The 144,179-nt window shown below is 35.9% G+C and overlaps 1 protein-coding gene across 2 annotated transcripts; it reads left to right on the top strand.

The window, feature by feature from the left end:
- The first annotated feature begins 23,742 nt into the window (after positions 1–23,742).
- On the top strand, positions 23,743–132,975 carry Wnt6 (Wnt oncogene analog 6). Of its 2 annotated transcripts, XM_089098381.1 has the most exons (6): positions 23,743–23,835; positions 45,265–45,407; positions 52,652–52,884; positions 77,949–78,065; positions 112,321–112,472; positions 128,084–132,975. In XM_089098381.1, exons 2-6 carry the CDS (start codon positions 45,349–45,351, stop codon positions 128,534–128,536), a joined length of 1,014 nt encoding a protein of 337 aa, XP_088954507.1. In that variant the 5' UTR covers positions 23,743–23,835; positions 45,265–45,348; the 3' UTR covers positions 128,537–132,975. The 2 variants fall into 2 exon arrangements, with proteins under 2 accessions (XP_088954507.1, XP_088954508.1); XM_089098382.1 differs by lacking the exon at positions 23,743–23,835 and having other exon boundaries at positions 45,361–45,407; positions 52,629–52,884.
- The last annotated feature ends 11,204 nt before the right edge of the window (positions 132,976–144,179 follow it).

Raw genomic sequence — 144,179 nt, 5'->3', positions numbered from 1 at the left:
AAATAGTGTAAAATTTGCTGACTCAAATTTGTTTACCGACAAGCTGAAAATTGAAGGAGGGGCATACCCCCTCCAAGTTCTCCTTCCAGATAAAATCTTCCAAGTTCCCCTTCCAAGATAAAATCTTCAAGTTCTATTGGGCATAATTTTGTGTTTTTTCTTCTTTTTTTTCAATGAAGATACCGAAAATAAATAAATGATTTTCAAGTTCTAGGATGGAGGGGTGATTGTAGTCACGATCAGGCTGAGGGCACATGTAATACAATCTACAATGTACAGTGTTATAAATATGGATAATTATAAGTCTCACAAGTAGTTATAATGGCACTAAATGAGCTGTTCAGAAGCCTAATTAATTAATTCTACCTTTGAATTTCTTACGTTTATCGTCAAAGTGGTGGATTAAAACTTGAAGTCTACATCCATTAAAAAAATCTAAAAATAAGGATTAATAATGATAAACAAGAAAACTTATTCGGCGAATAAATACTAACTAGTTTTTCCAAGACTGATTATTTGAGATTGTTCGACCAATTATCCAAAATCGATTATTTGTAGTTCCACATCCATTAGGAAAAAGTCAAAAATAAGGACTAATATTTATAAACAGCAATACTTATTTGGCGAATGATTACTAAACAATTTTTTCAAGACTGATTATTTGACCGATTATTTTAGATTATTTGACTGGTTATTCAAAAATGATTATTTGTAGTTCCACATCCATTAGGACAAACGCAAAAATAAGGACTAATATTGATAAACAAAAATACTTATTTGGCTAATGAATACTATATAATTTTTTCAGGACCGATTATTTGGGATTATTTGACCGATTATTCAAGATCAATATTTGTAGTTCTACATCCATCAGAGGCAGCGCTATAGTGTTGCCTATAGTAAAGGCCATATGGCTCAAATGTTTTATCATTTATTTATTTCTTTCTCAGAGACACTTCATATGGAAGGGGTCGTCGTAAAAACTTTAAAGGGGGCTCATTCGATTGGAAATTGAGAGCTCTAGTGCCCTTTTTAAGGGTCAAAAGTGATTGGAAGGCAACGAACACCCCTTCCACACCCACCATTTCCCCAAACACATCCAATCAAAATTTTGAGATAGCCATTTTGTTCTACGTAGTTGATTTCCAGATAGACATTATGTTTTTGAGGAGAAAACTGCCCCAGAGCCGTTGTAAGTTATGCCCTGGGGGCATATAAGCTTTTTATAGAAAGTTTTGTCGTAGAAGCTTCAAAAACGGCTCATTCGATTAGAAATTCAAAGGGCTAGTACCCTTTTTAATAGTCGAAAGTGATTGGAGGGCAACTAATCCCACTCTCACGCCCACCTTTTCCCCAAATACATCCAATCAAAATTTTGAGATAGCCATTTTGTTCAACGTGGTTGAAAATTCTGGAAATTAGATCTTTGAGGATGACAACCTCCCCCCCCCATAGCCGTCAGCGCAAGGGTTGTAAGTTATGCTCTAGAGGCATATAAGGTTTTTATAGAAAGCGTTGTCGTAGAAACTAAAGTGATTGGAAGGCAACTAACACCCCTTGCAAGCCCAGCATTTCCCCAAACACATCCAATCAAAATTTTGAGATAGCCATTTTGTTCAACATTGTTGAAAGTTTTGGAAATTATACCTTTGAGCAGACCTTCCCCTCCCAGTCTGGAGGGCAAGGGTTATAAGTTGTGCCCTGGGGGCATATAAGGTTGTCCTGGAATGAATTCTCGTATAAACTTCAGAGAGGGTTCATTTGATTGAAAATTGAAAGTTCTAGTTCACTTTTTAAGCGTCAAAAGGTAACCAGCCCCCCACGCCCTTTTTTCCAGAATGCATCCGATAAAAATTTTGAGATAGCTATTTTGTTAAAAAAAAAAACTTCAAAGATCATATAACAAAACTCTGGTGTCGACAAAACCCCCCAGGGCCCGGGGGCTGGCGTTGTAAGTTACGTTCTGGGGGCATACATGGTTCTTATGGAAGGGATGCTCGTATAAACTACAAAAAGGGCGCATTTAATTGGAAATTGAAAGTTCTAGAAAGTCCCCCCCCCCCCCCACCCCCTCCACGTCCTTTTTTCTCAAACCAATCTGATAAGAACTTTGAGATAGCCATTTTTTTTAAAAAGTTCAAAGACCATAAAACGAAAACTCCGGGGTCAACACAGTCCCCCAGGGCCCGAGGGCAGACGTTGTAAGTTTTGCCCTAGGGGAATATATGGTTCTTATGAAAGGGATGCTTGTAAACATTCCAGAAAGGGCTCATTTGATTAGAAATTGAAAGTTCTAGTTCAGATTTTGAGAGTCAAAAGAGATTGGAGGGCAACTAGCCCCCCCACACCCTTTTTTCCCTAATGCACCCGACAAAATTTTTGAGATAGCCATTAAGATAAAAATTGTTCAAAAGTCAGATAACAAAAACTCAGGTGTCACCACAAGCCTCCAGGGCCCGGGGGCAAGCGTTGTAAGTTATGCCCTGGGGAATATATGGTTCTTATGAAAGGAATACTCGTATAAACTTCAGAGAGGGCTCATTTCATTGGAGATTGAATGTTCAAGTTCACTTTCAATAGTCAAAAGGATCCGAGGGCAACTAGCCCCGTCCCCCACGCCCTCTTTTTCCAAACCCATCTGATGAAAATTTTGAGATGGACATTGTGATAAAAAAAAAGTTCAAAGGTCGGATAAGAAAAACTCCGGTGTCAATACAACCCCCCAGGGCCCGAGGGATGGTGTTTTAAGTTATGCTCTAAAACCATGTATAGTTCTCAGGAAAAGGATGCCGGTATAAATTTCATAGAGTGCTGATTTGATTGGAAATTGAAAGTTCTAGTTCACTTTTTAAGAGTCAAGAGATTTAAGGGCAACCAGCCCCCCATGCGCTTTTTTCCACATACCCATCTGCTACAAATTTTGATACAGCCAGTTTTTTTTAAATTGTTCAAAAATTAGATAACAAAAAATCCAGTGTAAACACCCTCCCCCCCCCCCCCAAAGGCCCAGGAGATATGCATTGTAAGTGTTCTCCTGGATGCGTGTATGGTTCTTATGAAAGGGATGCTCGTATAAACGTCAGAGATGGCTCATTTGATTGGAAATTGAAAGTTCTAGTTCATTTTTTAAGAGTCAAAAGATATCCGAGAGTAACTAGCCCCCCCCCCCCCACACAAACACATGCCCTTTTTCCCCCAATCCTATCTGAAAAAGTTTTTAAAATAGCCATTTCATTAAAAATAATTCAAAGGTCAGATAAGAAAAACTCGTATGTCGATGCACCCCCCCCCCCCAGGGCCAGAGGGAGGGGTTGTAAGTAATGCTCTGGGGGCATATATCATTTTTATGGAAGGGATGCTTGTATTAACTTCGGAGAGGGTTCATTTCATTGGAAATTGAGAGTTCTCATTCACTTTTTAAGAATCAAATGAGATTAGTGGGTAACTCGCCCCCCCCCCCCATGGGCGTAGGGAAGGGGGGGGGGTAGGGGGGGCAGCTGCCCCCCCCCTAGAACTTCAAATTTACGATAGATATTAGCGAGAAGTTTTTGCATGTTGGAATTTTTTTTTGGATGTTACCTGGTATATGGTTAAAAAAACTGGAAATAAACAGGAATTTCCAAATATTGTTTGCAATATCAACATTTACGTTTTGATCTTCAATATTGATTTTCGGTCCGATATATATATATAGGAGACTGGCCCACGATCGGCTGATTTTGACTTGTTTAATTCTCCATGAATTGATTCAAGCGATAAGAAGTTGCTGAGCATGTCAAAGCAAAAGTAACTCATTCAATACCATCCTTGAAAAAGACAATTAGAAATACTCCGCCATTTTTCCACCTGGAGGCCTCTCTATCCAAGTGGTCAAGAGTGCCAAACCTGGGCCATCCCGGCACTGGTTCAGTCGTCTCTGCCTTACGTTTGGCCACCGGACAAAAGAAAAAGAAAAGTGACCAGGGGAACATTAAAGCTTGTTTTTCGGATATAAAATTAAGAAAGAATATGTTCAGCATAAAAAAATACAAAATTAATTTAATTAAAGTTTAAAAAAAAATGAAGAGTATTAATTTCAAATCATACATTGACTGATCAACACCAAAAGTAAGCCGTTCCGCTAATTTTGGTGTTCCACCTTTCAGTGGCGGCAGCTTTATTTCAACTTCTGTCTTTAAGACACTATCCATCTCGTCAGTTAGTGCAAAGTCTCTTGCTCCAGTCTTCTTCCAAAAGAGGACCTTAAGTTCTTCAATTGCTACTTTTGATAATGATAACATCTTGAACAGAATTCCCTTTCTTGCTCTTCAGCTCAATCAGAATGTAATCACCAGCCTTGACTTTCTCAGTGTCAAATTAGAAGTTGCTTGTAGGGGGCTTGTCTTCAATGTCTATGCTGGGGTCTGAAGAGTTGTTGTATACAGGATCATCTACGTCAGAATCGTCACTCTAACTGTAACTCTTGTTGCCAGAGACACGCCTTTTGCTTTTTAGTCTTTTCACTTGTCTGACTTTCTTCCGTTCCATTACTAGGGCTTTTTGGCAGATACAGCTTTTATCCTAGCAGCAATGCATTTTTTCATAGGGGTGTCAGTGAGCACTTCTGAGTTTTTCATATTTTTTTCCTGTTGATTTTTCGGGTTTGAGTTGATTGATAAAATGCTGCAAGTAAAGCAAAGAATGAGAGGCAGTCATCCAGCCAGAAGTATTTTCTGAGCTGATCATGATGGTTCCTGGTAAAGCTCCCCTGAGTAAAATTTCCGGACACTGTTTTTGTGGGGAAATAAGTAGAGAAGGAACTGTGTTCCCAACACATTAACATCAGCACAAATCGTGGTCAACTGAACTCTTTCTGCTGACGTGACCTTCCCTACTTACTTCTAGCCTCGCAGTGCAATGATTTTACCAGGCTTGTGGATTTTTTCAGACCTGATTCGTCAAAACTTCCAATGTCTTGTGGTCTGAACATGTGTTTATATAGGCCTCAATCCAGGTTGTTAAAGAAAGCTCCTACACTGTGACAGTTGAAAGCAGTTGTCCGTCATAGGCTTGTATTTATTGGCGTTCTTACTGATAGAGTTTTAAGTCAATTCATAAAACCACGGTACCAATCTTTACCTGTAATTCCTCCACTGTCTCCACTACCTTTGCAGTTCCGTTATCCGGTACTTTTATGCTCTTAATAATGGCAAAAGTGTATGGAAATTTACGCGCTTCTAGGGGAATACAGTCGAAAGCATATCAGCTATCGTTTTCAAGTAAGATTTTTAGTCGTTTTGCTTGTTCCTCTGTAAATATTGATCATGGGTTGTAACAGGGTGTAAGGAAATTCATGTCCAGACTTTTTAGAGGGATATTCAGCTTCCCAACTTTTTTTTATGTAGTCTTGCAGCGTTTCTCTAGGGACACCCATGGTACTTCTAGAGAATCCAACTGACTTCTTGTAGAATAAGACAGAAAAAACTGCTATTTTATTTTCTTCTGGATCACAGCCACCTTTCTTTCTTTTCTCTTCTGTTTTATTTTTAATCATTTAATCTTGAATGAAATTTAACAGAAAAAAATAACTTCAGTTCACCTACTGAACTGACAGGATTAAACAACACCAGAAATCACACAGTTTTGGGTATTAGGCTTGCCTTCAACCTTTAAATATGCTGTTTACACAGCTTTTACAAGCATAGCCCACTTTTGGACACCTTGGTACGGCATGCCGAATTTACCCTGGGTATTGTGGCCGAACATGGGAGTTCACTATCCCACAGGATGAAAAATACTAACAGCAAACTGGTGAAGATGGCAGGTCTCGGAAGCTGCAAAAAACAAACAAATAATAGGAGAATACAATGTGAGTTGACAACGCGATTTTTCTAGTATTCGTAATTAGGCGTAGGCTTTCAGACAAAATTGAACAAAATTTCAGAGTTAATCACCATAAAACCTGATCCAATCTGAAATTTTTGGTAAAAGTATTAATTAAGGTCAGACTTTTAAAAAAAAATACACTGCAATCTGTCAGAGCATTTATAATCCACCAGAAGCCCCTTTGGTTTTTGTATTGAAACTGTTTGCTTTGGCTAGACGTGGGCCCTATACCAATTTTAACATTTAATTTTGCCCAACTGTAAACTTTTGAGTTGAATTCTTAGAAGAAGCTGTTATCTAACCTAAATGTTATCTAAGAAACTGTGATTTGTGTCAAATCGCTTTTGTGGTGTTTTATGTTTTCTGGAAATTGGAAGTAGGATAGTGGGTCTCTTATGTTATACTGTTGCAGGAAAAGTAGAACATGGAAAATGTTAAAGGCCGACTAGAATGACTAATATAGAATGACTAGTTTCTAAAGACCTATATTCACAGGACCTCGGGAAGTATTAGTAAGATCCCTCCCCCCCTACATCAAAGAAGTGGCTGCCCCCCCCCCTACACAAGATGCTGCCTACGCCCATGCCCCCCCACGCCCTAAATGCATCAGATAAAAATTTTGAGATAGACAATTTGTTAAAAATAGTTCAAGGTTCAGATAACAAAAATTCCGGTGTCGAAACAGCCCCCCCCAGGGCGAGGGTAGGCGTTGTAAGTTATGCCCTGGGGACACGTATGGTCATTATGGAAGGGATGCTCACATAAACTTCATAGAGGGCTCATTTGATTGGAAATTGAAAGTTGTAATTCACTTTTTAAGAGTTAAAAGTGATCGGAGGGCAGCTAGCCTCCCCCCACACTCCTTTTATTTTTATTTTTTTCCAGACGCACTTCATACAGAAGGGGTCGTCGTATAAACTTCAAAGGGGGCACATTTCAAAGGGAAGAAACTTTTTTCACTTTGATATTGTTACTTTGAAACCAGTTTTGATACTTTGATGAAGATTTGATTTTTTTAAAGTTTGATTTTGTAATAAATAATTTTTAAAAACTTGAAATTTTTTGCAAAAAAAACGAACAAAATTAATTAAAAAAATTTCCGAAAAACAAATTTTTCAAATAAAAGTAAAGGCCATTTTAAACTTAAGCTCAGCAGATACAAATACCTGTTAAAATTCAAACTCAAAACGACCAGAAATTCCTATTAAAGAATAAATGAAACCCAAAACAAACAGAAATTAAATAAACAATCATAGGAAAAAACGTACAACAAGTAATAATATAAATGAATAAATAGATCTTAAAGCAAGTAATGCTTACGTTGAATATGGAAATTAAGCTTAAAATGAAAAAAAATATTTTGCTATTGAAGTATAAATGAAACTAAAAACGAACAGAAATTAAATAAACAATCAATGCAAACAAACATACAATATATATTAATGCAAATTAATAACTGAATCTTAAAACGAATGAAACTTAAATTGAATATGCACATCGAGCTTGAAACGAACAAAAATCACTACAAACAAGAGTTTTGGTATGACCTCCTTCTCTCCCTGTAAAAGTCTAAAACCTACTGCGTCATTGGCGCTTTACTGAAAACTATATGCGTCTTGAACAGTCTTGGAAAGTATAAACAACATCAAATTGAATATTTGATATATAATGATATTAGTTGTTGAAAGATCCATTAGTTCAAGAACTTATTTCACTTGAATTTATTTTTATTTTCAATACTGTAAGAACTAGAAAATAAAATATTTGTAATATAATTCGTTTTCAGTGAAGCGCCAATGACGCAGTAGGCTTTTGGTTTTTATTTACAGTCAAGGAAGGGGGCAGCATCCAAACTCTTGTTTGAGGTGAAATTATATTCATCTTTAACAATTTTAGAAAGAACTAGCAAATTAAGCTGGATATTAGATGTATAATGTTATTAATGGCAGGGATCTGATCAGTTCAAATTTTACTATAATTTTAAGGTTTATTTTCAATATTAAGTACAAAAGACAGTATTTGTAATAAAATTGGTTTTTAATAAAGCTCCAATGACGCAGTAGGCTTTAGTTTTGCAGTGAGAGAAGGAGGCGATACCCAAATTCTTGTTTGTTGAGATTTTGTTCGTTTCAAGCTTCATTTGCATAGTCAATTTAAGTATCAGTCGCTTTCAGATTTATTTGTTCGTTTACATTAGTATCTGTTGCATGTTTTTTTGCATTGATTCTTTATTTAATTTCTGTTTGTTCTAAGTTTCATTTACACTTCAATAGCAAAATATATTTTTTCGTTTTAAGCTTGATTTTCATATTCAACTGATGCATCTCTTGCTTTAAGATCTATTTATTCATTTATATTATTACTTGTTGCATGTTTTTCCTATGATTGTTTATTTAATTTCTGTTCGTTTTGGGTTTCATTCATTCTTTAATAGTAATTTCTGGTCGTTATGAGTTGGAATTTTAACAGGTATTTATATCTGCTGAGCTTAAGTTTAAAAAGACCTTTACTTTCCTTGAAAAACCTATTTTTTGGAAAGTTTTTATTAATTAATCCATTAGAAAAATCCAAAAATAAGGACTAATATTTATAAACAGCAATACTTATTTGGCGAATGATTACTGAACGATTTTTTCAAGACTGATTATTTGACCGATTATTTTAGACTATTTGACTGGTTATTCAAAATTGATTATTTGTAGTTCCACATCCATTAGGGCAAACCCAAAAACAAGGACTAATATTGATAAACAACAATACTTACTTGGCTAATGAATACTATACACATTTTTCAAGACCGATTATCAGGCATTATTTGACCGATTATTCAAGTTCGATTTTTGTAGTTCTACATTCACTAGGAAAAAGCCAAAAGTAAGGACTAATATTTATAAACAGCAACACTTATTTTGCGAATGATTACTAAACGATTTTTTCAAGACTGATTATTTTACCGATTATTTTAGATTATTTGAATGGTTGTTCAAAATTGATTATTTGTAGTTCAACATCCATTAGGGAAAACCCAAAAATAAGGACTAATATTTATAAACAGCAATGCTTATTTGGCGAATGATAACTAACTATTTCTTCAAGACAGATTATTTGACCAATCATTTTAGATGATTTGACTGGTTATTCAAAATTGATTATTGTAGTTCCACATCCATTAGGGAAACCCAAAAATAAGGGCTAATATTGATAAACAACAATACTTATTTGGCTAATGAATACTATATAATTTTTTCGAGACCGATTATTTGGTATTATTTGACCGATTATTCTAGATCGATTATTTGTAGTTCTACATCCATTAGAAAAAAGCCAAAAATAAGGACTAATATTTATTAACAGCAATACTTATTTGGTGAATGATAACTAACAATTTCTTCAAGACTGATTATTTTACCGATTATTTGAGATTATTTGACTGGTATTTCAAAATTGATTATTTGTAGTTCCATGTCCGTTAGAGCAAATCCAAAAATAAGGACTAATATTGATAAACAACAATGATTATTTGGCTAATCAATGCTATATAATTTTTTCAAGACCGATTATTTGGGATTATTTGACTGATTATTCAAGATCGATTATTTGTAGTTCTACATCTATTAGGAAAAAGCCAAAAATAAGGACTAATATTTATAAACAGCAATGCTTATTTGGCGAATGATTGCTAAACGATTTTTTCAAGACTGATTATTTGACCGATTATTTTAGATTATTTGACTGGTTATTCAAGATTGATTACTTGTAGTTCCACATCCGTTATGACAAACCCAAAAATAAGGACTAATATTGATAAACAACAATGCTTATTTGGCTAATCAATACTATATAGTTTTTTCAAGACCGATTATTTGAGATTATTTGACTAAATAGTCAAGATCGATTATTTTTAATTCTACATCAATTAGGACAAACCCAAAAATAAGGACTAACGTTGATAAATAACAATGCTTATTTGGCTAATGAATACTATATAAATTTTTCAAGACCGATTATTTGGGATTATTTGGCCAATTATTCAAGATCGATTATTTTTAGTCCTACGTCGATTAGGATATACCCAAAAATAAGGACTAACATTGATAAACAATGATACTTATTATACTAAATAATTTTTTCAAGAAAGATTGTTTGAAATTATTTGACTGATTATTGAAAATCGCTTATGTGTAGTTCCAAATCCATTAGGACAAATCCAAAAATAAGGACATATATTTATAAACAACAATACTTATTTGGCGAATGAATAGTAAATAATTTTTTCAATTGCGATTATCTGAGACTGTTTGACTGATTATTCAAGAACTATTATTTTAAGGACAAATATTTATAAACAAAAATGCTTATTTTGCGAAGTTTTTTCAAGACTAATTATTTAACCGATTATTTGACTGGATATTCAAAATCGATTATTTGCAGTTCCACATCGATTAGGACAAACCCAAAAATAAAGCCTAATCATAGGCAGCGCAATAGCGCTGCCTAAGTAAAGAGCGATATGGGCACAATGTATTATTTTTTTATTTTTTTTGCTTTTAGACCAGGGCTTTTCGTGTCGAAGGATTTGTCGTAGAAACTTCGAAAGGTGCTCATTCGATTGGAAATTGAAAGGGCTAGTGCCCTTTTTAATAGTCGAAAGTGATTGGAGGGCACATAACCCCCTCCCACACCCACCATTTCCCCAAACACATCCAATCAAAATTTTGAGATAGCCATTTTGTTCAACATAGTTGAAAGGTCCAGAAATTATATCTTTGAGAATGACAACCCCCCACAGCCCTCAGGAGAAGGCTTGTAAGTTATGCCCTGGGATTATATAAGTTTGTATAGAAAGGATGGTCGTAGGGTCTTCGGAGGGGGCTCATTGGATTGGCAATCAGAATTTCTAGTCCCCTTTTTGAGATTTGAAGTGGTCAGAGGGCAAGTGACCCCTCCCAACTCGTATTTTCCTGAAGTGCTTCTGATAGAAATCTTGAGATGGCCATTTGTTGTCGTAGAAACAGGGCTCATTCGATTGGAAATTGAAAGGGCTACTGCCCTTTTTAATAGTCAAAAGTGATTGGGGGGCAACAAAATTCCCCACCCCCTCCCCCCTACGTGCTTCATTTCCCCAAACACATCCATTCAAAATTTTGATATTGCCATTTTGTTACCAATAGTACAAAAATCATATGGAATGTCTTTAGGGTGGAAACAACCCCCCAGAGCCCATGGGCAAGGGTTGTAAGTTATGCCCCGGGGCATTTAAGATTTTTAATCAACGGGTGGTCGTATAAGCTTTGGATCGGATGGAGCTTTTTGAGTCGGAAGTTTTAGTGCTCATTTTAAGAGTCAAAAGTGAATGGAGGCAATCAGCCCCCCTCTAAGCCTATCATTCCCCAAAACACATTTCGTTCAACGTAGTTAAAAGTCTGGAAATTAGGTTTTTGAAGACGATAACTCCCCACAGCGCTTAAGACAAGGGTTATACGTTATGGCCCGAGGACACATAAGATTTTTTGGAACGGGTAGCCGTAAAAACTCCAGAATGGGCTCATTTGATTGGAAAGCAGAAGTTCTAGTAACCTTTTTATGAGTCAAAGTGATCAGAGGGCAGCCACCCCCCCCCCATCTCCTTACGTCGTATTTTCCCGAAATGTAGCTGATAGAACTTTTGAAATGGTTATTTGTTGCCGTAGAAACTTCGAAAAGGACTCATTGAACTGGAAATTGAAAAGGATAGTGCCCTTTTCAATATACAAAAGGGGTTGAAGGGCAACAAGACCCCCACCCCCATGCCCCTGAATTCCCAAAACATAGCTAATCAAAATTCTGAGATAGCCATTTTGATCGGCGTAGTTGAAAGGTCTGAAAATTATGTCTTTGAGGATGACAACCCACCACAGCCCTCAGCGCAAGGGTTGTAAGTTATACCCAAAGGGTACATAAAGTTTTTATGGAAAGGGTGGTCGTATAAACTCTGGAGTGGGCTCATTGAATTGGAGAACAGATGTTCTAGTGCCCTTTTTAAAGTCAAAGTGATCGGGGGCAGCCACCCCACGTCGTATTTTTCCAAAATGAATCCGATAGAAATTTTGAGACAGCATTTGTTCAAAAATTGTCCAAAGATCATATAACAAGATCTTTGAGGTTGATAGAATCCCCCAGAGCCGGAGGGTAAGGGTTGTGAGTTATCCCCCAGGGGCATATAAAGTTTTTATGGAAGGGATGGTCGTGGAACTTAAGAAGAGGCTCATTTGATTGGAAATGTATAGTTCTAGTTCCCTTTTAAGAGTCCAAATCATATAAGAATTTCGTTAGGGTGAACACAATCCCCCAGAGCCCATGGGCAAGGGTTGTAAGTTATGTCCCGGGGTATATAAGGTTTTTATGGAACGGACAGTCGTATAAACTTTGAATCAGATGGAGCTCATTTGATTGAAAGTCGGAAGTTTTAGTGCCCTTTTAAGAGTCAAAAGTGAATGGAGGCAATCAGCCCCCCTCTAAGCCTATCATTCCCCAAAACACGTCCGATCAAAATTTTAAGAGAACTAATTTGTTCAGCATTGTTGAAAAGTCCTTTGGGGATGTTAACCTCCCCACAGTCCTCAGGACGACAGCTGTAAGTTAGGAAATTCGTCCATTGTTTACACATAGTGTATGTTATCGAGAAAGGCATGCATATTTGGACTTTACTTTCCAAAAAGACGAAGGGCATTCAGGTGAGCCTTTTAGAGAAAATTAAATAAAAAAAACAAGTTTTTTAAACTGAAAGTAAGGAGCGACATTAAAACTTAAAACGAACAGAAATTATTCCTTATATGAAAGGGGCTGACCCCTTCTCAACACCTCACTCTTTGCTAAAGTTTTTTATTGTTTTAAAAAATGAAGTTGGGAGACAGAGTCAAAGCGCAAAGAGCGAGGCGTTAAGGAGGGGACAGCCCCTTTCATATACGGAATAATTTCTGTTCGTTTTAAGTTTAAATGTCACTGGTTCCTTTCAGTTCAAAAAACTTGTTGTTTTTATTTAATTTATGATCGTTTTCCAGTTGATGCAGCTTTTATTTTGGCTCACCTTCATTGAATAAACAAACAAAATTTTTGTAAAAATTTTACTTTTCTTTTGCTAAATGGTTGTCTCTAAATTTGGTTCTGACGTAATTTACAAATTAACTTCCGTAACGAACTTCTATATTCGTATATTTTGCTTCTGGCAAAAAATACAAAGTTGCAGATTTTTGCAGATATGAGCTTGAAACCTATGTAAAAGGGTTTTTTGATACGCTGAATCTGACGGTGTGATTTTCATTAAAATTCTTTCACTTGTAGGGGATGGTTCCCCCCTCTTTAAAAGATCCGGTAAATTTTCTCAGGCTCATGGCCTTTGATGAGTAATAATAAACTTAATAAAATTTATATATTTAGAATCATCATTATAATCCCATTCTTTTTATACATTTATTAACATCAAAATTCTGTTTTTGAAAGTTTCGATTACTGTTGAGCCGTATCGCTTTTTTTTTTTTATTGTTTTGTTTATTACGTATATGTTATTACGTATATGAGGGGGATCTCCCCTTAGTCAATACCACGCTCTTTACGTTAAAAGTTAAAAAAAAATTTAATTCCCAAACCCCTGAATCACAAAGGCCGTTTAATTAGAATAGATAGCTCTTCTGAAAGCACTAAAAAAAAACTTTAGCGTAAAGAGCGAGGTATTGATTTGGGGGAGAACCCCTCATATACGTAATAATTTCTGTTCGTTTTAAGTTCTAATGTTGCTTCTTGCTTTCAGTTGAAAAAACTTGTTTTTTTTTATTTAATTCCTGTCGTTTTTTAAATAATGCTTGGAAATCCGGCACCCCCTTCATAGAAATGTCCCTTACCGCAAAGAAACATCCTCCACGGAAAGATTCTCCCGAGTAACCCCCTCCGCCCGCCGCCCCCCCACCAGAAAAAAATCCTTCCTGAAAATGTCTGTATACTTCCAAATAACCAAAACAAAATGTAAGCAATGGGAAAAGTTCAAAACTTGCAGCCCTTCGCCTGGGAACTGTTGGGGAGTAAGTCATCCTAAAAGACATGTTTATTATATTTTCAACTATGCTGAACAAAATGGCAATCTCAAAATTTTAATTAGGTAACTTTGAGAAAAAAATTAGCGTGGGTGGGGGCCTAGTTGCCCTCCACTTTTTTTGGTCACTTAAAAAGGGCACTAGAACTTTTGATTTCCGTTCCAATGAGCCCTCTTACGATATTCTAGGACCACTGGGTCAATACGATTACCCCTAGGGAAAAAAAAAACAAAAAAAAAACAAATAAACACGCATCCGTGATCTTTCTTCTGGCAAAAAATGGAAAATTCCACATTTGTGTAGATAGGAGCTTGAAACCTCTACAGTAGTGTTATTTGATATGCTGAATATGATGGTGTGATTTTCATTAAGGTTTTATGACTTCTAGGGGGTCTTTCCTCCTTCTTTCGAAAATCAGACAAATTTTCTCAGGCACGTAGCTTTGGATGGGTAAAACTAAACTTGATAAAACTTATATTTTTGAAATCAAAATTAAAATCTGATTCTTTTGATACATCTATTGGTATCAAAATTCCGTTTTTTAGAGATTCGGTTACCATTGAGCCGGGTCGCTCCTTACTCACAGTTCGTTAGCACGAACTGTTTGATGTTAAGGGGAGTGTTGAACTAAATACAAAACATGTTATGTGTATACGGATTGTCAAAAGGGCGTAACACAGGAACAACTGAGCATATTGATTTGGAAAATTCAGGAAATGATAAGGGAGATGATCAAAAAGGCAATATTTGCATGCAACCAATACTACTAAAACTACCACCACTACTACTACCCCACTACTCCATTTACAGTATTGAGTGAAAATTTGAACTAAATCCAAAGACGCTATGTGCATGCACATTGTCAAAATAGCTTTTCTCAAGAATTGATTTGGGCATTAAGCTAGAGCTTTCAGAGAATTCTTAGAAGAGGAGACCATTTTACCAAAAAGCAATATGTGCACATTACTGTTAATTCTACTGTTACCACTACATTTACTATTGCTGCTTCTATTGCAACTACTTGTAAGGCTATGAGCATTGAGATGAAAATTTCAAGACGTATATGAACATATACGTTCTCAAAAGGACATATCAACAATGTCATAGCAATGGCTAATTGTACTAAATTGAAACATCCAGAACATGATGAGATGGGATGTTCTACTGACCAAAAGTCACTACTGTTAATACTACTGCTGCTAGTAGTAGTACCGCTATTCAATACTGTGACTAGTAATCTTAATACTACTACTGTGACTACTATGACAACTATGCCTAAGGGTATAAAGGTGAAGTTGTCAATTAATTTTGAGGGGGAGGGGTGGTGAGCTGAATCACAATACGCCGTCTGTATGCAGCTTGTCAAAACAGCGCAACAACAGTATTTTAGGAACAGTCTGGTGTGTGAAGTTAAAAATAACAGGGTTTGTTGTGAGGGATGTTTAACTAGCCAAAAGAAAATATTTGCATCCTAATGCTACTGGGTTTACTCATACTACTACTACTGCTACTATTATTACTACTTCTATTACTACTACTGCCACTAAAGCTTAGGCTACTACTATCATTCTACTTCTACTACTACTGCTACTGCTATTGAAACTAAAGGTAATAAGGCGAAAAATTTGGGATACATAGAAACTGTATGAAGCTAATTCAAAACACACTATGCCAACACAGATTGTCTAGCGGACGCACCAGAAGTGCTTCAGGAACGGTTGATGGTACTGAGCTGAAACTTTCAGCGTGTGTTGAAGGGGATGTTAAAGAAACTAAAGGTGCTATGCGCATACTGCTACTAATACTGCTATAACTATTGCTAATTTATCTATTTATTTATTTTATAACCCATCAAGAATACAAAGCATGACGATGGAGAATAACAAAAAGGAAAGTAAATGAAACAAAACAATGAAGAAAATGAAAACACATACAAAAATAGGAGCAAATATGTGCAAATTAAAACAATCCGATTGGTTAAAAATATCCTAGAAAAAAACTAGGTAAAGAACATGAGGGAGAGAAAGAGTATAATATATTTTCACAAGATGGCGTTTACCAAAATTAAGCTGTGATTCATCTGCACCAGTATACACATTACGGATCTTACGTTCGGTTCAGGCAATAAGTAATTTCCGAGTTGACTTTGAGGATGTACCAACAGGTAAACCAAGGTACACAAGCTCCTGCAGTGGTACAACATCAGAATAACCCAGATTTACTTTATCAGGGGTTTCAGAACCGTTAAAATTAAATGCTAGGACTTGAGACTTAGCCGCATTTAAAGAAAGACCAATCTCATTATAATTCTTAGCAATCTCCTTAAATCTTTTTTCCAAACTAAACACAGACCTACTTAAGTACTTAGGTTAGGAACGTCATCCGCATAACAAATAACAGACACACTAACACCGTTCGATATACAGCAAGGTGATAAATCCCCTTGGGCTCTTAGGGTCGCGTCATTCTAAAATTATAAATCGCGTTATTATAAATAAATAATTCTCATTACTAATGCGAAAGCTAAGGGCACTAAGGTCAAGCTTTTAAAGAGTATTCATGTTGATGTTGAAATGAATAACAATAAGCTATAAGATTTTGGACTTTTAAAATGCTGAAGAAGAACAACTGACAAATATATCAAGAACCTCTTACATTATTGAGTTAGTGATTTGATGATTAGTTTTGGGGGATTTTGAACTAGCCCGAAGTAACTCTGTCTATGTTATTGATTCTAATAATGCGGTTACTATAACTAATGCCACTAAGTGTATTAAGGTGAAACTTCTAGTGAAGGTTTAGGAGGAGTTTCAATTAAACAAACAAATTGTATGCATGCTGGTTTTCAAAAGGGCATATAAGAAATATCATAGGCAATATCACTCTATAATAGCCATAAATATCATTGAAACTTTTAAAGGAACTAACTCGATTCAAAATTATAAGTTCTGGTGCCCTTGTTAAGGGTAAAAAGAGATTGGAGAGCAAACAGCCTTTTCTCAAGCCCATTCATTTTCCAAACGTATCCAGTCAAAATTTTGATACAGCCATTTTGTTCAGCATAGTAGAACGGTCCAGTAGCTACGTCTTTAGGGATATTGGGCATGTCCACCCCCACAGTTACGCAATCCGACCGTTATGCTTTGAAACAAAATGTTGCTTTAAACTAAATCAAAAGACATTGTGTTTATGGTTACCAATAAGGCACCTCAGCAATATATTGAGAACGATTGAGGGTATTAAGCTGAACCATTTTGGGCTACTACTATTACTACTTCTACTCTTATAATTTTAAAAAAATAAAAAAAAGTGTAAGTGTATCCAGGTTGTCAGAGAGCATAAATTGAATCTTTTGGGAATGATATTAAGTTTTATTTTTCAGGTCTACTTCAGGAGTTATAAAATTAAATTAAAAACACTGTTTGTGTCAGGATTAAAAATTGTTGGAAAAGGTTCTCCAACATACAATTAGCAACCCAAACTATCAATTCTTATAAAAAAAACCTAAAAAGACATAAAAAATAAAATTATGTAAAAAAGTTCGCCAATAAAAAACGAACAGAAACTAATTTAAGAAACTTATTCCACGAAACAAATTTTTCAAAGAAAAATGAAGAGCTCCATTAAGCCAACAATGAGAAGAAATATAGTCAAATAATCTTTCAAGCGTAAAACTACCACAAATCACTATCAATGAGAAAATGATACTCAAAATGAACTTTAGTTAAAATAAATAGCCAAATTATGCAAATTATGGTCTTGCAATAAACTGCATTTCTTGCAGTAAAAACGATAATATCGCGTTAAGAATCAATATAACGACCAACAATTAATCAATAGATGAATAGTATATAAACGTAATTTAACTTGCCCAAAATTTAGTCAATAACACTCAAAAGTTTACACTGTTGCATTAAACTATAACCACTGATTTGTTTATTTTTCTAATTTTCCCCATTTTTGCTTAATAACCATTAATCAATTAATGTCCTTATTTTCACAATTTATATTCAAGGTAATTAATATCCTAAAAGGCCTAGTTTTCATCAAAGCCAAAATCAGTTTATTTGGCTTCTGAACGGCGAATATAATGACTAACAGGCATTAATAATTAAAAGAATCAATACAATAATATAAATTGACTAGATCGGGAGGTCTAATTGGCAGGTGGGTCAGGGGGAGACGGACAATTTTTCCCTTCCTTAGACTCAGGGGCGTCGTTTGGGGGTGACAAGGAGGGTTATTGGGGGGGGGGGTAGGGGCCCCCCCCCCAATAATGTGGAGAAAAAAATATTATACATCCCATGCCCTTTGACTATCAAGATAAGGACCCCTCTTGCCCCCCCCCCCCCAATAAAAATGCTGGAGGTTCGCCCCTGCTTAGACTTCGAAAAGTTTTTTTTGTATTTTCCTTGTTTTTTTTTTTAATAAGGCAAAATTTCCACCATCACACCCTAGATTTTGAAACATTCCTTTTTTATCTTTATTTTTTTTTTAATGAAACAGAAAATCATTGCCCCTCCCCTTTTGTATGTTCCTGAATTTGTGCCCTTAAACCTGATTTCGGAAAGGTAAATTGTGTCCTTCCATAGAAAATAGCTCCTCGTCATCATTAGTTTTATCATCAGTATTAACTTTTAACCTTATAACCACCTGCATCTCGTTATCATTGTCCATGTACTCGCCTCATACGGATTCTAACCACCAAAATCATCATTGCTATTGCTGCATACACTGCAAAAAATGTTCCACCCTCTTGTCGTTGTCATAATCGTCATTATAAAGTACTTGGAGTCATCTCATTTCATAACCCTCTCATTGTCACCATTGTCTATTTCCCATCTAATGGGTTGTTGTCATATCTAACCATACTATCATGTCATGATCAAATAGCCGTCAGAGTTCCTGAGTCGCTGAAACTTTAAGTCATTGGCAGAGTCGTTCCTAGGGTTTTTAGTGCCTTTGGGAATTTAATTACGGCTCCCCTCCCAACTCAAACAAAACCAAAAAAACTTAGCCCCCTCCCAGCTATGGCACCCGGGGTAGCTGATACGGCTCTGGTCACTGGTAAATTTATCTGAAGAAAATAATCCTCAATCTTGACATCATCTTGATTCCGAAAAAGAACAAGTTATCTCCTTATTCGTTTTGCTTACAATTTAAACCTTTATGGACTTACTATGGCCTATAAACCTTACTATGACCAACTTGAAATTTTTGCCCGGCATCAGATTTTTCTCTTGCAGCACATTAGTGGCATGTATAGAATAAAACAACATATGTACCGCCAAAAAATAATACTAGATGTCAGAATTTACGATCCAGTGAGCCTTTGCTCAACTTTCTATGATCATTAGTTTTATACGATGATGACGTTGGAAAAATCAGTCGATAAACATAAGAAATAGCGGATAGGTCCATTTTTGGAAGTGTTTAGGGACCCTAATATCTTAATATTTATTACAATTGACGCTGTGATATTGTCAATAGGTAAAGTAAAATTCAATAAAAATGGCAAAGAAAAATGACCGAATGGATTTAGCTTTTAGAAAAAAAGACGAGACTTACACTGTCATCTATATTATTTCCAAGAAGATGGCAACCTTACTTGAAGATAAAAAAAAATTAAAACCCCCACTATAAAATTTGAAAGCACGTACTTACATTTTATTGGCTTTATGCCGTTTCAATGTCACAATCGTTCCAATTTTTGAAAAAAAAAATACTTAAAGCCATTATTCTAACATGATGATGTTGGAAGGGCGATCTTAAAAATATTTTGTCCCTTAAGGCAAAACAATTCAAGGAACTTTCTTTTTTTCTCTACGCCGGGTCTGTTGAGTCAATATATTGCACTTCTGATTTTGACCTCCGTTCTAGAGGATCTGAACCCAGCTTTGATATCGACTCCCCAAGTCTCCGCAAATTAAACTGTGGTTTCTAAAGTGCTAAGCTCCTAATCCCGAATTCTATTAAAACGTTTAAACCCTATGTTTAAAACGAATACGAAGATTAATGCGGATTAATCTAAATATAAATAGTACTTTGCAAATAAGTTTTTCAATAAATCAAAATCCCCAGTCACCATGCCGAGGCGTCACTTGGGGGTGGCAAAGGGGGGCAGTTGCCCCCCCAGTAGTGTGAAGAATAATAAATATTATAGATTCCGTACCCTTTAACTATCCGGATAATGACCCCTCTTGCCCCCTCCCCCCCCAATAAAAATGATGGAGATTCGCCCCTGTTACCATGTATACCGTCGGGTAACTTTTTTTCTTCTTCTGGTTTAACCAGTTAAGAGACTGATTCTTAGAATCTAATGGGATATCAATCCAGCTTAGATACTGACTGATTCCTAGAGTCCAAAGGGATCCCAATCCAGCTTTGATACTGACCAAGGCCATATGCAGGGCCTTGAACCCTCAAAATGCTTGTACGGCTCATAAAAACGTAACAAAATGAATATATTTTTGATATAAATATATTTCTGACACGTTTTTAATTTTTTTTTTTGTAAACCCCCTCTCCCGAACAAAAAATTTGAATACGGCCCTGATACTGACTTTTTTGAAAACGCTACAATGGCTCCTTGAACGTTTGTTGCTTAAACATCCATTTGTTGTTAACAACCCCATGACGAATGATGAGCTTTTTAGTTGTTAACAACCTCATGGACGTGTTAACAAACGTCCGTTTGTTGTTAACAGCCTCATGATGAATGAGGAGCTTTTTAGCTGTTTTGAGAGAGTCTGATTGGAAGGCATTGATATTTCATTTCCAGTTTAGGAGCAAGATCAACTTTAAATTCTTCGGGAACTGGACCCCAGTTGAATAATGAGACGTGTGCTTTTTAGCGTAAAGCTGGAGTATAAACAATAAAGTATAAAATGTAAAAAGTATAAAAAATAAAACGCATTAGAATGTTTTACACAGTTTGAACCCGTATAATTAGGTGCAACTTCGGCAAAATGAGCTGAATCCAATGAACGGCATCCCATTTTTGCTTTGAGATTAAATAAAAAAAACAAGTTTTTTAACTGAAAGTAAGGAGCGACGTTAAAACTTAAAACGAACAGAAATTATTCCGTATATAAAAGGGATTGTCCCCTCTTTAACGCCTCGCTCTTTACGCTAAAGTTTTTTATTGTTTATGAAAAATAAAGTTGTGGGAAAGTCAAACTTTAGCGTAAAGAGCGAGGCGTTGAGGAGGGGACAGCCCCTTTCATATACGGAATAATTTCTGTTCGTTTTAAGTTTTAAAGTCTCTCCTTACTTTCAGTTTAAAAAACTTGTTTTTTTTATTTAATTTTTGAACGTTTTTGACTTTTTTCCATCTCTAGGTTCTGAAAATTACCTTTCTTATTTTCATTGAAAAATTTTCCCCTTTTGCTGTTCTCACTGAAAAATTATAAAAAAACTAAATTGTCCCCCTCCCCCTAGACACATTCCCAATACATTTTAAGAATTGACGCTACTGAAAGGTCAAGGCACATAATAAGAAAAGTATCCTTTAATTTATTGTATAGCTAAGAATTTTTGCTTTCTACTTTGACTGTAAAAAAAAGAAAAAAAAACTAATCTTTCATAGGCATTTCAAAAAAAACTTTCATAGGCATTTCATCAGGGGTGAATCTCCAGTATTTTTATTGGTGGCCAGAGGGGTCCATATCCGGATAGTCAAGGGGCTTGGGATATATAATAATTTTTTTCTCCACATTATAGGGGGGAAACTAGCTCTTCTTGAAAACTAGCACCCTAAAAAAACAAATTTTTTTATTGAGAGCATCAGAAAAACGTACTTTCTAAAATACACGGAGGGAATCTAGGGAGCAAATACCCCACCCTTCTGCCCTTACACTCTCCAAATGATGTCCCTGCTCACCACTACTATTAAAAAAAATGCTACTGCTTGTTCTAACTTGACTTTTATTATTATTTCCCCTATATTTCTATAGAATCGGAATGGCGATTTAATTTTTTTTTTTTTAATTTGAAATATCTAATTCATCGTTTAACTTTTCTACTTATAGTAGCCTATAATCGTGAAAACTTATATTCATAATTTTGTGTTTTTTTTGTTTTTTTTTAAAGGTTATGCTTTCCATGCAAAGGCTGATTTATTGCATTGACGAATTCTATTTGTAAAGTAGGAGAAACAATGAAAAACAAAAACAAAAAAGAACGAGGGAATTAGTTTCCCTGGCAAGGTAAAGAAAAATTCAGCCCCCAAATAATAAAATATGTTAACCGGCTTTCACTGTTTTATATCACACTCTTCGCGGTGATTCACGAAGCGTAAGTAAAGAGGTATCCTTGTCATAAGAAATCAAAATTCTAAGAGAGAGAAATTTCTTTTACAGGGTGAATATGAAGACCTTTCCATTACTGAGTTTTGAATTAGGTGGAGCTACCACTCGATACCTTTTTTATGCTCTTTGGAATATTATAATCGCCTTACTCGTAAATTCAATTTTAAGCCCTTTATAGACCCTTAAAGACGGTACCTTTTTCATATTTGTGCTAGAAAAGGATTAAAAACAACAGTCCTTATTTTATGATGTGCAGGCTGTTTTGCACCTCCCTAGATTCTTAAAAATTGGCTTTTATTTGGGTATTTTCATTGAAAATGTGTTTTCATTTTGTATTTTCATTTGAAAATCTGAAAAACGAAAAAAATGTCCCCATCTTGATTTTTGAAAACACATTTCGGCCCCCCTCTAGATTCTTATGAATTGACGCCACTGGATACAAATACGCAGAAATATAATTTAGTATTAGAAAAATAACGGTAAATATATTTCAAAATTATATTGTGCCTTTCGATGCAACTCAACGAGGGATCCAGGATTTCCAAAGGGGGGGGGAGGATAACTGCATTTTACAGAATCACATTAATATAAATTCAAGCTGCACAGAATGCCATTGCACGACCAGTTGTTTTGCGGAAAATTAAGCATGTTTTTCCTCATTTGAAGCAGAATCACACAAAGTTTTCCACTCTGTATTATTCGAAACACAAAGTAAGCCCTTGGTCCAGTCAAGACCACCCACCCCTCCCACCATCAATTTGTATTGCTAATACATTTTTGCTATTTAAAAAAGAGCGGTAAAACTTTATGTTTTGGTTCGGATAAGCACTCTTCAAATATTCTACCATTGCTAGTTAATTATGATTTTATTCTTCGAAGCAAAGCCGCATCCAGGGGTGGTCGTTACCGGGTTGACCCCCCCCCCTCCCCGTGAAATTTTGTTTGATTTGTTAAAAAGTAATGTAAATGCTTATAAACGAATTTTGTTGCGTTTTATGTTTTTTTGTCAGCCCCCTCCCCTTCCCACCGAGAAGAATACCCCCTCCACCAGTATTCTGAATACGCCCTTGCTCTTAAGAATGTATTTTATTTTCCAATTTTCCTTAAAATAAATTTTTATTCTTTATGCAATCAATTAGTTTTTAGTGGTGCCACAATAATATTTAACAGATAAATGTGCCAATGCACCCCCCCCCCCCCTATTCCTGGAAATCATTTCAAATCCCTCTTAAAATCGTCGTCATGCGTCTCTGTATTTCTTATTAAGCTTCTGAAAGATAACAGTGAAATTCACATTTTTGAAGGAAACAATTTGACTTTTAAATTTAATTAGTGCTTAGTTTCCTAATTTGACCACCAAGAGCAGTTATTGACTTTTTCTTGTTTTCTGCAACCCTATACCCGACACACTGGATGCTGGAAAGGGTTTGGCTACCATCTGCGCTAAGAAGTCGGCATCTTTGAGCTTAGCCCCAAAGCGTTTCATATCAAGACACCGTTTTCTTATGTTAGCACTAATTACGCTCGTATACTGGGAAAGCTAAGAGATTCGACAGTGACTAAAGGATCTCTGTGGAGTGTCTTAGGAACACTGAGTAAGTCGTCCGTTTTTTTGTCTCTCGGGTAGTGTTGATGATTACGATGAAAGGCTGAGAATTTAATACCACAAGCTGGTGAAGGCTGTCTTTTTTATTATCAATATAGCTTCAAGGCAAGAAGCAGGCCTACTTTTGATAGGCGAAGACAGGTGTGACCAATGGGGGGTTTAAGACGCAAACTTTGATTCATTAGCGTAATTATTAAATAGTAATGGGGGGGGGGTGTTAATAATACCATTAAATGAATAAATTGTATGGAAACAACAATAATAAAATACACCATCCGGATCAAGGGAAGGGGGTGGAGCAAAGCCGTATCCAGAGGGGTTAGGGGGTTTGAATTTATAACCCCCAACAAAAATCCTTTTGCAAAATTGCATTCCGTATAGCTCTATATAATGGATTTTTATCAGGGTCTTAAGTTTAATCCATTATAGAAGACGTGTCTTAGGCTACGAAAAAAAAATCCTTCGCTTTTGTTTAAGCAGGCTTTTCTAAACTTTTGATTTGACAGTTCCATTTTTATGAACAGGATTTTTGGCCATATATACTAATTTTTATTGTATCCTAATTAATATCTTAACCAAAACTAAATGACAAAAGTAATAATTTCAAATGTCATTGTAAAAAGCCGTGAAAATTTGATTAAATTATAAGTTCTAATAAGAATACACTAAAACTAGCCATACTGAGAAGAACGAAATAAATCTTTTGTTACCATGGTTGACCCTGCAGTAGAACAATGGATTGACGCTCTGCTTGGTAATACAGGGCCCAGGGAGTGATCCTTGCTACGCTAAGCTTGGGTGACAGGCTTGTTACTTGTCCCTGCAAAGAAGAAACGTTTTATTATCGTTTAAAAGGGTAATCCCACTGCATGACAGGGTCGTATCCAAAATTTTCAGGGGGAAGGGGGTTTTACAAAAGGATTTTTTTTTTGGGGGGGGGGGGGTTACACAAAACTTTAAAAACGCATCAAAAAATTCTTTGTATTTATTTTTGTTACGTTTTTACGAGTTGGACAAACATTTCAGGGGGGGGTGAAGCCCCTTTGCCCCCCACTAGATATAACCTCACTGCAGGATAACCAATCCTTGCTCTTGTTAAAAGCGCAACCTTGGAAATTCAAAGCTCTAAATAACGTTTGGACAGTACGGGAGTTGATTAATACAATCCTGATGAAAGTATTCAATAAAAGTTCAAATACTTATTTAATTGCACTTCTCCCTAATTTTTTTTTTCACAATATTGAATTTTATTTTACTGCAACTTTAATTCTTTCGAGATTATTATAGAATTATTTCAAGATAGACGCTGTTGTGGAAATTCCAAACATACAGCTAATAATGGGTTTCTATGTATTTCTTCAGGCTGAGAGGCCTTCGACCAAGGTCGTTTTCAGGGGGAGGGTTAGGGGGTTCGAGCCCAGTACCGAAATGTTTGTCCTACTCGTAAAAACGTAAAAAAAATTAATATAAATAAATTTTTGATGTGTTTATGAAGTTTTTTACCCCCCCCCCCTCCCGAAAAATTTATTTTGTAAAGCACCCCCGAAAAAAAATCCTGGACATGGCCCTGCTTTCGACTATCCTTAGTTTAGGCCTATAGATGACTGGTACACCACGTTGCCCTTAATAGTGTCTTCTTTGGTAGAAAAAGGTAGATTCTGGCGTTCTTAGACTTCTCTGTCAATATTTTAAACAGATTTTGAGTACACGATGGTTTACTGGTATTTCTTCGTGAGGAGTTGGTTTCAGACATTAACATGTTTATTTCACGCTTCTGCTTCTGATGAAACCTGACAGTTTACGACAGCTAAAGTTTACATTCAACCAATTATCACATCGATTTGAAAGCTTGCAAGATATAAGTGAAAATTATAAATGTTTGGAACGATTTCACGTCTGATTAAGTAAAAAAAAAACATTTTTTTTCAAAAAGTGACAAAGTGTCAAAAAACGACAAAAAGTGAAGCATCTTCAGAAGCCTTACTTTAAATGACTATAAATTATCCATTTTATAATGGTTAAAAAAATGTCCTCTTGAAAAAAAAGCTTGACTAGAAAACAGTTCACTCCCAACTGTCTGGCCTCAGTTCCTCTTAAATAAAAGGGGGGCTACTAGGCTACACCCTAAATCCCTGTTGTTTACGTTCAAGTCTAATTTTTGTTATCAAGAATAATAACCATTCCTGATGCCTTGAGGATGATAATCATTCCTGATTTTGAAATGAATTTTTTTTACAGACACTCTTTGGAAAAACCTAATTCTAAGGGGATGTCCCCCTCCCTAATGTTCCAATTTTGAGCAGGTAGGCAGATGAGTTTAAAGAAAGGGCGGCCAGTCATCCTGCATTGCCTTTGTTGCAGGCTTAGTCCAAAATAATACTCAGAATGAAGCAAAATTTTGGCTTAAGGTTTTCCACTCACCCACCAGTGATCTCGTCGTCACCTGCAATGAGGCTTCAAGCCTAAACAGAAAGATTCCCTCCACTAATAATAGCTGTGCAATTATATAATACTTTGAATAGATTAATGTAGCAAGTAGAACTATCTCAGCCCAATAAAGCTTAAAAATAAACGCCTGTAATAGCCGTTTAATTTGTATGCATTGCATTTATAATGTTTCGCAGTGCAGCATAAAGTGTCCTGAACTAGGAGGCTCTATAACCTCTCAATAGTTCCAAATGCATTACCAGTCTCAAATTTTCACTCGATAGTGAATCTGGCGATAGTGAATCTCGATAGTGAATATTTACGCCATATTTGGGCCAATTTTGCACCATACAATTAAAGAGTTCATGATTCTACTAGGGTGCTATCTTATTTTGTTGTTTAAAAAGGGCAGTAGCCCATTCGATTTCCGTTCGAATATGTTCTTCTCCAACCTTTTCGCGATTAGTGATTTGAATGATCACATGCGAGGAAAATACGAAAAAATAAAAGCAAACAAACATATTTAAAGAAGCAGATCCTTGACCCTTTTTCTCAGGTAAGATCTTTGGCGTTTTGCAAAAAGGGCCTAAGTCCACTTTTTTGAAAAATGAGTTAAGTATATGGGTCGAAAGAACACAAAGAGATCTATCGATTGGTTTATTCAAAATGGGCTTATCTTTAATCCTGACCGAGTTATAACTTGTTCCAAAAGGGCATAAAAAAGAGCGCAAGTCCCAAATCTTCTAAATGACGAACAATTCACTAATTTGAACATTTCCAGTGAATTTCAATCGAAAAGTTAACTAGGAATTAGTCTTTAAAGTTTCCAGTTTCCTCAATTCTGATTTGTATGAAAGATTTTTTCGTTGTGCCGTTTTATTTTCATTTTGCTCTCCTCTAAAATTAGGAAAAGTAGACTTAGGCCCTTTTTGCAAAACAACACAGAGATATGCTACTTCATATTTATAGGGACTTTGAAACTTTTGATATAGGAGTATCAAATACGCAAAATTTGAGTGTGTAGCTTTTATTAAGATTGCCCCCTTGTGGGGGTGTCCTGTTTCAGAAAGAACACACGTTTTCTTATACTAGCGAGTTCTGAAGGGTAGTTTTACCCTTAAGGAATTTTACATGCTTGAAATCACTATAAATAGCAGTCTCCTTTGCTTAGTTTATTGTTATCAAAATTTATTTTGTTACATTTTCGGTTTCTATTGGTTTCAAGTTGTTGCTATAAACTGTTTGATTAAAGGCCCATTTGCAGCGAGATTCTTCTAATACCAAGATCTAGCTAGCGTTTATTTAAGCCTATCAGATTTTTCATAGAAATTTCTGATTGGTTGAAAAAAAATCTATGGAAATCGTGATAAGCTTAAATTAGCGCTAGCTAAGTATCGACATTAGTAAAATTTCATTGCAAATGGGCCATAAGCAGTTCAAGTGAAAAAATTATTCTTGAAATCAGCCTTAGGCTACATAAAACGAGCATATCAGGGAAATCGCCCAAATAGCACCCGATCAAAAATAAAAATGTCTTGCCTGCATCTAAGATTGCTGTTGGTACAATAACTTTTTATGAACAGCTAAAATGTTATCGATATTATCATAAGTTGGTTTCTACTTTTTCGACTACAGTCAACATTTTTGAGAGGTAAGTAGATTGTTTCAAAATTTCACTTACTAAATAATCCAGTTAGATTGAAATGAAAGCTGTACTAAATGACGGTAACTCATGAATATGAAAAAAGCGGGCCAAATTTTGAGCCTTGCTTATGAGTCTCAATCGGATATTAAATAAAACAAAACAAGTTTTTCAAACATTTCTTTGTAATTAACATCAAGTAAAGAGTAACCTATCTCGACGGTGGGTAAACCTTTAAAAAACGAAATGTCGGTTCCGATTGACACATACAAAGAACCGAGTCTTGATTTTGATCTAAAATGCATACGTTCCGCCGATTTGCACCTTACCTATCAAACGCTGAGTACCTGGGAAAATTTGGCAGATTACCGAAAAAAGGGGGAACGACCTTTTAAAGACGAGAAAATATTGATGACAATCACACCATCATATTCAACGTGTCAGGGAACCCTACTATAGAGTTTGCAAGCTCCTATCTTCAAAAATGTGGAATTTTCCATTTTTTGCCAGAAGAAAGATCACGGATGCGTGTGTTTTTTTTTTTTTTCTTTTTTTTTCTTTTTCCCAGGGGTAATCGTATTGACTCAGTGGTCCTAGAATATCATAGGAGGGCTCATTGGAACGGAAATTAAAAGTTCTAGTGTCCTGTTTAAGTGCCCAAAAAAATGGAGAGCAACTAGGCCCCCTCCCACGCTCATTTTTTTCCTCAAAGTCACCCAATTGAAATTTTGAGATAGCCATTTTGTTCAGCATAGTCACAAATCTGATAAATATGTCTTTTAGGATGACTTAATCCCCCACAGTTCCCAGGGGAAGGGCTGCAAGTTATGAACTTTGCCCATTCCTTACATATTGTATTGGTTATTGGGAAGTATACAGACATTTTCCGGAAGGATTTTTTTTCTGGTGGGGAGGGGGCTGGAGGAGGGGGTTACTTGGGAGAATCTTTCCGTGGAGGATGTTTCTTTGGGGTAAGGGACATTTCTATGAAGGGGGCGCCGGATTTCCAAGCATTATTAAAAAAGATCAGAAATTAAATAAAAAAAAAACAAGTTTTTTCAACTAAAAGTAAGAAGCAACATTAGAACTTAAAACGAACAGAAATTATAACGTATATGAGGGGGGTTCTCCCCCAAGTCAATACCTCGCTCTTTACGCTACAGTTTTTTTTAGTGCTTTCAAAAGAGCTATCTATTCTAATTAAACGGACTTTGTTATTCAGGGGTTTGGGAATTAAAAAGTTTTTTAACTTTTAACGTAAAGAGCGTGGTATTGACTAAGGGGAGAATCCCCTCATATACCTAATAATATACACGTAATAAAAAAAAACAATAAAAAAAAACAAGCGATACAGCTCAATAGTAATCGAAACTTTCAAAAACTGAATTTTGATGTCAATAAATGTATAAAAAAAATGGGCTTATAATGCTGATTCTAAATATATAAATTTTATTAAGTTTAGTATTACTCATCAAAGGCTACGAGCCTGAGAAAATTTACCTGATTTTTAAAGAGGGGGGAAACATCCCCTACAAGTGAAAGAATTTAAATGAAAATCACACGGTCAGATTCAGCGTATCAGAAAACCCTATTACATAGGTTTCAAGCTCATATCTGTAAAAATCTGCAACTTTGTATTTTTTGCCAGAAGAAAAATATATGAATATAGAAGTTCGTTACGTAAGTTAGTTTGTTAATTACGTCAGAACCAAATTTACAGACAGCCATTTAGCAAAAGAAAAGTAAAATTTTTATGCAAATTTTGTTTACTTATTCAATGACGGTGAGCCAAAATAAAAGCTGCATTAACTAAAAAACGATCAGAAATTAAATACAAAAAGACAAGTTTTTTAAACTGAAAGTAAGGAACGACATTAAAACTTAAAACGAACAGAAATTATTTCGTATATGAAAGGGGCTGTGCCCTCCTCAACGCCTCGCTCTTTACGCTAAAGTTTGACTCTGTCTCGCAACTTCATTTTTTAAAACAATAAAAAACTTTAGCGTAAAGAGCGAGTCGTTGAGGAGGGGAAAGCCCCATTCATATACGGAATAATTTCTGTTCGTTTTAAATTTTAATGTCGTTCCTTACTTCCAGTTTAAAAAACTTGTTTTTTTTATTTAATTCAAATAAAGGAAGTACTATAACTACTACTAACAACTCGGAGCAGCACCAAGCTGCTTGAGGCTAACGCAGCTACGCACGCTTCTCCTCCATCCCAATCTATTCAAAGTCTCCCTCTTTATGCTCTCCCAGGAAGTTCCCATTTCCCTCAAATCTTTCTTTATAACATCCTCCCACCCCAACCACGGAAGACCTCCTTTCCGTTTAGCCCTTGGCGGCTGGCCAAAAAGGGAAATCTCGGGAAATCTGTCATGATTCATCCGCAGAAGCCATCCCAACCTTTCTCTCATTATAGCCCTAGAAAGAGGGATATAACTACATTTTTCGTACAGCCTACTGTTTGAAACACGGTCAGTCAGCCGGGTACCCTGAACAATCCCTAGGCAATTTCTCTGGAAAAAATCTAGCAAATCTTCACCCGCTTTTCGGAGCGCCCACACCTCAGAACTATATTTGACCACTGTCGGCACTGTAGCTTCCAATATTGTAATCTAGGTTTACAGACTTATCTTCTTATTCTTTATAGGAGCAAAATTAAAACTCAAAACGAACAGAAATAATTTTGTATATAAAGGGGTTGCCTCCCACATCAATACCTTGCTCGTCACGCTAAAGTTTGAAAAAAAAGTTTCCTATTCTAATCAAACGGTCCTTGTGTTTCAAGAGTTCTTAAGAAAATTAGACAGTCAGACTTCAGAGTTTTTTTTTTTTTTTAGAGTTCCGATTACTATTGAGCCACTTCTTACTTACAGTGCGTTACCACGAAGTGTTACGATATACTAAATTGAAACTGTTTGAAAAATTACTAAATATACTAAGTTAGAAATTTAAATATAATAAATTAGAAATTGGAGGAGTGATCCATTAGTTCTTGCTCAAAGGATACCAAATATAATTTTGGGTAATGATTTTAGTAATTAATTTGGAATTTTGGTATTCAATATCAAAATAAAGCCAAATTATTTAGCTGCACCCTGTAATTTTTTCTAACTGTCAATTGCGTCAAATCTAAATTCCTAATTGTGCTTTTTCGGCCATCAATCTGGGGCCAAGCAAAAGGCAAGAAGTCCTCGAACGGGGACTTTGGAAGATGTTGTAGGAATGTTTTAAAGTATAAACTTTATGAGAGTGTGTAAAACGTGAAGCTTTTAACAGACTTGGATGAAGAAGGAAAACACGCAGCTGTGTTGGCCACAATCACTTTGGTTGCCACGATAATCTGCTATTAGTAGTAATTTATGATGGAAGCAATATAATTGGAATTATGCATGAGGAGGGGTGGAGGGCTTAAGGGGGATTTGAAACAAAGTTTCTTTTATTTTTGAAAAAATACGCTGTAAACAATAACAGTAAAAGACAGAACTAAGAAAAAAGCGGCAATATAATTAATCAAGAGTTTGCTAATTTTGTTTTCTTTTAAAAATTGGCAATATTTACCATTATGTACCTACTACTTACGAGATATATGCTCACAACGTGATCCAAGTTAAAAGAGCCTAGGGTTATATCAAGATATCAGGGGAGGGGGATGGGGTTGGGATTCGATTGTCATTACAGCGAATATTATGTTGAGAAAGAATGCTGTATAGGGAGTTGAATAGTATTACTTTTTTGGTACTTGTCTGTTAAATGGAACACACCTAATAATTACGTTGTTAGTACAGGCAAACTAAAGTTTGAGCCCAAACAAATTGCAATAGAAATGAGTTTTACACCATGCTGTTTTTCTGTATGCTCGTTTTTCTGTATATGAAGGACCGTCCTTGATGTAAAATGAAGAGCTGAGTCCAAAAACGAAAGCAAATTTGATGTACAATGTATCAGAAAAAGTCTCATAATCATCAATATGTGATTTTACCCTTTTCATCGTTGTAGCCTCTTTTTCACCACACTATCAGAAGGCAACTATTCTGACATAAAATGATAAGCTGACCCCAAAAATAAATTTAACCTGATGTAGTGTCTACTAGAAAACCCGCTGCATATTCGTCAATATGCACTTTTTTTATTTTCATTTCACATGTTCTTTTAGCACTTATTGTCCACTAATTCGTCGATTTTTGGTAAAAATAAAGTGCAACAGAGATGATTTTTACACCTTGTTGTCGAAAAGAAAAAGCTGAACAACATATCCAAAGTTGGACTCCAAAGTTGGACAACATATTGAAAGGTCGATGCAAGGCTAGTTTTTTTTGCGTATCGTGTCTGTTTTCTCACTTTCTTAAAAAAAAAAAAATTAAGTTCCGGTAATTGTTCGTTTTACTTGAACTGAATCAAATTGATTCCGATGCAAAAAGACGAGATGAGTGCCAAAATGGAGTCAAATTTGCTATACAGTATATAAGAAATTTTATAATCATCAAAATGAGATTTTTACACTTCTCGTCGTCATAACCCCCATTTGTTTTACCAGGCCATCTTTCGATTGCTAAATTGTCGGTTTTGAGAGCTAATAATTAGTTAGCCTGAATTTGATCGTCGCTGGCTCCATCACCTGATGGGTTGGCCTAGAAAAAAGTGATTGGAAGATTGTAATGTTTTATTAAAACATTAAAAGTATTAGAAAAGGGAAATCATCTATGCAGCTAGTTTTGAGCGGCCGACATTTAAAATCTCTTTTATAATAAACTATAATCAACACACTGACTAGTCTTCACAACTGATAAAATTGTCGAATCAACTTCATGAACTTTTGAAGGACAGAATCAAACCCCGACTAGCATTCACAACTTATTCTTTTGGTTCAGATATCTAAGCTTCGATAGTCTCCTCATCTTTATAGCCTTCGATTTTTGGAGAGTTGGAATATACTGTCTTTTTGCACGTTTTACACGCTGCAATACAAGCTAAGCCGTTTTTAAAGCAGCAACATCTCGTTGAGCTACATTCCAGTTGACAGGAGCACTTCACGATGTTCAGAAGCAGACGATGGGTTGGTGGGACGTCAGTAGTCAATGGATACAAGAAGTCATCTTTATTTTTCCAACCCCATCCTCAGCTTTAAGTTCAGAATCAGGATCTTCACTCCATACCTGAACTTGGTAGAAAACCCTGTAACTGTGGAATTTAGCCGTATCTGAAGTTGGTGGCAACTGTTCTGGGTGGAAGAACGTGCTAGCAGTAGTCACCTTCTTTTTAAAAACTTCCCTGCGGATTTCATTTAGATTTTCCCCTTTTGTTGAGCCATATATCATGAGCAGAGTGTCTTGATGTACGAAACGGAGATGTGCGACGTAGCTTGATGAGCAGAGATGTACGAAAACCGGTATTTGTCTTTAACTTCTTCAGAGCAAGGCGTTTTCCCACACAGTGGATCCGTGGACTAGAGTCACAACCCACTGTGACTGGAACAGAAAGAATCAGATGGCAAGTCTCTTGGCCCAACTTATCTTCCAATTTTTGTATATCCCACATTTGGGGAGCTTTGTTTGACTTTGACTCGGGTGCAAAGAATAGTTTCTTGCTTGATAAGTCACCATGATAACACAATAGAACCAAAAGCTCAGTGTCATCTCCAATGACGGCAGCGTCGTAATAGCGGGAAAGATTTATAGCAGTTTGCACAATTTAGACATCTGCATCACCAGGTGCCTGGACTACGACGAAGCCCTTTGATCGGAGATAAAGAGCCAACGTGCAAATAAACCTGGCCTTGTTTTTCTTGCAGAACAAGAAATCATCATTTTTTACCTTCAGCTGCATATCTGAGGTGAAGAAGATCTCACGGCTGATTATACGATTTCTCTTTGTCTGGGCCATACCCTCTATGGAATCTCCGCCATCTTAGCCGTCGAACACAATAGTGGCAGATGGATACTTTTGGGTCACGTAAGTACCATAATGGTCAAGGATTTTGGATTATCGTTCGTTTTTGGCCCATAGAATTCTGTACAGAAGAGCTCCACCGTTGATGATATATCAAATGTCTTTGGAAAGGGGAGTAGAGCGCTCCCCAAGATTGTAAGCCTGTGCTATAACCTTGGCAAACTCTGGCTTGTTTGGAGACCGGAGCATGCAAGAAATATCAAAAAGTAATGCCGGGTAGGAACACAGTTCGTGTTGAAAGTACTCAGATTCCGTGAGATTGATTCTCTTCAGGCTAACTAATTATTAGATCTCAAAACCGACAATTTAGCCAGCGAAAGATGGTCTGGTAAAAATAAAGAATGGGGGTCACGATGATGAGAAGCGTAAAAATCTCATATTGAGGATTATGAAAGTTTTTTTTTACATACCGTACACCAAATTTGACTCCATTTTCGCACTCATCTCGTCTTTTTACAACGGAATAATAATTCAGTTCAGGAAAAACGAACAATTACCGCAACTTATTTTTTTTGTTAGGAAAGTGAGAAAACTGACACCATACATAAAAAATTTTTTGAGTTGATGCGTTGTTCAGCTTTTTTTTTCTCTACAACATGGTATAAAAATCATATTTATTGCAATTTGTTTGGGGTCAAATTATAGAATGTGCAACCTTGAATATGCTGTTGAGCTTTTTTTCTCTACAACATGGCATAAAAATCATATTTATTGCAATTTGTTTGGGGTCAAATTATAGAATGTGCAACCTTGAATATGCTGTTGAGCTTTTTTTCTCTACAACATGGCATAAAAATCATTTTTATTGCAATTTGTTTCGGGTCGACCCGTAATTTTGGCTAATTTGCCTATACTATGTGTAAGATCTAACAAAAACCGGCTTGCCTCTCTGGGACCGGTTATTATTTGCTTATTTTGAGTGAGAAAACTTCGATGTATGTATATTTTTAATAAATATTTCATATACAGAGGTGGTTAGGGGTTAATTTAGATTAAGCATTTAATACAGTGCGTTCTGCGTGGCCTGCTTTCCACAATTCTTTGTTGTAGTTTCCATAATTTTGTTTCTAACGTATTCTAGTATCATCAAGTTTTGGTATATTTTATTAACCTTACTTCACTTATCTTATTAACCTTACTTCACTTATTGGGTGTGTTCTGTTTAGCATATAAGTACTCTTTTTTTCAGCCAGTTTAAAAAAGAAATCTTGCATCCAGATTACCCTCTTACTTTATTACCAGGTTACTTTACTTTTATACACTAAACTGCATGCTGAATTGTAATCAAAATTATTAATTTACAACCTGTAAATCTTTCACGTTTATCTTACTTCTATCCTCGGTATAGAGTTTTTTCTATAAAATTTAAGAACAAGGCTTTTTTCATCTTCTTTTTTTGACAAAAAGTAAATCAAAAGTGCCCATCAACACGCCGGTCTATTAAGAAATATCTTGAGATATAGTTACTTAGCTTAGCAATACGCCTTCTTTGTTAGTCCTAGGCAGTAGTAATAACGCCCTGTCTGTTAGTCCAAGTTATTATATAGGCCTACTATTGTTATTATATACGATTAAATGCAATATTGTTATACCTATTTGTTACTATATACTAAGTACAAAACTATTTCACACAGTTTGTGGTAACGAACTGTAAGTAAGAAGCGACTTGGACCAATAGTAAGTGAAACTCTAAAAAAAAATAATACATCAAAAGAATTGCCATTTTATGCTGATTTCAAATAAAAAATTAAGTGTAGTGTTATCATTAAGTGTTATACTTAAATAGTGCTACACTTAATAAAATCATTAAGTGTAGTGTTACCCACTGGGGCAGATCCAGGGGGCGGGCCCCCAAGAGTTTTCTGGCACCCTCATTTTTTCCCTTTTTTACACTTTTTCTCAAATAAACTTGTTAATTTGATCCATTATTGACGTCCTTGTCATATCCCCCCCCAATATTTTGCTCTAGATCCGTCTTTCGTTATCCATCAAAAGCAACTAGCTTGAGAAAATTTGTATGATTTTCGAAAAAAGGAGAAACACCCCCAAAAGGGTGTTTCTTATATATCTTAAATATCTTAAATAAAATCACACCATTTGATTAAGCATACTACTGAATCAAGTCAGAATACTACTGTAGAGGTTTCAATCTCTTATCTACCAAAATGTGGATTTTTTGATTTTTTACCAGAAGAGAAGATCACGGATGCGTGTTTATTTATTACTTTTTTTTCATAAAGATCGGGATATACCGACGGTCCCAAAATAACGAGAGAGAGTTCATTCGAAAGGAAATTAAAAAGTTCTAATGGCTTTGTTAAATGACGAAAAAGATCGTGCCATGGGAAAGTGACATTTCTGGCATTTTATGGTGCCGCACTCCAATTTTGCCCCAAAGAGGATCAAGGTGCTAGCCAATCGATGCAAAGGATAAAAAAACTATATATTGAGGTTCCCAGTTGTAGACTACGGTGGCGTACGGCGGCACATTCATTCATGAAAAGTCGCTTAGTTTATACAAGATAAATGGTTCATATAAGCCAAAAATAATTTTTTAGGTAAATCTAATTTTTTGTCAGCGTATAGTTTTTTTTCAGTTGTTGTTTATATTAATTTAGTTGTTGTTGTATCCCCCTTGCATCCCTGGCCATGGAGCCTTTCGAGGGGTAATAACAGTATTGCATTTCAAATCTGTATTTATTGGCGAATAAACTTACTTACCTACTTACTTACTTACATATGGGTTTCTATCTTAAAATTTAATTAAACTAAGTTGATACCCTTGATTTTTCATGAATTATGTTTAGCGATGGGTAATTGCCTATCAACTATTACAAAGGAGGGCTCGTGGGTCATTAATAGGCTGGGAGGGGACAGATGCCTAAACGAGCGTAGGTCAACGCCCATACTTTATATTTTTCCATCAACCTTCAAATAGATAGGCTTAAAGGGGGGGGGGGGGTAGGAATAAATCTTCCCATCTCTCTTCATTTAGGGGGCTATGGGGTGATACCTCTATTCTGTTTGCAGAAAAATGTTTGTGACATTTGTTTTAAAGCTTCTTTCAACTAAACGGATTTGCTTCATTTTTAAAATAAATATATACAGTGTTGGAAGTGTTTATCAGCTATTATGAAGGAGGTGCGACGGGTCATTTTTCTGGATGGGGGGGGAGAAGCCTCAAAGGTTGCATGCTAATGCCTAAGTATCCTAACTGTCATTGAATCTTCAGATAAATATACAATAAATGTTTAGGAAGGGGTAGGAAAGTAGACCCTCTTCATTACCGGGAATATTTTTGGTTTACGCCTGTATTAAAGGTTCTGGGGGAAGGTAATAGTGCCCCTACTACTGTGACTTCTTCTTCTATGTAGCATAAAATACTACATCCACATGCTTACCGGTCCAGAGGTGAGAAAGACGAAGTCAGGTATCATGAGCCTCACCAGGAAATTTCATGGGGGAAGGGGCTGGTGAGTACTAACAGGAGGTTTCTTAAGAGATTTTGAATTGTATTATTTCTATTTTCTTATTCATTACAATGCTTCAATGTATCTAAACACTCGTGTACACTGTATTTAAACGTCAAAGAACCCTATTGTAGAGGTAGCAATGGCTTAAGCCGCGTAGAAGATCAAAAGTCATGCAGAATTTCCAACCACTCAACCAAAATTCGTAGTAGAATATTATTAAGAACTTATTCAAAAAAGAATACTGTTCATCGAAAATTTTGGCTAAATATTCAAGTTTTGTTCAAAATTTAAATTAGGTTCCTCTTTTTTTAATTCTTGAGCAGAAAAAATTAAAAAGTGAGACGCCACCAATCATTTTACAAATATTGATATATAGAACTTAACAGCAAGGAATCGGGGGTTTATGGGGCCTATAGCCCACATCATGTCTAGGTTATGTCTGGGCATGATTTAAAAATGATCAGAAATTAAATAGCAACAAACGTTTTTTTCACCGGGGAGTTAGGATTAACATTAAAGCTTAAAACGAACAGAAACTATTTTGTATATGAGGGGAGCTGTCCCTTCCTCAAATCCTTACTTTTTACGCAAATATTTGACTTTTTACGCAAAAATTTGAATTTTTGTCCCAATTTTTTAAGAATGACTGCTGAAACGCAAGAGCTGTTAAATTGGAATAAGAAGCTTTTTTAGAGCAATAACAAACCTTAAAGTACCGAGCGAAGGGCTATGGAGGAGACAACCAGCCTCACATATGGAATAATTTCTATTAATTTTTAGTATTGATATTGCTCCCTACTTTCAGTTGAAAATAACTTGTTATTTTATTTAATTTCTGTACTCAACTGAATCCAAATTATTCAGCTACACTAGATAATTTTTTACATTTTTGCCTTTTTGAAATCCGGGTAGGAAGTTTCTCCAATAAACTAAAAATTTTAAATATATTATTTTATTTTGGACAAAGCTATAATCAAAAGTGTCCAACAACATGCCTGCCTATTAAGAAATATCTTGAAATATAGCTATTTAACTTAGTAATAACGTCCTGTTTGTTAGTCCAAAACAATCATTATAGCTTTTGAGAAAAGTGTCAAATTTCTGCCAACTCACTATACTCTACTAACTTCTCCCATTAAGCCATTAACCAAAGTAAATTGTGGTTAAATGCTTTACAATCTCCGCTAAACTATTTGAAATGAATAACAGAGAAACCGAAAGGAATGTCAAGAAAAAAAATGTTAGGGCAGGGTTGCCAATTCTTGGGATTTTCCCGAGATCTTGGGAAAAGTATACATATTAAACTTTCGCACAGAAATTATGTTAAAGCCAAAACGATTTATTATGCCAAAGATTGTACTTTTCGGCCTTCAATGTGGGGTCAATTAGGGCAAGGTTGCCAATTCTTAGGATTTTTCTGAGATCTTGGGAAAAGTATACAAATTAAACTTTCCCTCATAAATTATGTTAAAGCCAAAACAGTTTATTATGCCAAAGATTGTACTTTTTGGCCTTCAATCTGGGATAAAAAAAAAAAAAAACCTGTCGTCCCTAAGCGAGGTGGGAAGAAGTCATAAGGAAAGATTTAAAGGACATTGAAACTTCACGGGAGGGGGTAAAGATCGAAGATTTGAATATATTAGGGTGGAGGAGGACTGTGCACAGCTATGGTGGCCCCAGGTGGCTTAGTGCTGCAGATAGCTAGTAGCGGTTGTATCTGTAGCAGTATACCATGTTTACAAATGCATAGAAGATCCTCAAAGAACCCACCCCAAAAGTTTGACGCCTACCTAAAAAAAATTTAATTCTAAGCATTGTATTATATTTCAAAAACAAAGCGGCAAAAAGAGGTCTTAGCTGGAGCACCCATGGGGAACCTAATTTTTTTTTGTAAAAATTCTTTCCTTAACTGAACCGAAAGTACTATTTGTTTACCAAATCTACCAATTTTTTGCTACTGTTGTTACTAAGAAATGCTTTAAAGGAGATTTTAACATCACGGTGAAAGAGTGAAGCTTTTGATGGATTAGGATGGAGGAGGAGCGTGCGTAGCTGTGTTGGCCTCAGACAGCTTGATGCTGCAGAGATGAGATAGTAGTAGTGCTTTTACTACTACTACTACTACTAATAACAACTCACTGCAGCACCAAGCCGCCTAAGGCCAACACAGCTACGCACGCTCCTCCTCCATCCTAATCTGTTCAAAGTCCCTCCTCACACCCTCCCAAGAAGTTCACATTTCCCTTAAATCTTTCCTTACGACATCTTCCCATCCCATTTGAGGACCACCCGCTTTTCGTTAGGCCCAAGACGGATAGCTAACAAGGACAATCTTTGGCAATCTATCATCTTTCATCAGGAGAACGTGTCCTAGCCATCTCATCCTTTCTCCCGTTATAGATTTTTTTTTAAACCGTGCAATTTTTGCAAGTAAATTTTGGGATATTGATAAATTATTGTAATAGTTCTTAATTAGATATAGAATGAAATTTCTCAACCACTGATCATCGAACGAATAAAGCAATTGTAAATAGTCAAATGCAATATAAAACCACTAATTTCGGTTTTTCAAACAGGTTGTGCTAACGAACTGTAAGTAAGAAGCAACGCGGCTCAACAGTGACCGAAACTGTAAAAAAAATGGATTTTTAACACCGATAGGTATATTAAAAGAATTGGTTTATTATGCTTATTTCAAATATGTAAGTTTCATTAATTCTACTGTTATCCATCAAGGGCTACGAGTCTGAGAAAATTTATTTTCGGAAAAGGTGGAAAACACCCACTAAAAGTCAAAAGATCTTAATGAAAATCACGCCTTAGATTCAGCATATATGAGAGCCCTATTGCAAAGGTTTCAAGCTCCATCTGCAAGAATATGGAATTTTGTATTTTTTGCCAGAAGAAAAATCACGGATGCGTTTTTTTTTCATGGTTGATCTTATTGACCCAGTGGTCCTAGAATATTGGGAAAGGGCTGATTTCAACGAAAATTAAAAGCTCTAGTGCCCTTTTAACTGACGAAAAATATTGGAGGGCAACTAGGCCTTCTCCCAAGCCTGTTTTTTTCAAGATCTTCCGACCAAAATTTTGAGATAGCAATTTTGTTTTGCATAGTTAAAAGGCCCAATAACTATACTTTTGGAAACAACATGGCCCCCCGCAGCCCCTGGGGAAAGGCCTTTAAGTTATAAAATTAGTCCATTGTTTACGTAAAGTACTTGTTATTGGGAAGTATGCATATATTTGCTGGACGGGGGAGGGAGAATTTTCTGCCGGGGGGATTTTCAACGAGGATAATTTTTCATGGGGAGGTTAGTTTCCAGGGGATGAACTTTTCAGGTGAAATTTTACACTGAGGGAATTGGCCAGAATTCCTATACGAAAGTATTTTATATGTCTTGCTTTCTCTTTGCCGACTCAATTTCACGCGTGCAGATGTTAAGAGTAATTGTCCGGGGTAAATTTTCACAAGAATTGAACTGTCTAGAAGATATTCCCGTTGTCTAGAGGATATACATATCCAAAAAGGAGGAATTACATTTCCAAAAAGGAGGAATACATTTCCAAAGGAGGAATAACCAGGCTGAAAATAACCAGGCATCAATTTCGAATTATTTCAGGGAACCCCCCAGTAAAGTGTTCAAGCCCCTATCTAAAAAACTTTGAAACTTTTCGGGTGACTTATTGAAGAAATAATTTAAGTGTAATAGAAAAGATTATCTTGATATGCTTAATACGTGCACAGAGAGGTAACGGGGCAGAAGGGGGAGGAAAACTCGAATATTATATTAAAAATATGCACCTGAACACTGTCCCCTCTCTATCTCCTACTCGTTACTCTATAGTTTAACCTGTGGTCTATTGAAAGCTTTCTAGAATGCAATAAATACTGTTATTTGATGTTTGTAAGTTTGTTGTTTTTTTTTACTTAGTTCATCTCAACATATTCAGATAAAAATCAGACTGTTGAAAATATGCTTCAGCTCTGATAGCGTAGTGGAAGAAAAAACATAAATATTTCCATCATGCTTACATGATGGGTACTGGGGAAACAAAGAGAGAAAGCATCTTAAGATGAAGAGACAAACGGGACTGCGGCCAATGGAAGGAAAAAACAAACTAAAACGTCGCGGATTTTTCGCGTGTATAAAACAAGGCGTCTTCAACGCTAAATGTAGACGAAGAACAAAGATAAAATCTAAAATAATCTATAAGCCCTAAAATTAAATAAAATTTAAAACTAAGAAATAAAAAAAACATCAAGCTGCCTATGTAAAGAACGATGTTGGCACAATGTATTATTATTTTTTTGTTTTTGTTTTCTTTTTTTCCATGCCAGGGCGCTCCGTATCGAAGGAGTTGTCGTAAAAACTTCGAAAAGGGCTCATTATATTGGAAATTGGAGTGGCTAGTGCCCTTTTTAATAGTCAAAAGTGATTCGAGGACAAACTAGCCCCCCCCCCCTCACGCCTATCATTCCCCCAAACACGTCCAATCCAAATTTTGAGATAGACATTTTGTTGAGCATAGTTGATTGGCAGATAGAAAATATGTTTTTGAGGAGGTCACTCCCCCACAACCCTCAGGGCAAGGGCTTTAAGTTGTGCCCTGGGGGCATATATGGAAATTGAAATGGCTAGTGCCCATTTTAATAGTCGAAAGTGATTGGAAAGCAACTAACACCCCTTCCAGGCCCACCATTTCCCCAAACACATCCAAAAAAAAATTTTCGATAGCCATGTTCCACGCAGTTCAAAGTTCAGGAAATTATACCTTTGAGCAGGACACTCCCCCCACAGTCTTCAGGGCAAGGGTTCTAAGTTATTCCGTGGGGGCATATAAGGTTTTTATTGAAATCTTTGTCTTAGAAACTTGAAAAATGGCTCATTCGATTGGAAATTCAAAGGACTAGTGCCCTTTTTAATAGTCGAAAGTGATTTGAGGGCAACTAGCCCCCCTCTAACGCTCACCTTTCCCGAAACACATCCAATCAACATTTTTAGATAATCATTTTATTTAACGTAATTGAAAGTTTTGGAAATTATGTCTTTAAGGATGACAACTCCTCCCCCCCCCCCACAACCCTCAGGGCAAGGGTTGTAAGTTATGCCCTGGGGGCATATAAGGTTTTTATTGAAAGCGTTGTCGTAGAAACTTCAAAAGGGCTCATTCAATTGGAAATTGAAAGGGCTAGTGCCTTTTTTAATAGTTGAAAATGAATGGAGAGCGACTAACGACCCTCTCACGCCCACCATTTTCCCAAACACGTCCAATCAAAATTATGAGATATCCATTTTGTTCAACGTAGTTGAAAGTTCTGGAAATTAGGTCTTTTAGGATGATAATCCCCTCAGAGCCCTCAGTGCAAGGGTTGTAAGTTATGCCCTGAGGGCATTTAAGGTTTATATAGAAAGTCGTTGCAGAAATTTCAAAAAGGGCTCATTTGATTGGAAATTGAAATTGCCCTTATCAATAGTCGAAAGTAAGTGGAGAGTAATTAACCCCCCTCTAACGCCCACCATTTACCCAAAAACATTCAATCAAAGGTTAGAGATAGCCATTTGTTCAACGTAGTTGAAAGTTCTGGAAATTATGTATTTAAAGATGACAATTCCCCCAGAGCCCCCATGACAAAGGTTGTAAGTTATGCCCTGGGGGCATATAAGGTTTTTATAGATAGAGTTGTCGTAAAACTTCAAAAAGGGCTCATTCAATTGGAAATTGAGAGGGCTAGTTCCCTTTTTAATAGTAGAAATTGATTGGAAGGTAACTAACCCCCCTCTCACGCCCACCATTCCTCCGAACACATCCAATCAAAATTTTCTGATAACCATTTTGTTCAATGCAGTAGAAAGTTCTTGAAATTAGGTCTTTGAGAAGGAACCCCCCCCCCCCGCCCGTCCTCAGGGCAAGGGTTTTAAGTTATGCCCTGGGGGCATATAAGGTTTTTACTGAAAGTGTTGTCGTAAAAACTTTAAAACGGCTCATTTGATTGGAAATTGAAAGGACTAGTACCTTTTTTAATAGTTGAAAGTGACTGGAGAGCGACTAACGCCCCTCTCACGGCCACCATTTCCCCAAACACATCCAATCAAAATTTTGAGATAGCCATTTTGTTTAACGTAGTTGATCGTTCTGGAAATTAGATCTTAGAGGATGGCAACGGCCCTATCAGCCCTTAGAGTAAGGGTTGTAATTTATGCCTTGGGGGCATGTAAGGTGTTTATAGAAAGCGTTGTCGTTTCAAAAAGGGCTTATTCGATTGTAAATCGAAATGCCTAGTGCACTTTTTAATAGTAGAAAGGGATTGGAAGGCTTGACATTTTTATTGTAAGGATTGATGTGGGTATAACGTATTATTTTTGTTGTCGTTGTTATTTAGACCAGGGCACTTCGTATCGAAGGAGTTGTCGTGGGAACATCGAAAAGAGCTCATTCGATAGAAATTAGAAAGGGCTGGTGCCCTTTTTAATATTCGAAAGTGATTGGATGGCAATTAATCCCCCTCCCACGCCCACCCTCCCATTTGCCCATTATGTTTAAAAACTAAATGTTGCCTTAAGATTAAATCAAAATGCACCCTGTTAATGCTAATTCCCTATAAGGCATCTCAGCAATATCCCAAGAACGGCTGATTGTATTATGTTCAGACTTTCGGGGCTACATCTGCTCTTAAAATTTAACCAAATATAAATAGCATAAGTGTATCTAATCTATCAAAGAAAGTAAACAGATTTTTTTGTGATTGGTATTAAGTTTTCCATTTCAGGTCAACTAGAGGAGGTATGAAACTAAATTAAACACTACTATTTTGTATCCAGATTTTTAAAAGGGTGGATGTTGTTAAAAATTGCTGAAAGTTTTTCTCCAGCATACAAATAGCAGGCCTAACTATTAAGTTTTTAAAAAAACGAAAAGATTTAAAGCATTATTTTCTTTTTCCCTGAAAGACTATGTCAATATAAAATGAACAGAAATTAATTTAAAAAAACTTTTGCCACAAAATAAGTTTTTCAAAGAAAAGTAAAGAACTCCATTAAACAAAAAATGAGCAAAAATAAAATCAAATAATCTACCAAGCGTAAAACTACCACAAATCAGCATCGATAATAAATGAAACCCAAAAACGAACAGAAATTACAATAAATAACCGAGTCAAACTCAAAACAAGCAGAAATTAACATAAGTTGGGCTCAAAACCCCTTTGCCCTCCCAAGGCCAGAACATAATTAGCACTTTACTGAAAAATACAAATGAATGTGCATGGTCAGTTTAATATATATACTTTTTTTTAAAAAAAAAAGCATATACTTTTTTTTTAAAACATATAATTTTTTAACTGAAAACAAGAGACTATTACACTGAACCTGAAGACTTTCCCCTCTCTATCTCCTACTCTTTACTATATAGTTTAACCTGTGGTCTACTGAAAGGTTTCTAGAATGCAATAAATACTGTTAGTTGATGTTTGTAAGTTTGTTGTTTTTTTACTTAGTTCATCTCAACACATCCAGATAAAAAGCAAAATGTTGAAAATATGATATAGCTCTGATAGCGTAGTGGAAGAAAAAACATAAATATTTCCATCATGCTTACATGATGGGTATTGGGGAAACAAAGAGAGAGAAAAAATCTTAAGATGAAGAACAACGAGACTATGGCCAATGGAAGGAAAAAACAAACTAAAACGTCGTTATCGTAGTTCTCGTATTTTTTTTTCAGTCCAAATATAAAGGGCTTAAATCTTCGGCATCGATGTGGCCTACGGCTCTTTTACAAAAATGCTCAATCTCAGTGTTCTAAATTGACTCTGCACAAGTCATTCCGTTTATATCTTGAACAATTTAGCTGCAAATAAAGTAAAAACACAAATAAACATTCACTTAATTTCAGATAGACACTTATTTTTGTCTACCTTTACAGAATACTGGATCATTGTAGGAATGGTGATCATAATGGTGATCATCAGTGACCAATAAGAAGCAGAAATTCAGTCATGTTGTCATTATGCACAAAATCTGGATTTACATCATGATAGCTGCCATGATTGACTGTTATGAAGTATGGTAAGAATTTATTACGACTTTCAAATGCATTAGTCAAGCCTCAGGTCGAAAATATTTTCCCCAAAAGACACTACCTCCTACCCTCAGAATCCAACAAGTCTGTATTGTTTCTCAGTCGGCTCCTATCTTATCCCCCCTTCCATCTACTGCCATACCTCAAGAAATAAAAACTAAAACATTTTCCTCCTATATAATCAAAAATAAATTAACATCCAAATGAATAATTATCCCATTTTGGTGTCTTTCTAGATTCTTTTTTTATCTATTTTATTTCTATTTTTTAACAAGATCCCTCTTTTTCCTCTTTCCTAGTTAGTTCTGAAGTTCTTCAGGACAGGAATTATTCCGTATATTAAAGGGCTATCCTCTCCTCAACGCCTCGCTCTTTACACTAAAGGTTGACTCTTTGTCGCAACTCTACTTTTTAAAACAATACAAATTTTAGCGTAAAGACCGAGGCGCTGAGGAGGGGAGAGCCCCATTCATATACGAAATAATGTCTGTTTGTTTTAAGTTTTAATGTCGCTCCTTACTTTCAATTAAAAAAAAGTTTTTTTTCTTATTTAATTTCTGAACGTTTTTCAACTAACGCAGGTTCGAATTTGGCTCATTGTATTTGAAAAATTAATATAAAATTTGCATTTTAATTTTGGCAAATTTATTCCCTATGTGAAGGTTTCCCCCTCCTCAATACCTTGCCCTTTACGCTAAAGCTGTTGGCACTTTTAAAAAAACATTCCTATTCTAATTAAACGGCCCCCGTGTTTCAGTAGACGCTCTTAAAAAATTGAGACAAACAGTCAAACATTAACGTAAAAAGCAATGTATTGAGGAGGGGGAACACTTGGTATATGGAATAATTTCTGTTTGCTTTTCAAATAATGCCGATAAATATGGTTCATCCTCTATGAAATATACCCCTCCCCCTCACGGAAAACTCCTCCGTGTAAATTTCATCCAATGTAAAGTGCACACCCCCCCCCCTTTAACTTTCCTCTAGACAGTTCAAACCTCGCAGAGAATTCCCCGTTCCTGTAAAATTGCTTGTGGACAATTTATCCTTAGCATTCTTTCATTTGAATAAGCCTTTAATCTCTAATCGGTTTCTCGATCACTCCGGAAATGCCCCTTTCCGTGGGAATTATTTTCCGGAAATGAAAACACGCGGAAAAAAGCCCTTGGATTATTCCCAAGGAATATCTCTACATGAAAAATTTGACAAAGAGAATATAAGACAATTAAAAAGACTTTCGTATAGTAATTCTGTCAAATCCCCTCAGTGCAACATTTCCCCTGGAATATTCACCCTCCCCCCAGAAATTTCCCTCTCCAAGAAGATCCTCCCTATCCCAAGCACAACCCCCTCCCCCCAAAAAATGTCTGTATACTTCCCAATAACAAATACTATAGCCTACGTAAACAATGTGCAAACTTCATAACTTGCAGGCCTCTCCCCAGGGATTTTTTTGGGGGGGGGTGTCATTTTACACCTAAGTACATAATTATTTGATCTTTAAACTATATTAAACAAAATGGCTATTTCAAAATTTTTATCAGATAATTTTAGGGGGGAACTGGGCGTGGGAGGGGGCCTAGTTGCCTTCCAATCTTTTGGTCGGTTAAAAAGGGCAGTAGAAATTTTAATTTCCGTTTGAATGCACCCTGTTTTGATCGTCTAGGACCATTATTTCGATACAATCGCCCCTGGGGAAAAAAACAAAAAAACAATGAACAAGTCTCCGTGATCTGTTTTCTGGCAAAAATAGCAAAATTCCACATTTTTGCAGATAGGAGTTTGAAACTTATACAGTTGGGTTCTCTGGTACTCTGAGTCTAATGGTGTGATTTTCATTAAGATCCTTTGAATTTTATTCCTTTAATTTTAGGGGGTGTTTCCTCCTATTGCAAAAATCAGGCAAATTTTCTCAGGCTCATAACTTTTGATGGGTAACACTAAACTTGATGGTTCGTATACATTTAAAATCAGCATAATAAGCTGACGCTTTTGATGTATCAATTAATATTAAAATTCTGTTTTTCAGAGTTTCAGTTACTATTGAGCTGAGTCACTGCTTACTTACAGTTCGTACCACGAACTGTTTGATATCAGTGAAAATAATGAGTTTCTGGAGGTTTTAGGAGTTCAGGTTAATTGACAGAGTGGGTAACAACACTTACCTAGATAGCATTATTAGCAAGGATAGTGGAGGCAGTGAAGATATAAGGACAGATTAGCCAAGCTGCGGGATATTTTTAAAAAGTTGAAAAATGTTTGAAACAACAGAAAGATAAGCGTAAGAACTAAGATTAAATAAAAAACAAACAAGTTTTTTCAACTGAAAGTAAGGAGCAATATTAAGACTTAAAACGAACAGAAATTATTACGTATACAAGGAGGGTTGCCCCCTCCTCAACAATTCGCTCTTCACGCTAAAGATTTTTGGCATTTTAAAAAAAGCTACTTAATATTCTAATTAAACGACCCTTGTGTTTCAGCAGTCATTCTTAAAGAATCGGGAAAAAATTTAGATTTAACCGAAAAGAGCGAGGGTTTGAGAAGGGGGAAAACCCCCTTGCATACGTAACAATTTCCGTTCGTTTTAAGTTTTAATATTGCTCCTTACTTTTAGTTGAAAAAACTTGTTTCTTTTTTAAATTTAATTTCTGATCGTTTTTTAAATAACGCCAGGAAATCTGGCTCTACCTCGACGGAAAAATACCCCTCCCCACGAAAATATCCTCTGGACAAATCAATCCTTGTGAAAATTTACGCCGTACAATTACCCTTAATACCTCCACGCGTAAAATTGAGTCAGTGAAGAGAAAGCAAGACATATAAAAAAATTTCGTATAGGAATTCTGGCGAATTCCCCCAGTATAGCCTATAATTTCCCCTGAAAAGTTCACCTTCTGGAAAACTCCCTCTACACCGAAACTTTCCCCGCACAAAGTCCCCCCAGCAAGAAATTTGTCGTCCCCTCCCCATCCGAAAAATGTATTCATACTTCCCAAAATACTAATACTAAACGAACACTATGCGTAAGCAACGGGCAAATTTAATAACTTAAAGACCTTTCCCAGTGACTGTTGGAGGTCATTTTGTCTGCAAAGACATAGTTATTAGGTCTTTAACTATGCTGAACAAAATAACAATCTCAGAATTTTAATCGGACGATTTTGGGAAAAAAGTGGCGTGGGAGGGGCCTGGTTGCCTTCCCATTTTTCGGTCACTTAAAAAGTCACTAGAACTTTAATTTCCGTTAGAATGAGCCCTCTCTCGATGGTCTAGGCCTATTGGGTCGACACGATCACCCATGGAAAAAAACACACATCCATGATCTCTCTTCTGGCAAAAAGTACAAAATCCCACCTTTTTGCACATAGGAGCTTGAAACCTCTAGAGAAGGGTTCTCTGATATGCTGAATCTGATGGTGTGATTTTTATTAAGATTCTATGAAGTTTAAGGGAACATTTTTCCTTTTTTAGAAAATCAGGTAAATTTTCTCAGGCTCGTGACCTTTGGATGGGTATAACTAAACCAAATGAAACTTATATATTTAAAATCAGCATAAAAATACAATTCTTTTATATACATTTATTTGTATCAAAATTCTGTTTTTAGAGTGTCGGTTACTATTGAGACAGGTCGCTCCTTACATAAAGTTTGTTATAACGAACTGTTTGATACCAGATTTCCCCGAATAACATTGGGCGATTACAGCTGTGAAACGTAGTCACTTGAAGGGCTGAGGAAATCTCTACGCAAGATATTCATCAACTCTCTGAGGATATTTTCGTGTACACGTTTGAAAGCTCAAAAAAAAAAAAAAATAGCTGAGCGAAAAATATGGTTAAATTCCACTTTCTAGGTTCTTAATGGAAGAAAGGTTAAGATGGTTGATTTTAAGATTTTGCAGATGAAGGGTGATAGCGTGCCAAAAATCTTATTTCAAGGCAATAGCTGAGGTAAAAAAAAAATCCGGACATCCTTGAATAGAGGGAGATGACTCCTTGAGAAAAGGAACTCAAATTTTTCTGGGAGAGAGTAATGAGCAAACGTCTTGCCAAAGTGGATTGGAGAAAAATATACGTAGCTGTGTTTGCGTCAGGTGGCTTGATTCGACAGTGACCTGTCAGTAGTTACTAGCAGTAGCATGTGACCAAAAAGTTTTGTTTTATATGTTTTCAAACTTAGAGGGAATGGGCTGGGTAGGAAACCCCACAAAAACGCTTTCCTGGCTACATCACTGTGAGATCGAATCCTGTTTATGAGGAATCTGGAAAAATAGTCGCGGTACTTGTAAATATACCCAATACCGCTCAAGTTGTTCCTGCATTGACGCACTTTAAACCGGTTTCTTTCGCTAGTTTCTTTCATCTACCGTGAGAAAAGACAAAGAGAAGTGACGGAATAGATGGGAAATATATAGTTTGGGCTATATATTTGTATATTAGGGGGGGGGGGAGCAAAGCATTTGGACAGTGTGAAGTCAGAAAACAATTGTTACTTCATAATATGCAGAAAAACTGTAGTTAATAAATTTTGCATGCAGACCCGCTGTACTTTACCCCCACCCCATTAATGTGCAAATATATAGCCTAAATTTGATTCTAAAGTATTATACTTTTATCATGCTTAGGTATATTTTATTAGGATTAACCTAACTTCACTTCTTGACTGGTAGTGGGTATATCATACAAGTACCATAATCGCAAATATGTTTTTTTTTTAAGCTACAAATCCCCTTTTTTTATCTGAATCTCCCTTCCCTTCCAAAGTGGGATTCTGTCCAAAGCAGAGTCTTTGCATTTTTTGGAGTTTAAAGTATCTGCTTTATTGTCAAAGCAATAGGTTAATCCATAACGCATATACACATAAAAGCATATACGTTTTTATAGGCAAGCGTCTAAGAATTTGTAGCATAAATTATAATATTAGGATAAATAACTGGATATAATAAAAAATAGGAAATTCCAGGAGGCCACCCCCCCTCTTGGTGTACCTGCTAGCTTGTCTTGGTTATAATCACCACTTGAAAAATCAGCCAATAAGGCATTTTCTGGAAAACTTTTACAAATAGCTCAAGTTTTCTGGGAAAACTTTTAGTAAGCTTAGCTTTGTAATCAAAATTATCAAACAGTTCGTGGTAACGAACTGTAAGTAAGGAGCTACCCGGCTCAATTGTAACCGAAACTCTAAAAAACGGTATTTTGATAACAATAGATACATCAAAAGAATCAGATTTTAATTCTAATATCAAATATATAATTTTAATTAAGATTAAGTTTAAACATCAAAAGTTACGCGCTTTAGAAAATTAGACTGATTTTCGAAAAAAGGGGAAAAGACCCCCTAAAAGCTATAGAACCTTAATAAAATTCACACCATCTTATTCCGCGTATTAGAGAGCCCTACTGTGGAGGTTTCAAGCTCCTATCTACAAAAATGTAGAATTTTCCATTTTTTCCCAGAAGAAAGATCACGGGTGCGTGTTTATTTGTTTTTTGTTTGTTTTTTTTCCAGGGGTGATCGTAACAACCAAATTGTCCTAAAATATCATGATAGGGTTCATTCGAACGGAAACTGAAAGTTCTAGTGTTCTTTTTACGTGACCAAACAAAATGAAGGACAACTATGCCCCCTCTCACACACATTTATTTCCCAAAGTCATCTTATCAAAATTTTTAGATAGGCATTGTTCAGCATGGTCGAAAATATGATAAAAATGTCTTTTAGGATGACTTGATCCCCCAAAGTCCCCTGGGTGTGGTATTATTTTTATTAGATTTAATATATTTTAAATTATATTTTTTTTTATTGTTAATTATACAGTCTTTTTCTGTGGTTATTTTTTCTGGTTGGTGGGGGAAGGAGCGGGTCGGGGGCTATATGGAAGGATCTTTCCATGAAGGAAGTTTTCATGGGGGAAGGGACATTGCTATGAAGGGGGCGCCGGATTTCCCAGCATTATTAAAGAAAAAGATCAGGAATTAAATAAAAAAAAACAAGTTTTTCAACTGATCAACTGATTGTGATTAAGAGGTCATTTTTAAAGAACTGGAAAAAAATTTCGAACTATAGTTTAAAGACTAAAGGTATTGACTAGGGGGCGAACCCCCTAATATACGTGTTAAAAATTTATGAATATAGAAGTTCGTTACGTAACTTAATTCTAAGTTACGTATATTTATTACTAATAAAAACGTTCGTAAATAAAATTAAACAAGTTTCGAGAAAGCCATTTAACCAAATATAATATGCAAATTTTGTTTTAATTATTCATGTGCGGTGAGCCAAAATTAAAACCTGCATTAATTCAAAAACGTTCAAAAATTAAATAAAAAAAACAAGTTTTTTTAACTGAAAGTAAGGAACGACGTTAAAACTTAAAACGAACAGAAATGATTTCGTATATGAAGGGGGCTGTCCCCTCCTCAACGCCTCTCTCTTTACGCTAAAGTTTGACTTTCTCATAACTCTATTTTTTTAAACAATAAGAAAAATTTAGCGTAAAGAGAGAGGCATTGAGGAGGGGACAGCCCCCTTCATATACGGACTAATTTCTGTTCGTTTTAAGTTTTAACGTCGTTCCTTACTTTCAGTTAAAAAAACTTGTTTTTTTTATTTAATAAAAGGTAAAGATTCAGCTGAAAGTGGAGTATTGACTGAATCGATCACCAGGTCGATTAATCGATAATCCGTATCATAAGAATGCATTGCAGAAAACTTAAAAAAAAGTTAATATGAGTCTGATATTGATTCTATTTTACCAAATATTTCGTTGGCTTATACTTTCAGATCCTTTTTGTTCCCACTCATATTTTTTTTTTATAATATAGGCTGTTTTTTAAGTGCCCTTGAGTTTAACCTTGGGTTAGGATTTGCAATTTTGCTGATTTTTTTTGGTCTGTTTTACTCTTCATCTTCTTAAAACTTAGGCTAGATTTTTTCTTAGCCTTTTTTGCTAGATAAATTTTGTAGTTTCACAGGCTAGGATCCTGATGATTTTATAGATCAGTTTTGGGGGGAGGGGAAGGTTTTCTGTGAGATCTGTCTTTAGGACTAATTTTTGGGCGATAGTATTCAAGGATTACTAATAAAAGAAAAAGGTTTCCGTTCACGTGTAAATAATTATAAGTATTAAAAATAATATGTTTGGCTTCTGAACTATTCAGTAACTTTTATGGATTTACGTCATAGAATACATTTACTATTTCAGAATAATAGTAAATATGTCTTTAGGACTCCAGACAATACCAATGCATCTCTGCACTTTTTGGATATCAAAAGGACCTGCAGAAAAGCACGCCAGTCAAAAGGAAAACTTTGGAAAATTTGTAGAAAGGAACACAAAATATTAGAAGAAATAAATAAAGGATCACAATTAGCCACGAAAGAATGTCAGTATCAATTCAGACACCGAAAGTGGAATTGCACTACACAGCGAAAGTCCCTCAAGCGAGTTCTTTTAACAGGTTAGTCATGGTCTTTTCCAGTACTTTTTGTTTTGCAGGAGCTCGGTTGCCATGGGGCCTGGGCTGACACATGGGAGGTTCTTATAGGCTATTTAGTGTTTTTACATGACATATTTGTGTAGACTGCACCTAAATCGAGATCAAGAATTGCATTCTTACTTCAGAAAAAATGTCTTTTTTAGTTCTACTCTAAAAGGGGTCCACCCCTTTCCTCCGCTCCACTCAAAATTTCTTGATTTTGTTTTTTTCTTATCATTTGTTTTATTTTTCATATAATTTGCCCAGTGATTATTTTCGTCAAAGTTTTTTCAATAAATGTCACCTCCTCAAAGTGCTTCCTGCGTTTTGTGTCCGATCAAGGATGCACGCAAGGGGTCATTATCTCCACCCTAAATATAAGAAATACACCACGATTTCCCATGATTTGCTTAATTTTTAACGTAATTAGTCAGTTTTTTTCGACTTACCCACACCCTTTCCAAATGTGAGCCCTCTAAAATAAATCCCAGCATATGTACCTGATATACACAAAAGTTAAAATAAATATTTAATAGCAGGGGAATTAATAAAATTTAACATAGCACTGAGATTCCTACTGCGAATCATAGGGAGCGCAATAGCGCTCCCTATGAAAGTAAAGAGCGAAGAGGGCACAATGTATTATTTTTTTCTGACAAAGGCACTTTCTATAGAAGGAGTTGTCGTAGAAACTTCAAAAGAAGCTCATTAGATTGAAAACTGGAAGCTCAAACGCCCTTTTTAAGAGTTAAAAGTGATTGGTGCGCAACCAGCCCCCCTCATGCCCTTCGTGTCCCCAAACACATCCTATCCAAATTTGGGATAGCCATTTTATTCAGCATAGTTGAAAGGTCTAGTAATTATGTCCTTGGGGATGTCAACCCCCCAACAGCCATCAAGGCAAGGGATATAAGTTCTAATAGTTGTTCATTATTTACATGCATAGTTTTTATGGAAGAATTGGTCATATAAGCTTCGGAGGAGGCTAATTCAATTGAAAATGAGAAGTTCTAGTGCCCTTTTTAAGAGTCAAAGATGATCGGAGATCCACTAGCCCCCCTCCCCCCCCCCTACGTCCCCTTTTCCCCAAATACATCCGACTGAAATTTAAGATATATTTTTTTTCAGAATAGTCTAAAGATCATATAAAAAGGCCTTCGGGATTGACACGACCCCCCAGAGCCTTGAGGCAAGGCTTGTAAGTAATGCCCCGGGGCATATAAGGTTTCTATGGAAGTAGTGATCGTATAAACTTTGGAGGAGGATCATTTGATTGGAAATTGAAAGTTCTATTTTCCTTTTAAGAGTAAAATTGATCAAAGGGGAACTAGCCCCCCCCCACGCCCTCTTTTCACCAAATACATGATATCAAAACTGTGAGATAGCCATTTTGTTTAAAATAGTCCAAAGATCATACAATAATATCTTTGGGGTTGACACAGCCCCATAGAGCCTAGGGGCAAGGATTTTAAGTTATGCCCCAGGGACATATAAGGTTTCTGCGTAATGGGTTGTCGTACTAACATTGGAGACGGCTCATTTGATTGGAAATTGGAAGTTTTGGTGCCATCTTTAAGAGTAAAAAAAACTTGAGACAGCCGTTTGCTTCAAAATAGTCCAAATATCATATAACAATGCCTCCAGGGTTTACACTACCCCCCCCCCGAGCACGGGAGCAAAGGTTGTAAGTTATTCCTCAGGGCCATATAAAATATTTATTGAAATTGAAAGTTCTTGTGTCCGTTTTCAGAGTCAAAGGTGATCGGAGGGCAACCAAACCCCCCCCCCCCACCTCCACTCCCATCATTTTTCAAAACACATCCAATCAAAATTTTAAGGATAGATATTTTTTTCAGCGTAGTTGAAAGGTTCATTAATTATGTATTTTGGGATGTAACCCCTCCCCCCCCTACACACAGCCCCCAGGGCAAGGGCTATAAGTTATACTGGTTGCCCATTATTAACATATACGGTTTAATGGAAGGGGTGGTCGTACGTGTAGCTTTGCAGGGGGCTCATTCGATTCGAGATCAGAAGTTCTAGTGCCCTTTTTACGAGTAAAAACCGATCGGAGGTCAAATGCCCTCCCCCCCTCTTTTCTCCAAATGTATTAGATCAAAAAATTATGATATAGCTATTTTGTTCAAAACAGTCCAAAGGTCATATAGCAATGTCTCTGGGGTTGACTCAACCCCCGAGATCCTAAGGGCAAGGGCTGTAAGTTTTGTCCCTGGGGCATATAAGATTTTTAAGAAACAGAGGATTGTAAAAACTTTGGAGGAGAGTCATTTGATTTGAAATTGAAAGTTCTAGCTCCCTTTTAAGGGTAAAAAGTGATTGAAGGGCAGGTAGCCCCACGTCCTCTTTTCCCCAAATGCATCCGAACGACATTGTGGGATAGACATTTTGTTATAAATTATACAACAATGCCTTTGGGGTTGAAACAACCCCACAGAACCTGGGGGCAAGGGTTTGAATTTACACCCCGGGGTATATGAGGTACTTATGGAATGGATGGTCGTAATTATCTTTGGAAGGGCGCTCATTTGATTAGAAATTAGCAGTTCTAATGCCCTTTTTGAGAGTCAATTTTTGTTTTGAGATAGCTATTTTGTTCAAAATAGTCCAAAGATCATATAACAATGCCTCGAGGGTTGACATTACCCCTGAGCCAGGGGGCAAGGGTTATAAGTTCTTCCCGGGGTACGTAAGGTATTTATTGAAATTGAAAGTTATGGTGCCCTTTTTAAGAATCGAAGGTTATTGGATTGCAACCAGCCCCCCCCACCTACCATTTCCCAAAACATATACAATCAAAATTTTGAGACAGGTATTTTGTTCAACATAGCTGAAAAGCTTAGTAACTATATCTTTGGGGATGGAAACCACCCCTCCCCCCACAGACCTCAGGGCAAGGGCTGTAAGTTAGGTAATTTACACATAGCTGTAAGTGAGACAGGTATTTTGTTCAACATAGCTGAAAAGCTTAGTAACTATATCTTTGGGGATGGAAACCACCCCTCCCCCCACAGACCTCAGGGCAAGGGCTGTAAGTTAGGTAATTTACACATAGCTGTAAGTTAGGCAATTGTTTACATATAGTATATGATAAAACAGTTCGTGGTAACGAACTGTAAGTAAGGAGCGACCCGGCTCAATGGTAACCGAAGCTCTAGAAAACAGTATTTTGATACAAATCGATACATCAAAAGAATCAGATTTTAATGTTGATTTTAAATATATAAATTTTATCAAGTTTCGTCTTTCCCATCAAAGTTAGGCACCTGAGAAAACTTGGCTGATTTTCGAAGAAAGGGGGAAATACCCCCTAAAGATTATAGCACCTTAATGAAAATCACACCATCATATTCCGCGTATCAGGAACCCTACTGTAGAAGTTTCTAGCTCCCATCTACAAAAATGTGGAATTTTGCATTTTTTGCCAGAAGAAAGATCACGGGTGCGTGTTTATTTGTTTGTTTTTTTCCCCCAGGGGTGATCGTATCGACCCAGTTGTCCTAGAATATCGAGGGAGCGCTCATTGGAATGGAAATTGAAAGTTCTAGTGCCCTTTTTAAGTGACTAAAAAAATGGAGGGCAACTAGGCCCCTCCCACGCTCATTGTTTTCCAAAAGTCACCTGATCAAAATTTTGAGATAGCCATTTTGTTCAGCATGTTCGAAAATATTATAAGTATGTCTTTTATGATGACTTGATCCCCCCAAGTTCCCGGGGGGAGGGCTGAAAGTTATGAACTTTACCCAATGTTAACATATAGATTGGTTATTTGGAAGTATACAGACGTTTTCAGGGGAGATTTTTTCCTGTTAGTGGGGGGGGGGGGGTCGGGGCTTATGTGGGAGGATCTTTCCATGAAGAAAGTTTTCATGGGGGAAGGGACATTGCTATGAAAGGGACGCCGGACTTCCAAGCATTATTTAAAAAAAGATCAGAAATTTAATGTAAAAAACAAGTATTTCAACTGCAACAGCAGCAACGTCGAAACTTTAAACGAACAGAAAATATTACATGTATAATTGGGTTCACCCCGTAGTCAATGCCTCACTCTTTAAGCCAAAGATTTTTTAGTACTTTCATAAGAACTATTTATTCTAATTGACGGCCTTTGTGATTAAGCGGTCATTTTTAAAGAACTGGAACAAAATTTAAACTTTCACTTGAAGAGCGAGGTATTGACTAGGGGTGAACCCCCTAATAAACGTATTAAAAATATATGAATATAGAAGTTCGTTACGTAATTTAATTCGTAAGTTACGTATATTTATTACTAATAAAAACGTTCGTAAATAAAATTAAACAAGTTTCGAGAAAGCCATTTAACTAAATAAAAGCAAATTAATATGAAAATTTTGTTTTAATTATTCATGTACGGTGAGCCAAGATCAAAACCTGAATTTATTTAAAAACGTTCAAGAATTAAATAAAAAAAACAAGTTTTTAAAACTGAAAGTAAGGAGCGACATTAAAACTTAAAACGAACAGAAATTAGTCCGTATATGAAAGGGACTGTTCCCTCTTCAAGGCCTCGCTGTTTACGCTAAAGTTTGACTCTGTTTCAGAACTTTTTTTTTAAAACAATAAAAAACTTTAGCGTAAAGAGCGAGGCGTTGAGGAGGGGACAGTCCCTTTCATATACGGAATAATTTCTGTTCGTTTTAAGTTTTAATGTCGTTCCTTACTTCCAGTTTAAAAAACTTGTTTTTTTTTATTTAATTCAAGTAAAGGAAGTACTATTACTACTACTAACAACTCGGAGCAGCACCAAGCTGCTTGAGGCTAACGCAGCTACGCACGCTTCTCCTCCATCCCAATCTATTCAAAGTCTCCCTCTTTATGCTCTCCCAGGAAGTTCCCATTTCCAGGAAGATCATTAATATTTTAGGAAAGGCTTACCGTATCAAGATGAAAATTTTTGAGCATCATGAGGGGGATTTTTAACTGACCAAAAGGCAATGTGTGCATGTTACTACTGCTATTAATGCTGCTGTTACTACTGTTATTACTATACTATTATGCAGCATCTACTATTCCAACTACTTCTTCTTCACGGTGCACATATCTAGATTTGTTCTCCTACTATTAAAAAAGCAAACAGGTTTTTTAACTAGTAAGGAGCAACATTAAAACTTAAAACGAACAGAAACTATCACTTATATGAGGGAGTTTGCTCCTCCTCAACACCTCGTTCTTTACGCTAATTTTTTTTAGTATTTTTAGAAAAGGCTTCTTATTATTCTTAATAAAAGAACATAGTGTTTCAGAAGTCATTCTTAAAGAATTGGGACAAAATTCAAACTTTCGCGTAAATAGGGAGGTGCTGGGGAGGAGCGACCCCCCTCATATACGTAAAAATTTCTTTTCGTTTTAAGTTTTAATGTAGCTCCTTACTTTCAGTTAAAAAAAACTTGCTTTTTTATTTAGTTTCTGATCGTTTTTTAAGTAATGCTAGGAAATCTAGCAAAACCTCCACGGAAAAATCCCTCCTCCAGACCAATTTATTCTCTGGACAACTGGTTTTCAAATTGTGGAACGCGTACCCCTTGGGGGTACGAAAAATTTTAGGGGTACATGGCTGGCCAACCAGAAAATAAAACAGCCCTATAACTCTAAAACTGGTAATTTTATTTATTTTAGCTATAGTTTGCTTAGTAGGCCTATCGGTAACTGAGAAGGGGTACCTAAAATTTGTTGTGGGTAAACAGGGGTGCAGTGTCTAAATAAGTTTGAGAACCACTGCTCTAGACAATTCAATCCTGGGGAAAATTTACCCCGGGCACGTACCCTTAACATCTCCACGCGTAATATTGAATCGACAAAGAGAAAGCAAGACATAAGAAGAATCTCGTATAGAAATTCTGGCATATTTCCCCATGGTAAAATTTCCCCTGAAAAATTCACCCCCTGAAAACTTCTCTCCCCACGAAAAATTGTCCCCGTGGAAAATCCCACCTGTAGATAATTTGCCTCCCTCACCCGAAAAATGTATGCATACTTCCCACTACACGTAAACAATGGGTACATTTTTGTAACTTAAAGACCTTTCCCGAGGGTGTTTGGGGTGTCGTGAATCTCCAAAGGTATATTTATTCAGCCTTTCAACTATGCTGAACAAATTGGCTATCTGAAAATTTTGATCGGACAATTTTGACATAAAAAGGGCCGTGGGAAGGGGCCTAGTTACCCTCCAATTTTCTGGTCACTTAAAAAGGGCAATAGAGCTAATAATTTGCGTCCGCATGAGCCCTCTCCCGATATTCTAGGTCCACTGGGTGGATAAAATCACCACTGGGAAAAAAAAACAAAAAAAAGAAAAATAAATAAAAATGCATCCGTGATCATCCGTGAAAATCAAAAGACACTACGTGCATGCAGATTGTCAAAAAAGCTTATCTCAAGAATGGATTTAAGTTTTAAGTTGGAACTTTCAGAGAAGATCAATAGACCAAAAGACAATATGTGTACGCTATTACTAAAACTACTACCACAGCTACATTTACTATTACTAATACTACAACTACTATTGCTACTACTACGACTACTAGTACTTATACTACTACTCAAATTACTGATACTACTACTGTGACTACTATTAAAACTATGCCTAAAGGTATGAAGTTGAAATTTTCAGGGAATATGGTAAGCTGAACTTAATCGCAACACGCCGTCTGTATGCAGGTTGTCAAAACGATGTATCAGCAATAACTTAGGAACACTTTGGTGTGTGAAATTGAAAATTACAGAACTTGTTGTGAGGTATGTTGAACTAACCAAAAAAACAATATTTAAATCTTAATGCTACTGCTGCTACTAGTACTCCTACTACTAGTAATGCTACTACTACTTCTACTACTGCTACTAAAGTAAGGCTGGTATTAATACTTTTACTGCTACTACTACTACTACTGCTGCTAATTTGAATACTGGCACTACTACTACTGCTACTAAAGCTAAGGGTATTAAGGCAAAAATTTGGAGGATCAATGAAAGTGTTTTGAGCTGACTCGAAATTTTGAGCTAAAGCTTAGGCTGGTATTAATACTTTTACTGCTACTACTACTACTGCTGCTACTTTGACTACTGGTACTACTACTGTTGCTACTAAAGCTAAGGGTGTTAAGGCAAAAATTTAGAGGAACAATGAAACTGTTTTGAGCTGAATCGAAACACACTATGCGCATAGAGGTAGTCAAGAGGACGTATCAGCAATGCTTCAGGAATAGCTGATGGTATTAAGTTGAAACTTTCAGCATGCGTTGAGGTGGATGTTGAAGACACCAAAGGTGCTATGTGCATACTGCTAGTAGTGCTACTACTGCTACTACAACTATTACGACTACGCAAGCTAAGGGTAAGCTTTCAAGGAATATTTACGCGGATATTGAAGTAAATCAAAACGAACTATGAGCATATAGAATATCAAAAGGATGACGCAGAAATATGTCCGGAACGTCTTACAGTATTAATTTGGACTATTCAGGGTATGTTGTAGCGGGTTCTGAACTAGTCAGAAGGCGCTATGTGTGTACTATTAATATTACTACTACGATTTCTGTAACTAATGACGCTAATGGTATTAAGGTGAAACTTTTAGGGAACATTTACGGGGGGGGTTCCAATTAAACGAAAAGACTATGTGCATACAGGCTTTCAAAAGGGCATATAAGCAATACCATAGGTAGCGCTCATAGGAGCGCTACCTAAATAGGAGCACTATGAGTAGCTCATAGGAGCAAATTCAATTGAAAACTAAAAGTTATAGTGTCCTTTTTAAGAATCAAAACTTATTGAAGGGCAAGCAGCCCTCCTCCCAAGGCCATTCATTTTTCTAACACATCGAATCAATATTTTGAGATAGCGATTTTGTTCAGCATAGTTGAACGGTCCAGTAACTATGTGTCTGTGGATATTGGGCGTGTCAACCCCCCACAATTATGCAATCAGCCCATTATGCTTTAAAACTAAACGTTGCTTTCAAACTAAATCAAAAGGCATTGTATGTATGCTGGTTGCCAATAAGACATCTCAGCAATATCCCAAGAACAAGTGAGGGTATTAAGTTGAAACTTTCAGAGCTACTACTATTATTTTTACTTCTGCTATTATAATTTAACTAAATCAAAAGAGTGTAAGAGTATCCAGTTTGTCAAACAGCACAGATACGAATTTTTGGCAAGTATACTAAATTTTGTTTTTCCGGTAAATTTGACAAGGTCTTAAACTAAATTAAATATCACTATTTGTGACCAGATTTTCAAAAGTGTGTATTTTGTTAAAATTTGCTGAAAGATTATGGATTAAAGCCAAACTATAGATTCTTACAAAAAAAAATGAACAGATTTAAAATATTATTCTCTTTTTCTATGAAAAGACTATGTCAATAAAAACTTAAAGAAATCAATTTAAAAAAAAAAATTCTAGAAAAAAAGTTTTTCAAAGAAAAGTTAAGAACTCCATTAAACCAAAAATGAGCAGAATTAAAGTAAAATGTTAAAGTGACGAAAATTAAAGTGACGAACAGAAATCACAATAACTAGCGGGGTCAAACTCAAAACAGCAGAAACTAACTTGAGTAGGGTTGACACCCCCATGACCGCTGAACACCAGAATATAATTAGTAATTTAATGAAAACAAAACACATTTTAAATGTTTTCACTTTTCTTAACTTTAAAAAATCAAAAATTGTTTAGACTATAAAGAATAAACGTCTGTATATGTATATTAAACTGTCAATTCATATTCATTTTTTTCCAGTGATCTTGGTTATGATGGAGTTTTTTTTCTTTCCCATGAAAACAGGTAGTTTCGTATCCAGCAGGCCCAAGCCCCCTTCCAAAATATTTACTAAATTTAATGGAGTAGAAATTCTGTCATTGTAGGGTTTAGCTCGGAAGAGGAGATCTACTACTTTTTTTTTCAAGAAACGAAAATAACGAAAATTTGCTAGAAACAAAATTTGCGTGAAACTAAGCTAACGTAACCTGATAATGGGTGTTAGCTGATAAAGACAGCTAACACCCCTTCCACGCCCACCATTTCCCAAAACACATCCAATCAAAATTTTGAGATAACCATTTTGTTCAGCGTAGTTGATTTTCTAATAGGAATTATGTTTTTGAAGAGGATACTCCCCCCAGAGCCCTCAGGGCCAGGGTTTTAAGTTATGCCTTTGGGGCATATAAGGTTTTTATAGAAAGCTTTGTCATAAAAACTTCAAAAAAGGCTCAAACGATTGGAAATTCCATGGGCTGGTGCCCTTTTTAACAGTCATAACTGATTGGAGGGCAACTAACCCCCGTCTCACGCCCATCTTTCCCCCAAACACATCCAATAAAATTTTTAGGATGCCATTTTGTTCAACATAGTTGAAAGTTCTGGAAATTAGGTCTTTGAGAATGACAACCCCCTCTCCCAGCCCTCAGGGCAAGGGCTATAAGTTATGCCCGGGGGGCAAATAAGGTTTTCAAAGAAAGTGTTTTCGTAGAAACTTCAAAAAGGACTCGTTCAATTGGAAGTTGAAAGGGCTAGTGCCCTTTGTAATAGTCGAAGGTGATTGGAGGGCAACTAACCCCCCTCTCACGCCCACCATTTTTCCAAGCTCATCTCATCAAAATTTTGAAATAGCCATTAGGTTCAACGTAGTTGAAAGTTCTGTAAATTAGGTCTTTCAAGATGATAATCCCCTCAGAGCCCCCAGGGCAAGGGTAACAAGTTATGCCCTGGGGGCATATAAGGTTTTTATTGAAAGCTTTGTCGTAGAAACTTGAAAAAGACTGTATTCGATTGGAAATTCAAAGGCCTAGTGCCGTTTTTAATAGTCGAGAGTGATTGGAGGGCAACTAACCCCTCTCACGCCCACCTTTTCATCAAACACATTCAATGAAAATTTTTAGACAGCATTTTTGTTCAACGTAGTCGAAAGTTTTGGAAATTAGGTCTTTGAGGATGACAACCCCCCTCCCACAGCCTTTAAGGCATATTTTACAAGAAACTTCAAAAAGGGCTCATTCCATTGGAAATTCAAAGGGCTATTGCAGTTTTAAATTGTCGAAAGTGATTGGAGGCAACTGACACGACTCTCACACCTACAAATCCTTCAAGCATATCCAACAAAATTTTTGAGATAGCCATTTTGTTCTACTTAGTTGAAAATTTTGGAAATTAGGTCTCTGAGGATGACAACCCCCCCCCCCCCCACAGCCCTCAGGGAAAGGGTTGTAAGTTATGCCCCGGTGGCATATAAGGTTTTTATAGAAAGCATTGTTGTAGAAACTTCAAATAGGGCTCATTCGATTGGAAATTGAAAGAGCTCGTGCCCTTTTTAATAGTCGAAATTGATTGGAAGGCTTGACATTTTTATAGTAAAGATCGATCTGGGTACAATGTGCTTTTTTTTTTTTTTTTTAGACCAGGGCACTTTATATCGAAGGAGTTGTCGTAGCAACTTTGAAAAGGGCTCATTCGACTGAAAATATAAAGGGTTAATGGCCTTTTTAATAGTCAAAACGAGGGCAACTATTCCCCCTCCTATGCCCTCCAATTTGCTCAATATGTTTAAAAACTAAATGTTGCCTTAAGATGGAATCAAAATGCACTGTGTTAATGCTAATTCCCAATAAGGTATCTCATCAGTATCCCAAAAACGACTGAGGGTATTATATTCTAACTTTCGGGGCTATTTCTGCTCTTAAAATTTAACCAAATCAAAATAGCGTAACTGTATCCAAGCTATCAAAGAAAGTAAACAGATTTTTTTGCGAATGGTATCAAGTTTTCCATTTGAGGTCAACTAGAGGAGGTATGAAACTATATCAAACACTACTAATTGTGTCCAGATTTTTAAAAGGGTGTATGTTTTTAAAAATTGCTAAAAAAAAGTTCTACAGCATACAAATAGCAGGCCAAACTATAAAGTCTTAAAAAACGAAAAGATTTAAATTATTTTTTTCTTTTTCCCTGAAAAGACTATGTCAATTTAAAACGAACAGAAATTAATTAAAAAACTTTTTCCATAAAATAAGTTTTTCAAAGAAAAGCAAAGAACTCCACTAAACTAAAAATAAGCAAAAATAAAGTCGAATAATCTACCAAGCGTAAAACTACCACAAATCAGCATCGATAAAAAAAATGAAACCCAAAACGAAAAGAAATTACAATAAATAACAGAGGCAAATTCAAAACGAGCAGATATTAACATGAGTAGGGCTCAAAATCCCTATGCCTTCCCAAGGCCAGTACATAATTTGCACTTTACTGAAAAAATACAAATCAATGTGCATTACCAGTTTAATATTAATATACTGATATTTATTAGTCAAAATATTAATCTTATTTGATTTATTAAAGTTATAAAGGTAAAAACATTTATATTTTTTCAGTAAAGTGCAAATTATGTTCTGGCCTTGGGAAGGCATAGGGATTTTGAGCCCTACTCATGTTAATTTCTGTGACTCGGTTATTTATTTTTATTTATTTATCGATGGTGATTTGTGGTAGTTTCACGCTTGGTAGATTATTTGATTTTATTTTTGCTCATTTTTGGTTTAATGGAGTTCTTTACTTTTCTTTGAAAAACTTATTTTGTGGAAAATGTTTTTTTTTAATATATATATATATATATATATATATATATATATATATATATATATATATATATATATATATATATATATATATATATATATATATATATATATATATATATATATATATATATATATATATATATATATATATATATATATAGAATCTGTATTTAAGAGCCTTTCAAAGCCATATACAAAAGAGACAAATACTAAAGAAAAATTACGCTCCATTTGACATCCTTCCCTTCAATACAAAATTTCCTACTGCCACAATACAACGGGGAGACCTATACCTCATTAACCCACGAAGCAGCCTATCTTCCCCTTCTTCGATAATTTATCCCCTTAAATGAGAAATCTGCTAACACCGGAGGAGGAAATGGCCCAAACCATAATCATTCTCCCCACATCTCAAGCAACTATATCTGGCCTCTGGACCTTCCTTCATTTTCCTTACAACTTTCCTTACATATATATATATATATATATATATATATATATATATATATATAGAATCTGTATTTAAGAGCCTTTCAAAGCCATATACAAAAGAGACAAATACTAAAGAAAAATTACGCTCCATTTGACATCCTTCCCTTCAATACAAAATTTCCTACTGCCACAATACAACGGGGAGACCTATATCTCATTAACCCACGAAGCAGCCTATCTTCCCCTTCTTCGATAATTTATCCCCTTAAATGAGAAATCTGCTAACACCGGAGGAGGAAATGGCCCAACCCATAATCATATATATAACCATATATATATATATATATATATATATATATATATATATATATATATATATATATATATATATATATATATATATATATATATATATTCTCTTCAACGTATACGACTGCTTAGCATGGGAGGTAACAATTATGGATTTATTAGCTATTAAAAGTCGAGAACCCCTGAAGCAAAGAGCTTGTGACCCTCAAAAGAAAGGGTGGTCTCTTAAGAAAATATATACAAATTACAAATTCACTCCCAATTTAATTGCTTATCTTTTTTAACTATGACAGCTTTCTTCTAAGTCATAATTAAGTTCATCATTAAAAAAGGCAAATACTTAGTATTCGTTTGTAATTATAGAAGGTATAATTCGTAGCTGTTGACCGCCACAATTCTTTTATACAGATTGCAAATTAAAACAAAAGACTATGATCCCTACCTTGATTAAATTTGTATTTCCGGATATAACTCTAACAGTGCGTCCTAATTGACGACATCTTTCCTCTAGAATTCCTAACAAAAGTTTGTAGCTGGCTGATTTGAGTCAGTGAAGACTTTAGTGCTTTGCAAAGTCGCAGCAGCAATGAAATATTGCATCTCTACAAAAATAATAACAGTGCTAAAGATTTTTATTCGGGGAGGGGGATTTACAAGAACTTTTTTGGGGGGGAGGGTTTACAAAAAAACGCATCAAACACTTGTTTATATTCATTTTTGTTCCGTTATTATGGTTTGGACAGACATTTTTTTTGGGGGGGGGGGTCAAACCCCCTAGCATTTAGTAGAAATATTTAACATAATCTGTGAAGCAATACTTTTTCTTCGTTCTAGATTTCAACTTCGCATCCGTGCGGATAACTATTTGTGTAGTAACTCAATGAAAAAAGGCAACAGAACATTAAATTCCGTTCAAATGAGCCTTATTCCGATTGCTAGTTCGATGTGATCACGTCTTGAAGAAAAAAAAAATCCAGTCTTCTCGGGAAAAAATCAAAATTTGGTCTTTTGTAGACTATAAATTTAGGGTTCTCAGGCAAGTTGTATAATTTTTATCCAGGTCATACCCCTTTTTGGAAATTTTTAACATACTTTCTGAAGTTAAAAAAAAAATACTTGTGAACAGCAAACTCAAAGCTACTGATTTTGCATATTTCAGATCAGCATAAGTACTAGACTATGTTAACGCATTATTTTTAATCAAGTTTTATGTTTCAACTTTGCTCTTTACATCTTTAAGGATGTAAGGATAACTTTACTTCTTCATAATGACTTAATTACAAAAGAAGGTACCAGAGTTTTTAATTTCGTTCAAATGAGTCATCTTCCGATACTCTGCGACTACTAGAACACTAGTCTTCACTGAAGCATTAATTTTAATCAAGTTCTATGTTCCAACTGCTCTGTACTTCTGTAAGGATGATTTTTTTTTTTATATTGACTTAATCTCCATTCAAACGGGTCCTCTTCCTATACCCTGCGATTGCTTAGAAGACTAGATTCAGTTGATGGATTAATTTTAATCTAGTTTTATGTTGCAACTTTCCTCTTTATATCTGTAAGGATAATTTTTTTTATAATGACTTAATTACAAAAATAGATACCAGACCTTTAAGTTCTGATCGAGTGAGTCCTCTTCCGATACTCGGCGACTACTGGTTCGATGCAACCACATCTGGAAGAAAAAGGCCCTTCCTTCTCGAAAAAAATTCAAAATTTCGAATTTTGTAAATTAAAGGCTCTCATACATGTTGCATGACACGTGTAATTTTCACCAAGCTCGTAACATTTTTTTGGAAATATTTAACGTCTTTTTCTAAAATTTAAAGTTACCGAATTTGCATATTTAGGATTGGTATAAATAATAGCCTCCGTTGATGCATTAATCAAGATTTTGATTTGTTTCGGCAGGGTCTTTTTTAGTTTCGGTTTCTATTGACAAGGGTTGAGCAAAGTAAGATAACGTTTGTAACGTCAATCAAGGTTTTTGAAACCTAACGACCAGCTTTTGATATCTACTAGCAAAAGAACCAGAATTGTCGACACTATAGCTTGGCTTTTTGTCAACTCCCTTAACTAATGGCGTCAATCAATGGAAATTAGGGGGAGGGTAAACTTTGGTTTTCAAAATCTTCGGAGGGGGGGGGGCAATTTTTATTGGTGTCTCAGTTTTTTTTAGGAAAATACCAAAAAACATTTTCAATGAAAATACCAAAAAACATTTTCAATGAAAATACCAAAAAAATGTGTTTTTTAAAATCTATTAAAGGCAAAATAATTTTTGGAATAATGTGCCCCTCCTCCTCCAATTGGCGTCACTGCCCTCAACTTGCTGGCTACGTTCGACAGTTCGGACCTTCGCAGGTCAAAATAGCCCCTGCGCTCGATAATATCAGGGGCTAGGGTCTTCGGTTCTTGTATGAAGTAATCCTGCAGTTTGTTTTGTTTTTGGCTACTCTTAAAATAAATAGTCTGATAAAGCTAGAAACATGAAACACTTTTTGAATAATTTTGGAATAATGAGAAGGACACTGATTATGGAAATCCCTAAAAAAAAATCACTAAAAAATAATAGCAGGAGAAAAATGGACTCGGATGGACGTCATGATCGCGTCTTCTGAGGGCTGAAGGCCCAAGCTGGTGAAAGTAGTGAGTGACGTGAGCGGATGGAGGTGATGAGTGCCTGATGCTGTTGATGAAGGGTGAAGACCTGATCTGCTGACTTTAACTCCGACAATAGCCGTAAAAGAAAGTGGAGGGGTGACAAAAAGCCAATGTGGCTGTTCTTTTGCTTCCTAAGGGCCTGGTGAAATGGGAATGACTCCAGCGCGGGGAAATACAAAAAAATATCCTCCTAGTTGTTCCTTGAAATTGACAAGAAGATAATTTTTCGTATTTTTGTTGAAGGCTGTATAATTAATAAGCACTTTATCATAACTTTTTCTTCTTAATGAAATGTCAATTAGTGATTTCATACGTTTATCATTCTCTGTAAATAAAATAAAGGCAGGATTCAGCCACCCCCTCCAGTCAATGAAGACCAGCACAAGGGTTACATCTCACAAGATTCGAAACATTTGACACTCTCACAAGATATATTATTTAAGACATTGGCCCAACCCCTCGAGAAATATCTTGCAGGCTTGACAACCCTAGAAATATTTACAGTTGGCCATGTACACAAGTTCTTAGTTCAGTTAAGAACCTTCAGGAATGCACCCCTTAAAAGAGAATCAAAAAATTTTAAATTCCACCCATAATTTCTAATTTTGTCCTTATAAGTACCCCTTCTTTGTGCCTTTTTTCGAATTCGTTCCGTTTCCCGTCCCCCTAAATTGGTGCAAGCGGAAGTTCCCTGCAATGTTAAAAAAGCTGGAAATGATTATCTATTGCTTCTTTTCAACAGCGCTGAGCGTACTGTAGTTATACGTAAATGTTGAAAAAAAGAAACTTTTTTACCCGAATTAGGTAAATTCTCTGATTTGATAGTGAGCCTTTGCTCCCAATTTATTCAAATAAGGCGCCTTCTTGATAAGAGATATTTAGATAATTTATAATGACAGGCTATTGAAGAATGTCTCGGTGGTGGTTGAGAATCCTTTTTCTTCTTTATATACAAAAAGTAGGGAAGGGTAATTAATGGTGGTCTAGATTGCATGAAATTACCGTGGTAGAATCCAAGATTAAGTCGTAGATGAAGGAAATCTGAAAAACGAAAATGAAAGGGCGGATATGCTCTAATCTAATTTACATTTTTGCATTTTGACCACCCGGTGTTCTAAACCCCCTAAGGAAGTGGAATCGTATTAAGCAATTAGAAAAACTGGAAGTTAAGTTTATGTGTCACACTTGAAAATTTAATATGAGGTAATTGCTATGCATAAAACCGTTTTAGCTAGCTTAGAAATCTATTATTGTCAAAAATGATTATTTATATGATAATTTATGAAGCGGTCGGGTATTTTAGCTCAATTCAGAAATGTTAGTCTGGATTTTGAGTTGTCTAAATAAAACTTAATAATTACAGTTGTTTTCAAATTAAAAACAAGGAAACATAGATATTATTTAAAGCTATTGGGTTTCTCTGCTACATATCTTGAGGGCAAAATTTGTCAGTAGCAAAAACAGATTAGGAAGCTAGGAAATTGTTACCTTATATTCAGCGACATCAATTGGGAAGGGTTGGTTTTGGTATTTCCCACACCCCAGATTTTGAAAAACGCTTTTTCGGCGTTTTCATTGAAATTTTTGGGTATATACATTGAAAAATTTAAAAATAATAAAATTGCCCCCTCCCTCGATTCTGAAGAATGTTTGCCCCTTTTTTCCGTGATTTGACGTCACTCCTTATATTGCAAATAGTGGCATAGCCAGCCAGAGACATTAGTCATAAGGAGGGTTGGGGTGCAGGTGCGGATCCAGGATTTTTTTTGAGGGGGGGGGGTAAAATAGGCTGATCCGATAAACTTGCGTTAGGAGCAAATTTATTTAGCGCAAACTTGCGTTAATTAAGTAAATTACAATACTTTAGACTACTTTAGGGGGGTCCGCTTACCCTCGCCCTCCCCCTGAATCCGCCACTGTTGGGGTGTGTCTGCAGAAATCTTCTAACAAATTGCGCGCGAAGAAATTGTCTCCGGGAGAGCGAAGACAGTATTTTCCACTGTACTTTAAGCAAATAATTGAGAAAATTATATTTGTTGCTAGACAAACAACATATTTCTTTAGGTTATAACGAGGTTCTATTAGGTTATAAAATTTTTTTTTAGGTTATTCTTGTGTTAAGTGTTATGTTATGTTATATGTTTCCACAAGGCCATATCCTGGTTTCACCCCTCCCCCCCCCCCCCAACAAAAAAATAATTGTAAAACTCGTAAAAATACAACAAAATGAATTTAAACAAGTTTTTGATGCGTTTTTAAAGAATTTTGAAGACATAAGAATTATGCAGCTAGGAGAGAATATACCATATTTTTGCCGCTAGCAGAGAATATACCATATTATGTTATGTTATATGTTTCCACAAGGCCATATCCTGGTTTTACCCCCTCCCCCCCCCCCCCACACCCAAAAAAAATTATTGTAAAACTCGTAAAATACAACAAAATGCATTTAAACAAGTTTTTGATGCGTTTTTAAAGAATTTTATACCCCCCCTCTCCCCAAAAAATAACCACCCCAATTAAGGGGTTTTCAACGATGTTGATTCCAATGGTACAGTTTTTGTTTTTGATCTGACACTATTTTTCTGTTTTTTGAAAATTAAATTAAATCTGTTTTCGCAGTCAACTTTTACCATTAATATTAATCGAAATACTAGTTGCCATTTTTGAATCACCTTCAAGTGATGATTCTTCCTCACTTGACAGTTTTCTAAAATTCTTTACTTTTATACTGTTAAAATTGTCCTTAAATGGTTTACTTTCACCATACCAAGACTCCTATATTCTTTTGTGTTTTCAGTAAAGCGCTAGTTTTCTGTAATCCTAAAAACATAGGTAGGATACATATCGCCAGTTGAATTATTTGCGCTAGATTCGTCCTTACTTGATAATTTTTTTTTCCAGAACGCATTTTCTAACTTTGGGTTACTATGGGCTAGAGTAACCATGATAAGACATAAGGATTATGCAGCTAGCAGAGAATATACCATATTTTTTCTGTTAGGTTTATACACTGCCATGAAACTGCCAAACTATTGTCAGAAATGTTCCATATGCTAAAGAACCTATCACTGATTGCTAGCATTACAGTTGTTGCAATCCTAGATATGTCTGTCCGAGGTTGCCATCCTTCTTTCATGGAGTCTAAACAAAAATATCTTGAAATTTCGCTAAAAACTGAACGTTGCTGAAAGATTAAAGCAAGTCCTTTCAAACACTTTTCAGTCAAAGAGAGAGATCTTAGAAATGGTTGCCAAGAGTGGCGTTTATAAATTTCCTATACATTCCTCGAACTGTTATATTTCAGTCCAAAGTTTTGATCCTCATAAATGTCAGTAAATGTTTATTTTTATTAAAAACAAGGCAGGCTGGAGGATTTTGTATATACAAAATAACAAGCCTGTCTTCTGAACAGGCATTTGTATGCAGAGTGACGTGCCTATGCGTCATTCAAAAACAAAACTCATTTTTGAAAATCGTGATCAAAACATATTTAGTGCAAAAATCCGGTTCAAATAAGACGCCCGATTTAACGTCACCCAATAAAAAAAAAGCTTCGAAAAGGTGAGTAGTTGGCTCGTTTCTCTTCCGAATCAGAGTTGAAAAATTAGCTTCTTCGGCTGACAAAAATATGTTCAAATGAAAGAGTCATGCTTACACTATGGTAAAAAAGTTTCAGCCCAATTAATCCAGAAATCACTTCATTCCAAAATGTTGATCCTCATGTCATTAAATGTTTATTCCATTCAAAACAACGCAGGCCTGGATTGGTTTTGTATACACTCAGCAATCGAACACCGAAACCTGTCTTCGATGGATTTTGTATAAACAGCATCAGAAGCTCGTTTTCTGAAAAGACGTTTGTCTCTTCAGCAGTGTCAACCTAACGATTTTTGGCTATCCCCCACCTAGGCAGTACTAAAATCCTGATGCCCCCCTCGTGACATTTAAATTTTGTTATTTAGCCGAAGACAGTTTGAAAGGCCATTAACTTGGTATCTTTTTTGAGTTGTCCTCTAAGAATATTTCATACTATAGTAATGAAAAATATTGTCTGAATACAATATATAATGACATTATAATGTCATAATGACAATGACATATAATGACAATGACATGAATATATAATGACAATGTATTATGTCATTGCAATACTATTTGCTCTTTAAATGCATTTGAATGTGACGTCATTCACCTGAAAAATGTTCTTTTTCAAAACAAAGGTTTTAAAGTATTGTCAGCCGAAGATCACACGTCCTACCTATGACCCACCAAAACATGGCCATGTCCCGCTGGTGAGACCCACACCCCACGTTGGGAATCAAGGCCGTAGAATAACCTTCCTAAGATGTCATTTGAAAACCATGCTCAAGCGTGTTATGACGAGGCAAGATCAAAACCTACTTCGTATAAAAACTTTGGTCGATTGGGGTTTGAGGATATACTATGCAAGATGGAAAGAACTAGTCGTCTGAAGAGGAAAGTACCTTGTTGTGTTCGCAGAGGTACTACCTTTCTTAATAAACATAGAGCAGTTTCTTCGAGGTTAATAACCATATTGTACGGCTTATAACTTTATATGGTATGTCGGTACTTGTTAATTATTCAGAACACACTAAAGTTCTTGATCTGAATGTAAGATTTGAAAAAACCGGTTTCATAGCCACAAAGACATGTGACGGGTTACAGATTGCATTGGACTTATATAATTTGGGCTAAATATTTGCACATTAAGGGGGGTGGGGTCAATTATAGTGGGTCTGCATGCAAAATGTGTTAGCTACAATTATTCTGCATATAATGAAATACTGACTGTTTTCTAACTTCACGCTGTACAAGTACTTTACCCCCTCCTAATGTGCAAATATATAGCCCAAATTATTTAACTACAATGCTTCGGTCACTCGTTACTTGTCTTTGGGGCTATGAAACCGGTTTTTACTGATCTACAGATCGAAAATCTTCAGTGGGTTCTGAATCAAACAGCTTGTGGTAACGAACTGCAAGTAAGGAGCCACCTGGCTCAATAGTAACCGAACCTCTAAACAACGGAATTTTGATACCAATAGAAACATTGAAACAATCAGATTTTGATGCTGATTTCAAATATATAAGTTTCATCAAGTTTAGTCTTACCCATCAAAATTTGCCTTTTTTTCGAAAAGGGGGAGCACCCCCTAAAAATCATTGAACGCTAATGAAAAATCACACCATCAGATTCAGCGTATCAGAGAACCCTACTATAGAAGTTCCAAGCTCCTATCTGCAAAAGTGTGGAATTTTGTGTGGTTTGCCAGAAGAAAGATCACGGATGCGTGTTTATTTGGTTTTTTTTCCAGGAGTAATCATATCGACCCAGTGGTCCTAGAATATCGCGGGAGGGTCATTCGAACAGAAATAAAAAGTTCTAGTGCTCTTTTTAAGTGACCAGAAAAACGGAGGACAACTAGGCCTAGATCGGGTGACTTTGGGGAAAAATGAGCGTGGAAGGGGGCCTAGTTGCCCTCCAATTTTTGTTCACTTAAAAAGGGCACTAGAACTTTTAGTTTTCTTTCTAATGAGCCCTCTCGCGATATTTTAGGACCACTGGGTCGATACTATCATCCCTGGGAAGAAAAAAAAAACAAAAACAAAAAATAAACACATTTCCATGACGCGAAGGTTTGTTAAATAAATAAGTAGTGTTTTAAATGAAAGTAAAAAAGTGACTATAAGGCTAGTCGAACAAATACAGCCAGTCGGTAGACGCTTGCAACCGTAAAAAACAAATTTTGGTGCTGTTCTATCAGCCGGGCAACATAGAGAAGAACCACAGATACAATGTCAAAGATACCATTGAAAAACAGGCTTCCGCTGTCTAGTGAGGTATTACTATTGCTCACTCTGTGAAAAATATTTAAACTTTAGTTTTTTGGGGTTTAAGGGGCGAAAATGGGTACCTCGGTTGGGTTCGGATAGGTTACGTATTAATTATATGCTACGCTTTACCCCTCCCCCACCCCTAATGTGCAGATGTATAGCCCAAGTTTGTTTCTAAACTATTATATCCTTATCATACTTTGTTTTATTTCATTAGCATTAACCAAACTTCACTTCTCGCGTGTTGCCCGGCTTAGAACAGGACCCAAATTTTTTTTAGCTCTAATTAGATGCAGAAGTAATTAAATTATTCGCCCGGTACGACTTGAAATCCGATTGTCGAAACGACATTTGACTCCTGGCATCATCTAGGTTAATCAAACAGTTTGTGGTAGCGAACTGTAAGTAAGGAGTGACCCGGCTCAATAGTAACCAAAACTTCAAAAAACAGAATTTTGATACCAATAGATATGTCAAATAAATCAGATTTTTATGCTGATTTCAAATATATAAGTTTCATCAAGTTTAGTCTTACCCATTAAAAGTTATGTGCCTGAGAAAATTTGACTTATTTTAAAAAAAGGGGGAAACACCCCATAAAAGTCGTAGAACTCTAATGAAAATCACACCATCGGATTCACCGTATCAGAGAACCCTACTGTAGAAGTTTCAAGCTCCTATCTGCAAAAATGTGGAATTTTTTTTTTTTTTTCAAACAGTTCGTGGTAACGAACTGTAAGTAAGGAGCGACCCGGATCAATGGTAACCGAAACTCTAGAAAACGGTTTTTTGATACCAATAGATATATCAAAATAATCAAATTTCAATGCTGATTTCAAATATATAACTTTCATCAAGTTTAGTGCTACCCATCAAAAGTTACGCGCCTGAGAAAATTTGGCTGATTTTCGAAAGAAGGGTGAAAGATCCCCTAAAAGTTATAGAACCTTAATGAAAATTGCACCATCATATTCAAAGTATCAGAAAACCCTATGATAGAGGTTTCAAGCTCCTCTCTGCAAAAATGTGGTATTTTGTATTTATTCTCAGAAGAAAGATCACGGATGCGTGTTTATTTGTTTGTTTGTTTTTTGTTTTTTTTTCCCCCAGGGGTGATCGTATCGACCCAGTGGTCCTAGAATATCGTGAGAGGGCTCATTGGAACGGAAATTAAAAGTTCTAGTGCCCTTTTTTGAAAACAAAAAATGGAGGACAACTATGCCCCCTCCCACACTCATATTTTCCCAAAGTCACCCGATCAAAATTTTGAGATAGCCATTTTGTTCAGCATGGTCGAAAATATGATAAAAATGTCTTTTAGGTTGACTTGATCCCCCAAAGTCCCCAGGGTGTGGTATTAAAGTTATTATATTTAATATTTTTTAAATTTGATTTTTTTTTTTTGTTTTTTTTTCATACTTTTTCATATTCTTTTTTGTGTGTTTGGTTGGGTATTGTGAGGGTCGGGGAATATATGGAAGGTTCTTTCCATGTAGGAAGTTTTCATGGGGGAAGGGACATTGCTATGAAGGGGGCGCCGGACTTGCCAGCATTATTTATTGGTTATTGGGAAGTATACAACCATTTTCAGGAAGGATTTTTTCTGGAGGGGGGGCTAGAGGCGGGGAAGACTCGGGAGAAGAGTGTCGTGGTGGATGTTTCGTTGGGGTAAGGGAAATTTCTATGAAGGGGGCGCCGGATTTCCAAGCATTATTTAAGAAACGATCAGAAGTTAAATAAAAAAAACAAGTTTTTTCAACTGAAATGTAAGAAGGAATATTAGAACTTAAAACGAACAGAAATTATAACGTATGTGAGGGGTTCTCCCCCAAGTCAATACCTCGCTCTTTACGCTACAGTTTTTTTTAGTGCTTTCAAAAGAGCTATCTATTCTAATTAAACGGCCTTTGTGATTCAGCGGTTTGTGAATCAAATTTTTTTTTAACTTTTAACTTAAAGAGCGTGTTATTTACTAAGGGGAGAACCCCTTCATATAAGTAATAACATATACGTAATAAAAAAACAATAAAAAAAACAAGCGATACGGCTCAATAGTAATCGAAACTTTCAAAAACAAAATTTTGATGTCAATAAATGTATCAAAAGAATGTGTTTATAATGCTAATCCTAAATATATAAATTTTATTAAGTTTAGTATTACTCATCAAAGGCTACGAGCCTGAGAAAATTTACTTGATTTTTTAAAGAGGGGGAAACATCCCCTACAAGTGAAAGAATTTTAATGAAAATCACACCGTCAGATTCAGCGTATCAGAAAACCCTATTACATAGGTTTCAAGCTCATATCTGCAAAAATCTGCAACTTTGTATTTTTTGCCAGAAGAAAAATATACGAATATAGAAGTTAGTTACGTAAGTTAATTTGTAAAGACATCCATTTAGCAAAAGAAAAGTAAAATTTTTATGCAAATAAAAGCTGCATTAACTAAAAAACGATCAAAAATTAAATAAAAAAAACATGTTTTTTAAACTGAAAGTAAGGAACGACATTAAAACTTAAAACGAACAGAAATTATTCCGTATATGAAAAGGCTGTACCCTCCTCAACGCCTCACTCTTTACGCTAAAGTTTTTTATTGTTTTAAAAAATAGAGTTGTGAGAAAGTCAAACTTTTTATTGTTTTAAAAAATAAAGTTGTGAGACAGAGTCAAACTTTAGCGTAAAGAGCGAGGCGTTGAGGAGGGGACAGCCCCTTTCATATACTGAATAATTTCTGTTCGTTTTAAGTTTTGATGTCGTTCCTTACTTTCAGCTAATAAAAACTTTTTTTAATTTAATCAGAAAAAAGATTACAGATGCGTGTCTATTCGTTTTATGTTATTTTGATTTCTCCAGGGATGATCGTATCAACCCATCAATCCTATAAGATCGTAAAAGGGCTAATTTGAACGGAAAATAAAAGTTCTAGTACCCTTTTTAAGTGACCAAAAAAATTGGAGGGCAACTTGGCCCCCTCCCACGCTCATTTTTCTCCCGAAGTCACTGAATTAAAATTTTGAGATAACCATTTTGTTCAGCATAGTCGAAAATCTAATAAATATGTCTTTTAGGATGACTTAATCCCCCACAGTTCCCAGGGAAAGAGCTGCAAGTTATGAACTTTGCCCATTGTTTACACATTGTATTGGTTATTGGGAAATATACAGACATTTTCAGGAAGGATTTTTTTCTGGTGGGGGGGGGATGGAGGAGGGGGTTACTTGGCAAAATCTTTCCGTGGAGGATGTTTCCTTGGGGTAAGGGACATTTCTATGAAGGGGGCGCCGGATTTCCCAGCATTATTTAAAAACCGATCAGAAATTAAATTTAAAAAAAAACAAGTTTAATCAACTGAAAGTAAGAAGCAACATTAGAACTTAAAACGAATAGAAATTATTACGTGTATGAGGGGGTTCACCCCCTAGTCAATACCTCGCTCTTTACGCTACAGTTTTTTTTTAGTACTTTCCAAAGAGCTATCTATTCTAATTAAACGGCCTTTGTGATTCAGGAGTTTGTGATTTAAACAAAATTTTAACTTTAGCGTAAAGAGCGTGGTATTGACTAAGGGGAGAACCACCTCATATACGTAATAAAAATATACAAATATAGAAGTTCGTTACGTAAGTTATTTCGCAAGTTACGTCAGATCAAAATTTCAAGAAAGCCATTTAGCCAAAAAAAAACGTAAGATTAATATGCGAATTTTGTTTTAATTATTCCCGTACGGTGAGCCAAAAATTAAAGCTGCATTAATTCAAAAAAGTTCAGAAATTAACTAAAGAAAACAAGTTTTTTTTTAACTGAAAGTAGGGAGCGACATTAAAACTTAAAACGCAGAAATTATTCCTTATATGAAAGGGGCTGCCCCCTCCTCAACGCCTCGCTCTTTACGCTAAAGTTTTTATTGTTTTAAAAAGTAGAGTTGTGACAGAGACAAACTTTAGCGTAAAGAGTGATGCATCGAGGAGGGGACAGCCCCTTTCATATACAGAATAATTTCTGTTCGTTTTAAGTTTTAATGTCGCTCCTTACTTTCAGTAAAAAAAACTTATTCTTTTTTTAGTTAATAAGACAAAAGGACGACACAGATTACTCCACTGGCTAACAGAGACTAGTTAGAACATCCAACGATCCTTGAGTTAACTTAGAGTTTACCCAGTTTGTTTCATTTTAGATACCAGAGAAACAGCGTTTGTAAATGCCATAGTTTCCGCAGGCATTACAACTGCGATCACACATGGCTGCACGAGCGGCAATCTTGTTCAATGCACCTGCGATTCAAAAAAGAAGGGTAAGTTACATTTAACTATCTAATCTGGAAATTCTAGGGGGATTTAGACTAGGGGGAATAACAGAAAATTTTTTAACAGGCTTGTACGCAAGGGTTTTTTTTGGGGGGGGGGAGACTAGAGGTGGTTCAAGTTCAATCCCCCCCCCCGGCAAAAAGGTAAATTACGTAAAAAGTATTAAATAAATAAGAAAATAAGGGTTGGTGCAAGTTGGAGGGAATGGACCCAAATGCCTCTTTTCCTGTGCAACTATTTGAGGTTAAATCTATAAACTGGTATGCTGAAACACCGTACTCATGACTCGTAACACAACATCATAGTGCATCACAGTTACTTCTTTAAGGTTTAATGTAGTCGATTCTTTTTATTTATTCTTTAAATTTTAATAATTTAATTGCTATTATTTGAATTTTAATCATTTTAGGGTAAATTATTTTATTTTATTTTATATAGATTATTTTAAATTAATTGATTAGATTATTTATAGATTTTGATTTAAATTATATAATATGTTACTATTTAGATTCTGTTACTTTTCTTATATATTTTTTTAAAATAAACAAATTTTGATTATTTACCTAATTATTCAAGAGTGGTCATATTATTATTCTGTAGTTTAATGCTTGTGCATGATCATGATATAGGGCCAGCAACTTTGCATCACAAATTTTTTTTAATGTTTCGAGGGGTGTTGGAAATTCCTCGGTTTTGGGAGTGGTTAATCCATGTGTCAATATGCGTACATAGCCTGTATACTAAAAAAATTATCAAATTTAGATCAAACTAGCTTATTGAAATGCATTAATCTAAACGAAACAACCTCTAACTTTTGATTCTTTGTATTTTGTTTGTTACCCCTCCCCACAGGAGGTGAATTAGAAGAAATTACTGTAGCCCCCCTCTTAGATGCTTTTCTGCAATAGTGAAATTTTGATTATCTGTATCCAAGTGACCGCTTTTGATATGACCATCAATCTAATGTGACCGTTTAATTAACGAACAAAAGGTAGTTGGTAAAAAGAGAACCAAATAGAAAGAAGTTGGTATACTAGAAAGAATAGAAAGAATATATAAAAAACATAAAAGAATATATAAAAGAACAAAGAGAAAGAATAGAAAAGTTGGCAAAAAGAGAACCGAACAGAAAGAAGTTGGTATATTAGAAAGAATAGAAAGAATATTTAAATAACAAAAGAATATATAAAATAACAAATAGAAAGAATAGAAAAGTTGGTAAAAAGAGAACCATATAGAAAGAAGTTGGTATACTAGAAAGAACAGAAAGAATATATAAAAAACATAAAAGAATATATAAAAGAACAAATAGAAAGAATAGAAAAGTTGGTAAAAAGAGAACCGAATAGAAAGAAGTTGGTATATTAGAAAGAATAGAAAGAATATTTAAATAACAAAAGAATATATAAAATAACAAATAGAAAGCATAGAAAAGTTGGTAAAAAGAGAACCAAATAGAAAGAAGTTGGTATATTAGAAAGAATATATAAATAACAAAAGAATATATAAAAGAACAAACAGAAAGAATAGAAAAGTTGGTAAAAAGAGAACTAAATAGAGAGAAGTTGGTATATTTAAAAGAATAGAAAGAAAATATAAATAACATAAATAAAAGAACAAATATAAAGAATAGAAAAGTTGGTAAAAGAGAACCAATTAGAATCAACAACTTAAATAAATCAAATGATCTGTTTCCAAATTGCCATAGCAAAAGTTCTAAAGCAATTTAAACTTTTCGAAATCAGCAAATCAGGTCTTGCACATCACTAGTAATTTGTCGAGATTCTTTTAAATTAGGCATTATAAATTTGGCAGCACCGCACTGACCATTGTAAATTATACGCAGCGTAGTTGCGCCGCCTATGTAAAAAGTGAGGTGGCATTCATTAGTCTTAGGCATTATTTGTATTATTTATTTGTTGTTGTCTTTTTCTAAGCCACTTGGCATGGAAGGGTTGGTTGTTGAAAAGGAAAGGGATCCCTCTATCATAAAAGGGAAGTTCTAGTCATTTTTAAAATTTTACAATGGTTGGAGGGAAAACTGCCGCCTCTCACACCCTTTCTCACACCCTTTTTAGTCACCTTCCTCCACCAATCCATGGAGACATCGGATTAAGATTTTTAGATGGCTATTTTATTCATAATAGTTGAAACATCCAGTAAATTTGGCTCCAGGAATTAGATTAAACTGAGGACCCCTGAGGTAAATGCTGTAAGTTGTGCAATGTGTTCATTGTTAATGCATTAATTTTACAATAGAAAAGGGGGCAAGTTTGATCGTGGGTGTCATGAAAGGCTAAGAGTACTAAGTAGAAGACTTTCAGTGAAGGTTAGGTGTTGGGGGGCTATTTCGAACCAGATCAAAAAGCTCTACGTTTACCCATGATGTCAAAATATCCTATCTGCAATATCTTAGGAATGGCTAAGAGTATTAGATTGAAACTTTCATAGAATGCTGAGGGGGAAAATGAACTAAATCAACAGAAACTATGTGCATCCAGGCTGTCAAAATGGTGTATCTGCAATATCTCAGGAACAGCTACGGGTATTAAGTTGACATTTTTATGGATTGTTAAGGGTGATGTTGAACTAAATGAAAAGACACTATGTGCATCCCGTTGCCAAAATAGTATATCTACAATATATTGGGAATGGCTAAGGGTGACAAACTGGAGCTTAGTGTACATGTAAAATGCACAATTTGGGGATATCTGCAATATCTCCAGAACAGAATTGGGTCATTAAAGTGAAAATTCAGAGTTCTGTAGCCCTTTTTAAGAGTCGAAAGGGATTGGAGGGAAAACAGCCCCCTCCTGTGCTCATTCTTATATGTCTCCAACATCCCCTAAGACATCCGATCAAATACTGAGATAGCCATATTTGTACAAAATAGTCAAGAAATATGTTTCCAGGAACGGCGTACTCTCCTAGGACAAGGCCCCTAAATTATGTAAATTGAGCAATTGGTCAGGGTTTGTAGATTAATTTTACACATTAATTTACACATTACATTTTAATACCGATACTTTTCAATAATAAGAATTTAGTGGCCAGCATGGGTCTGTAGTTGACCTATCTGTCTAACAGTCCAAGTAAAAGTGAACTGTGTGTCAAATGTGTGCATAAGCTTCCTAACTAATATCCAGCGTATTGTACTGTGTCTATTTTCCAGGGCTGCTAGCCGGTGAAAAAAAATCACTAGATTTTAGTGATTTTGGGGTTGATTTAGGGATTTTCTTCAATAATCTACTGATTTATGTGCTGATTCAGTAATTTTTTACTTCAGGCAATATAATAAATCACTAGAAATAATGACAAATAATTAGGGATGGCAACCCTGCTCTATCCCCGTCTCCTACAGACCCGAGCAACTTTGCCTCCGGTAACCCTATGTGATATAATGCGGGGTCCCCTGTGATTTTCACGTGTGCTGCATTATTATTAAGTGGTATATTTTATATCGTATACTATCACCAATAAGTACCCATTTATTTATGTGATTGTTTTAGCATTTCTCGGTTTTTGTATTTGAAGGTTATTATTCACAATGCGCGTAATATTTCGGATATATTGCGTATAATATGTTATATTTGACAGCTATTACATTAATACTTTAGGACAATATTTATACTGTATATTATACTATATTATACTATACTATATTATATATATACTATACTATATATACTATATTCGAATAAATTCGAATATGAATTATATATTTCTTCTTATTTTAGACAAGCTAAGTTTTTTAGTAATATGACAATTATATTTTTTTTTCTTCCAAAACGTCAATGTGAGACTCGCATTGGAGGTATACGAAAGTAATTAACTTTAATATTCTCCATTGGGAGGGCCATTCAAAACTTTGCTCATATCAGATTAGCCAATCCTTACCGTGAAAGAAATACGATATCTTTTTGTGCAATATTTTTTGGCTTCTTCTTTGACATTTTTGCATATTTGCTTTTTGTGTTTGTATAGGTTAAAGATCCTGGAGGTGATTATTGTGGTATCTGCATTTTTTTTTCAGTTCTTTGATAGGGCAGCTCAATCTTTCATTTTTTTTTTATATGTGCTTCCCCTAGCTTAAAGCAAGCTGGTGACATTTAGATAAGAACAGTTGAATATTTCTGGGGACGAAGTGTCTGGGGACGAAAAAGAGGGTTTGCTGCTTAAAATTGCTTTTACGCAGTAATATACATAAGGGCAAATTTGAACGTAAGGGTATCTCATGTAAAACTGAGAAAGTCTTTATTTGTGGACACCGTTGCTGACTAAAGACAACGTGTGTTTAGTTTACCGAAATAACATAAACCTATATGTCTTGCTTTCTATGGTACTCATGAAAGGGTGGTGATGACTCGTATATATCCCCTCACCCTTCTGATAAATGTAAAGACGTCATAAATTACATCATAAAGATGAAAAGACGTCATAATTACATAATGCAGCATCATAAATTACTTTATTTCATTCATGCATTTTTCTTCACTTTACTCCCTCCTCGAATGAAAAACATCCCTCAAAATAAATTATTGTTTAGGAGACTAATTGGTCAATGCATCAATCTTCTTTCCAGGCTATCATAGTTTATTCAATTTAACTATAAAATTTATATAAAACATAACATCTTTTCAAGTGGCCGCCCAAAGAAAGACCCGTAGTACAGTCAATATAAGGTTTGACCGCAAACAAATTGCAACAGAAATGATTTTTACACCATCTTGTAGAGAAAAAAAACTGTACAACATATCAAAAGTTGAGAAACCTAGCGGGGTGCAAAATTAGTGTTTTTTAGCGTTTTGTGTTTTATTTTTTGTGTTTAAGCCTAAATTTTCGATTTTCTCAAGGCTTAGAGTTTACTTCATGGGAAACACATTTCTGATGTAGTGTTATGCGCTAAACTCGAATATTACATCAGATTTAAGATACGGTGAACCAAAAATGTTTCACATTCATCACCATTCACGAAGTTCGCGATTCTATTATAACATAGTCGTTTGACCACATTTCTTGACTAGTTTTATGCGATGAACTCGAATATCACATCAGATCAAGGATATGTTCAACCGAAAGTGTTTCACATTCATCACCAAAAGGTTTCTTCAAAATAATCAATCATCTCTTAATGTATTAACTGACTAAAATCACAGGTAACAAAAATCACATTGGTAAAAGGCAGGCAACTTTTCAAATGACTTGCGACATTAATCACTGGTAGTGTAGTTTGAAGCTTCGTCGTCGAGATCGTCGATGAGATGTTCCGATTTGGGAGAATTATCAAATTCTGCTCCCTGACAAGTTTTGCACGCGAGAGTGCAAGACATGCCGTTTCTGACACAAGTGCACCGAGCAGAGGTGCAGTTTGAACGGCAGGAACACTTAACAATCTTAAGAAGTTGGGGAGGTTCTGGGGGTAGGTTCGTCATCACAGGGTATAATGTACCATTTCGGTCCTTCCAGCCCCACTCTTGAGGGTCCAATTCTAGATTATGGTCGTCATTCCAGGCGTGTACCTGAAATTAAACTCTATAGCTGTAAAATGCTGCAGAGTTGGATGTGGGAGGTAGCTGCTAGTAGAATGGCCTTATTGACTACAGAACGAACTCCTTATATGGGCATAGAATACTGAACGAACTCCATATATGGGCATGGAATCCCCAGGGAGAATGATTGCGTAATCAAAGTATGTCAACAACAACAACATCGACTTTGACATTCGCTGAGAGCGTGCACTTACAACAACACCAACAGCGGGCCTTATTGAGTCCGAACAGGGCTCCTTATATGGGCATAGAATACTGAACGAACTCCATATATGGGCATGGAATCCCCAGGGAGAATGATTGCGTAATCAAAGTATGTCAACAACAACAACATCGACTTTGACATTCGCTGAGAGCGTGCATTTACAACAACAACAACAGCGGGCCTTATTGAGTCCGAACAGGGCTCCTTATATGTTCATAGAATACGGAAAGAACTCCATATATGGGTATGGTATCCCCAGGGAGAATAATTGCGTAATCAAAGTATGTCAACAATAACAACATCGACTTTGACATTCGCTGAGAGCGTGCATTTACAACAACAACAACAGCGGGCCTCATTGACTCCGAACAGGGCTCCTTATATGGGCATAGAATACTGGACGAACTCCATATATGGGCATGGAATCCCCAGGGGGAATGATTGCGTAATCAAAGTATGTCAACAACAACAACATCGACTTTGACATTCGCTGAGAGCGTGCACTTACAACAACAACAACAGCGGGCCTTATTGACTCCGAACAGGGCTCCATATATGGGCATAGAGTCACTAGGAACGAACTCCATGGTTAATGGGGTCAATGGCCTAAATCCCCAGGGAGAATGATTGCGTAATCAAAGTATGTCAACAACAACAACATCGACTTTGACATTCGCTGAGAGCGTGCACTTACAACAACAACAACAGCGGTCCTTATTGACTCCGAACGGGGCACCAAATATGGGCATAGAGTCATTAGGGAGAACACGTGGTTAATGGGGTCAATGACCTAAATTTCCAGGGAGAATGATTGCGTAATCAAAGTGTGTCAACAACAACAACATCGACTTTGACATTTGCTGAGAGCGTGCACTTACAACAACACCAACAGCGGGCCATATTGACTCCGAACGTGGCACCATATATGGGCATAGAGTCATTAGGGAGAACACGTGGTTAATGGGGTCAATGACCTAAATTTCCAGGGAGAATGATTGCATAATCAAAGTGTGTCAACAACAACAACATCGACCTTGACATTCGCTGAGAGCGTGCACTTACAACAACAACAACATCGACCTTGGAACACCTGTGCTGTCGACCTCAATTCACCTATCGTGAATCAATAATTCCCCTTAGAAACAACAAATTAATTTCCCCTTTCTTGACAGATCAATCAACCAATGACATCATCTGTCAGACTTTAAAAATTTTCGCCTAGAAACGATTCTCAAGGAATAGATCCAAGTCATTAATGTCTTTGCCTCGGAAACAACTCTTTTGGTTGAACTCCAAAGGATATTAATAGCCAAAGGCCATGGAAACAATTCTCCAAGAAACATCTTAGCGATGAATTGTTTTAGCGCGGGAATCAGGTTTCTTATTAATTTGAAATGCATTAGCGCAGAGATGCCAAAAACAAAAGGAACACGCTGAAATTACGTTTAGGGATTATTTGGGTGAAACTGTTTTAGACAGGTTATGGAACTATTTTGGTGAAACAGTTAGAGACATTTTAAAAGATGATTTTTGAAGAGATTTTAGAAGAGAATTTAATGGTGAAACTCTGTGGTCGTTATACTACACAAGTTTCATTTGAACAGTGTTTTGAGGTCCTCTAACCCAACCCCAAAGGGTTCCAATCCTCCTACCCCAACCCCGAAGGAAGCCCCCGGTCCCCAAATGACCCCCAGGCCCCCAACTGTCCCCCCGGACCCTCAAAGGCCCTCCCTGTGCCCAAAGGCCCTCCCTGTGCCCCCCAAAGGCCCACCCCTGGCCCCCAAAGGTCCCCCGGACCAAGGAAGCGCCGCCGGGATGCGCCGTGAGCCAGGAAAGCGCCGCATGATGTGCCGCAGGGATGCGCCACGGGTCAGGAAAGCGCCGCAGGGGATAAGCCGCAGGGAGGCACCGCAGGAAAGCGCCGCAGGATGCGCCGCAGGGATGCGCCGCAAAAAAAAAGTAAACTAAAAAGTAAAAATTTCGAAATGTTATCCCCCAAACGCCCTCCGCGGACCCCCAAAGGCCCTCCCCTGGTCCACAAAGGTCCCCCGGGCTCCCAAAGGGCCAACCGGCCCCCAAGGGTCCCCTGGACCCCCAAAGGTCCTCCCCCGGTCCCCAAAGTTCCACTGGGCTCCCAAAGGCCCTCCCGCGGTCCCCAAAGGCCCCCTGGGCTCCCAAAAGATCACTCAATCCTCAAGGGCCCCCGGATCTCCAAACGCCCTCCCTGGGCCCCAAAGGTCCCCCCCCGATCCCCATACATGCACACAAAAACTTACACACACACAAAAACTTACACACACACACAAAAAATTACACACACACACGAAAACAAACACACACACACACTAAAACATAAACAAACACACCAAAACTAACACACACACACACAAAAACTTACACACACACACACACACACACAAACTTACACATGCACACGAAAACTTACATGCACACAAAAACTTACATGCACACAAAAACTGACACACACACACACACACAAAACTTAAAAACACACACACACACTAAAACAGACACACACACTCCAAATCTTACACACACAAAAAAAATTACACACACACAAACACACAAAAACTTAAACATGAACACAAAAAAAAACTCACACACACACACGCATAAAAACTTACACACACACACACACACACACACACAAAACTTACACACACACACACGAAAACTTACACACACACGCCAAAACTTACATACACAGAAACTTAAACATACACACACACAAAAACAAACTAATACACACACACACACAAAAAAAAACATACACACACAAAAACATAAAAAAACAAAAACACACACACACACACACAAACTTACACACACACACACAAAAAACTTACATCCACACACAAAAGCTTAGACACACAAAAACTTACACATACACACACACACACACAAACTTACACACACACACACACACGAAAACTCACACACACTTGCCAAAACATACACACACACAAAAACATACACACACACACACACACACACAAAAACTAAAAAATGAACACAAAAAAAAACAAAAAAACAAACGCGCAAACTAAAGCACACACACACACACACAAAAAAAACAAAGACACAAACGAACAAAAACACACACACGACAAGAAATACAACAACACAAAAATACACACACACACACACACGAAAACTTACATGCACACGAAAACTTACATGCACACGAAAACTTACACACACACACACAAAACTTACACACACACACACACGAAAACACACACACACACCCCAAAACTTACACACACCCAAAAACTAACACACACACACACAAAAACTTACACATTAACACAAAAAAACTCACACACACACGCACAAAAACTCACACACACCCACAATCACAAAATTTACACACACACACACACGAAAACTTACACACACACTCCAAAACTAACCCACACAAAAACATAAACAATCACACTAAAACTTACACACACACACACGAAAACTTACACACACACTCCAAAACTTACACACACACACACACACAAACTTACACACACACACACACACACACACAAAAACTTACACATGCACACGAAAACTTACATTCACACAAAAACTTAAAATCACACAAAAACTTAAACACACACACACACACACAAAACTTACAAACACACACACACACACACACGAAAACTCACACACACACACACACGAAAACTTACACACACAAAAAATTACACACACACACACACATAAAAAAAAAATTAAAAAAGAAAAAAAGAAAAGATAAAACACACACGCAAAAAAACTTACACACACACACACACACAAAACTTACACACACACACACGAAAAAAAAAACACACAAACCAAAACAAACAAACAAACAAACAAAAACACACACACACAAACACTCACACAAACTTACACACACACACACAAAAAACTTACACACACAAAAACTTACACACACACACACACACACACACACAAACTTACACAAACACACAAAAACTTATATCCACACTCAATAGCTTAGACACACAAAAACTTACACAAAAACACACAAAAACTTACACCCACACGCAAAAACTTACATGCACACAAAAACTTACATGCACACAAAACTTACACACACACAAAACTTACACACACGCACAAAAACTTACACACACACACAAAACTTACACACACACACACACGAAAACTTACACACACACGCAAAACTTACACAAACACACAAAAACTCACACACACACACACACACATACACAAAAACTTACACATGCACACGAAAACTTACATGCACACAAAAACTTATACACACACACACGAAAACTAAAACACACACTAAAAAACTTACACACACAAAATCTTAGACACACAAAAACTTACACACACACACACACAAAAACTTACACACACACGCAAAAACTTACACACACACACACACAAAAACTTACACAAACAAAAACTTACACACACACACACAAAAACTTAAACCCACACTCAAAAACTTACACACACACAAAAACGTACACACACACACACGAAAACATACACACACACAAAAACTTACACACACATACAAAAACTTACACACACACACACACGAAAACTTACGCACACACACGAAAACTTACACACACACACGCAAAAACTAACACACACACAGAAACATACACAAACACACACACACACAAAAGCTAACACATGCACACGAAAACTTACATGCACATACAAACTTACATGCACACAAAAACTTACACACACGCGCGAAAACTTACACGCACACACAAAAACTTACACGCACACACAAAAACTTACACACACGCACAAAAACTTACACACACACACACACACACAAAAACTTACACACACACAAAAACTTACACACACACACACACACACACACACACACTTACACAAGCACACGAAAACTTACATGCACAAAAAAACTTACACACACACACACACACGAAAACTAACACACATACACGTCAAAACTTACACACACAAAAACTTAGACACACAAAAACTTACACACACACACACACAAAAACTTACACCCGCAAGCAAAAACTTACAATCACACAAAAGCTTACATTCACACAAAAACTAATACACACAAAAACTTACACACACGCACAAAAACTTACACACACACACAAAAACTTACACACACACACACGAAAACAAAATCTAAGTGTTAGAGTGATAATATTCTTAATGGCTTGTTAGCTCAGTTGGTTAGAGCGTCATGCTAATAACGCGAAGGTCGAGGGTTCGATCCCCTCACGAGCTATAGTTTTGACCTTCGTATGGTAACTCCATAAGTTATTTTCGGTTAATTTAGACGAGGTTCTGAATTTTATTAAAGAAGAGAAAAAAGTTAGCTCAATTCTGAACTTTACCAAAGAAACTGAATTACAATATGAATAAGATCAGGAATTGTTTACAAGTCAGGTTGGCCGAGTGGTTATGGCGCTAGACTCAAGATCTGGTCCCCATACGGGGTCGTGGGTTCGAACCCCACACCTGATAATTTTTTTCTTATGTACTTTTTTTCTTTCATCATGTCTTGTAATTTCACTAAATAACTTCTGTAAAAGAATTTATGCAGAACCTAAATTGCTAGGGTATTTAATAGATTAAATAAAAAAAAAACTACAAAAGTGCAAAATGTTCAAATTCTCTTATGAATTTTCCTAAAGAAGAAAATAAAATAAGATAAATTTTGAACTTTACCAATGAAACTGAATGACAATATTAATATGACCAAGAATTGTTTACAATTCAGGTTGGCCAAGTGGTTAAGGCGCTAGACTTAGGATCTGGTCCCCATATGGGGTCGTGGGTTCGAGTCCCACACCTGACAATTTTTTTCTTATTCTAAATCTTTGGAAACAGCCTCTATTTCTGACCGTTTAAGTTTTGATGTTAGTGTTGTCAGTCAAAAGCTATGACCTTGAGAAAAGAGCTTGAGAAAATGGCCTGATTATCGAAAAATGGGGAAACATCCTCCAAAAGTCAACAGGAATGCACCACTGCAGTGCTCTGTCGGATATGTTGAATAAAATATGCAAAGTCGACATAGCTTTATTTCATTTTTAAAGGTTAATTTAGACGAGGCTCTGAATTTTCTTAAAGAAGAGAAAAAAGTTAACTCAATTCTGAACTTTACCAATGAAACTAAATTACAATATGAATATGATCAAGAATTGTTTACAAGTCAGGTTGGCCGAGTGGTTAAGGCGCTAGACTTAATATCTGGTCCCCATATGGGGTCGTGGGTTCGAGTCCCACACCTGACATTTTTTTTTATTCTAAATCTTTAGAAACAGCCTCTATTTCTGACCGTTTAAGTTTCGATGTTAGTGTTGTCAGTCAAAAGCTATGACCTTGAGAAAAGGGATTGAGAAAATCGCCGTGATTACCGAAAAATGGGGAAACATCCTCCAAATGTGGACAGGAATGTCACCCTCCAGCACCGTCTCGAATATGTTGAATAAAATATGCAAATTCGACATAGCTTTATTTAATTTTTGAGGTTAATTTAGACAAGGTTACGTGAATGAAAATGAAAAAAGCTCACACTTCGGTTCTTAATTTCTCAAAGACATAAAACTTTCAAAGTTCTCTTCTAATTTTTCCAAGAAAATAAAAAGGTTCTACTTTAGTTCTGTTTTTTTCTCAAAGAGATGAAAAATTTAAAGTTCTATTCTAATTTTAAATTAAATTTTAGCTCCTTTGTCTTATGGATTTACCCCTCAAATTTTTTAATTAGAAAATGAGTGACTCGTTCTATTATTAAAGACAATCGTTCAAACTCGTTCATCTAACCTCCAAAACAATAGGTTAGGTTAGATATAAATAAATATTAATAAATAAATAGAAACGTTTCTACATGTTTAAGTTAGGTTAGGTTATCTTATCCTTAGGGCTCACGATAATTTAAACTAAACTTTTCCGGAGAGTATGGTTAGGTTAGGGTAGATTAAGTTAGGTTAAGTTATGTTAGGTTAGCCCACGGACACTTCACTTAGGTTAGCTTAGGTTAGGTGAGAGACAGGCAAAAAGTTAGGTGTATGATTAGGTTAGGTTAGATTAAGTTAGGTTAGGTTAAGTTAGGTTAGGCTAGGTTAGCCTACGTACGCGCGCGTACGTAGGCTAACCTAGCCTAACCTAACTTAACCTAACCTAACTTAATCTAACCTAACATAACCTAATAAAAGAAAAGTTTTTGTGTGTGCGTATGTTTTCTTGTGTGTGTGTAAGTTTTTGTGTGTGTGTGTGTAAGTTTTTGCGTGTGGGTGTAAGTTTTTGTGTGTGTGTGTGTGTGTGTGTGTAAGTTTGTGTTTGTGTTAGTTTTTGTGTGTGTGTGTGTTATTTTGTGAGTGTGGGTGTAATTTTTTGTGTGTGTGTGTGTGTGTAAGTTTTTATGTGTCTAAGCTTTTGTGTGTGTAAGTTTTGACGTGTGTGTGTAAGTTTTCGTGTTTGTGTGTGTATAAGTTTTTGTGTGCATGTAAGTTTTCGTGTGCATGTGTAAGTTTTTGTGTAAGTTTTTGTGTGTGTGTGTGAGTTTTTGTGTGTGTGTGTAAGTTTTGGCGTGTGTGTGTAAGTTTTCGTGTGTGTGTGTGTGTAAGTTTTTGTGTGTGTGTGTAAGTTTTTATGCGTGTGTGTAAGTTTTTGTGTGTGTAAGTTTTTGTGTGTCATGTAAGTTTTTGTGTGCATATGTAAGTTTTTAGCGTGTGGGTGTAAGTTTTTGTGTGTGTGTAAGTTTGTGTGTGTGTCTAAGCTTTTGCGTGTGGATATAAGTTTTTTGTGTGTTTGTGTGAGTTTGTGTGTGTGTGTGTGTGTGTGTGTGTGTGTAAGTTTTTTTGTGTGTAAGTTTTTTTTTTGTGTGTGTGTTTAAGTTGTGTGTGTGTGTGTGTGTGTGTGTAAGTTTTGTGTGTGTAAGTTTTGGAGTGTGTGTGTAAGTTTTCGTGTGTGTGTGTGTAAGTCTTGTGTGTGTGTGTGTGTAAGTCTTTTGCGTGTGTGTGTGAGTCTTTCTTGTGTTCATGTGCTAAGCTTTTGTGTATGTGTGTGTGTGTGTAAGTTTGTGTGTGTGTAAGTTTTGGTGTGTGTGTGTGTGTAGTCTTCGTGTGTATGTGTGTGTGTGTGTGTGAAGTCTTGTGTGTGTGTGTGTGTGTGTAAGTTTTTGTGTGCATGTGAGTCTTTGTGTGCATGTAAGTTTTCGTGTGCATGTGTAAGTTTTGTGTGTGTGTTTTTGTGTGTGTGTTTTTTTTTGTTTTTTTGTTTGTGTGTGTGTTTGTTTTGGCGTGTTTGTGTTATTTTTCGTGTGTGTGTGTGTGTAAGTTTTCGTGTGCATGTGTAAGTTTTTGTGTGTGTAAGTTTTGGCGTGTGTGTGTAAGTTTTGTGTGTGTGTGTGTGTAAGTTTTGTGAGTGTGTGTGTGTGTAAGTTTTTGTGCGTGTGTGTGTGAGTTTTTGTGTCCATGTGTAAGTTTTTGTGTGTGTGTGTGTGTGTGTAAGTTTTTGTGTGTGTGTAAGTTTTGTGTGTGTGTGTGAGTTTTCGTGTGTTTGTGTGTGTAAGTTGTGTGTGTGTGTGTGTGTGTGTGTGTAAGTTTTTGTGTGCATGTAAGTTTTTGTGTGCATGTAAGTTTTCGTGTGCATGTAAGTTTTCGTGTGTGTGTGTGTGTGTGTAAGTTTTTGTGTGTGTAAGTTTTGGCGTGTGTGTGTAAGTTTTCGTGTGTGTGTGTGTAAGTTTGTGTGTGTGTGTGTGTGTGCAAGTTTTTGTGCGTGTGTGTGTGAGTTTTTTGTGTTCATGTGTAAGTTTTTGTGTGTGTGTGTGTGTGTGTGTAAGTTTTTGTGTGTGTAAGTTTTGGCGTGTGTGTGTGAGTTTTCGTGTGTCTGTGTGTGTAAGTTTTGTGTGGGTGTGTGTGTGTAAGTTTTTGTGTGCATGTAAGTTTTTGAGTGCATGTAAGTTTTCGTGTGCATGTGTAAGTTTTGTGTGTGTGTGTGTGTGTGTGTGTGTTTGTGTGTGTGTATAGTTTTGGTATGTGTGTGTAAGTTTTGTGTGTGTGTAAGTTTCTGTGTGTGTGTGTGTAAGTTTTTGTGTGTGTATGTAAGTTTTTGTACGTGTGTGTAAGTTTTTGTGTGTGTGTAAGTTTTGTGTGCATGTAAGTTTTTGTGTGCATGTAAGTTTTTGCGTGTGGGTCTAAGTTTGTGTGTGTGTGTGTGTAAGTTTTTGTGTGTCTAAGCTTTTGTGTGTGGATGTAAGTTTTTTGTGTGTGTGTGTAATTTTGTGTGTTTGTGTTTGTTTGTGTGTGTTTGTTTTTGTGTTTGTTTGTTATTTTTTTTTGTGTGTGTGTGTAAGTTTGTGTGTGTGTGTTTGTGTGTGTGTGTGTGTAAGTTTTTGTGTGTGTAAGTTTTGGCGTGTGTGTGTGAGTTTTCGTTTGTGTGTGTGTAAGTTTTGTGTGTGTGTGTGTTTGTTTGTTTGTTTTTGTGTGTGTGTGTGTGTGTTTTTTTTTGTGTTGTTGTGTTAGTTTTTGTGTGTGTGTGTGTGTGTGTGTGTAAGTTTTTGTGTGTGTGTAAGTTTTGGCGTGTGTGTGTGAGTTTTCGTGTGTGTGTGTGTGTGTAAGTTTTGTGTGTGTGTGTGTGTGTAAGTTTTTGTGTGCATGTAAGTTTTTGTCTGCATGTTAGTTTTCGTGTGCATGTGTAAGTTTTTGTGTGTGTGTGTGTGTGTAAGTTTTTGTGTGTGTGTGTGTGTAAGTTTTGGCGTGTGTGTGTAAGTTTTCGTGTGTGTGTGTTTAAGTTTTTGTGTGTGTGTGTGTAAGTTTTTGGGGTGTGTTTGTAAGTTTTTGTGTGTGTAAGTTTTTGTGTGCATGTATGGGGATCGGGGGAGGACCTTTGGGGCTCAGGGAGGGCGTTTGGGGATCCGGGGGCCCTTGAGTATTGAGTGGTCGTTTGGGAGCCCAGGGGGCCGTTGGGGACCGGGGGAGGGCCTTTGGGAGCCCAGTGGACCGTTGGGGACCGGGGGAGGACCTTTGGGGGTCCGGGGGACCCTTGGGGGCCGGTTGGCCCTTTGGGAGCCCGGGGGACCTTTGAGGACCAGGGGAGGGCCTTTGAGGGTCCGAGGAGGGCGTTTGGGGGATAACATTTCGAAATTTTTACTTTTTAGTTTACTTTTTTTTTTTGCGGCGCATCCCTGCGGCGCTTTCCTGCGGTGCCTCCCTGCGGCGCATCCCCTGCGGCGCTTTCCTGACCCGCGACGCATCCCTGCGGCACATCCTGCGGCGCTTTCCGGGCCCCCGGCGCAGCCGGGGGGCGGTGCTCTGGTCGGGGGGCCCTTTGGGGGCCGGGGGCGGGCGTGTGGGGGGCACAGGGAGGGCCTTTGGGCACAGGGAGGGCCTTTGAGGGTCCGGGGGGACAGTTGGGGGCCTGGGGGACATTTGGGGACCGGGGGCTTCCTTCGGGGTTGGGGTAGGAGGATTGGAACCCTTTGGGGTTGGGTTAGAGGACCTCACAACACTTTTCAAATGAAACTTGTGTATTATAACGACCACAGAGTTTCACCATTAAATTCTCTTCTAAAATCTCTTCAAAAATCATCTTTTAAAATGTCTCTAACTGTTTCGGCGAAATAGTTCCATAACCTGTCTAAAACAGTTTCACCCAAATAATCCCTAAACGTAATTTCAGCGTGTTCCTTTTGTTTTTGGCATCTCTGCGCTAATGCATTTCAAATTAATAAGAAACCTGATTCCCGCACTAAAACAATTCATCGCTAAGATGTTTCTTGGAGAATTGTTTCCATGGCCTTTGGCTATTAATCTCCTTTGGAGTTCAACCAAAAGAGTTGTTTCCGAGGCAAAGACATTAATGACTTGGTTGTATTCCTTGAGAATCGTTTCTAGGTGAAAATTTTTAAAGTCTGACAGATGATGTCATTGGTTGATTGATCTGTCATGAAAGGGGGAATTAATTTGTTGTTTCTAAGGGGAATTATTGATTCACGATTGGTGAATTGATGTCGACAGCACAGGTGTTCCAAGGTCGATGTTGTTGTTGTTGTAAGTGCACGCTCTCAGCGAATGTCAAGGTCGATGTTGTTGTTGTTGACACACTTTGATTACGCAATCATTCTCCCTGGAAATTTATGTCATTAACCCCATTAACCATGTGGTCTACCTAATGTCTCTATGCCCTTATTTGGTGCCCCGTTCGGAGTCAATAAGGCACGCTGGTGGTGTTGATGTAAGTGCACGCTCTCAGCGAATGTCAAAGTCGATGTTGTTGTTGTTGACACACTTTGATTACGCAATCATTCTCTCTGGAAATTTAGGTAATTGACCCCATTAACCACGTGTTCTTCCTAATGACTCTATGCCGAAATTTGGTGCCCCGTTCGGAGTCAATAAGGACCGCTGTTGTTGTTGTTGTAAGTGCACGCTCTCAGCGAATGTCAAAGTCGATGTTGTTGTTGTTGACATACTTTGATTACGCAATCATTCCCCCTGGGGATTCCATGCCCATATATGGAGTTCGTTCAGTATTCTATGCCCATATAAGGAGCCCTGTTCGGACTCAATAAGGCCCGCTGTTGTTGTTGTTGTAAGTGCACGCTCTCAGCGAATGTCAAAGTCGATGTTGTTGTTGTTGACATACTTTGATTACGCAATCATTCCCCCTGGGGATTCCATGCCCATATATGGAGTTCGTTCAGTATTCTATGCCCATATAAGGAGCCCTGTTCGGACTCAATAAGGCCCGCTGTTGTTGTTGTTGTAAGTGCACGCTCTCAGCGAATGTTAAAGTCGATGTTGTTGTTGTTGACATACTTTGATTACGCAATCATTCTCCCTGGGGATTCCATGCCCATATATGGAGTTCGTTCAGTATTCTATGCCCATATAAGGAGCCCTGTTCGGACTCAATAAGGCCCGCTGTTGTTGTTGTTGTAAATGCACGCTCTCAGCTAATGTCAAAGTCGATGTTGTTATTGTTGACATACTTTGATTACGCAATCATTCTCCCTGGGGATTCCATGCCCATATATGGAGTTCAGTCCGTATTCTATGCCCATATAAGGAGCCCTGTTCGGAGTCAATAAGGACCGCTGTTGTTGTTGTTGTAAGTGCACGCTCTCAGCGAATGTCAAATTCGATGTTGTTGTTGTTGACATACTTTGATTACGCAATTATTCTCCCTGGGGATTCCATGCCCATATATGGAGTTCTTTCAGTATTCTATGCCCATATAAGGAGTTCGTTCTGTAGTCAATAAGGCCATTCTACTGCTGCTCTGGGTGAACAAAATCCGTTGCTGTGACGAACTTTCTTTCGAAGAGCTGCTTTCGAAGCTCGTTCAGATTTCCCCCCTTCTTTCCACCATATATTATAAGAAGTGCGTCTTCTCCGGCTTCCTTGACTTCGATTTTTGTTGCTGCCTTCTTCATAAAGACCTTGGCAGATACTCGAAAACTTTCGTCTTCTATCACTTTTTTCAGGGCAAGACCTTTTCCGATGTTGTGGACACGTGATGTAGAATCACACCCAAGGAATGCATGGGCAAAGAGGATCAGACCACATACTTCTTGGCCTAATCTTTTTTTCATTTCATGAACACCCCAGCACCTTCGCTCTTTATTTTTCTTTGGCTCTGGGGCGAAGTACACCTTGTTAGTGGAGACATCACAGTGGTAGCAGAGAAGGACCAGAAGATCCGTATCTTCTCCAATAACGGCAGTTACCTTCTGTTTAGCTGATTCGATAGCAACTTTTACAATAGGCACGTCTGCATCACTGGGAGCTTGGACTACAAAATAGCCTTTTTGCCGAAGATGAACTGCAAGCGCACTAATGAATCTTGACTTGTTTTTCTTGTTCCCGAGAAATTCTTCTTTCTTTACTTTCAGACGCATGTCATTCGTGAAGAAAACCTCGCGACCAATCGTTCGATTACGATACGAATGGGCCATATCTTTGGTCCACTATCAAACCCATCGAAAACAACAGTTGCGCCAGGGCACTTCCGCGAAATATACAGAGAGTAGCTCTGTATGATACCCGCATACGTGTCATTTTTTATCCATGGGACTCGGTGCAATAGAGATCCGCCGTCAAGTACGTAGTGTGTCCCGTCGTTCAGCACACACGGAATTTCTTCGATTTTGCATGCAAGTGCAATGGCCTTGGCGAATTCGGCCTTGTTCGGCACTCTCGGCATAAATGAGCTGTCAAGCAGAGCAGCGGGATACGAACAAAGTTCATACCGGAAGCACTCTGATTCAGGAAGTCTTGTCCTTTTGGCTAACGCAATGAAGCGTTGGAATAGCAAAGCTGGATCCAGTCGCTTGCAATCTCCTCCAGCTGGTTGCTTTGTTGTTATCTGGACTGCCTGTTCCTTTCTTCGGAAGACAAAATCCTTCGCCACTTTTCTAGTCATAGCATCAAGGATTTTTAGCCCGACAGCCTTCGCACAGTCAACGTTTGCAGATTCATATGCGGTCAAACCGGTAGCAATGCTTCTAAGCTGGGTATCCCCTCCGAATGGTGAGCCATTTTCAAAGTACGTGACCATCGCCTGCGTATCCTTGAAGTCTCGCTCTTGTCTGGGGCCTGCGTTCTCCTTGTGCTTGGAATCTCCAGGCTAAATTCCTTGTCTCTTCGAAAGCGCAAAATTCTTTTATTATCAACTCCGTTAATAATTCCTGTTCTTGCTGCCACCAATGTTCGTAGTGCTAATTACCGCTGGCACCACTTATTGGGGTGTATGTGCGGGGTCACCACTTTTAAAGGCAAAAATGGCGCAAAAAAGGTTGCTATGCCACTTACTCGAAGGGGAGAACCCCTTGTCGGCCCAAATGTTAGTGAGATTCCCGCTCTTACCCCAACGGTTCCTTAATACTAACGTGATCGGGTGGTCTATGGCCACATTTAAAGCCAAAGTTTACCGATAAGATTTTCTAATTAACCCTTTAGTCTCGGCCTAAGCTGAAAAGTAAAATAGGTACATAGAAAAATTCTTACTATATTCACAGTTACACGTATAAAAAGAACTGAACTGAAAAAGGACAAATTCTCCCAGCCCGCTAACCGTAGCACGCGGTGGGGGTTACTAGGGGTGGTAAATGAATCTTTCCAACCAATCCCAGGGCTCCTAATATACTGGCCAATCTCCCTAACTGCGCACTTTTTCCCTCGTGGTGAATTAAACACGTACGCAGTTAAAAGGACCCAAAATGGTGTAAAAAAAAAATAGGAAAATTAACATTTATTACAAAAGGAAGGACAATAATTAAGGGGCCCAAAGAAATGAATCGGGGAGGGACATTTATCTGACAAAACTGGGACCAAGGGTTCCAACAACGACAGTCTTAGAATGTACGAAACTTTCCAAAAATATAGTATTCAGTCGATAGTGTGACGTTATTCCTGACTTCATTCGCCCCAAAGGACGAAAAAAGGGAAATATGGCCACGAAATACGAATTTCTTGTTTGGTGATGAATGTGAAACACTAACGGTGAGACATAACTTGAATCTGATGTGATATTTGAATTCAGCACACAAAACTAGTTCAGAAACATGTCTCCCATGAAGTAAATGCTAAGCTCTAGGATAACGAAAAATTTCCGCTAAAAACAACAAAAAAACAAACGGAAAGCGCAAAAAAACACTTATTTTGCACCCCGCTGGGTTTCTCAACTTTTGATATGTTGTACAGTTTTTTTTTCTCTACAAGATGGTGTAAAAAACATTTCTGTTGCAATTTGTTTGCGGTCGAGTCCTATTTGACGCTAGATTGACTGTACTACCGGAAGCACTTGATGTTGGACAACCACATACACAGCAAACGCTTAACAAGCAAAACTCTTCACAAACAAAAAGACAAAACAAGAAGGACATAAAACAACCAAGTTATGACCAATCTCGCTCATAAAAATAAAAATAAAATATGCAAAACGATTAATAATAACCCAAAAAAAAGAAGAGGCAGAAAAAGAAGAAGAAAAACAAAAAACATTTATGGACCAAGATCCAAAAGAAAGTTTTTTTTTGTTTTACTCGTAAATAAACTAAGGTGCTCTGCCACCCGGATGTCCTCTGAAAGAGAGTTCCAAACCTTAGGACCTAGATATCTGACAGAAAAATCTGCTCTAGTTCTATTTCTGTATTCAGTGACAATATAATCAGCACAGTGGATACTATAACTATGAAGTGATCTATTTTCTGTATAGAAACCCTGAAAAACCTCAGGACTGACACAATTACAATGATCATATCAGAATAGTCCTGCTTGATAATCTCGCAGCTTCCCAACATTAGGCACTTTGAAAATAGAGTCCAGAATACGCAATCACAATGGAATTTTTACCCAGGAAATCAAAAATATGAACGTAAGTAAGAAGGGGGCTTCGGACCCTTAATCACGTCGTGGCCTTAAAATGTTTTCAAATCCCTCCCCTAGCTTTTTTATTTGCCCCCCTCTCCTGAAATTTTCAGGCAAGCTGAAAGGAAAATCCTGCTTACGCACTTGATTGTATTAGTTAAGGTATACTGTGTATACACATGGTTTTAGGGTTACCATCCCTAATGATTTATCACTATTACTAGTGATTTTTTTATGTTGCCTAAACAAAAAACACTAAATCAAGGCATGAATCACTATATTAATGAAGAAATCACTAGATCGACAAAAAATCACTAAGATCTAGCGATTTTTTCCATCGTATGGCAACCCTGCTTGTCTCTCACCAAGTCGGGATTTCACGATCGTAATAAGATTTTCGCACTAGGCTGCAAGAATGTCAAGATCTCTGCAAAACATTATTGCATGTGCTGCGAGATCTTGTGTGCACAAATTAAAAGTAAACATTTCACACGATTCTCAATTAATGAGAATTAAGCATTAGTGCAGTATTTCTCTACAGTGTTGCAAATTCAAGGAAACGTTGGGAGAGGCCAAAAATTATTTTTCACAGTCTAGGGAGGGTGAAATTTTGTTTTTCTTCTGTTTTTTCCAATGGAAATATAAAAAAGGGTGTTTTCAATGAAAATGCTAGAAAGAAGATGTTTTTCAAAATTATGGGGGGAACAATAAAATCGCCTTCCTCTCAACTGGCGCCACTGTTTTTGTCTAGTTAAAGATATGCCCTTTTTGCATCCTTTGCACATAAATATGTATCTATATAAGCTATGTAGGTTGTATCGCTTTGTGGATTATGACGGGTAATAAAACTTAACACAAAGACAGAGATTTATTTTTGATAAAAATCGTTCCTGTTTAATTGAAAACACCCTTACCTTTACACTATGGGTGGCCGGCGTTTACTCCCCGCCCGGCGAATACCCCCTGGAGAATACACACCCAGAAAATACCCCCCCCCCCCCGCTGAAAATACCCCCCGGAAAATACCCCCCCCCCCGCGAAAAATACCCCCCTGGAAAAAGAACCCTCGGAAAATACCTCCCGCGGAAAATACCCCCCCCCCCCAAAAAAAAATACCCCCCCCCCCCCCCCCGTGGAAAATAAGGCTTTCCAAGTTTGAGAATTTTATTTGAGTTTTATTTTTTTAATTTTTGTAGGGGGATGGAATTTTGGTACTTCTGTATTGTGTGCCACTCACTAAACTTTACACTGTGTAAAATTCGAGAACACACCGTTTTTTTTGTTAGTTTCTTTGTTACTTTAGAAATAAATTTGCGCTATATATTTGCACATTAGGGGGGGGGGATAAACATAACGCGTCTGCATGCAAAATATGTTTGGTACAATTATTCTGCATATAAGATAGATAGACAAATAAGTGTATTTTAAAGCCAAATATACGGCCATGAACACAGTAAAACAACATAAATGAATTTAATGTATAGGGGGGGGGGTGTTTAATCCCCCTCCCCCCCCCCCAAAAAAAAAATGCTCTCCCATTTTTTTTAATTTCTGTAGGGGGGTGGAATTTTGGTACTTGTGTATTATGCACCGCTCACTCAAGTTTACGCTGCGTAAAATTCGAGAACACACCGGTTTTTCTTTCTTTTTTTTTGTTAATTTCTAACAAAACGTTACGGGTATGAATATTTCTGCAAGATTAGATAACATAACATTATCTTTCACTATTATATAATTTTTTCCATAGCGTATCTTATGTAACATAAAACTCTATGCAAAGCTTGATTTAACTTTGCACTGCCTACACTACGGGTAAAATTGGCTCTGCAAAATCAGATAACGTAAACTTATCTTTTGCTACTATACAAACTTTTCCATAGCGTATCTTATGTTACATAAGACTATGCAAAGCTCGATTATACTTGGAACTGCCTACGTTACGGGTAAAATTGGCTCTGTAAGATTAGATAACGTAACGTTATCTTTCACTGCTATATAAACTTTTCCATAGCATTACTTATGTAACTTAAAACTCTACGGGTAAAATTGGGTACACTACGGGTACACTACGGGTAAAATTGGCTCTGCAAAATCAGATAACGTAAACTTATCTTTTGCTACTATACAAACTTTTCCATAGCGTATCTTATGTTACATAAGACTATGCAAAGCTTGATTTTACTTGGCACTGCCTACGTTACGGGTGAAATTGGCTCTGCAAGATCAGATAACGTAAACTTATCTTTCGCTACTATACAAACTTTTCCATAGCGTATTTTGTGTTACGTAAGACTCTATGCAAAGCTCGATTATACTTGGCACTGCCTACCTTACGGGTAAAATTGGCTGGTTCTGGGCGAATACCCCCTCCCCCCAGCGAATACCCCCCGAAAAATACCCCCCACGGAAAATACCCCTCCCGCGGAAAATACCCCACGCGGAAAATACCCCCCTGTAAAATACCCCCCCTCCTCGAAAAATACCCCCACGTAAAATACCCTCCACCCCGGAAAATACCTCCCGCGGAAAATATCCCCCCGGAAAATACCCCTCGAGGAAAATACCCCCCCCCCCACGAAAAATACCCCCCCCCCCCAAAAAAAATAATCCCCCTGAAAATACTCCCCCGAAAAATACCCCCCCCCCCCAGAAAATACCCCCCCACGCGGAAAATACCCCCCGACACCCCACAAAAAACCCCCCAAAAAAAAATTGAGAATTTTATTTCAGTTTTATATTTTTAGTTTGCGTGGGGGAGAAGGAATTTTAGTACTTGTGTATTATGCGCCACTCACTCAAGTTTACGCTGTGTAAAATTCGTGAACACACCTATTTTTTTTTAGTTTCTTTATTACTTAGAAATAAATTTGCGCTATATATTTGCACACTAGGGGGGGGGGATAAACATAACGCGTCTGCATGCAAAATATGTTTGGTACAATTATTCTGCATATTAGATAGATAGACAAATAAGTGTATTTTAAAGCCAAATATACGGCCATGAACACAGTAAAACATGTGCAAAGCTTGATTTTACTTGGCACTGCCTACGTTACGGGTGAAATTGGCTCTGCAAGATCAGATAACGTAAACTTATCTTTCGCTACTATACAAACTTTTCCAAAGCGTATCTTGTGTTACGTAAGACTCTATGCAAAGCTCGATTATACTTGGCACTGCCTACCTTACGGGTAAAATTGGCTGGTTCTGGGCAAATACCCCCTCCCCCCAGCGAATACCCCCTCCCCCAGCGAATACCCCCGGAAAATACCCCCCACGGAAAATACCCCTCCCGCGGAAAATACCCCACGCGGAAAATACCCCCCTGGAAAATACCCCCCTTCGAAAAATACCCCCTAAAATACCCCCACCCGGAAAATACCTCCCGCGGAAAATATCCCCCCGGAAAATACCCCTCGAGGAAAATACCCCCCCCCCCACGAAAAATACCCCCCCGAAAAATAATCCCCCTGAAAATACTCCCCCGAAAAATACCCCCCCCCCCCAGAAAATACCCCCCACGCTGAAAATACCCCCTGGAAAATACTCCACGTAAAATACCCCCCCCCCCCAAAAAAAAAAAATTGAGAATTTTATTTCAGTTTTATATTTTTAGTTTGCGTGGGGGAGAAGGAATTTTATTACTTGTGTATTATGCGCCACTCACTCAAGTTTACGCTGTGTAAAATTCGTGAACACACCTATTTTTTTTTTAGTTTCTTTGTTACTTTAGAAATAAATTTGCGCTATAGATTTAAACATTAGGGGGGGGGGTGTAAGCATAACGGTTCTGTATACAAAATGTGTTTGGTACAATTATTCTGCATTTTGGATAGATAAACAAATAAGTGTATTTAAAAGTCAAATATACGGCCATGAACACAGTAAAGTAACATAAATGAATATACTGAATGGGGTGGGGGTGTGTTTAACCCCCCCCCCCCACCAAAAAAGAATGCCCCCCCACAAAAATACCCCTCCCCATAGAAGTATCCTCAGGATAATTCAATCCTGGCGAAGATTTACTCCGGACAATTACTTTTAACATCCCCAAACATCAGCATCAGCAAAGAGAAAGCAAGACAAATAAAGAAATTTCGTATATGAATTCTTGCAAAAGCACCCAGCGTAAAATTTCTTCTTAAAATTTCATCTCCTGAAAACTATTTAAAACTCTCCCAGCAGAAAATTCGCCCTCCCCTCCCCACCCGAAAAATGTATGCATACTTCCCAATAACAAATAAAACAAAGGGCGTTTTTTATAACTTAAAAACCTTTTCCCAGGTGATGTAGGGGGTCATTATATCTCCAAAGACATTGCTATCGGGCGTTTCAACTATGCTGAAGAAATAAGCTATCTAGTGGACATTTTTTTTGGGGGGAAGGGGTATTTTACGTGAAGTATTTTCCAAGGGATATTTTCCGCGGGTGGGGGGGTATTTTCCGGGGAGGGGGGGTATTTTTCGGGGGAGTATTTTCAGGGAGAATATTTTCCGGGGGGTATGTTGCGAGGGGGGGGGTATTTTCCGCGGGGGGTATTTTCTGGGGATATTTTCCGGGGGTATTTTCCGTGGGGGGTATTTTCCGGGGGGTATTCGCTGGGGCGAGGGGGGTTATTCCCCCAGAATCAGCCAATTTTACCCGTAAGGTAGGCAGTGCCAAGTATAATCGAGCTTTGCATAGAGTCTTACGTAACATAAGATACGCTATGGAAAAGTTTGTATAGTAGCGAAAGATAAGTTTACGTTATCTGATCTTGCAGAGCCAATTTCACCCGTAACGTAGGCAGTGCCAAGTAAAATCAAGCTTTGCATAGAGTTTCATGTTACATAAGTAATGCTATGGAAAAGTTTATATAGCAGTGCAAGATAACGTTACGTTATCTAATCTTACAGAGCCAATTTTACCCGTAACGCAGGCAGTGCCAAGGGAAATCAAGCTTTGCATAGAGTTTTGCGTTACATAAGCTAAGCTATGGAAAAGTTTGTATAGTAGTAAGAGATAAATTTACGTTATCTGATCTTGCAGAGCCAATTTTACCCGTAACATAGGCAGTGCCAAGTTAAATCAAGCTTTCCATAGAGTTTTATGTTACATAAGATACGCTATGGAAAAAATTATACAGCAGGGAAAGATAATGCTATGTTATCTAATCTTGCAGAGATAATCTTACCCGTATTGTAGGCAGTACCAAGTAAAACCAAGCTTTACATAGAGTTTTACGTTACATAAGCTACGCTATGGAAAAATTTGTATAGTAGCGAAAGATAAGTTTACGTTATCTGATCATGCAGACCTAATTTTACCCGTAAACGCAGGGAGTGCCAAGTAAAATAGAGATGTTACATAAGTAACGCTATGGAAAAGTTAATATAGTAGCGAAAGATAATGTTACTTTATCTGATTTTGCAGAGCCAACTTTACCCGTAACTTAAGCAGTGCCAAGTAGAATCGAGCTTTGCATGGAGTTTTACGTTACATTTGTAATGCTATTCAAAAGTTTATATAGTAGCGAAAGACAATGTTGTTATCTCATCTTGCAGAGACAATTTTACCCGTGACGTAGGCAGTACCAAGTAAAATCAAGCTTTGCATAAAGTTTTAAGTTGTATTAGCTACGCTATGGAAAAGTTTCTATAGTGGCAAAAGATAAGGTTACTTTATCTGATTTTGCAGAGCCAATTTTACCCGCAAGTTAAGCAGTGCCATGTAGAATCGAGCTTTGCATAGAGTTCTACGTTATATAAGTAGCACTATGGAAAAGTTTATATAGTAGCGAAAGATAATGTTGTTATCTAATCTTGCAGAGCCAATTTTACCCGTAACATAGGCAGTGCCAAGTAGAATCGAGCTTTGTATAAAGTTTTATGTTACAGAAGTTACGCTAGGGTAACGTTTATTTAGTAGCGAAAAAAAAGGAAAGAGTAATAAATAAATTTTTGGAAGTAAATTAGTGTGCTTATTCCTTAGAAATTCTTTCACGCCTGATTATAGTTCGAATCGCCATCTCTACTCCGTAGTACTAATTTTTAAATAAATTGTTTATGATGATTGCGATGATTTAAGATAATTATTAAGATAACTATTAGACTATTGAGAAAGAATTCGATTTGTTATGAATGGTTGTACTTAACGCAACGTAGCTTAACAACCTAAAAATTCACATACACAGTTTGAAAACCATTTATACCTTTCTTTTTTTTCTTCTGCTTAAAGCTTTCTTTTTTCCGATAGTATTAACCTTATCATTGCGCGTAATTTTGCTTTCATTTCGCTTTGGAAAGCTAAGTTAATGCATGAATAGCTAATTGTATAAGAAAATTGCATCATTAAATTCAAAAATTTTGAAAAAGTTGGAGCTTAACCCCTACCGGGAAAACATGAGAAAGTTCGTGATTTTCTTGTTCGAAAGTTCGTTCTTGGCTTATCGGACTCCGATTTGATATCGGCCTGACTACCATAAAATTTCAGAAAAAACCTCATTTGAAAAGGAATTGAAAGCAATGACTTTGTTTTTCATTAAAAAGAGAAGATAATACCAAATTTAAGTAGCTATTTCTGCAAAATTGCAAAACAAAATAAAATCATCGCCCTATGAGGGGTATAATAGCCTACTATCGGGGGAAAATTCTAAAGTATTTTAAAAATTCAAAAATCTATTTGCATAGCCTCAAAGTTTCATCAACTATATTGCTATGCGTCCATAAATAAAGTCCATACAAGTCCATAGAAATCGAATAGTCATTATAATCTTTTAATAATTTTTTTTTAGCGGCAACATTAGATTTTCAGGATCTACGTTGGAAGTGATATACCCTCCAGTCTTTATGCGTTTGAATAATTATGCTAAGATTGAATGTGCAATATAAATTCGAAAGGAAAGACAGCTCTCCTTTTATTGCAGACAAATTTTAAGAGTGACACCCCTCCCCCTCCTTCCCAAAAATTGTTTTGGGAGTTGCACTTTTTAAGGAGAGATTATAGTTTGGAAGAAATGTTTTGTAAACGTTAAATTTAAGCGGGAGGGGAGGAATTAGATACTAAGAGGGGCAGTAACCTCCTCAATATTTAGGACAGTCTTGGGTAGTATATTTAAATGAAAAGAAATCGGTTATATTAAGGACTATTTTAAGTGATTATATTAAGTGACGTTGAAACGTAAAACAAGCAGACTGTATATAAAACGAGATAAATTATGTACAAAGGGGTTTTTAACCCTCTAAGCCTGCTGCTATTTACTTTAAACTCTCAACATGGAGACATTGATCACACTTTCAATAAAGTACGAGTTGAAATTTAGTGTACAGAGGGGGGAAGGTGTGGTATCCCCCTGACGACAAAACGGTTCCCTGTCATTTGAATTTTTAACTTTGCCCTTTACTTTCATTTGAAAGCAGTTTTTCTTCATTTGGTTTAAAAGAATGGTAACCAAAAGGACAAAAAGCTATTGATTTTAGTTGTTATTTTGTGAGACTGGGCTCCAGCGTAAACTCTTTATGCAATGCCCTAATTTCAATTTTAGCTTAATTTTTTAATTGTTTCTTAAGAAGTAAGGAATGTACCTCGTATTTCTTTGTGTTTTCTGTGTTTCACAAGCTGTTAAGACCTAACAGCTTATAGTCTGACAAAAAAAAGTAAGAACATATTTCTGTGTCCTTAGAAAAAGACTGGAAATTATATTTTAGGCTTAAAATAGCGCACTTTCTAAATCATCACGGAAATCAGCAGCGGAGATCACCACCGCCGGTAGGGACTGTAAAGTCCAATGCTGTATTCTTTACCCTTCTTTTACCTTTACTCCGTAAATAGTCAAACACGCTTTAAATATTTAAGGGATTTTTTTTTGTTTGGTTTTAGAGATGCCCCCCCCCCCCTCATTATTTCATACCCTCCACACCCACTGGTTTTCATGTTGTTGTTTTTTTCAAGAATGACATTAAAAATATACTCGTCTTTTGGTTTTGATGTTATATATTCTTGATAAGATTGCTGTGCTGTCTGTTCTACAGTGTAAGTCCTTTTTGTTTTCAAATGACTCATATTGAAATAGTAAGAAACTTGGAAAGCTGTAGTATTGAAGCTGACTCAAAAAACTAACACTGTCATTTCTAAATTGTCAGCAACATTTTAAGGTTATTTTGACAAACATTAATTAGAAATTATTCCCAGTTTTGTCCTTGAAGAGAATATATAGAAATAAAAGATGAGAAAACATTGGAGGCTAAAAATTAATTTTAAAAGTATAAATATGTATTTCTAAAATGATTATTATTTACTCATTAATCATTTATAAATAATTTTTTTTTAAACAATGCTAAATTCATTACTTGATAATCAATTATAAATTAGCTGTTACTGAAGACTTAAATTAAAAATGTATATTATCTTAGCTTTGTCATATCTTAGCTATGTCACCTTTCTGGTCTTTGTTTACTTTTGATGATAAAAAAAAACAATCCGTACAGTGTTCTATAAGTTTGCAAAATATCTGCTTAGCCTTCCCACCTGGCGAAGAAACTGCCAGATTTCAGCACGTTACGGACTTGATGACCCCTTCGTCGTGATCGCGACCAGGAGGGAAAAGTTTTTGAAGTCTTTAGACCCAACGCATAGTATGTATGAAGCTATAGTCAGCAATGTGTAATGGTTGTCTTTTTATGTAAATTAATTAAAAAACTTTCCGAAAAATAAGTTTTTCAAAGAAAAGTAAAGGCCATTTTGAACTTAAGCTCAGGAGATACAAATACCTGTTAAAATTCAAGCTCAAAACGACCAGAAATTACTATTAAAGAATAAATGAAACCCAAAACGAACAGAAATAAAATAAAAAATCATAGCTAAAAACTTACAAAAAGTAATAATATAAATGAATAAATAGATCTTAAAGCGAGTAATGCTTAGATTGAATATGAAAATCAAGCTTAAAAGGAAAACAAATATTTTGCTATTAAAGTATAAATGAAACTTAAAACGAACAGAAATTAAATAAACAATCAATGCAAACAAACATACAATATATATATTAATGTAAATGAATAAATAAATCTTAAAACGAGTGAAAATTAAATTGAATATGCAAGTCAAGTTTGAATCGAATAAAAATAACTACAAACAAGGGTTTGGGTATCATCTCACTGCAGAAGCCTAAAACCTACTGCGTCATTGGCGCTTTACTGAAAACAATTCTTTGAAATATTTTCACTTTTGTAACTTTAAGAAATCAAAAATTAATTAAGATTTTAGGGAATAAATATCAGTATATGTATATTAAATAGACCATGCACATTTTTTTCAGTAAACTCATTTGAATTTTTTTCCAGTAAAGTAAAAATTATATTCTGGCTTTTAGAAAGGATAGGGGTTTTGAACCCTACTCACATTAATTTATGCTCGTTTTGAGTTTGACTCTAATATTTATTTTAATTTTTGTTCGTTTTGGGTTTCATTTATTCATTAATACTGACTTGGGGTAGTTGTATGCTTGGTAGATTATATGATAGTCCGGACGCCAGGTATTGAAAATGTGAACCATACCACGACGGAATGGGGCTGCTACGAGAATTAGCCTACCCTCCACCCCTAAATTGACCATTCGGATTCAAAAATACCAATGGCACTTACTTGCGAGTGGTGGAACACTCCGAAACTTGACATTTTATTATATTTTGGTGTTTCATGCAAGAAAATACATGTTCCACAAAGTTTGATGTGCAATTTTCTGCTCAAATAGAAATGCCTAGAAGCCATAAAATGTTTTCATAACAAACTAACACGATTAGTTACAAAAAATGGCAGAGTTAAAAAAAATGGCAAAACTATATGAGTCTCGAACAGTCTTGGAAAGTATAAACAAAATCAAATTGAATATTAGATATATAATGATATTAATTGTTGAAAGATCCATCAGTTCAAGATTTTTTTTTTCACTGTAATTTTTATTTTCATTTCCAATGCTGCATGAACTGGAAAATAATAAATTTGTAATATACGAGTAATTTGGTTTCAGTGAAGCACCAATGACGCAGAAGGCTTTAGGTTTTTACAGTTACAGAAGGGGTCAGTATCCAAATTTTGCTTGTAGTGAAACTACATTTGTCTTGACCAATATTGAAAAGAACTAATAAACTAAACTTAATATTTCATGCATAATGACGTTGACTGCTAAAAAATCATCAGTTCAAAATTTTTCTGTACTTCTAATATTTATTTTCAATATTAAGTACAAAAGAAAACATTTGCAAAATAATTCATTTTTAGTAAAGCGCCAATGACGCAGTAGGTTTTAGGCTTCTGCAGTGAGACGGTAGCCAAACTCTTGTTTGTAGTTATTTTTATTCGATTCAAACTTGATTTGCATATTCAATTTAAGTTTCACTAGTTTTAAGATTTATTTATTCATTTACATTAATATATATTGTATGTTTGTTCGCATTGATTGTTTATTTAATTTCTGTTCGTTCTGAGTTTCATTTATAATTTCATAGCAAAATATTTGTTTTCGTTTTAAGCTTGATTTTCATATTCAATCTAATCATTACTCGCTTTAAGATCAATTGATTAATTTTTATTAGTTCTTGTTGTATGTTGTTTCCTATGATTGTTAATTTAATTTCTGTTCGTCTTGGGTATTATTCATTCTTTAACAGTAATTTCTGGTCGTTTTGAGTTTTAATTTTAACAGGTATTTGTATCTCCTGAGCTTAAGTTTAAAATGACCTTTAGCTTTTCTTTGAGAAACTTTTTTTTCGGAAAGCTTTTTTTAATTAATTTTTGTTCGTTTTTGATTGCAAAAAGTTTCAAGTTTTTATGGCATGGGGGAGGGGGTTGCTTACTGTCCGATTATTCTTGACTTTAAAAAACGGATCTAGAACTTTCGATTTAAATCGAATGAGGCCTTTTTTCAAAGTCTATAGGATTACCTCTTTGATAAAAACCTTATATATGAACAATACACAGCTTGCATAACTTATGGACAGCGATTGGCAACAATGAATGGATTAAAAAAATATCTCCAATAAGGGGGTTTAGACCATTTCACTTGCTGACAGAAAGGGATCACGACTGTTTGGAATTGACCTTAATAGGAATTTGTGTGCCAAAGTAATTTTGCATCTATCACAGAGTATGTATTTTAACCTTATAATTGGATAATTATAATAGATTTCCTATGTGTTCTTCCCATACAAAACCCCTTCCCATAAGTTATAAACCCCCCTTAATAAGTTATTCGACTATTAAAAAGGGCACTAGCCCTTTGAATTTCCAATTCAATGTGCCTATTTTGAAGGTTCTACGACGACGCCTTCTATAAAAACCTTATATGCCCCCAGGGTATAACTTAAAACACTTGCCCAGAGGGTTGTGGGGGAGTGTCCTCCTCAAAAACATATTTTCTATCTGGAAATCAATTACGCGGAACAAAAATGGCTATCTCAAAATTTTGATTGGATGTGTTTGGGGGAATGATGGGCGTGGGGGGGGGCTTGTTGCGCTCCAACCACTTTCGATATTTTCTATCTGGAAATCAATTAAACTGAACAAAATGGTTATCTCAAAAGTTTGATTGGATGTGTTTGGGGAAATGATGGGCTTGGGGGGGGGGCTAGTTGCCCTCCAATCACTTTCGACTATTAAAAAGGGCACTAGCCCTTGTTGCGCTCCAATCACTTTCGACCATTAAGAACGGCACTAGCCCTTTTAGTTTCCAATCGGATGAGCCTGTTTTGAAGTTTCTACGACACCGCCTATAAAAACCTGATATGCCCCCAGGGCATAACTTAAAACCCTTGACCTGACGGTTATGGGGGAGTGTCCTCCTCAACAATATATTTTCTATCCGGAAATCAACTACGCTGAACAAAATGGCTATCTCAAAATTTTGATTGGATGTGTTTGGGGGAATGATGGGTGTGGGTGGGGGGCTTGTTGCGCTCCAATCACTTTCGACTGTTAAAAAGGGCACTAGTCCTTTAATTTCCAATCGAATGAGCCTGTTTTGAAGTTTCTACGACAACGCCTTCTATAAAAAACCTTATATGCCCCCAGGGCGTAACATAAAACCCTTGCCCTGAAGCTTGTGGGGGAGTATCCTCTACAAAACTATAGTTTCCATCTGGAAATCGTCTACGCTGACCAAAATGGTTATCTAAAAATTTTGATTGGATGTGTTTGGGGAAATGATGGGCGTAGGGGGGGGGGGGTAAGGGGGCTAGTCACACTCCAATCACTTTCGACTATTAAAAAGGACACTAGCCCTTTAATTTCCAATCGAATGAGCATGTTTTGAAGTTTCTACGACAACACCTTCTATAAAAACCTTATATAACTTAAAACCCTTGCCCTGAGGGTTGTGGGGGAGTATCCTCCTTAAGAATATAGTTTCTATCTGTAAATCAACTACGCTGAATAAAATGGTTATTTCAAATTTTGGATGGGATGTGAGTGGGGGATCTAGGGTCATAGGGGGTGGGGGGCTAGTTGCCCTCCAATTACTTTCAACTATTAAAAAGAGCACTACAACTCTCAATTTCCAATCGAATGAGCCCCCTTTGAAGCTTCTACGACGACCCCTTCCATATGAAGTGCCTCTGGGAAAAAAAAATTAAAAAACATTGGAGCCGTATGGCCTTTACTATAGGCAAAGGCTACAGCGTTGCCTCTGATAGTTTCGCTATTGTTTTTTTTTTTTTTTTTTTTTTTTTTAGTTATTGTAGTATTAATTTAAGTTGTTAGTTTGTTGGATGTGTTTTTTTGTTTTCTTTTCATTTTTTCTCTACTCCATTTTTAATTTTTTGTATTGCTAAAAATGGGTAATAAAAATCATTCATTCATATTACTTCTAGTTTTTTTCCCTTGAATAGAATGCTAACAAATAAATGATGAGAATATATTGGAGTTTAAAAGTTAATCAAAAAGTATAAATATCATTTTTAAAACCGTTATCACTTATTCATTTACTATGCATTAATTGTTATTTATTTGTGAATTAAAAGTATTTAATTAATCAACGTTAATTGACTATCAACAAAAAATCAATTAAGAACCCATTTATAAATATATAAGAATTCAAACAAGCAGTTAAAGCGAAAAATTAATCAGAAATTGTTTTTAGTTTTGTCCCACGCAGAGGATTGGGAATGGGGCGGCTGTGCAGATAATATTCAGTTTGGCTACCGTAAGTCGAAACAGTTCCTAGATTCACCACATAGGAGGAAAGATTTCAGAACTCTTGTGCTATTTCACAACTACGAAGCTGGAAGACAGGTTAGTTACGCCCCAACCCCCCAAAAAAAACATACACACATTATGCACAAAAAACAAGCTCTGAGTCTCACCATTTTGAAATTACTATATTGGGTAGGAAATGACGGTAGAAAAAGTTACATTTTGATATCTGAGCTAAGAAAAATGAAGATTCCACTCGTTCATTCATTAGTCCATCATACTTCATTAATCAAAAAAGCGAAGTAAATAACCATATCTGGTGAATTTAACTCAAGACTATTAAAATGTACATACTGTATTTTGATTTTTGATCACTAATTTCTAGTCCGTTACCAATTTCAGTGCTTTTAAAGAAAAGGCACCTGTTTGACAGGCACCTATTTCACCTGTTTGACACCCTTAGTTGACTGTACATCGCAGGCTGATGATTTTAAGACTCCTCAGTTTAGGGGTGCAATACCCTTAGAATCCTTAATTGACACCCCTAGTTGACTGTAAATTGTAAGTTGATAAATTTAATTTGTAACCTGATTGTAACGTGAACCCTAGTTTAGCCTATGTGAAATTATTAACGATTAAAAAAGGGTCTTTTATAAACTTGAGGACCAGGTCAAATGACCCGGCCAAGTCAAACTTTAAAACAAGCTCGTATGCAATAGAACTATGGGACCTATCTCCCTGAAGTCATGTTGTTTGTATTATTTTTTATGCTTCCCCTGTAAATTTCATAGTTTTGAAAGTCCTTTTTCACTGCTTCATCCAATCATATGTTTATTACGGTCCAATAAACCAACTTTCCCAACTTTCCCCAACCCCAACCAACAACCCCAACCCCAACCAACAGCCCCAACTTTCCTTCTCTTTTAAAACTGCTTCCCAAGGCTTAAAGTAAAGCTAGAAACCTCATTCAGAAAACTAATCGTTCAGGAGATATCCTTTTACTCGATCTCGAGTCACTATACGGTATATTTTTTCGCGTACATGTTTTACTTTTTCTCCGTTTCATGGTAACCTACCCCAGCCCCAGTGGTGTCGTTGGGGGGGGTTGCAAGGAGGAGGGGTACAGTCGCCCCCTCTACCAATAATTTGGAAAAAATTATATTTTATTAAGTAGCTTTAAAGCTGTTTTAAAGCTCGTTTTAAATGTCAAATTTACTCTTTACTTTAAGCAGATTATTTTTTTTCTAATTAATCTATGCTCGTTTTTAACAAAAGGAAAACGAGAAATATAGGGATTCATTACACTTCATAATACGTTGCACATTAATATTTTTCCAAACATAGGCCTACTGCCTTTCAAACCTTATCATTAAATAAAAATGTGAGCCTAGTTAATGGCAAAATTTAAAAATGTTCTATGCTTCCTGTTTCGTCACATTTGCTCAGGTAAAAGCTTCCCCTACCAACTAAAGTGTTTTTACTTCCTAAAATCGATAAGTGCAAGCTTGGATTCTCTTGTTTTAGAAACTTCAAAAGGTAATAAGAATGCACTTCCTAACTTTGCAAATAGAGAAGAGAGGAAATCAGTACAGAATAAGAAGGTAAATATACAGTGGAAATAATTTCCTGAATGAAAAAGAAATCACTGAAAAAGAAAATAGGAGTTAGTGCTTTTTATGATTTGCGTACTATAGCTAGATAGGTCAAATCGGCTATAGTTTGGTCATGGAAGTTGGTAGAGGGGGATTCGCTCGGGGAATCACTTAATTGTCTTAGTTTTTATTTTCAGTATTTAATTGAAACTCCGATTCTCTTATTTGTCATTGGAATACCTAAGAAGCGCTGATAACATACTATTCCTTAAGTTCCAGATTCACATTCTAACCCATCAATGTAGAACTGCCTCTATGTATATTACCATACAGGCTTCTTGCTATTTTCGCTTTTCTGAATATTTCTTTTAACCAGCTCCGAAAAAATTGGCATGAATGTGCTAAGAATTATGACTAAAATATAGTCGCATTTCACACAACGCCAGTACTATTTGTGGGGCATTTATCTCTGCATCAGCATGCTATATGCTGCAAGTAGGATAAAGGGAATTTAAACAAAATATGTATGTTTTTATCACAATTTAGAAATGTTGTGTGCACGCATGAGCGGTATCAACCCATTCTCTTTTTCTATTGTTGTCAGTTTTACCATGCAGAAATAGGAGAGTCAGCTTTGCTTGTGAAGGGATATATAGACATAAAAACGATATTAAGTGTAACCCCCGCCCGGAAATGTATACCCCCATACCCTGATTTACACAAGAAAAACTTTTTTGTAATTTTTATAGAATTATTTTTTAGCAAAGATAAAAAAGGGAAGGTAATTTTCAAATTCTAGGAGTTAATTTTCCCTTCCAATTGGCATTTATGGCACTTTTTAAATAGTTTTAGGTTTCTGCCACAATGATGCCAAGAGCTTTTCAGATTTACTGGATATTCTTTGTCAAACAATGTCTAATGGATAAGTTAATAATTCTCAATTTATTTTTTGAATACTTCCAAATTTGAAATACGGTCGCTATTTAAATGTTGAAAATATTTCACAATATACTGTTACACAATCTGTGGTAATACTTTGACTTATCCTGTATCTTTGCTTAGGCAGCGCTATTGCGCTGTCTAGCAACATCATGTCTGGTTCTTTCAAAATCTTATCAAGCATTACTAAAATCTTCTGTGATATTATGAAAATCATACCTAAAATTATCAAATATATTGTGGCACATTATCAAAATCCCACATGGTATAATGAAAATCCTCTGTGATATTATCCAAACTTTACATAATATTATCAAAATCTTGCAAGTTATTAACAAAATCATGCATGGTATTATGAAAATTCAACATGTTATTAACAAAAATATTTTTCTGGTAATATCAAAACGTGCCTGATATCGTCAAACCTGAGATTATGTTATCTAAATCGTGTCTGCTATTACTAAGTTTAACATAGTGCAATCAAATCGTGTCTGTCATTATCAAGATTATCAAAATCATGCCAACTATTACCAAACTATTGTATAATACTATCAAAACCTTGTCTGATATTATGAAAAATCTTGCAATACATTATCAAAATCTTGATTAGTTTAATGATAATCCTTTTTGACAATAACAAAACCATAAGAATGGTTCTATCAAAATCATCCAAGCTATTAAAAAAATCTTGCAAGGTATTATCATTTAATCTCGCAACCTATAAAAAAATTTTCAGCTATAATGAAAATGTGTGTGCTATTACCGAAACCTAATATGGTGCTATCAAAATCATATTACCTATTAACAAAACTTGTCATAGTGTTATCAAAATCATGTTTGCTAGCATCAAGATTATCAAAATATTGTCAAATTTTATCAAAACCTTACATGATATTATAATGTAAGATTAACAAAATCAGTTAACAAATAGCTAAATGATTTCGAGTTAGGTTCGTTTGGGGTAAGTAAGCGTGCGTGTACATGCTTACTAAGCCCAAACGAATGTAACTCAAAATCAGTTAACAAAATGTGACCTAAGTAAAAAATCAGCTGTAACGCCATCTACAATCTTAGAATTTTTTTGGGACTTAAGACTTTTATAAAATTTTGTTAACAGCTTGTATGATTTTGATAATACCACGTAATGTTTTGATAATTCAATACAGGATTATCTCACTATATCAGCCGAGATTTTGATAATGTAGTGTAAGATGTTTGATAAAATCAGAAAAGAGTTTGGTAATAGCATACAAGATTTTGGTAGTACCTGATAATATTTTTATAGTACCATACACGATTTTGCTGAAATCATTCTAAGTTTTGATAAAAACCTGCAAGATTTAGATAATGCTGGACAGGATTCTCATAATATCACATATGACATAATATCACATATGACAAGAATGTTTGATACTTAAGAGTATTTGGTAATATCATGCTAGACTTTGATTATATCATGTAAGGTTTTGATAATACTTGAAAATATTTTGATAATATTGATAGTAGCAGACATGATGTTGATAGCACTATGTTAATTTTTGTTAATAGGTAAAATGATTTTGATATCACCATAATAGGTTTTAATAGTTGAATATACATGAGTGGCGGAAGGGGGCTGTGTATGCCACGGCCCCCTCCTGGAAATTTGGGAGTATAAAGTAATTATAAGGAAACCGAAAGACAGAATATGGAAAACCATGGATAAAATTTTTGTTGCCCCATCGTTGACTGCCTGCCAATAGCTTTTGTCCCTATAACGAAAGTGTAAGAACCTAACTATTGATAACACTAAATCAAAGAATCAGCTGTTTATGGCGATCCTAAATATTTGTTTGTTTAATAGTAATTAGTGCAGTTACTACTACACAAGAAAGTTCCCATAATTAAAGAAACCACAAGGAAAACAACTTAATAAGGGGCATTTTCGGTAAAAAAAAATTACCGTCAACTTTTGCTTGTATTGCCAGAGTACCCATGAGCTGCTATATAAAGCCACTATACTCAGAAATGTTTCCCCTGAACGGAATGATGGAAATTTTTGTACGATACGTATTTATGTTTTATTATCATTTATCTATTTTTCCAGGAGTGATTGTATTTATCTGGTTGAAGCTTTGAAAAATATTTAATTTGTTACAGTTATGAAGTATAAAGGTGTCAAATATACAGGGTTTTGGTATCAAAACTAAGTTAAAATATTGAATTAAAAAATTTTATTTTATTTTCTTAATCTTAGTTTTAATGTTTTACTTTGAACAAACTACTTTGATTATGCGTTACTTTTTATAAACAACTGCGTCTAAAGGCATTAAATATTCTGGTGTTTAATAACCAATTTCAAAACTGTCGGTATTGTTATAAAATATCCGTTCAACGCTTCTGCATTGCTCAACAGAACTGATTGCTGGGTGTTCATATCTTAGTTTTTGTAAGTAGGCTATTTTTTTGTTTAATTTTTTTAATTAATTACTTTTTCGATTTTTGTATACTTTTACTTTAATTGACCTACTTTTTTCACTGCCTTTAGAAAAATGTTTATAAGCTTCATTAAATGAAAAAAAGTGTTTTCGGCAAAAAGTAAGGAGCGACATTAAAACTTAAAGCGAACAGACATTCTTACGTATATGAGGGGGGTTGTCCCCTTCCTCAATACCTTGATTTTCACGCTAGAGTTTTTCGGCACTTTAAAAAAAGTTACTTATTGTTCTATTTAAACGACCCTTGTCTTTCAAGAGTTGTTTTTAAAGAATTGGCACAAAATTTAAACTTAGCTTAAAAAACCAGGGGTTGAGGAGGGAGAAACCCCCTCATATAAGTAATAATTTCCGTTCGTTTTAAGTTATAAAGTTGCTCCTTACTTTTAGTTGACAAAACTTGTTTTTGTATTTAATTTTTGATCGTTTTTTTAATAACACCAGGATAACTGGCTCCATCTCCATGGAAAAATCTCCCTACCCACAGAAATATCCTCTGGGCAATACAATCCTGGCGAAAATAATCCCCGGGCAATTACCCTTAGCAAATTCACACCTAAAATTGAGTCGGTAAAGGAAAAGCAAGCTATATAAAGAATTTCGTGTAGGAATTCCGGAAAATGCACCAAGTGTAAAATTTCTCCTCAAAATTTCACCTCCTGGAAACTTCCCTCTCCATGAAAAATTCACACCGAGTAAAATCCTCCAAGCAGAAAATTCTTCCTCCCCTCCCCACCCGAAAAATGTATGCATATTCCCAAAAACAAATAAAACAATGGGTAAATTTTATAGCTTATAAAGTTTTCCCCAGGGGCTGTAGGGGGTCATTTTATATCTAAAGACATAGTTATTGGGCCTTTCAACTCTGCTGAAGAAAAAAGCTATCTCAAAATTTTGATCAGACGATTTTGGGAAAAAATGGAGTTGGAGGAGGCCTAGTTGCCCTCCAATTATTTTGTCACTTAAAAAGGGTACTGAAACCTTTCATTTGCAATATAATGAGCCCTTTCTCGAAGTTCTAGTCCCACTGGATCCATACGATCACCCCTGGAAAAAAAAACAAATAAACACGCATTCGGGATCTTTCCTCTGGCAAAAATTACAAAATTCCACAATTTTTTATATATGAGCTTGAAACATCTATAGTAGGGTTCTTTGATACGCTGAATGTCATGGTGTAATCTTTATCAAAATTATATGACTTCGAAGGGTCTTTCTCCCTTTTTTTTAGAAAATCAGACATATTTTCTCAGGCTGTTAGCTTTTGATGGGCAAAACTAAACTTAATGAAACTTATATATTTGGAATCAGCATAATAAGTCAATTGTTTTGATATACCAATTGGTAACAAAATGCAGTTTTTAGAGTTCAGGTTACTATTAAGCCGGGTCACTCTGTACTTACAGTTCAGTACCACGAACTGTTTGATTACCCATCAAAATTCAAAAAGATATCATTGAAATATTGATGTTTTTCTGCGTTGCCAAAAGTAATGCATTCATAAATCTTTACAGTTTCATGAAATGTATTTATACAAATAGAAAAGGGTTCTCAATTAAAGTAAAGAGCAATTTAAAAATTTAAAATAAATATAAGTTACTCTGTATATAAGAGGAACTGCCCCTTTCTCAACACCCTGCTCATTAAACAAAAGTATTTTTAGTGATTTGAAAAATATTATCTTTCCAATTGCAAATTTTGTGAAAAAATTTGGAAAAAAGGCAAACTTCAAAGTAAAGAGTAAGGAGCTAGGGAGGAGAAAGCCCCCTTCGTAAAAAGAATAATCCGTTCAAATAGGTTGCAAATCTGTTCCTTGTTTTCAGTTGAAAAGCTCTTTTTTTATTTAATTTCGGATTGTTTTCCAAATCATTCCCAGGCCTAACCAAGATATGACTTGAGGCACCTGTCCCTTAAATCTCTGGTTAATTACTTTTAAAATGTGTAAATCAATTATTGTACGTGCATAAGTACAGTCGTAAGTTTAAATTTTCAGTTTAATTCTTGAATAAAATTTGATTATAATTTAAAAATTGGCGATGAATAGTAATTTAGGTAAAACGTCCTTGTTAATATTACTACAAAAGAGTTTCGGTTGGATAAAAAGGAGTAATATTGTTTTAATGGATAGAAATTATGTGAAACGTTTTATTCTACATAGCTGAAGCCATTACAACCTCTGCAATAGAATTTTCTTATCGATAAATGCATTATATACATACAATAATACATTGCTATGTATTACATTGCAATACTTAGTATAAATATAAAAAGAAAATAACACCATTATAATTGCTGAAAACTAAGTTCCTTGCAGTATTTTCCACCGGAAAGAAATTTCCTGGTGAGGCCGATGATGACCTGCCATGCCTTTTCCACCTTCCTGCTGGTAGAAATCGGAATATAAAATTTTAGCTGTATAGAGAAACAATTTAAATAATTCCTACTCTCCCTACCTCTCTCAACATTTATTAAAAGCCTCATGAAGAGTAAGCAGTTTGTCAATTAAAATTTACTTTTTTAGGAATGTACCCTACCCCCACCAAAACTATGACTCACCCCATCTCATTATAGCTGATGCGCAATTACAGATCGCCAAACATAGCATAATTTCATTACAAATAAAGCAAATCAACTTGGTTGAATCCAGTGCTGCCATCGTGTGGCAAAATTTCTTTTACAACTGGAAAGCCTAAAATATAGTTATTCATACTATTAAATCAATTAGCTTTTCAGAATTTTAAATTAACTGCAAATTCATTCTCTTCTGGGTAAAATCGTAGTTTTGTGCCCTAAAATAGAAAGAAAAGAATATTTTTCCCTGGTCCAATCTTTATGGTCACTTAAAAAAGAGCTTTAAATTTAGTTTGAAAGAGCTCCCTCCCAGTTATATTGGACCTTGAGTTTGATACAATTACCCTTGAGAAACAACAAAACAAATAAACATGCATTGATTATCTTTCTTGTAAAAAAAAAAATTCTAAATTCCACATTTGGAAGACTGGAGCTTAAAATCTCTACGGCAGGGTTCTCTGATATGATGTATCTAATAAAAATATTTTCAATAATATCGCTTGCTTTTTTGGGGAGGGAGGGAGGTGCATTTTGTTTCATTTTGCATGCAATTTAATTGCTCTTTTTATTTGAGTTTTTTCCTAAAAGTATTTGAAAATGAACTTATTCCTACAAAAAAATACTCCTGAAATATATTCCCTGTCACCCAACAACCAGTGATATTTTGGCGTTTGGCCGCCTGGAAAAATTTCTGCCGGCGCCCTTGAGCAGACACGTTTTGATAATATCTGAAAATATTTTTTTATTACTTGAAAGATTAAATGATAATACCTTGCAAGATTCTGTTAATAACTTGCATGATTTTGATAATACCAAGCATCGTTTTGATATTGCCATAAAGGATTCTCATTTAACCAGTTGAGATTTTGAGAGTTTAGTTTAAGATGTTTCTTCATATCAGACAAAATTTTGATAGTATCATAGAAGAGTTTGGTAATAGCTGGCAAGATTTTGATAATCTTAATAATGACATAAACGATTTGATTGCACTATGTTAAATTTGGAAACATCATGTCAGATTTGATGATATCAGACATGTTATGATATTGCCGAAATTTTTTTTTTTAATATCAGGTAGAATTTTCATAATACCACGTATAATTTTGTTAATAACTTGCAATATTTTGATTATACCGTGTAGAGTGTTGATAATTTCATGGAGGATTCTCTTTATACTATGTTAGATTTTTATAATGTAGCACAAGATATTTCATAATTTCAGGTATGATTCTGATAATACAAACAATATTTTGGTAATGCATAATGATATTTTGATAGAACCAGCATGATTTTGCTAGCATCATTCTAGATTTTGAAAATAACTTGCAAGATTTAGGGAACACCGGAAAGGATTATTATAATAAATAACAAAACTCTGAAAACACAAGACAATATTTTGTAATATTTAAACATGGATTTGATAATATCATACAAGACTTTGATAGTATCATGTAATGTTTTAATAATATTTGACAAGATTTGATAATCTTGATAGTGTCACGCAATAGTTTGGTATTACTTGGTAAGATTTTGGTAATCTTGATAATGAGAGACACGATTAGATCGCACTATGTTAAATTTGGCAATAGAAGACACGATTTAGATAATATCAAGTCATATTTAACAATATGAGACACGTTTTGATATTAACACGAAAATATTTGTTTTAACATCAGGTTGAATTTTCTTAATGCCATGCATAATTATGTTAACAAAATGCAAGATTTTGATAATAATTTGTAAAGTTAAGATAATATCATAAAGAATTCTCACTATACCATGTTGGATTTTGATAATGTAATAGAAGATATTTGATAATTTCAGCCATAATTTCGATAATATCACACAAGATTTTGGTAATGCTTGATAATACTTCGATAGTACCAGACATGATTTTGCTACCATCATTCAAGATTTTGACAATAACTTGCAAGATTTAGGTAATACCGGAAATGATTGTCATAATGTCCCACAAGACTTTGAAAATGCAAGACACGATCTTATAATATTTAAACATGATTTGATAATATAATGCAAGACTATGATAATACCATGTAAGGTTTTGATAATAATTCGACACGATTTTGATAATATTTATAATAGCAGACATGATTTTGATGGCACTATATTAAACTTTGTTAATAGGTAGCATGATTTTGATAGCACCATTTTAGATTTTGGTAATATCAGTCACGTTTTGATTGTAGCTGAAAATATTTTGTTAATGCCATTTCAATATTTTATTAATGCCAGGTAAGATTTTGGTACTACCATGCAATAATTTGTTAATCAATTACATGATTTTGATAATACCACTTCAGCTTTTGGTAATGCAATTGAGGGTTCTCGTTATATCAGGCGATATCTGGATAATGTAGTGCAACATGTTTGACAATATCAGCCATGATATTTATAATGTTATACAAGATTTTGCAAATGCCTGATAATATTTTGATAGTAATAGACACGATTTTGTTAGAACCATTCTAGATTTTGATAATAACTCGCAAGATTTAGGTAATGCTCGAAAGGATTCTCATAATATCTCACAAGATTTTGATAATACAAGATAATATTTTGTAACATTTAAACAAGGTTTGTTAATATCATGCAAGACTTCAATATTATCATCAATAGTTTTGATAATATTTGTCAAAATATTTATATTCTTGATAATAGCACAAACGATTTTGATAGAACTATTCTAAGTTTCTTTAATAGGTAACATTATATTGATAGTATCATATTAGATTTTGGTAATAGCAGTCACGTTGTGATTGTTGCTGAAGATGTTTTACTAATAACTTGTGAGATTATGATAATACCGTGTAAGATTTTGCTAATAATTTGCATGATTCTGATTACCTCGTGTGTGGTTTTAATTTTGCCATAGAGGATTTTTATTATATAAATCAAGATTTTAATAATTTAGTGCGAGATGCTTCATAATATCAGACAAGATTTTTATAATATCATACAAGAGTTGGGTAATACCTGTCAAGATTCTTATAATCTTGATTATAGCAGACACGATTTCATATTACTACGTTAAGTTTGGGTAATAGCAAACATTGTTCTGACTAACTTGCATGATTCTGATAGTATCATGTGCGGTTTTGATAGTGCCGTAGAGTGTTTTATTATATCAGTCGACATTTTCATAATGCAGTTCGAGATGTTGCATAATATCAGACAAGATTTTGATAGTATCATACAAGACTTTGGTAATACTTGGCAATATTTTCATAATCTTGATTATAGCAGGCCCGATATCATATTACTACGTTAAATTTTTGGTAATAGCAAACATGATTTTGATGACACCATTTGAGATTTTGACAATATCTGACACGTTTTGATAGTACCTTAAAATATTTTGTTAATACCATGTTAATAATTTTAATAATAACTTGCATGATTTTTTAAAAAACTTGCATGGCTTTGATAATACTACTTCAAGTTTTGATAATGCAATAGGTGATTCTCGTTATATCAGGTGAAATTTTGATAAAGTAGTGGAAGATGTTTGATAATATCAGACTAGATTTTGATAAAACCACACATGATTTTGATAATGCCTGAAAATATTTTGATAGTAACAGACAGGATTTTACTGGAACCATTCTAGATTTGGTAAATACTTGCAAGATTTAGGTTATGCCCTCGGAGCTGAATTGACGGAATCGGAACCTTGGAATCGGAGACAGAAGTGGCTGACCGAAATTGACGGAACCAGAATCGGTGAAACTGGGGCTGGAACTCGAACTGATGGAGCATGGAGCGTAATTGGAGGAATCGGAACAGTGGAAATGGGGGGGGCATAAGTGGTGGAACCGGAACTGACGGAGCCAGAATCGTTGGAACCGGGGCTGGGACTGGAATTGGGATCGGAGCCAGTAGAATTATAGCTGGAATTGCTGTAAGCGGGGGTCAGAAGCGGTGGAAGCGGAATTGGATATCACTTTATTAAAAGATAAATTCTAAAGAGTGTCTTAGGAATGATGAGGGGTGCCATATTGTGCCGGAGGGCCAGTCATAGTGTGGCACAGGGTGCCATATTGTGCCAAAGGGCCAGTTATAGAGTGGCACAGTAGCGTGAGTTGACATGGTGTATAAACGTTGAGGGCGGCTTGCAAAAACACGAACCAATGGATTTAAATCATGATTTTTAACAAGAAAATATGTGGAAATTGTCTCAAGAATAATGAGGGTTGCCATAGGGTGCCATTTTTGGGCAGTAATAGTGTTGCACGGTGGCTTGAATTGACATGGTGTATCACGGAGCACTGGCTTAGGAAAATATGAACCTATGGATTGAAAGCATGAGTTTTATCAAGAAAATATCTGGAAAATGTCTTAGGAATTATTAGGGGTGCCATAGAGTGCCAATGGGCCAATAATAGTGTGGCATGGTGGTGTTAATTGACAAGATGTATTACGGAGCAGTGGCTTGCGAAAACATGTACCAATGGATTTAAAGTATGATTTTTAACAAGAAAATATCTGGAAACTGTCTTAGGAATGATGAGGGGTACCAGAGAGCTATTCATAGTGTAGTACGGTTGCGTGAATTGACATGGTGTATCATGGAGGGTTGGCTTGCGAAAACACGAACCAATGAATTTTAAACATACTTATTAACAAGAAAATACCTGAAAAAATGCCTTAGGAATGATGAGGATTGCCAGAGGGCCAGTCATAGTGTGGCATAATGGCGTGAATTGACATAATATATCACGTCCTGCAGCTTACAGTTAAGGTTGGAGGTATTAAAAGATATTTTCGGTGGGGGGACTGAAAACTAACACCCAGTCAAAGAAGCGGAGCATTTTCATTAAAAACTCTCAAAAATATCACTTAATGAGGTTTAAATTTACCTCTAACGAGATAATACAAAATACGAAGAAAATTGTCATTCAAATATGCACTTGTCAACTAGTAATGCATAGTCTTGGCTCAAAACAACGAGACATTTTTATTAAAACCTCTCAAAAACATCTCTTCATATGGCTTAAATTTACCGATAATAACAACTCTCCCCCTGAAATTAAGTCACTTGTCTTGTGCGTCCCCCTTTTATTGACCTCTAATAAGTCACCCCTTGGGCATTTCTATTAAAAGCTCTAAAAAATACCTCTTAGTGTGGTTTAAATTTATCTCTAACGAGATTATGCAAAATACGAACAAAAATATTATTCAAATGTGCCCTTGTCGAAATGCATAATCTTGAAATGCAGAAATGCATAATCTTGGCTCAAAGAAACGAAGTATTTTCATTAAAACCTCTCAGGAATATTTCGTAATATAGCTTAAATTTGCCTCTGATAACAACCCTCCCCCTGCAATTGGTTGCTAGGGTTCCCGCCTCTCTATAATTTATGGTACATTTTGCTTGTATATTATCCTTATAAGCTTTTTCACGTTTTGTGTTTCCCTTTGCTGAGTTTTAATTACTTTTTCCCGTGATTCCATAATTTATAATGCTTGTGATGCTTAGCAATCAGGAATACATACTTTTTTCTCAAAGAAACGTGGCATTTTTATTACAATCTCTCAGAAATATCCCTTAATATGGTTTAAATTTGCCTCTAATAACGGATCCCCCTCCCCCTGGAATTGTTTGCTAAGGTTCCCACCTTTCTTTAATTCATGCTTCCTTTGAATTGTATTTTTTCCTATAACAGCTCTTTTCATATTTTGTTTCTCCATTTATTGAGTTTTAACTATTTTTTATGTGATTTCATGGTTTAGCAATGAGGAATGCATAGGTTTAGCTCGAAGAAACGTGGCATTTTCACTAAAACCTCTCATAAATATCTCTTAATATGGTTTAAACTTACTTCTTATTACAAATCTCCCCCTTCCCCTGGATTCAGTTGCTAGTTTTCCCGCCTTTTTTTAATTCGTGCCTTTTTGCTTATATTTTATCCTGTAACAGCTTTTTCCACATTTTATTTTTCCGTTTGTTGATTTTAACTACTTTTTTCTGTGATTTAGTGATTTTATAATAGTTTTTGTTATTCATAAGCTTGTATATCCAACAAAAATCTTCATTCTCTAGATTTCCTGTTCCAGGATGAATCTTGAATACGTAATCATTTACGCAATGAAATATCTAAACCCAATACTATGTAACATCTCATTGATTCAATACCTAACTTAACCTGTCTAAGTCATAGCTTTTCTGGATAGTTACACGGCTCGGAGACAATGGTTAGGAAAAACGCAAACCATAGATTTTTTCAATAATAATATTAGAAAGGCTTTCTTGGTCCAATTGTCTACTGTTCTATTCTGTTGAGGGGAAAGCTATTTCGAATCCTAATTTGGACAAAAAGCATTGAATAATAATGAAATCTCGAAAAAAAACACCTTGAAAGAAAAATGAAATTCCGAAGAAAAAATATTTTAAAGTATTAACTAACACCCAGGTGTGTATTGTCATTAAGTAACACCTCACATGTGTGCCCTCCTCAGTTACAAGCGGGGATTCCCCACTGGGCCTGAAGAAATAAATCATACGAGATTGTGTCATCCTTATTATAAGTAAACATTTCACTATTACATTACTGCCAAAGAAATCTTGAAAAATGTCTTGAGAAAAGATGTCTTAAAAGTTATCTTGAAACGTCTTGAAAAACGTCTTGAAGAAAAATGTCTTAAAAATATCTTGAACTGTCTTGAAACGTCTTGAAAAAAGTCTTGAAGAAAAAATGTTTTAAAAAGTGTCTTGAAATGTCTTGAAACGTCTTGAAAAACAACTTGAGGAAAAATGTCTTAAAAAACGTCATGGAATGTCTTGAATCGTTTTGAAAAACGTCTTGAAGAAAAATATGTTAAAAATGTCTTGAAATGCCTTGAAACGTCTTGAAAAACGTCTTGAAGAAAACGTCCTTAAAAACGTCTTGAAATATTTCGAAACGTCTTGAAAAATCATCTTAAAGAAAAGATTCCCTATTACGTAAAAACCAAAGAAATCCTGAAGTAAACAAACCCTATTATATAACAACCATCTGCATCTCTTCGAAAACATTCCCTATTACCTATAATAACGTCTTGAAGGGCTAATAGCTCCAATAATCTATCCCCTATGGGCGTTGTTAAAACCAGAGACATCACTACTGGCCGAAAAGGACAATCTATGGTAATCTCTTACACTATATCCGCAAAACAAACAAAATTACCACTGTATTTAGCACAATTTAGTGCAGGCCTTCGTAACTAAATTTTACGCAGAGTTATTCCCCATAACGATAAACGTGAAACACTGTCAAGACTTTAGCCGAAACAAATAAACTGTGGTACATTTTTACTATCATTTTTGTGAAGTATTTGTGTTTCAGAGGGATCATTATTAAAGGGGAGTCCCAAACCCTATGAGTGTCAAAAATAATCTTCGTAATTTTCTTCCTTTTTTGTTACTGCAGGAAAACACCAAAAAAAATACGATTATGCAAAACAGAAAATATGGGGTAGTTAATTTGAAAAAATACACCATTGATATTTCTGCATAAAAAACGGAAAAAAATAAACAAAAACAATAACAACAGACACGGCAATTAGTATCCTCTTTCCAGCTCCACTAAAAAAATAGAAATAAAAAATTGACTATTGTGACTATTAAAAAAAGGTAAAAATGAAAAAAGTAATCTTAATTCTGAGTTACCACCTGAAAAAAAAACGAAGTTCGATATTCTATATTACCATTTTATTCAACTTTACAAAATTTCGGTTACAAACCTTACCACTTTCGGTTCTTTTTTTACTTCTCTTTCTCCATTCTTTTTCTTTTTCTGTTATTTTTTTTCTATTGTGTTATTCTATGATTCTATTTTGTTATTTTTTGTTCTGGTATGGAGGCTACTAAATATAATTGAGATGCAATTTCTTTTGTCTCATTGGCTCATTTTTTTTATTTCTCGGGGGGGGGGGGGTTAAGCCATTTTGGTTAACTTGACTTATGTCGTCGGCCACAGTAAGGGTCACAAAAACACTCAAGGTAGATTACATCTTATTAAACACTTATGAGGGTTATTACCATTTTATTCAACTTTAAAAAAAATAATTCTTTACCACTTTCGGTTTTATTACTATCTTTTTTCTATTCTGTTGTTTTATCATAGCATTTTTTTAGGTAATTAAGAAATACATGCGACTTGAGTGCAAGTGCCACGGTTTATCAGGGTCTTGTTCGCTTCGCACATGTTGGCATAAAATGCCGTCTTTTCGTGAGGTTGGAGCAAGGCTTCGTGACCACTATGATGGGTCTTTCAAGGTCATACCTGGGAACGACGGAAAATCAATCATATCCGAGGCGAAACCCCATACCAAAGAGAACCTTGTATATTCCGAAAATTCTCCTGACTTTTGTGTTGCAAATAAAAAAACAGGTTCACTTGGTACTGTGGGAAGAAGTTGCAATGCAACATCAAGAGGGATTGATGGCTGCGAATTGTTATGCTGCAGTAGAGGTCATCACACCAAAGTAGATAGAGTAAAAAAGAACTGCAAGTGTCGATTTAGTTGGTGTTGCGAAGTGGTCTGTGATACTTGTGTGGCAAAAATTATTAAAAGTTATTGCAAGTGAAAAATATTTTTTTAGGATACAAATACGATGTTCTGATTATTTCATACCATTTAGATATATCTAATTTCAGTGTCACGAATCTAATTTTTGTTTCTTATTTTGAAGTGGTTCTGACTGCTTTTATGTTTTGGACGAAAAGATTAGTATGCATTCGTCTATAAAACCTGCTTATTAGGAATGATGTTATCTAGTGTTCTTTATAAGCAATGTCATCTGTTTGTCAATCGAGCGCAATATGTTATATGAGTTGGGTTTGGGTAGGCTACTATGAATCATAAGAAGCTAAGTTAAAAGTTCAAGCATAGTCCCTACAAGAGAAAAAAAAATTCGGTAATATGTTGAGACCTCAAATATAAGGACCCTCTTCACCATCATACTTCTAGCTGGGATCAAAGAGCTGCATCTTGTGATTATTCGCCTCATGCAACTGATTCCCAGCAGAATTAATCCTATCGCTCCAGCTTCAAGTTCTTATAATTCTAATATCACGATTCACGACACCAGGTACCTAAAAATTGTCTGTTGTCTTGTACCAAATACATGTGCCTTGGGGGCTCAGGAATTGGGTCCCTCTTGAAATCCTAAATTTTTCCGAATTTCTGGGTACTTATTGTGCAAATTATCAAATAAAATGCGCCCTGTCATTATTACCCTCCCCCTCCCCTCCAAAAAACTTAATTATGTGTCTTACACTCAGTGGCGGATTCAGGGGATAGGAGTGCCCCGCCTAACGTAGCCTAACGTAGTGTAATTTACTTAATTAACGCAAGTTTGGGTTAATTACACTTGCTCCAAACGCAAGCTTATCGGATCAACCTATTTTGCCCCCCACCTAAAAAACAAATCCCGGATACGCTCTTGCTTACACTCCTACGTCTAATCCAGTTACACTGCGAATATTATTCAGTATCTTCACAGTAGGTAGTAAAATTGAATTTATTAATTGTATTTCATAGCGAACTTACTAAATATTCACGCACTTAGCACTTTTGATTATTCGAAAAATTTAGTAGATTTATTATATTAATTTCAAAATAAAATGTTTAAATTCAACAATTTTACTCAAAGTTTATAGTGTTTATAAAGTGACTTGTTTTAGATTTATAAATTTAACGCAAAATTATCTCATCAATTCAAATTAAGAGCTTTAGATTTAAAGCTTTAGTCTAAATTTTGATTAGCGCTTCGCAAATTTTTTCTCACATCGACACTGTGAAATTGCTTGTCAGGGTAACTAGTTGTAACTAAAAAATGTAGTTTGTTTACGTAATAAATGGGATTTAATTCTGAAATAATGATAATTTTAAGGTGTATTTTCTGGTATATAAAAGCGTACTTCTCCCATATTTTGGGCATTCAGTAGAAGAGCCAAGACTTTCTTTTGGTGAAGGTTCATACGCTTAGTGGGAGTCCAACCGTGGAGGCACCAACAAAACTTGGTCGCCCCAACTGTTCGATTTGCCACTCCATGCCTTTAATTAGTGTAGCTTTTGACCGTCTGAAGGACGATGCACGTGCCCCTAAAATCAATCCCTCGATCAATCCCTGGGCTCAGCTATAAAATACTCCTTTTGTTTACTCCTCCTATTCTCAAAAAGGGAGTGTTTTACTGTTTTTTTGTGGGTGGGGGGGGGGGGGGGCTTTGAATCCTCCAAACCCTCTCCCTGGCTAAGCAATTGGACATTTAGTTTAGGAAACATAGACGTAGCCTAAAACTACGAAAGAGTAAAGATGACTATAATAAAACAAAACAATTTTGTTCAACGATAGAAAGATAAGATTTATTCATAAAATTTAAGTATACAATGAATACATGGTAATAATCCCCCAAAAGCTCCTAGGCCTATAAAGGAGGGGGGACATACGTTTTAAATCAAAAGAAAACATAGAGTATAAAGATTAAAACATTACTCACAAAAAAACTAATTAATCAGTAGTGGCAAAAATTTTAACATGATAACTAGCTTCTTAATTCTAATGGTAGAAAAAGAACATATTTGGTCTTTAACCCCATTTATTACTTCACTACATTCGTTGCCACGAAAAATGATCTTGTACGTGTTTGGTGCACTGCCTAATTCTGCCAGTGCTGTGTACTTATCCCTGTTGTAAATTTAAGTGTCTGGAATCGAAGGTAGACATAGGTTTTTACAGAAAATGTATCGTTGCACGAGTACCATAGTGAATGGCACTAGGAACGGGTTCGTTCCCTGGCGTGGCCAGTTTCTTGGTTCGGGACGCGGGTCTGTGGTGTGACCCTGTAAGCTTAGCCAGAGTCAACCCAGCTCTAAATGGGTACCTGGAGAAATCTGGGGAAGGTAAGCAGGAAGGGTGTGCGAAAGTACAGGATGGCTGACCCCCAGCTCCCCCCCCCCCATTGCACTTCCTGACTTAAGGACCACGAAACGGAGATCATCACCGCCGGTTTGGACCTTAAGGGTCTAGTACCGTCATACTTACTTTACTTACTATAGTGAATTTGATTATATTGTTAGAAGTGGGTTTTTTCTTTAAAATTTTGGCATACAGTTAGAATTTGAGGGAGATAAGAAGTCAAGATATCCAGCATGGGTTGGTTTGCAATTTTTTCCAGAGTAGATGAAGGATATGATTTTGGGAAGGCCTTCTTATATAACTCAAACTTGTGAGGTACATATAGAGAGGTACACGTCATAAAACTTTGTTTTGCGTGCTTTTGACCCCAAACCACAAACTCAAAATTTATCTGGTAATGTGGTGGGCTAATTCTTCAAAAAGTATAATGATAAGCAAAATATGATAGACATAATAATGAGCATAAAAATATGATAAGAAAAATAATATGACAAAGCATAATAATATGATAAGCATAATATTACGGGGTGTTGCCCTCCATTTTCGGGTGTTCCTGCTTGGTCCCGCTAAGAATGGCCGTTCTGAGAGTCTACTTCCCGAAAAAAGATTGAGGTGGTGTTTCTAATCCCATTTTTTCATATTTTTTTTGTAACCGTTGCTGACCCTTTAAAAGTTGTTGATCTTGTTGTAAAGGCCTTGTTGCACTGGACCAGAAGGATATTGACAAACAGTCTTTTGTAAATGGTCTCATTGACAAAAGAATTTACAAATTGTCGAAAGCTCGAATACAGGACCGAAAAATAATTCAGCAAGACTCAGAGAACAAAACTATTGCAAAAAAAGGAACATTTTCCCTATGTGAATATTTTCTTCTCATAATGAATATGAAGAGACTGTTTACGCCTTTTGCTCTTCATCGTAACGACACACTAAGGTATATTAAAAACACAATATTTATTTAAACTGGTTTTTTATCATTATGTATCGAGGCTTTGTAAAAGAGATTCATATTTTTTGTGGTTTATATTCCAAAATTGGGGAATATATAATAATAATAACAATAATAATAATAATAATAATAAATAATAATCATAATAATAATAATAATGCTTTAATTCTCCCTCAGGATACGCTACGAGGAGTACATTCAATCAATAAATACACAACTTACAATTAACAAGTCCAGAACTACCGATAAATACAACCATTTACGTCAATCGGCTAACATGGGTTAGATTTTTTCAAAAAACGGGAATAAATTTCTATATTTAAGATAATTTCGAGCCTTTTGAACTAAAAGCTCACACTTAATCTTTATTACATCTGGCGGGTCCTTTACTCCATAGATATATTTTAAAGACAATGGCTTATATATGGTTTAGCATATGTCGCACTACTTTTTTTGCGGAATGATTAACTAGCTTGTTTGAATTGGCAACACCGATTAATGAGTGCATATATGCGGCAGTTCTTGAGTTTTTCTTTACGAAGTGTGCACATTACGAAGTGACACAGCACACTTTGACTAGCATGAAGAACGTAATCCAGTGTTATCATTCGCCGCCATCCAATATAGTGCTCACTTTAGGGTTTTCCCCGCTAAAATGTTTTTTTTTGTTTTTGGTCTTCTTGCAGATAAAATTTTTTATTTAGGGATTTTTAAGGAATTGTACAAGTCTTCTGGATTTTTTTTAGGTTTTAGGTTTCTAAGAAGTATCAGTCCGAATATGTGAAGATTATGCTTCTCGGGGTTCATTATTCAGCCTTTACTTCGAAGGGATTCTCTGTACAAGGGTGAGGAAATAGCAATCAAGTCCTTACTATTCTTAAAGGTTCCAAGCCTGGGTTAATCAAATTTGTAAGAAGCGATTGCTTAATTAATTAGCCATCTTGCTAAAATGGTATGTAATGGAAAATCAACAGATCAAGCCACTAGATATTGTGGTTCTTTTTTTAGGTTAAATGAAATTATATATAGGCGTATCTTTTATGGTTATTATTCTATGACAAAAATTAGATCTAGATTGTGATTTTTTGAGGAGTTGTTTATTGACTGGATATTTAACGACGTAAGAGATTAATTTTTAATTTTTTTCTTTCTTTAAATAAACTTGTTCTTGCTATGTGTTTTATTCGCAATGGATCGAAATTATGAGGTTTATATACAGGGCTGATCATATATTTGAATAAAATATTTATTCAATATATATAAGTTTTTCGGTAATCTCCGACAGAAGAATAAAGTTTGTCTTATGGTACCGAGGACATCATAAAATTATTTCTTAATCTATGGGCAACGCTGTATCCAGAGGGTACCGGGTCTGAACCTTCCCCCATTGAAATTTTTGTCCAGCTCTTAAAAACGTAACAAAAATGCATAGAAACCAAGTTTCGATGTGCTTTTTAAGTTATTTTGTAAACCTTTCTCTAAAAAAAAACCTTTCCGAGAAAAAATCCTGGATACACCCTTATCCATAGCAGTTTCTTGGGTAGTATACTATTTTCATCAGTGTTGCCACGTTGACTCGTGAAAATGAATTAGCAAAACTAATTAGTTGAACCTAACAACACTTTCATCCGTAAAAATTCAACCATTAGCAATTCGCTGATTCCCAAAGACAAGTCCACCTTCAAAGGAAAGCTACATCTCCTTAACTTGCTCGGTGCCATATGTTTTAGCTTATTTTTTTTGTAGACTTTTCACCCTAGCTCTTTTTGCTTAAGTTTACGCCCGCTACCACCAAAACCTGCATAACTGTACTTTCATTAAAAAATTAATTCCCAATTTTTCCTGATTTTTCAAGACATATATAGTTGTGTAAATTTCGAATTTAAAAATCAGATTTTACTTCCAATGTCTTTGGTGCTTTAGTGAAGATCTTCTTGTCCCATTTACCCAGCATTCTTAGAAAACGGGCATATTGTCTAGTAAACAGCTGTTTAAGCTCCGTGTGATTGTTGTTGAACGCTATTAAGTTGATGGTTTAGCTATCGATTTTCTTATGCTATAAATAAAATTTGTTTTGTGGATAGGTGTAAGCTCAAAACTATGCTCTTGACAGAACGGTTCGTAGGACGGTTCAGCCTTGAAAGAACGGTTCTCAGAAATATGATTCGATGAAAAACGGACGTTTCGGTGAAAATTTTTTTCTGTTTTCGGAAACCTATGCAAATCATTTATAAACGAGATAAAAAGTGGATCAACGTGATGGATCAAGAACTGAAACTCGTGGGATACCACATAACATGTTACCATTATTTGGAAAGCAATCCTGCCATTTTAAATATCGGATTCTAACAAACTAAAAAATTTTAAACTAAAGATATAACTATTTTGTACATACTCAATTCTCAGTTTTGCTAAAAAAAAACAATTTTAGCTAAAATATTTTTAGGTTTAACTGTTGTAAACTTCTTTGTTTCTTATTCATCATTTCTATTTAAAATTTAATTCTGTAACTTTTTTCTTTCGTTTTTCATAACGTCACTTACAGAGATTAAATTAAAAAAAAAAGTTTTTCAACTGAAAGTAAGGAGCAACATTAAAACTCAAAACAAACCGAAACTATTTCGTATATGATGGGTTGTCCCCTCCTCTATACCTTGCTCTTTACGCTAAAGCTATTAGCACTTTAAAAAACCTTCCTATTCTAATTAAAAGGCCATTGTATTTCAGCAGCCGTTCTTTAAAATTTGAGACACGCAGTCAAGGGGGGTATTTCGTCATATACGGAATAATTTCTATTCCTTTTGAGTTTTAATGTTGTTCCTTACTTTCAGTTAAAAAAATTGTTTTTTCATTTAATTCCTGTTCGTCTTTCAAATAATGCAGGTGTAAAGTGTCTTCCTGATTTAAATTGTGTTAATAGATTAACCTAGCTGTCAATATTTTTGTTACAACTTCCGCTTGTCACGGAATCCAAGGGATTTCCTTGAATATGTGTTTAACCATAGTAATGTGAAAAGTGACTAGATTCCTAGAAAATATTCATAAACCCATAGAAAGATACGTATATATTGGTGCGTTTAGCCTTTGGATAGGGAGAGTTGAACTTATGCATTGTACGTGATAAGTATGTAAGTCAAGCTATGGCTTTGATATAAAGACTGTTTATATGAAATCTCTATTGGACTTGAATATATTGCTCTGCAGAATGGTAAACCAGTTGTAAGCACCATTGGATGGACTCGCCCAACTATTAGACAACAAAAGTAAAGCTTACAACAATGGTGTCAGAAGTGCTGTAATTTTTCGAGCCCAGTTCATCCATATCAGAGCCAGACCGATGCCATTTCATCCAAACAAACCCCAGAAGTAAATAAAATACTGGCCAGACATATTTTTATACAGGGTCGTCTGAACTTTTCACAGTCACCGCAGTTTCATCAACCGAAGCCAACCAACTTACGCACATCTCCTGTCATCTCCAGCCATCAAAGAAGAAACCTTGGAGGGATCTGCATCCAGTGAAAAACATAAAAGATGCACCAACTTACGCACATCTCCTGTCATCTCCAGCCATCAAAGAAGAAACCTTGGAGGGATCTGCATCCAGTGAAAAACATAAAGAGTAAGTGTGAGCCCTAAAGTTTTGTGCGCATAGGAAAAAGTTAGGAGTGTTTAGGCTAGCTATTTTCTTGTATCGATTTTTAATTTTTTTTTACCATGAATATCCCAGAATTAAATCCTGAAAATGATAATTTTGATGAAGTAAAAGCGAAAGCCTTTACAAAAATCATTATTTAACAGAGATAGAGCATAAAAAAACTGACTATGGTGTAGGTAATACAAATATAATATAACCCAAAAAAAAAAAAAATGTGAACCTACCCAAATACACCTTTCGAAAAGCAGAAAATTTTTCATTTTCATCCCTCGTGTCTATCAACGTGTTTTAAAAAGCGATGGAACGAGATAAATTCAATAAATATTTCTCAGTCTTAATGAATTTTTTTTCTTTTCTTTTTGGAAAAGTGAATTAAAGGGAGAAAGATAACCGTCAGGGCTGAATTCACAAAAGAAATAAGCGTAAATTGAATTTATGAAAATCAAAATGGTTTGGACTTCAACAGTAGATTGAAATTTCTTGAATATCATATTGAATTTGACTATGGTGGCATTTAAAGTGAATTTAAAAGAGTACTAATGGAACAAGAGGATCAAATAAATAACCTGGAAGATGCTTTTAAAATTGCGACCAAGTATGACAAAATTGAATTTGCGACAAAACCAACGAATGAGTTTTTTTCGGCTGCCTTATCGATTCAAAATAAGTCCCACCCCCCTCCCCCCAGGGCAAGAAGATGGGAGATGAACATTCATATAGGGGCCGGACATTTTAAACGGGCTGGGGAAGAGGGAACCGCTCTCCCTTCCGAAAGAATAGGGAAAATAATTCTGAAAGGAATGAAAATAGACAGTCACAACCCGATAGGGGGCCTGGACAGCAAAATCCATCCAGACTTTGTTATAATTGGCAAGAACCTGGGCATTTTCGAAGAAATTGCCCTAATCCAGGGAAGAATAAGGTCTCCCTGTCCCCAAACCTTTCGATACAAAGGGTCGAAAGTAAAACATGCTACGTTTGTGGTAACCGAAACCACGATAGTTCCGAATGCTGGTACAGAAAAGACCCAGATTCGGACAGGGTATCGGGAAACTAAATAGCCAGTCTAGACAGAGGGCTAAGACTGGTATGGAAAAAGAAAAGACTCAGTCTGAAACTAAGCATAATAGCCTTAATAATGAGTCACTAGTAAATAAAGATTCTGAGTATCAAAATTCCAGTAAAGAATTTTTATGCTTCTTAGGAATTTCGGATAGTTCTAAAAATTTCCCTATTTTTCATGAAGTGCTGTTGGGGGATAAGACATGTAAAGCATTTATTGATCCTGGATGCAAAAAATAATTATTAATTTATTTTACTTACAAAATAAACCAAAAAATTTTAATAAAACTAATGTAGCCTAATTTACCAACTAAAAACCACATAAAGTCCATAAGTGTTGTTATCAACGAAAACGTGACCCTATCAATACACATTTCAGATTGAATTGAAAAACAAGCTAAAGGATGGGAATTTCTCTTAGTTTAAGATTTAGACTTTAAGTTTATAATTGGATGAGATCTCTTGCATAATTTAGGTACTCAATTAGACATGACTAATAATCAAATGCGATTCAAAAGCTCAAATTCAGACAAATGTATAGGTCAATCCTATGGTAGTGTCATTTTACCAAAGGCAGTTTCATTACCCCCAATATGTTTGAAAGCTGCTGAAATTGCTCTCAGATCAATTGTTGGAAACATGGTGCCACACGGTTGTACAGTTCTTATTGAGCAAGGGGAAGGAATGGAAGGATACATAAATGCTTCAGCAAACATCGTAAGAAACGATAAATCGACAAATAGTGATTTTTAATAACTCTGAGGAACCGATGTTTCTTCCGTGGCGGACTATAATAGGTACTTTTCAAGAAATTGAAGATAATTTGATAACTGCCTTTAAAGCAGAGGAAATTAATGAATATTCTGATAATAAAATTTTCCTACCAACTTTGGGCGATATGGAATTCATATCACAGTTTAAGCTTTCACATTTAAATAATTGCAAACCCATCTGCCAGCTTTACAAAATGCGCGAACTCTCGTCCAAGTTATATAGAATATCTCTACTTCTTTTAGAAAATCCTCAATTTCATTATCGGTATTTGCCTGGTAAATACCAGTTATCTGATGTATTGAGTAGACCTGCTACCGAAACTATTGAAAGATCTAGACCTATCGAAATGACAGAAGATGAACTTGAATTTGTCGCTGCGGGCGTACATTCAAGCGAAGGAGTGGATTTCGTAGGAATTGAACAGAAAATAATGTCCAAATTACAAAGAGAAGATGAAGAATTAAATTTAGCAATAAAACTGATTGAAAAAAATGAGACTGAACTAGATGCCAGAGAAGCGTCGGGAAATGGTTCAGAGGGTCATAAGAATGGGACTGAGCTAGACGCCAGGGAAGCGTCAGGAAATGGTTCAGGGGATCAAAAGAATGTGACTGAACTAGACGCCAGTGAAGCGTCTGGAAATGGTTCACTGTTTCAAAAAATAAGGACTGAACTAGACGCCCGGGAAGCGTCGGGAAATGGTTCAGGGTGTCAAAAGAATGTGACGGAACTAGACGCCAGGGGAGCGTCGGGATATGGTTCAGGGGGTCAAAAAAATGAGACTGAACTAGACGCCAGTGAAGCTTCGTGGAAGTGTTCAGTGTAGCAACACACTCGGACGGATCTAGACGCCAGGGAAGAGTCTGGAAAAGGTTCAGGGTCGCAAAATAATGGGACGGAACTATACACCAGGGACGCGTCGGGACCCAGTTCAGGGTACCCAAAACCATGGTTAATAAAAATCATGGACGGATTACGGGTGACAAATTCAATTCTCTATTATTATCCACAGGAACAACCAGGAAAACTTCGGATCAATATAACGCCAAAAATTATTTTGCCTGGGATTCTTGTGGATTCTTATACAGAGTTGGTACACTCAAATAAAATGTTAGGAGCTCATGGCTCGGTTGAAAAAACACTCGAAATGTTAAAGCAAATTTGTATTTTTCAATATATGAAAAAAAGGTTAAAACAATATGTAAAAACTGTCATATTCGTTTAAAAAGAAATAAGGTCCCGAAGTCCATACATCCAATATTAGGGCAAACAGATACTGCAATGTATCCGTTTAGAATAGTTAGCATAGACACCGCAGGTCCCCTCCCACCATCACCAAATGACACTGGTGCTCCGGCCCGACATATAGTAATACTTATTGAGCATTATACTAAATTTGTCGTGTTAGCTCCGTTAAAGGACATAACGGCAAGATCAATTTGTGATTTCCTTAGGGAAAACGTGATAGGGTACTTCGGTTTGTTCGAGCTCTTGATTAGTGATTCTGATCCTACTTATCGTTCCCAACAAATGCAAAAATTCCTAGAAAGCATGAATATTAAATACTGCTGCACCACGCCATATAACACCCGATCTAATGGACAATGTGAAAATTCAGTAAAGACCGTCAAGGCTCTTGCCAGAGCATTTTGCTCCCAAGATCAAAGTAATTGGAGCAAATACCTCCCTGAAATTCAGCTTGCCATCAACACCAGCATTTCCGCAAGCACAAAATTTTCGCCATATCAAATAATTATGTATATATGGGTAACATTGCTGCTGTTACCAAGATTTTTCTCTCAATAAGGAGAGTAATCATAATAAAAATTATGTTTAATTTTATAGCAGATTTTATAAAGAAAGTTGGAATTATGTCCAATCCTCTTTTCTAATTTTCTTTTTCTCGCAAAGATAGGCTTTCGCTACATTAAAACGCGATAACATTTATTGATAAGTCTATGTTATATGTTTACGTGTAGGGACAATTGTAAGTGACTGCGCACCTAGTGAACGAAAAGGCTTTCACTTATAAACAGTGTCAACATTGCCAGTTTTGTGGCCGAGAAGGGAAGCAGAGTTTAAAGACTTAAAGAAGTTTAAAGACTAAAGACAGTTTAAAGAAGGGAAGCACAGTTTAAAAATCTTAATTTTTTTGCTAGAGTCGGGATTTAAGTGATGTAAAAGATAATCTAAAAACCTTTTTTTAAATAACTCAAAAATCTGAAGGGAAATAATAAGAACTTTGGTTCTCTTTAAGAGGGGGGTGGATTGTAAAGTCTCTTCCTGATTAAAATTATGTTAATAGATTAACCTAGCTGTCAATATTTTTGTTACAACTTCCGCTTGTCACGGAGTCCAAGGGATTTCCTTGAATTTGTGTTTAACCATAGTAATGTGAAAAGTGATTAGATTCCTAGAAAATATTCATAAACCCATAGAAAGATACGTATATATTGGTGCGTTTAGCCTTTGGATAGGCAGAGTCGAACTTATGCATTGTACGTGATAAGTATGTAAGTCAAGCTATGGCTTTGATATAAATTAAGACTGTTTATATGAAATCTCTATTGGACTTGAATATATTGCTCTGCAGAATGGTATACTAGTTGTAAGCACCATTGGATGGACTCGCCCAACTATTAGACAACAAAAGTAAAGCTTACACAGGTAAATCTGACTCATCCTCCATGAAATATATCCCCCCCCCCTTCACGAGAAATTCCTCCATGAAAATCTCATCTAACATAAAGTACAAACACACACCCCCCTGTCAAGTTCCTTCAGACAGTTCCATTCTCGCTGAAAATTCCCCATCCCCGTAAAATTTCTTGCGGACTATTCAGCCTAAAAAATTGTCCTTAGCATACTTCCATTTGAAAAAGACTTTAATCTCTAATCGGTTTCCCTGTCACTCTGGAAATGCCCCCTTCCGTGGATTTTTTTCGGGAAATCAAAACACGCGTAAAGTAGCTCCCGGTTATTTTCTCGGGAAGATCTCCACAGGCAAAATTGAGTTGGTAAAGAGAATGTGAGACAATTAAAAAGAATCTCGTATAAGAAATCTGTCAAAACCCCCCAGTGTAAAATTTTCCCTGGAAAATTCACCCCCCCCGGAAAATTCCCTCCCCAAGGAAGATTCTCCCAATGGAAATCGAACCCAAGCACAATTCCCCTCCCCCCAAAGAAATGTCTGTATACTTCCCAACAATAAATATTATACGTAAGAAATAGGCAAATTTCATAACGTAGAGGCCTTTCCCACGGACTGTGGGGGTCGTATTACCCCTAAGGACACAGTTATTTCATCATTCAACTATACTGAACAAAGTGGCTATCTCAAAATTTGATCAGATAGCTTTGGGAAATAAATGGGCGTGGGAGGAGGGCCAGTTACCCTCCAATCTTTTTTGTCACATAAAAACCCCCTAAAACTTTTAATTTCCGTTCGAATGCAGCCTCTCCCGATCTTCTAGGATAATTATTTCAATACAATAATCCATGGCAAAAAAATAAAATAAAATAAATAAATAAACGTTTTAGACTTTTGAATGCTGCCCGGAATATCCAGACACCTACGACTGTGGCGCCAATTATTGTGAAATTTGAAACTAAAGATACGGCGTAGGCTATACTGTTTTCAGAGCGAAATCAAAGCTGGCGAAGTCGGGCGTATTTGTCACGGAATATCTTACAAAAATGAAAAAAGCGATTTCTGAAGGCGCAAGAGACAGATATGGTGTAAGAAACGTGTGGTTTGATCGTGGCCGTGTTTACAAACGTGAGCAGGGTGATAGCCACCCAACACGAATCCGCTTACTCACTGACACCCTTTAGTGTCTTAGAATAAGTTGATTATTTATGTTTTATTGTTTTTTTGTTGTTTTATTTTTTTATTTTTTACTTTTTTTATTTTTTTAGTAGTAAGCTCTATTCTTGTTTTTTTTTTTGAAAAGAGAAATTAGTTTATTTCTTTGAATTTGAATTTGTTTGACTCTAGTTCGGGAGACATCTCCTCCTTGGGTGAGTGACTACTTCAATTTGAAAATAACCCAATATATGTTCTTAGCTTGATTAATAATTCAGTAGGCCAGTCTAATAAAATCACCATCAAATCCCTATTTTTCAGTTAGTAGTAAGTATGTAAGTAGTATCCCATCGCTGTTTTTAGATGACGGGAATAACCTGAACTCTGACTAAAACGTTTCTTACATATATTATTTCAAATTTAACGAAAGCTAGAATTCAATTAGAATTTAGAATTTCAATTACCCTTTTTACAAATAAAAAGTAATGAGTATTTAGTTTTGTCACAGTTAAACTCTCTTGATATTTCAAAGTTGATTTTGGAATTTTTTTTATTGAATGGCACAGATAGAGAAATTAACATAGGGAAATAAACATATGTTTAATGGTTATGTTGTTTGATGTTTCATGGTTATGTTGTTTGATGTTGTTTGATGGTTATGTTATTTCTTGGTTATTTTGTTTGATGTTAGTTGATGTTTTTTGATGGTTATCGTGGTTATGTAATGCTATGTTGATGTTATGTTATTGCTGGTTATCTTTTTATGTTCATGGTTATGTTCTTTGTTGGTTATGTTTTTTTATGGTTATGTTATGTTGATGTTACGTTTTGTTGTTATGTTATGTTGATGTTATGATATTATTGGTTATGTTATGTTGATGTTCTTTCATGGTTATGTTGTTTCTTGGTTATATTATGTTTTACGATAATGCTTTTTCTCGGTTATTTTATAGTTGCTTGTTATATTGATGTTATGTTATGTTGTTATGTTGATGTTGTTTCTTGGCTATGTTATGCTGATGTTGTTTCATGGTTATGTTGTTTGATGGTTATGTTGATGTTATGTTATGTTGTTGTGTTATGTTGATGTTATGTTAATTGTTGGTTATGTTATATTGATGTTGTTTCATGGTTATGTTGTTTCATGTTTCTTTGTTTTGTTGATGTTTGTTATGTTTGCAGGACATATTTGAAACAAATTGTGTTACTAGGAAAGGTTTCTAGCGTATGTCATGTTTCTAGACACACCCCCAAATGGATGAACTACCCTTTTCCCTGTTTCTAGGAAAAATCATGTCTAGACACGTTCCCAGGTGGTTGAAACTATTGATAGAGGGTCAGTTTCTTTCTGGAAGTGGGACAGTCAACATGGATGCTTACACATTATTGAATATTAAAAGTGTTGATGAAACGGGACCTAGAGCGCCTAAGATGGCGGTAGAAATTACAAGGGGTTCTCGACTAACCCTAGAATGGGATACGATGTAAAATAGATACGTTACAACATTAAGCAAATTCAAGTCGAAAGAACATTTGTGTCTCGCGGCTAAGGTGAATATAGCGCATATGCAGAGACTGAAAGAGGGATGAAATGTGCTGGCGAAATTTATTGAAGGGAAAAATTTATAGAAAACAGTCTGTGTTTGGCAGTGAGAATCTTGATTTGAGAAACAGAAAATCATGCGTAATCTAGTAAAATTGGAAAAGTGGTTAGTTTAGAATGATGACTTTCTGGAATTATCTATTCAAAGAAAGATATTTTCTGTAGAAATGCTTAACGATATAATGGGAACCAATTCCCCTTCTTCGAACTATTGTATGAAACTTTGTCGTCGAGGTCTCCAGGGGTTTGCTCAATTTACAGGTATTTTAATTGGGACAAGACAAAATAATTTTGTTGTTTTGCTTTTAACCGCTTCATAGACGGCCATTTTGTAACGCTCCTTGGAGATGTTGTGTGAGAGTTAGTTTGGTTTTGGAAGTGGACCAGTCAACATCGACAAATGTTTTACACATGTCAATTATGCTTGCATACTTTGTGCAGCTGGTCATCCTGTGAGAATTTTACTTTTACTGATGACTATAATAAAAAGTGTAAATTTTGCAATCCGTGTAAATTGCATAGAGGATATGCAGTGCAAATTAAAGACTGTAATTCTTGTCTTGAAGAGATTTGTGACCCTCATAATAGAGGATTCTTATGCTCCAGTTGTCACTAGGATAAATGTGATCATTGGGAAAATACTTATCCTGGCCTGATTCCGAAAAACCCTAAACGTGAGCTCAGTTTCTTTTTAAGAGACTGATATTGTCGTGGCTTTAAACTGAATTGGAGAGAAGAAGCAGGTCTACACTTAAATTTCTGGAATACTAAAAGAGTTTAGGTTTTACGACATCGCTCTGAAGATACTGTCTTCTATGGTTATAATCCAAAAGACTTTTATTTGGCTGTTACAGACAGGGATTCTTCATATGAAAATTTTGTATGTGACATTGCTTCAAATAAGAAAATTGAAACACGTGAGTTTTATTATATGAATCAGAGTAGTATTGTTGACTTTAAAAAGAGATTTAATTAAAATGAATTTACCCTATATTGTAGAAAATGAGATCCTGAATTTGCAGGTCAAGACGAATACAAGTTGAATCTCGACGAGCTACCACCACTTATTGTTTCGGATGATTACCTATACGAAGAAGCAGAAATCTAAAGGACACAGTGTTTTGTGTACAAATTTAATTAATCAACAAATTTACACACATTCTTAAAGTATTTCACTTTTAGGGCACCGAAATTTACATTATAGTGGTAAGAAAGAGTATTTTCAACTAGAAACTCGTTCAATCAGGGATTGTCACCATAAATCTTGAGAAGTTCCATGTAAATATGTCCAAGACTTCGAAAAATAAAATATAATAGGCCATGAAAACCACAGCTTCCTGTTGATAAATCTTATACCCGCTTCCGATTTTGAATAATAGATTTTACCCTCTGCTCGAAAACATTTTTGATATGAGGTGTGTAGACTGTATACGGCAAGCCAAACGGATAAAAATTTTT

The sequence above is a fragment of the Artemia sp. Qi Xiang Cuo genome, chromosome 12 (genome assembly GCF_049724085.1).
Source record: "Artemia sp. Qi Xiang Cuo chromosome 12, ASM4972408v1, whole genome shotgun sequence".
NCBI classification, from domain to species: Eukaryota; Metazoa; Arthropoda; class Branchiopoda; order Anostraca; family Artemiidae; genus Artemia; species Artemia sp. Qi Xiang Cuo.
Note: the sequence above shows the minus strand (reverse complement) of the source record. Positions and strands in the feature narration are given on the sequence as shown.

Bases quoted from the DNA above. Each gene is read 5' to 3' on its own strand.
- Wnt6 (XM_089098381.1), top strand. From the start codon at position 45,349: ATGCACAAAATCTGGATTTACATCATGATAGCTGCCATGATTGACTGT. The intron at 45,408-52,651 runs GTAAGAATTTAT...ATATGTCTTTAG, and splicing joins ATTGACTGTTATGAAGTATG to GACTCCAGACAATACCAATG. The intron at 78,066-112,320 runs GTAAGTTACATT...AATTGTTTTTAG, and splicing joins CTGCGATTCAAAAAAGAAGG to TTTTGTCCCACGCAGAGGAT.